Genomic DNA, 122,530 nt, shown 5'->3' on the forward strand with positions numbered 1-122,530 from the left:
GCACTCCCCCCTGCGTTCCTATGAATCTTACGACAAGCCAGACTCTACCTGTTTTCAGGGCGGACGTAGTGAGACACTTCTCTGCAAGACTCTGGCTACCACCCAAGTTCTAGGAATTTTTCACATCCCACCTTTACAGCGCCCTAACTTTGAATTGATGCCCTCTATCCTTATTACATGGGCACAGCATTAATTATGAGCAGTGCTCTATGCCAGGCCTGGTGTGGGTTACAAAGATGAATCAGACATCCGATTCAGCACCTCTCATTAAAAGCCGAGTCTGACAGAGAAGATAAAACATTAATAGTAATAATAATAGCAAGAGTTACTAGTTTGAGCACCTGCAATGCACCAGACATTTTTTAAACGATACCACTTTCAATAATTTGATTTCTACTTAAATGAAGAAAAGCATGCTCCTGGAGAGGTACAGCTCACGTGCCTTGGGAATGTAAAGGAGGAAACTTGGACTGAGAGAGAAGAGGAGGGAGATATGGTGGAATTCTTCACGGAGGAACTGGCCTTGAGATTGACCTTGGATATTCAGAGAGGGAGGGATCGGGGTGTTGAGTCTGAAAAGAGCAGAAGAGAGCAAAGAAGATGCTGACTCCTCTCCCTCAGTTAGAAGACACTATGGAGGAATGCGTGACAAGGGAACTGATGTCCTCATAGAAAGGATAAAACAGAAGAGTGTTTCCTTAAGACTATACCTCACCCTCCAGGAAAGTAGCTACAGGAAGGCAGAGGGAAAAAATGGGTAAGAATGCCAGGACAAGAACTAGGCTATATCCAGGACACTCTGTGGATCAAAGCAATACATTTCAATTAAACACAGTGTGACAAATACTGTAGGAGACTCACTCAGTATCTATTTCAGCCACCTCTCCCTTGCCTTTATATACTACAGAGGCTGAAAAGCAAAGTATGCAATTCCCAACTTCCCTTGCAGCTAAAGGTGGCATTGAGACAAAATGCTGGCCAACAAGATATGGGCATAAGTCCCAAGGGCGACTTTCCCTTCCAGTGTAAAAAGGAAGTCCCTGGAGAAATTTGTGTGTGTCCTTCACTTTTCCCCTTACTTCATGCTTGGAACTGAGATGTAACACCTGTAGGGGCAGCAGCCATCTTGAGGACATCCATGAGGAGGGACGTCCTAAGAAAAGTGGAGTAGAAAAACAAAAGGAGCCTGCTTCTTTAGGATATACTTAAGTAGCTACAGAAACCCTGCATTCCCTTTTTGTTTTGTGGGGCCAATGGAGAATCTTATTTATACAATAGTTTGTTGAGTTTTCTCTTACTTGCAACCAGATGTATTCCTAACTCAATAACTACTGAATGCCTTTAATATATCACACAGGTAAGGGTGACAAGAAGAACAATAGGTGATGGGAATTGAAAAAATATTTAATAATAGACACAGAGAAGCTGTCTGAAAGCCCTTGAGGAGATGATGAAAATACATCTATCTTCCACCTGGTGGCTTTAATTTATTCCTAAAATTCTGCCTCTATGTGAAAAGCTGTTAAATGAAAAAAATGCATATTTCCATTAATTTAAGTGGGAAACATTGTAGTCAGTTTCAACCTAAGGCACCTAAATATTTTTAAGAGAAAAATATATATCAATGCAACAATGCAAATGAAAATTATATAAACAATAAATAATTTTGCATAAAATGTAAGGTATTAAGACTTATTGCACTGGCTGGGAATACAAGGTTCAATATTAGGTGCACGTTGGTGGAAGAAAGATGCAAGTATGTTGTTCTTTAAAAGGTGATTTTATTTATTTATTTATTTATTTTTAGAGATGGGGTATCACTTTGTTGCCCAGGCTAGCCTCAAATTCCTAGGCTCAAGCGATCTTCCTGCCTCAGCCTCCCAAGTAGCTGGGGCTACTGGTGCACGCCACTGCACCCAAGGTAAAAGGTGATATATTTTTTTCTGCACTCTTTTACTTACTAATTTTTAAAAACTTACTTAAACCAAAAGAAAAGACACACATGTGCGCATGCACACACACATGCTCCTTGAGGGAAAATTAAAGACTAAAAATCAGAACTTTTGAAATATAGAAAAGTGTGCATGTACAATAAACTGAAGAGACATATGAGCTACTGTACAAAGTATAACATTTTGGAGTCTCCAAGCACAGTGCACAATTCAAATTTGTTCTAGAAACTAGAAACGTCAAATAAATTGGGGAATGGCTTCATCTGAAACTGTAGTATCAAATATCATTTTGGATAGTGTGTTTGAAAAGGCATTGCCCTGAAAAAAGGAAGAGCAGCGGTATGAGCTTTTGCGACAGACTTTTTTCCAAAGATGACCACACCAGTCTCTTTGATCCATCTCACAGTTCTGTGGGATCGATGTTCCCTCCCCTTGAGTCTGGTTGAGTCTGTGACCACTCCAACCAACAGGACAGAAGTGATGCTATGTGACTTCTGGGGCTAGGTCATAAAAAGGATACAGCTACCACCTGGCTTCTTCCCTATCACAATACTCACCCTTGGAACCCAGCCACTAAGTTGGGAGGAAGCCCAGGCCACATAAAGAGACCATGTGGAGGTGTTCCAGCTGACAGCCCTGGCTGTCTCTAGTGACAGCATCAATGGCCAGACATGAGTGAGGTAGCCTTCAGATGATTCCAGTCCCCAGGCGGAGGTTCCCTCTGCCCCCACCTGACCCCAAGCTGTGCAGAGACAAGCCAACCCTTGTTAATGCCTGGCCCATATAGCGGATTCATAAGTAAAATAAATATTGTCATTGTTTTAACCACTAAGTTTTGGAGTAAACTGTATAGAGTCATGGTAACTGGAACAGTTTTTAAGAGCCATAATTGAGAAAAGGTATTAACTGAACAGCTGTTTGTGAGGTACATCTGTAGTCACTTTTTTTTCTTGTTTTCTTTTTCCTTCCTTTTTTATTGTGCAGAACCAGCCGGGAGCACCCACTGCTGTTTTTCCTGAACCTAACACAACACTGGCATGGTATAGGTGCTCAATGAACATTTGTTGGATGAATGGATGGAAGCTTCATTGGTTCAGCACTGAACCCACCTTCATGTCACTACTACCAAGTCTTTGTGGATAATACCCTGTGCCTAGTGGCAGTAACACCATTAGATCCAGACAACTGGGGCCCCTTGCCCCAGATCTTGTGGCTTAAAGGATCCTGCACTTTGGACTATATTCCTCAAAAATTTTTAAGTGCCTTCCTGGGGTTAGCAATGACATTTAGGGAAGGTACCCCAGTCTAAACCAGGTCCCATGTGAGTCTTGTTGGCCAGAATTTTCTACCTTGAAATTTTCTAATTCTTTCTCCAGTGATTGGGACTGGCCAGGGACAGCAGTGCCATCCAGGCAGGGCATCCCAGCCCCAGACCAAGTCCATCTCCTGTGGCGTCCCATTTGCCATTTTTCCTCTTCAGGGTGCTCTCCAACCCTCTCCCTTACCCCTGTCCTTCTCTCACATATATGTAGGGTCAACCAGATGCCCTGAGGAGCTCCAGGACTCATGTTCAAGGAGTCATCATGGCCAGATCTGGTTCCAAGAGGGCAGCCTACAGGGCAGTCTAGCAAGCAACTCACTCTTCACTCTTGCTGGCTGGTAGTGTATTTCTTTCACCAGATTATGTGGCATTAGGCTGTCAAAAATGGTGTTAACATGCTGATTTTGGGTGACTCTCACAATGGACACAGCGTGAGTTCAAGGCTCCTGGGCTACCAAACTGTCACTGTAAATGCGACATGAGTGGGTCCATGCCTTGGCTTGTACCTCTGTGTTCAGACTGGCCTACTGCAGCCAGGGTGACATTGGAGAGGGGCATGTATGGTGGCAGGCATCCTTTAGCTGTGCACCCCCTTCCCCAGCTGGTCACAGGGTAGCCACCTCACCCCCTTTAGCAGACTCCCTGCTGCTTGTCACTCTGTCCTCCAGGATGGGGCATGCATCTTCTCTGTCTTAGTCTGCTCAGACTGCTATAACAAAATACTCAGACTGGGTGACTTAAGCAACAGACATTTATTTCTCACAGTTTTGGAGGCTGAGAAGTCTGAGATCAAGGGGCCGGCCCATTTGGTTCCTAGTGAGAGTCCTCTTCCCAGCTTGCCTTCTTGCCATGTCTTCACATGGTGGAAAGAGAAAGCTCTGGTGTCTCTTCTTCTTATAACGGCACTAAACCCATCATGGGCGCTCCACCCTCATGACCTCCTCTAAACCTAATTACCTCCCAAATCCCCACCTCCTAATACCATCACATTGGGAGTTAGGGCTTCAACATATGAATTGTTGGGGTGAGGGTTACATACATATTCAGTCCATAATATCCTCTGAGGGCTTTTCAGATGTTCCACAACACCAGCATGCACTTCCCAAGACGGAAGTATCTTGCATGAATGAGACTGCTCTTCTCACTCTGCTCACAGGCCCCTTGCTGTGCTTCCTGCTGTGGTATGTGGAAGGCAGGAACACTGAAAGTGACCGTGGCAAAGGAATGCAGCAATTTTGGCCGAAAGAGGTCAAGACATGATTGGAAGAGGTATTATTCAACAAAATTCCAAATGGTAAATTTAACATGACCAGAAAATATATTATCATTCACATTTTCCTGCATACTCTGGGTAAGACTAATATTTATAATTCTCATCAATGAGGCACAATCTCTGAGAATAAGTCATCCACCTATGGATGATATAACACGGTATATCTGACAATCCAAAATAAGTGACTGAGGCCAAGATCTCAATCAATGGAGGTTTATTAAGCCAAAGTTTGAAGACGCACCCAGGAGTACAATCTACAGAAGCATCTGCAACCTGTGCTCTCTGAGGAGGGATTTGGGAACTCAGTATTAAAACGAAGAGGGCATACAGAAAGAAAAAGAAGGCCAGGCTCAGTGGCTCAAGCCTGTAATCCTAGCACTTTGGGAGGCCAAGGTGGGAAGATTGCTTGAACCCAGGAATGTGAGACCAGCTTGAGCAACATAGCAAGTACCTGTCTCTAGAAGAAAAAATAGGCCAGGTATGGTGGAGCATGCCTGTAGTCCCAGCTACTCAGGAGGCTGAGGCAGGAGGATTGCTTGAGCCCAGGAGTTTGAGGTTGTAGTGAGCTATGATGAAGCCACTACACTTCAGCCGGGGCAACAAAGCAAGACCCTGTCTCAAAAAAACAACAACAACAGCAAAACTGTCAAAGTCATGAAAAACAAGGAAAGGCTGAGAAACCATCCCAGAATGGAGGACAGTAAGGAAACATAATGACTAAATGCAATGTAGTATTCTGGGTGGGATCTTGGCAAAGAAAAAGGACGTCAGTGAGAAAACTGGTGAGATCCAGGTAGGGTCTGTTGTTCAGTTAATGGTAACGTACTAATGTTGATTTCTTAGTTTTGACAAATGTACCCTGGTTACATATGATGCTATTATTAGGGGAAGCTGGGTGAAGAGCATGTGGGGACTCTCTGTACTATATTTTTAATTTTTCTATGAACCTAAAATTATTCCAAAGAAATAGGTTTATTTTTAAAAATATAGTTTAATACTTGAATAGTTCAAAACCTCTAAAAAAAATTAAGGGGAAAAAATGAAGGAGGTGAGTCTGTCTCCACTTCTCTAGAAACTTCTACTTTGAGGCCTTCAACCCCCAAGTCCCCAAGTAAAGGAAACAAACCTTGGCCATCTTCTTGGTGTGGTGCAGAAGCATCTTCAATAAATAACAGAGATCAATAATTCAACAGATCAGGCCATCCGGTACACCAAGAGCTTTGATACATCAGTCTGTTTCATCCTCATCACATCTCTCTAAAGGAGGTAACTGAGATGCAGAGAGGTTGAGACTCGCCACCCAATTCACTATCTGGCTTTGGCCAGATCTGTGTGACTCTGAAACCAGTGCTCTTACACCACACTGGGCTGCATGCCACACACGTTGGCCAGTGTCACACTCCTCCCCGCATCCTCCGTGCTGCTTCTGCATGTGGACCAGTTAACTCTGTCCTCTTTGCCCAGTTAACGCTACTGCCCTGACTCCCAAGAAGCCAACTGTCCCTCTTTAGTCTTCGCAGCACGTTTCACTCTGCCTCCATAGCATTTCTCATAGTTTTTAATGATTTCTTTGTTTGTAGGTAACTTCATCTTGATGAGACTATGAGCTAACAAATGTCTGTGTTCACTGGTGTGTGCTCCCAGTGCTTATTAGCACAGAGGCTAGCACTTAGTAGATGCTCAATAAACAAGTATTGACTGACTGAATGAATAAGCTCTGGGCACACTAGGGTTAACCCCGTAGGCAGGGTTTATGCTGGAGAAGCACACCCAGGACTTGGTGTCCTGCCTCCAGAAGGCATTCGAACATGATATGAGATTCCATCAGACACACCTGATATATATCTGGCCTTCTGCTGCCAAGATGGGGGAGAGGGGATACCAGAGAATGGGGGGCCTAAGCTGGAGCAGCTTCTTTAAGCCCCTACAAGATGCAGCAGCGTTATGGTCTAAATCTATGATGTCCAATAAGGTAGCTACTCACCACATGTGAGCACTCTAAATGTGAGATGTGCTGTAACTATAAAACATATACCATATTTCAAAGACTTAGTTTGGGGGAAAAAAAATCTTAATAATTTTTAATATTGATTACATGTCGAAATGACAATATTGTTTGAGGTAGTGAGTTAAATAAAATGTATTACCAAAATTTATTTCATCTGCTTCTTTTCATTTCTTTCATATGGCTACTATGAAATTTTTAAATTATATGAGTGACTCACATTATGTTTTTATTGGACAGCACTGTTCTATAAGCCCTCATCTGCTTTGTTTTTTTTTTTTTTTTTTTAGTCATACAAAACTGTGTTTAGTCCTACAAAAAATATATAATAAGTTGTGTGTTCTCCTTGGTTCTTGTGGGAGGACTGCAGGCCACCTCTGAACTATAGCTTGCAGCCTGGGAGTAGGGGATGCTTCTGAGTGAAAAAGGAGAATGCGAGGCTCTTACCAGGAGGTCCATGTCCATGAGGGTTACAGGTGGGTTAGGGGCATGGGGACAGCAGAGAGGGTAGTGTTGTATGTAGTGGGAGAGCCTGGGGGCAGGTAGGGGCTGTAGGGGGGAAGCAGCTCCCCCTAGAGCCTAGGGTCACTCTCAGGGAGGGAGCATGGCCAAGGGGCCTCCGGTTTCCAGTGGGAAGAGCTGCAAAGAGAGAAACATAGGGTTAGAGGGTGCAGCTCCCAAGTTGGGGACAAGTCTGACCAGTTCTGGGCCGACAGGGATAAGTATAGCAGACACCTTATCTGCTTTGATTTTTGGTTTTTTGCTGGAGTATAGTGGTGTGATCATAGCTCACTGCAACCTCAAACTCCTGGGCTCACGTGATCCTCCTGCCTCCCCAGTAGCTGGGACTACAGGCATGTGCCACCACACCCAGGTAATTAAAAAAATTTTTTTTGTAGGGACAAGGTCTCACTATGTTGCCCAGGCTGGTCTCAAACCCTTGGCCTCAAGTGATCCTCCCACCCCAGCCTCCCAAAGTGCTGGGATTATAGGCATGAGACACCATGTCCAGCCCTCATCTGTTTTCTTCAGAGCTGTAGGCCCAGCTTAGAGCAAGGCCTAGCACATAGTGACTGTTGCATGAATACCTGGGTATGAATTAATAGAATTGTCTATATTCTTGTATGTGATCCTCTTGAGGGCAGAAATTTTCTTATTCATTATTATATCTCTATTCCCAGCACTGTGCCTAATAAATTTTTTTGGATGGACAAATGAACCTTCCTTCTGTCTAGCTCTCCATTCTTCTAGTTTGATCTGCTATGGAATTTCCCACCGACTGCTTTACCTCTGGTACTAGGCAACAGTTTCCTGGTAGGATCACGGCTCTTTTTGATGCTAATCCTGGTTCTGGGATAAAACCCTTTCCAGCTTTCCTCGAGCTCTGGAGACCTAGGATGACTCCTGCTCTAGACCCAATAGTACCGGCAAGGACACTTGGTATTTTGGTGGTGGCTGAAACATGGCTACTGTCCCTGTATATGTCAGGTTCATGACTACAATCCACAAGACTGTTGATTTAGATGGGGGATATTTTAGGAAGACTGGATAATAGGCAATCATTTGAAGCAAATGAAAGGAATAGTAAAATATCCCAATTCCCAGTTTCCCAGTACAAACAAGCATCTGACAGTCTGGTATGCTCACGCTATTTATGAAATCAGCCTGAAACATTTTTCACTACTTAATACACCAGGAAATGGGAAACCAACTGAGCCGCTCATTAGGTGTGAGACAAGTCCCTTCATTTCTCTGAGTCTTGGTTTCCTTATTTGTAAGATGAAGGATAATTAAATCTACCTTCACTGTTGTGAAGATTAAATGAGGTAATTATACATAGGGGCTTCATACAGTGCACGGCATTTAATAAAAGTCCAGTCAATGGTAATAGTGATTAACACCAACCCCACTGGGATGTCTGCAGATTACCAAAAAAAGTCTTCGTGGTATCTCCGTAACAGATGAGTCTGTCATAATGACATTTTATATTTGTTCATTTTAACTATCAACAAGCTATACACGCTCATCAAATGAAAATAGCTGACATTTATTGAGTACTTGGCACAAGGCAGGTACTGTGTTACGCACTGAACATGCATCATCTTATTTAATCTTTGCTATTCTGATGGTCAAATTAGAGCTAGAAACTGAGGTTCAGGGAGGCAAAAGAACGTGCTTCAGGCTCCACAGCAATCAAGTGACCACATCAGAAGTTGACAGGCTCCTTAGTGACTTCACCAGGCCACCTCCCAATGCAGGTCAAGTTGGGCATCCTGGTGACATGGCAGTTGTAGCATCAGAGAAAGAGGAGCTTGTGTGAGCTACTCCTGGTGCACCACCGGCCTCATTCCCCATCCCTAAATGCTGACAGGGCACCTTTTACATGTCAGGCACTATGCTGGTAAGCTTTCTGACTACAGTGAGCAGAGACTCATTATGCTCCCTTTAGTAATGGGGACATTGGTGGTGATTATAAGGTATCTCATTAAAAAGAAAAAAAGGTAGACTCTTGGTCAGGTGGCCATGCCTTATAAAAATTCAGGGAAAACCGAACCCCTGGGCCTTAGGGCAAATCAGAGTACTGCTCCCAGTCAGGCCTTCTGGTTTTTAAATTGGAATATCATTCTCCACCTCTAAGAGTTCTAGAATCTGTTCTCTCACCTGCAACAAGAGCTCAATGTTCTGTACCCACTCCCCGTGCTGCTGTTAAAACTTAATTACTCTCTCTTCCTGTTTCTGTTCGTGCAAGTGATCACTAAGCCTCTTGACATATGCAGAACTCCCCAGAAGACAAATTGCCTCGCTTGGTTATCACTGCCTGGCTTGGTTATCATTGCTATCAATTATCACTGCTATCGGTCCTGGACCAAGGTGCTGGGTTAGGCCCATCCATGGCTGCCCTGGGGTGAATGCACTTCCCTAGACTACTGAGCTGTGGTTTGGGGTCAGCGGCCTGGGGAGCTGGTAGGTGCAGAGCCTGGCCTCTAGACATGCCCAGCCTGGTGCTCACCAGTTCATCCTGGCTTGACCCAGCTGTCCCCTCGCCACAACTCAGCAGACTTTCATGATCAGCAGCAGCACTGCAGTGGCCTCAGATACCTGTCATCTCTCCAGTGCGCTGGGCCTGGTATCCAGGAGGAAAGCTTCCTACCATCCCTGGTCCCTGCTATGACAGTGGGTTACACAGGCTGCGGTAAGCCCAGAGGTGAGATCTCACTTCACTCAAGTCACACCTCCCAGGTGAGGCCTTTCTGTGTACTCGGTTTAAAATGCCACTCCCTCTGCTGTCACCCTGACATCCTATCTTGTTTCCCTGTTTTATGATTTTTTCCTTAGCACTTCTCTAGTACAAAGTACATATTTTAATACTTTGTTTATGGTATGTCCTTGTTCTCTAAAATGTAAGTACTCAGCAGAGACTTGCTCTTTTGCCTGTTTTGTTTACCAGTTCCTAGAATTGTGCCTGCACATAACTGATGCTTGATATGAATGAAAGGAGGGGCGGTGAATCCAGTCTGGGTGGAGGTTTAGCCAACAAGGGCTTCCTGAAGGAAGTGACACAGCTGAGCCTGCTGAGTCCGAGGTGGAGGATGCATTCCAGTCACACCGGCCAGGAGAAGGAGAACATGTTCAGGAGCCTCAGTGATAGTGTGGCTGGGGCCCAGGGTGCCCGTGTGTGGTGAGGGTGGACAGGCAGGCCTGGGCAGTGAGCAGGGCCTGGCATGTCTCCTCTGGAGAACAGGAAGTCCAGGCTGGAGGCTGAGGGTCGGGTGGGGTGAGGGTGGCATAGGGCAGGGGAAGGAAGACCTAACAGGCGGGGCCAGCGATAAGATCACTTACAATGTGAAAGTGACGAAGTTCAGACTGAGAAGAGCTATTCTTTACCGAGCACATATTGTGTGCCAAGTGCTGTGCTAAGAGCTTCCAGCACAATAGTTCACTGACCTTCACATCCAGCCACTACACCAGGAGGCACAGAACCAGGGCAAAAAATGAGGGAACTCCTGCCACAAACCAACCAGTCTGGCTTATTAGGAAGGAAATTTTGGTGACCGCTGGGCTGAGCCACAGTAAGCAATCCTACCTCTACAGCCCTGAGACTCCCGTCCCCCACTCCACAGCAATCTCAACTCTTCCCTTCTTTCTTAGTACCCCATTGCTGCCCCTCCTATAGGACACAGACTAAACAGGGCATCAGGGACACCACCACCCCAGCTGCAGGATTCATGTAGTAGCTCAAGAATACGCCACAAGAGTGAAGGAGAGAGACAGACAGACAGACCGACTAAAGGGGAGTGGGGCATGGTGTAGATGCTGCTCCTAATAGCTGATGGGAAGCTGCCTACCAGTGAGAGAGGACAGCCAGTGTGTTAAGGAAAGAGAGGTCTACCAATGTCAATGCACCAACCAACAGTAAAACTTCACTAAAAATAGTCAGTGAGCTCAGAAAAGAAGGAACTTTGGCCAAGTTGGGGAAAATGTTTTCATTTCTCACTAAAGGACAAGGGCCGCAGTTGGATGAAACTGGCCAGAGGGTTGGGTAGGGTAGGGGATCTTCAAGAAAGTGAATGGGAGGTGTCAGATGGTCCCTGGGTAGGAATTAAGGAGATGGGGGATAGGGAAAGGGCAAGGCAGAAATAGGGACTTCTGCCGGAAATGGCTGGCAGAGTGGACTCTTCAGCCCCCAAGGATGTCTCCCACTGGCAGAGACGACCAAAGTGCCTGACAGCCTGGTTTCCATCTCAGCCCCAGGCACAGTGGTATCAATTTCACCTGAAGGAATGGGACCAATTGAATCTCCCTTTTCTACCATGGCCTTTGGGAGAGTCCCTGTGTGACTGTACCTAAAAAACGAGGACAGAGCAACGTGTGCCCACAGGTGGTGATACACGTGCACGCTGAGCACATCAATGCGGGAATTGCTACTGAACACGATCCACAAAGACCAAAGCTACCTCACGGTAACAGCAACCCCAATGGCTGCCATTTGCCGGCCATACCCCCAGAGCTCTCCAAGGGCAGCTATTCCTCATCCACTCCACTCTCACCTCTGCTCAAAACCACCTTCTAAATTCACCTGGTGTCCTCTCACCACCTGAGCTCAGGGCACTCCTGCCATGCTAAAGGGCTTTAGCCCCTGCCTCCATCTCTAAGTCCACCCCATCATCACCCCCCCCTTCCAAAGGCCTGGCCCAAAGGTTCCCTAGCCAACTCAGTTCTATCAGTTCCTTCCTCTCCTGAACTTCAGCCCCCCACACACTCTTGGGATTGTTAAAACCTAGTTTAAATGCTACATCCCATCTCATATCCCCTAGGTCAAACCTCAGGAGTGTGCCAAGTGGAAAGTCTCAATGAGTGAAAACCAGAAGACCCGCCCTTTCTCTACACCCAGCCTTGATACTGACTAAAAAAACAACAAAAACCAAAAACAAAAAAGCAGCAGCAGGGCATGTTTAAAGATTTATTGAGTCGGGTGAAAAGACAAAGGTGCACAGTGCAGAAAACCTCAACAAGAACTCTCGGTCCTCAAAAGTCACACCAGGAGCAGGCAGGAGGACACACAGGCTGGCTGAGACAAAGGAAAACCAGTCTCCCCAGATCGTGGCGCTCTGTGGCATAACTGGGCAGGGCAGAGCCAGCGGAAGGGACTCCCACTCTGGACCTCAAGTCCCCAGGGTTGCAGGGCTTCCCCTCCACAGAGCAAAAAGTCGATCCATGTTATGCTGAGGCAACAGGGGCAAGAAGGTCTGGCGACAGACGTGTCACGTGGCAATATCACTCGTCACTCTCTGCTATGCCAGTGTCCATGATCAACTCCCAAATAATCTAAGGGAGAAGTCAAATGAGGCCAGCAGCCTGGAACTGCCATCTCAGAAACACAGGCTGACTCTTGGCATTAACTCACCATGAGGAGGCCCCTCCAGGGGAGCTGGGACCCCCAGGTCATCGTCCTGAGAGGGTCACTGCCTCCATCCCCTGGGGCTTCCTTCACAATCCGCAGATCCAAGGCAGCATCCCTGGAGGGAAGAGAGGCCACAGAGCAGGAGGTTACTGTAAGTACTTGGTCTCATATATTATGTCATCTTTCTTCAAGCTGTTGTCAACGAGAATACCCCTGATTAGTCAGGTATGAGCTGTAAAGTTTTTTCACATCAAACTCATCTCAAAAAGGACTCTCAATACTTCCAAAAAATAGTCAAAATAAAAACTGTCTTAAAAGTCTAAAACAAGCTGGGTGTGATGGCACACACCTGTAGTCCCAGCCACTCGGCAGCCCAAGGCAGGAGGATCACTTGAGCCTGAGTTGGAGACCAGACTGGGCAACACAGCGAGACCCCATCTCAAAAAAAAGTGATCTAAAACAGCCCCTTGCAGGGCAATGGAGCAGATGTATAACTGACAGAAAGACAGCCTGAGAACTCGCTTGCAGGGCTCCTCCCACTGAAGTCCCATTATGCCTTGCTGGAAGCACAGGACCACCCCAGCAGCCATCCCTCCAAGCTGCCCATACCTGCCTGCACATCTGTCTTCCCAGCAGGACTGGGAGCTTTTGTTCACTTTAGCCTCAAAGATGTCCTCCCATTGCTACCTCTCCCTGGAATAGCTTCCTACTGCCCATCACATCCCACTTCTTTAAAGGCCTGCCCAGGCCCACCACCTCCAAAAGGCCACTTCTCTTTGCAAATCTTATGGCAATGACTATATACCATCCAACATCACACTTACTTGTGAATAATAATAATTCACCTTGGGCCTGGCAGTGGCTCACACCTGTAATCCTAGAACTTTGGGAGGCCGAGGCAGGAGGATCGTGCGGAGGTCAGGAGTTCGTTCGAGACCAGCCTGAGCAAGAATGAGACCCTATCTCTACAAAAAAATAGAAAAATTAACCAGGTGTGGTAGCATACACCGGTAGTCCCAGCTACCTGGGAGGCTGAGGTAGGAGGATGGCTTGAGCCCAGGAGTTTGAGGCTGCGGTGAGCTATGATGACATCACTGCTTTCTAGTCTAGAAGACAGAGTGAGATCCTTTCTCTTAAAAAAAAAAAAAATTAATCTTGACTCTTTCCAGCATCTAAAGTGTACCTAAACCTTGACGCTGACATAGCCTGGAGAAAGGCCAAGCTAAAGCATCTCCCACCACTGACTCTCACACATAGCCTGCAATGCCCACGAGACCAAAAGGTGTTCACAGGAGGGAAGGAGTGTGTGAAAGCGCCAGCATTTGAGAGGGACAGGTGTGAACCCTCCAAACACGGGAAACGGCTTTCAGCAATTCCTCTCCCTGCATTATTGATGACCAGAGCACAGGCAGCCCGTGATCACTTTTGAATGCAGGTGCACACAAGGGCAAAGAGAGATCCAGGAAGAAAAGCAGATGCCAGCGACCTGTGGAATAGGTTGAGTCCAGGAAAACAACCCAGGCAAGCACAGGATCCCCATAGTGGCCCTTGTTTCCTGATAAAGCCCCATAAAACCTCCCTGCCACAAGGAATCAAAGAGACGTCACATTGTGCCAGAACACTGGAAAAATATTAGGTTTGGCAAGGATAGGAATCACGTGGTCTAAAGTACCACAAAAGTCACCTCTATCATGACTTTCTTTTTCTTTTAAATCCACATTTGCAAGTGAAGACAACTTTTTCTTTTTCTTTTTTTTTTTTTTTCTGAGATAGAATCTCACTCTGTTGCCCTAAGTGCCATGGTGTCAGCCTAGCTCACAGCAACCTCAAACTCCTGGGCTCAAGCAATCCTCCTGCCTCAGCCTCCCAAGTAGCTGGGGCTACAGACGTGCACCACCACACCTGGCCAATTTCTTCTATTTTTAGTTCCCTAGCTAATTTTTTTTCTATTTTTAGTAGAGACTGGGTCTCACTCTTGTGCAGGCTGGTCTCAAACTCCTGAGCTCAAGTGATCCTTCCACCTCGGCTACCCCAGAGTGCTAGGATTACAGGCGTGAGCCACCGTGCCCGGCCCAACGCTATTTTTCAAATGAAGAAAATTAAGTTCTCGACTGGTCACTGACTAAGAGAGTCTCAGAAGGGGATTCAAAGCCAGGGACCAGTGTCTCTGTTGCCTAGATCTACCCATTTTCTATTATAACATGCTCCTGGTTAACATCCAGGGAGAGATGGCAGATACCCAGGAACCTCTCATTACCCAGGTGGGACTCTGGAGGTTTCTCCCCTACAGCAGCCACTGAAGGATGAGAAGGGCCAGAAGTGATCTAGGTCAGCTGGGGTGGGCAGTGGATCTGGGGACCCATGGTGCCACCTTTACCTCACCTCTTAGCTCCCCTATGTTATCACCAAAAGCCCCTGGGAACATGTACAGGGCTGTACTAGATGCAAGGAACCAACACTCCAGAAATGGACCAGAGATCTTACCTCAAGGACAGTGAGGTCTAGAATGTGCCTAACATGACAACTCCCATGATGCCTCTGCACACAGTGGACTCATCTGCAATAGACAAAAAGCCATGAATGAGCAGCCGGCTTGTCCCTGCTCACGAAGGGGTGTGATAGTTACCAGACAGTAAGCATTCCAAAAATGTTGGCTGTTATTATTTCCTGAGCAAATATACTATTTTCTCATGAAAAATAAAGTAGTTAACTCTAAAGAGTAGGCAGTGGATGGCCTATGGCAGGGTGGCCAACATTTACCTAATCAACAACAGGCTGAAAAGGATGCCAAAGCCAAGTTTACAGGAGTGTGCCATGGCTGACTGGCAGCGACTCTGCTGGTCATCAGGGGGAACTTAAGCAATACACATAGCCTGGTCCCAACAGCAGGCAGCAGGAAGTAAAAGCGCCATTGATAACAGCAACACACATGGCAGCCCCCTAAACCCTGGAGACCCCGAGATGTGTGTAGAATTGAAAACCAGGAGTGGCGGAAAGTCCTGGAACTGGAAGATGAGGCTGTTGACCCTCCCAACACAGGGCAACCTTTCCCACATTTCTTTTGCCTGCACTGCCAGTGACCAGGACATGGGCAGACCGTGATCACTTACGAATGCAGGGGCAAAAAAGGGCAGAAAGTGAGCCAGGAACAGAGGCCAAAATTAGCAGCCAGCAGACTGTGCAAGCACCAAGCCCAAAAGACCCTGAGAGCTGTCACCTTTTAATACAGCATAACAATCCCATCTGCCCCCATCAACAGAGTGCACAGCAAGACCAACTTCTGGTAAAAAAAAAAAAAAAAAGGCCCAAACTGTTCATTCACCCCACAAATACTGAGTATCTGCATGTAGCCAGGCAATGTGGGTTCCAAAACAAGAACAACAGTCAAGGTCTCTGCTCTCACAGACATTTTGCAGCTTCCCTACTTTACAGGAAGTCAAGCTCAGGAGAATGAAGTAACTTAGCCAGGATGTGACCCCCAAACCCAGCCCCCCATCTGCTACACCGGGCTTCCTCCTGCACCAGGGCCTTCCAGACAGGCCGCAGAAGCCGGCTGCGCTCCATGACCACCCCGTCTGCTGGGGCCAGCTGGAGGCAACCCGGAAGGCACCCCGCTTCCTTCAAGGGGCTCATGAGCAGCAGAACGTACCCAGGGACATCCTCGCACACAGGACGGCGGGCGCCCACCGGGGCGTGTCGATCAGGGTGCAGCGGGAGATGAGGGGGCGCGGGCTGCTGCAGAACCGGCAAAGCCGTCCAAGGCAGAGTTTCATCTGTCTCCAGGAGAGCCGCAGGGCCCAAAAGGCCTAGGCAGAGAAAAAGCACGGGGAAGGGGCTGCGGTACAAGGCCGGGAGACAGGAGCCCAGACTCTGCCCTCTGGGGCCCTGGGAGCGTCCTCGATTTAAGCCTCAGCCAAATGGTCTGTAAAACGGAGGTCTTAACACTTTTAAAGGTTACTGAGGACAAATGAGTTAACAGCCATAAGGACTTGGCACAATGACTGGCACTTTGTAGGTAACCACTGAGAGACAAGCGGTTTTGGGGGTTTCCGATGCCAGGAGTCGAGGGCAGGGCCAGGGCGGTGAAAGTCACGGGGGCTCTGGCGCCCCTCAGCCCGGGTTCAGGGCCGCGGGCACAGCGTCGCCGGCCCGTTTCGCACTGAGCCTTCCCGGAGGGAGGCCGGGCGGACGGGGGTCCTGACGCCCCGAGGGGCCGGCTCAGGCAGGCGGCGGCCGAGGGCGCAGCTCACCGGGCAGTGTCTTTCCCGAGGACACGCGAATCCCGAGGGGCCCACCCTGGCGGCGGGGACGGAGCACTGCACCAGGCGCCGGGCCTCCTCTCCTTCCCTCCCTGCGGCCTCAGTTTCTCCTTTTCTAGGGGAAGATGGGACGCAGAACCAGCCTTGGGAAGCCGCCGGGCGTTCCCGGGCAGATCATGCCTGGAGCGCCGCCGCTCAGTGACCCATCCGGGGCCGCGGGCTCGACGGCGGAGGGTACCGAGGGCGCTGTGTGGATCGGCGGAGGAAGCCGCAGGCCCCGGGCCGCACCCTCAGGCAGGTCTCTCCACCGCTCCCAGTCGGCGGAAACGTGCCGGGCCGCGGGCTGCAGCCTAGAGCGGCGCCTGCTCCCGGCCGAGCCCGCGCAGGCGCTCCTGCATCGCCCCCTGGCGGAGCGGAGCGGCAATTCATCCAAGCCTCCATCCAACCGAGCATCTCTTCATCAGCTGTCAGTCCCACTACCCGCACATCCATTTATCCAGGGCATATTTATGGAACATCAGCTTCCTCATCCCTCCAATTATTCACTCATCCTTACATCGGGCCATTCAAATATTCATCCATCCATCCTTCCACTCATCTCATAAATCTATGCATCTAGACTCCATCCATCCAGAAAATCTATCGAGTAACTATTTCCTATCAGGGACTGGACTAAGTATTGGAAATATAACGAAGAAGACAGACCTGATTCCTGACTTTATGTTTGGTTACATTCCAGTGGGAATAATAACAAGTGAGCCAGAAAATGCAATAATTAAAATTCATAGTAGGCGGTTCACCGCCTCTCCCACCGCCCGATGAGCTGCAGCGGCTCAGGCGGGGAGAACAGGGCCAGCCGGGCAGGGCCAGCAGCGGGGCTGGGGCTGCAGCCGTGGCCGGGGGTCTGTCTAGCGGAGTTTGCGTCCTACCGAGACGTGACGGCCTGGTGCCCACTACGCCCCTGGTGGGCTTCTCCATGCAACTGGAGGTTGCACACCTGCGATCCCAGGTGCACGGACATGAACCCTGCTGGTTTTGAGGCCTCAGACCCACGCAGAACTCGGATCATCTTCCTAGCTGCCCAGAAATTCAGCTTAGGCATTGCCAACGGTGCCCTACAAGCCTCCAAAATGAAGGGCAGAGGCTCCGGCAGCTCTGGGAGCGAGAGCAGGACCGCAGTACACTCTACCTACGCGGGACTTGACCGCTGCGCCCTGCGAGGACGGCGTCAGCGTTACGGAGCCGCACTGCCTCACCGGAGCCACCCAGCCTGAATGCACTTGTCTCCCTCCATGTCCCCACACCAGCCTGTTTTCATAATACACTTTATTGTGACCGAAAAATAAAAATAAAAATCGTAATAAGTGCTACAAAGGAACTGGGTAGGGTGCTTTGAGGACAGTAACTGTGGGACTTAGTTCGCCAGGATGAGCTAAATAGAACAAGGGCCACTCAGGGAAAAGTCATTTAATCTAAAACCTGATGGAGGAGAAGGAGCCAGTCATGAGAAGATTAGCAGATTATATTCAGGCGTATATGTAAAAGGTAAAACAATGTGAATAAAGTTCATAGAAGCAGGTTAACAATGTTTTTCATAACATGATGACTATGTCACTACAATGCCTCCCAGCAATGCTGCAGGACAGTAGAATTATAATTTAAATAATGGTTAATATTTTGGGGCACACACAATATTTCAGACACTTTGATCCATTTAATCATCATATCAATTGTTATGGACTGAATGCTTGTGTCCCTCCAAAATTCATATGTTTAAACCCTACCTCCTATTGAGATGGTATTGAGAGGTGTGGTCTTTGGGAAGTAATTAGGATTAGATGAGGTCATGAGGGTGGAGCCCTTGTGAATGAGATTAGTGTCCTTATACGGGTCCCTAGAGAGCTCGCTTCCCCCTCCTGCCATTTGAGGACACAGTGAGAAGACAGCCAACATCTATAAGCCAGGAAGAAAGCCCTCGTCAGATACCAAATCTACTGGTGCCTTGATCTTGGACTCCCAGCCTCTAGAACTGGGAGAAATAAATTTCTGTTGTTTATAAGCCATCCAGTTTATGGCACTTCATTACAGCAGCCCAAATGGAGTAAGATACCAATCCTATAATGTAAACATTATTATTATCCCTTTTGTCAATGAGGAAATAAAAGTTCAGAAAGTTTAATTAACTTGTCCAAGGTCACACAGTCAATGTGTCAGGATCTGTGCATGGTCTGAGAGTTAACCCTACTTGGGAGCTGACAAGTTAGCCTGTTCCTGTCTCATGGATGCTGGTGGAGGACGTGAAATTCCTAAGTCAGAGTCTGGGGACTTTATTATTCATGGCAAAATCAGTGACAGACCTCCATGTTCATATAGCTTCCCCATGCCTCAGAAGTCCCATGGGAGTGGCATGGTGCCAATGATGAATGCCCACACACACAGTGTGTTACAGGAGAGGAACACTGAGCTTGGGGGAGTGCCCCATTTTTATAGTGAACAGAGTAACCCTACTTTTAGCCTGGGAGGAGCCTCCACCTCATCTCACAACGTTGCTCACTGCAAAACACAGCCCTTAGAAAGTGCCCAGGTAGAGAGCTGTCAGAGCCTTGCTTTCTTGACATGCTCGGCGAGAATGTGCATAGATGCTCAGGGCTGGTGGCAGATTGCCTCCCCCAACAGTAGGCATCAGAGTCAAAATTCAAACCCATAAAGCAGTCTAGGATCAAATGAATAGATGCTTGAAAAGGTTTTTCACAATATTTAATTTCTATTATTGATCAGAAAAGTGTATTTTAGCATGCTTGGACTAAAAGGATATTTTCACCATATCATACAGACCTTCATCAACCAACAACATTATATTTAAAGGTGGGCTTTATGGCAACAGACTGTCTAATATCACACAAATCTGAATATTAAATGGCAAAGACATCTGTGGTTTTGACCTATCCACTCCTCTCCCGTTGTCAGACTAACACCCTGCTATAGACAATGCTCGTGTCCCTTCCAAAATTCCTTGGTTGAAACCTAATTCTCAAGGTAATGGTATTAGGAGGTGATTAGATCATGAAGATGGAGCCCTCGTGCGTGAGGTTGGTCCCCTTATAAAAGAGGCCCCAGAGAACTCCCTTCTGCCACGTGAGCACACGGTGAGAAGATGGCCATCTATGCACCAGGAAGCGCGTCCTCACCAGACACTGAATCTGTTGATCTGAATCTTGACCTTGGACTTCTCAGCTTCCAGACTCTGAGAAGTAAATGTTTGTTGTTTAAGCCATCCCAAGCACAGAGACCCTGAAAGGTGACCTGTACATGCTCAACACCTCCCAACCCACCCTCGAGAGAAGTTAGATGAGGGACCTTAGAGATGGTGACTCCTCCCAGAGCTTTGAAAAAGGAGGAAGCACATATCCTTTGGCCCAGAAAGTAATTCTGAGTGTCAAAGTTTGCGTAGTTAAGGGCAGCATTTCTCAGAAAGCCTCCCTGATGCTTGCAAACCTTTCTCTGTTTTTTTAATGCCCTGATAAGTTTCAGTGTCACAGGTGTAGTCTTTTGCTTGACCTCAAGTAGCTTGGGAGAAAAATTTCCCAAAAGTGTTGCCCTTCAGAGACATTCTCAAAGGTTTTTATTAGAAGTATCATCATTTAAGGGTTAGATGGTGCAACATAGGGTCACTTTGCTGCACCAGAGAAGAATGTGCTAGGAAAATACCTTCTTTCCTTTAAGTCAAGTGCTTTTTGTGGCATCAGCTCAGCCAAGCATCCTCAGCATCTCTGCTTCTCAACTGTAGACTGTGATGTAAATGGTGCTCCCATGAGTTGTGTAGTACACAACCTGCACAACCATATGTGGCAGTCCTGTCTACCCTCAGGGTAAACCTGGCACATGTCCCTCACCATAAGCAAGAATCCAGAGTGAGTATGAAGGCAGAGGTCCGCACACAGAAGGAAGCAGAGATGCAGGACAGAGACGGTGTTCTAGTCCTGGTGTTTGTTGTCTTAGAGACTCAGCTTGACCTCTGTCCTTCCCTTTGTTTGATTACATAAGTTTTCCAATAATGTATTTCCTTTTTAGCATAAGTGAGGCTTCTGTCACCAACACATCCTATCTGAGAGTTTTGCTGTTGCCTGAAGCACTGTGAGCATTTTGCTTATCCAGGTTGACTTTCCCATCTGTGACACTGGCCTATGTAACGAGGGAGCCCAGCAAACAGGGCAGCATGCTGAGCTCTTGAAATATATGTGTTGTGACAGGCTTTGCTCATGGCATTCAGACGACAGTCTATTCCCAATGGCTGACCCTTTATTCGTCTGCTGACATAAAAAACAAAACTGCAGACACGCTCTTTGCAAGCTCTAGAAGGGATGCCTGTTTGAAGTGGATCTTTTTTGCCTGGAGAGGGGATGTTGAGGGCCCATCCAGCCAGGGGTAGGGTAGCAACTGGGGTAGGCTGGCAACTATGTCTGCCTGGACTCCCTCAGGAGGGGGCATGGGGGGTTGAGGAGTCTGTGGGGGTAGGAAGAGGCCACCGGCCACTTGGAGCCACTGGTCATCAAGACAGACCAGTAGCAGCAAAAGGGGGTGAGGACACTACTGAGCCAATGAGTCTTCTGTTCACTCATTCATGCACTCATTCAATTCATGGTAACTGAGGACCTGAACTCTATGTGATGCTGTGCTAGGGGCTCGGAAACAGAGGTGGGTGTGCACAACAGACATATGAACTAAATACAATCTTAAGCCCCCCACCTCACTGAATAGACCCCCTCTTGGGCAAGGGGACCCCAGAAATACCCTAAAGCTGAGGTGCCAGCCATGAGTAGGGAGGTTAGACACTCCTCATCATGCCCCCTCCCCTCTTGGAGATGTCCTTTGTAACTCATTAGCAGGCCTAAGGCTACACAGACAAAGCTTAAATCACACCTGCAGGTCATGAATTTACTTAACAGACCATTAGATTCTGGGTGTATGTCTGGTGACTTGTCTCTGATTAACAGACTTCCTTGGTTGGTCCGAGTGCAGTGGGGTCCACAACTAATTGATCACAAGCAGTTACAGGTTCCTTTGTTCCTTCTCCACTCCCACTGCTTCACTTGACCAGCCTTTAAAAAAGAAAAAAGAAAAAAAAAATAGACTCCCTTATCTTAATTTAAGACACTGTAATCCTTTAGACAAAGCTTCCTTCGTTTCTTTAATCAATCACAAATCAAAGAATCTTTAAACCCGCCTATAACATGTAATCCCCTGCCTTTTCAGGCCCAACCAATGAACACCTTCCATGTATTGATTTATGACTTTATGTGTAATTCCTGTCTCCCTGAAATGTATAAAACCAAACTGTAACACAACCATGGTGAGACCACTTGCTCAAGGCTTCTTGGGCATGGCTCTCTGGGCCATGGTCACACATACTCAGCTTAGAATAAACCTCTTTAAATTATTTTACAAAGTTTGAGTTCTTCTGCCTTGGCAGATGTCTATGCCAGCCAGATTCTGCAGGAAATTAAAAAAGGAATAAAAATAAAACAACTATGCAAACAATTTTCAAAACAACTACTCAGTTAATGATTATTCCCCATAAAGATGTTTGAAAATTATACCACTTTTCTAACAAATTTTTTGTTTGGTATAATGAATGGGAGGTAAAGGGAAGAATGAGAGAAATCCATGGTGTCTGCCTTCCTCCAAGCTTATATTCCAATAAAATAATCCACCAATATCAAATAAGGTTGGTCCCATGAGTGCAAGCATGCTTTTATACTAGGAAGTCTAGAAGTATATCACATAAGGAGGTCCAAAGCGTGGTAAATATCATAGAATGTGGAGCAAGACAGATATTATGGGTTGACCTGTGTCCCTCAAAAAGATCCATTGAAGTCGTAACACCTAGTACCTGGGAATGTGACCTTATTTAGAAATACAGTCTTTGCAGATGCAATTAAGATGGAAATTAAGATGTGGTCATACTGCAGGAGGGCAGGCCCTTACTCCAGTATGGCTGATGTCCTTGTGAGTGAGGAGAAGGCGCATTCAGGGAAATGTAACCTGACTACAGAGGCAGAGGATGGAGCCATGTAGCTGCAAGCCGAGGAATGCCAACGGTTTGACGGGCACCACCAGACACTAGACAGGGGCAAGGAAGGATTCTACCCAGAGGCACCTAGAGTAGTCAAACTCTTTGATACAGAAAGTATTAAATATAATTTATTAAACTAGCTTACTGTAAACCAACAACTATGCAGAGCACCTATGGTATCATGTTTCAATTTATTATTTTACCTATTTTTAAAAAATTTTTAATTGTGATAAAATGCACACAATATAAAACTTACTATCTTAACCATTTTTAACTCAACAGTTCAGTAGTGTTAAGTACATTCACATTGTTGTGCAATGAATTTCCAGAACTCTTTCCGTCTTGCAAAACTGAAACTCCATGTCCATTAAACAACAACTCCCCATTCCCTCCTCCCAGCTCCTGGCAACCACCATTCTATTAATAGTTTATTTATATAGCTCATCATATCCCCAGTAAACATTTGATAAAATTTAATATCTGATGGGAATAAGACCACTGGGGCTTAGGGACCCCATTTCTGAGGCCGTGGGAGGAGAGGAGATGAAGGAATGCCGCCTGAGCAGGAGCCGGAGATAAGGGCAGAAGTTAACCACCAAGTTGGGGGACATTCCAGCGATCTGGGAGTACAGCAGAGCAGACTCCCACCTTAAAGCCTGAGGGGCCTCATGTCTAAAAAGCCGTGGAGCGGCTTGACATGAAAGCCACCCACGGCTGTAAAGGAAGATTGCAAAATGTCAGCCCCGGAGAAGGGACCCAGGCTCCAATTCTTAAAGAACACCAGGTTGAGTTCCTTCCCTCCCCTTTCTCAGTAGAACACCTCAGTTAATGGGGAGCTAACCTCCCAGTAAGAAGTACTAATCTCTTTGTTCCTCAATCAAATGGGCCACAGCTGCTGAGTTCAGAGATAGTATCTATACATACCTTAAGACATAGTTGTGCTTAGTAACGAGCTATGTGTTCCTGCTTCTATAGATAAAAGTAATTAGCTAAGACATCTTCTGACTATTAGGGGAGACTGGAAACGTCTACACATTGTAACTCATGAGCTTTTCATGTGAAATCATTGTAATCTATAGCATGAAAAAGAGAATAAAAACGGGTGCTAGATTTCAGTCAGTGCCACCTGGCTCACGAGATGGTCCCCTGGTGCCACCTGGTGGTCCCCTGATCTTCCCCACACCCTTTCACCTTACTTTTTGTGCCCTGTCTTTGTCTCCCTCATCTCTTGCAGCACACACTGCCCAGGGACCTGGTTATATCGGGGGTGTCGTGAACCCCCAATAAATATCCATTCAAAATTTTTTTTAATTCTCATAATTCTAGGCATAGAATGCATATCTTAAACCATCAGCCAATATCATACATAATGGTGAAATCATAGAGGTTTGCTTCTATTTTTATCCTGGAAGGCCCAGAAAATTAGCCAGGGATGTCTGATGTGTGCCTGGCCAGGAAAACCCACGGTCTTATGAGTGAAGAACCGATGTGGCCACTAGAATGATGAAAGACAATGAACCAAACTCGAATATCATTATCTTGAATGTCCAAGTATTCAGGCAAAAAATTACACTTCTCAAGCCAGGGAAGTTAGCCAGAAACATCTGTTATTTAGCAAGGCAAGTCCAAAGTTGTCCAGGGAAACATTAACTAGCTAAGACCATCCTGATTCATGAGCTGAGAAGATCGTTTTCTTGGATTGTTCATGGCAGATAGAATCAAAGTCCAATGTTCCTGGCTAAGGTTATCAGTCTTTAGCCAGGACTCCCACTCCCCAGGGCCCAGAGGACTAAGCCAATTACACCTTCACTGAGCCCCACACTGACCTCCTCTTCAGAGCCAGCAGCCTTCAGCCCAGGACGACAATGAACCAGAAACAAAACCAGCGACAGAGAGGCTGTGAGGGCTGCAGGATCCAGCTAGGGGACCCAGGGAGAAAGCAGTACTAAGACCCAGGTGATAGCTGATGGGGAGACCCCCATCTCATCTCAGTCTTCCAGAGCATCCATTGAGGGCCAGAGGCCGCAAAACAGGACAAGACCCAGCCTACAGGCAGCTTGAGAAGAGCCCATCCTGTCCGAGAGGCCCAGAGGGCTGGACTGGCCAAGGTTTCCATCAAGCCTCAGTCCCAGCCTGGAGGAGCCCTGGGCCTATTGCTCCTGAAAGACACAGGATCAGTAAGAAGCAGAGGAGGAGGATGGACAGACACAGCAAACTCTCCAGCATGGTGATCATTGTTGGTGTGGGGATGGGGCCTGGAGTGCCTGCAGGTCTCGAGTGGTCAGTTGCTTATTCCCACCTAGACCCTGGGGACCATCTCCTTGGAACAGTCTGTCCAGCCAGCCATGATTCCATCCCTTCAAACAAAGGGGCTCCAGGCTACGGGGATCTCTCAGCCACTATGAGGTCACAAAATCCCAGATGGTGGGATTTTGTCCTCCCAGCTACAGCCCAATCCTTTCTTGATGCAACCAGTATGTTGAAAGCAGGACTCTTGACAAGTAATCATCAGTTTTTTTTTCCTGCCTGTTTAACTTGCTAAGTGGAAGTATCTTTTCTTTACCCCTAAAAAAAAATATCAGGCAGGCCTCAGAAATTTTCTGATCATTCTTAGGTATTAAAAAGTCTTGCAATCACTAAAAATGGAAAACACAGCTTTCATTCCATAATTTTAAATGTCTAGTCTAATACACAAATTATGTCTCCCATGCTCATTCATAGTGAGACTTCTCTCCACCAGCTGGGGCCACACACAGGGTGGGGTGCTTCCTGCTGGGGAGGGGATGTGGGCCTTCTGTCCTCACTTATGCAGATGTGTTTCTCTTTGCCAAGAGTTTTCTGTCCACTCACCCACTGCCAACACTTCCAGGATCAAAACAGATGGGGTAAAGACTGAGGAGGAGGAAGACTGCTCTTCTGTCTGGTACTGTTCCAAAAAGCCCACGCCCCCTCCAGGGTATTTAATGCTGAGTATTTCTCGCATGGCCTCTTTCATGGGTTCTTTGGAGACTCCCCTCCTGTCACCCTTTAGCTGTGCCCCACTGATGTGCACAGATCCTCTTCTTGGGATCCTCTCACTCTAGTAGGCTCCCTCTTGGGCAGGACCTTCTGGGTACCAGACGAATATTCGAATCATAGATTCTATACCTGTAGAAAGAGACTATGAACTTTTGACTCAGAGGTGGGTCAGGCCCTGTCACTTGTGCTCCTCAACTTCCAGTGACAAATATGAAGCTCCCTCATGACCTGCTGGAGCTCCTCTTGCTAAGTTGTGGTGACCTGCCTGGGCTTTCTCCCCATCTTTCCCTCTTGGGGGCAGACGGTGAGACTCACAGAGCCCTGCTTTTCCCTAAGAAATATAATTAATAATTCCCCCTCTCTTTAAATTCTAATTCTGCACTATTAATACCCTTCAATTGGAAGAGAGGATTCAAGAGTCACAGGCAACTATTTTTTGGTTATTTCCTTCCTTAATTCTATATCTGGTCCAATACCTTCTTTGGAAGGCGGCTGCCATTTTATCAGATGGAACCTTCAAAAATCACCAATATTTAATCATTTTTTACATACCACAGCAGCAATTATATTTTATTTTGGCTTTGTCATTTGTTTCTTGAGATGCGATTTTATATGGTTCATCCCTCTGCCTTGGGGCCTCGTTGATGTGTTGGCTGCAACATCCTTTGTAACATCCTGTTCCACTAACAGTCAACAAGCATCAACCACCCTCCCAGGCACCTGGCCTCCTGTAGGCCCTGGGAATGGAGGATTGAATCCGCCAAGGTGCCCTTGTTATAGGAACAAGGAGTGCAAAAGAAAATCTAGATTTGACGGCTAGGCATGGTGGCTGATGCCTGTAATCCTAGCACTCTGGGAGGCCAAGGTGGGAGGATCACTTGAGCTCAAGAGTTCAAGACCAGCCTGAGCTCTCTTTTTGTCTCTACAAAAAATAGAAAAAGTAGCCTGGTGTGGTGGCATGTGCCTGTAGACCCACCTGCTCGGGAGGCTGAGGCAGGAGGATCACTTGAGCCCAAGAGTTTGAGGTTGCAGTGAGCTACAATCCACAGCATTCTAGCTGGGGCAATAGAGCAAGACTCTGCCTCAAAACAAACAAACAAAAAACCAAATGAACAACAACAACAACAACAAAACACAACCAGAGAGTGGGCACAGCTAGTGGCAGGGCCACCTCAGGTCCAAGAGGCACACTGGCCCAGGATACGGGCAGCGTCAGGGCTTGTGAGGCTTTGGGCTCATGCACCCCCTCCCAAGCCTGTCAGGAACATGGAACGTCTGTCTGTAGTCTCCGCCACTGAGCACATCTGCTCAGGTTCCTCAGGGGCAAATCTGGACAGGTCTCTGCTGCTTCAAGTACTCTCTCCACCCGCAATCCCGTGTACTTAGAGGACCAAGTTTAGGGAAGCATTTGTCTCCTGCGCACATCTGTGGGCTGGTCCGCCTTACTCTCATACTCCAGTATCAGGCCATGTCTCAGAGATCTCAGTCTGACAATGTCTAAAGAAAAAAAAATACGGGTAGAATGCATTCATTCACTCAGTGGTGCCAGCCCCTGAACTAGGAATACAGTGGTGAATCAAACAGCCAGATGCCCACTGGACCCTTGCACATAGAAGTCCAAACTAAGCACAATTCACGAGCTCATTCTAGAAACAGCTCCTATTGCGGAAGGTTGACCACTCCTGCAGATTAATATCCAATTAGTGACCAAGGAACACCTTCAGAACAAACGGAAAAACAAAGCAAGTGAAGAAGGTTTACTTTCAAAATTCTATTAATAGCATTTGGAAAGTATCCCAAGCCCTCCAGCGTCCGAAGTTGAGCTCCGCCCCGCCGGGGGGCGCTGCAGGGCCGCTGGCGCAGGTTCCGCCTGGCGGAGGCGCCACTCTAGGCCGCAAAGCGCAGCCGCAGCTGTATTTCCGCCCGCGCTGAATGAGCGGAGATGCCTGGTGGTGTGGCCGCTGCGTCGCAGTGCCTTGCCGTTCCGAGCCATCTCCCGGAATCTCCGGCCATCGCGCGTTTTCCCGCTCTGCCTGCCGGGTCTTCGCCGCTGCTCGACGCCAGGGCGCCGGGGTGAGTCCACTGCGGGGCGCGTAGTTGGCGCTTCTTCCCCCATCAGGGGAAAACGGGGCCCCTGGGGGTGGGGTGGGGGACGCCGGCCGCAGGTCAGGCCCGGCCCCTGGTGCAGTGCCCCGTGCCCTCCACCGGGGTGGGCCCGTCGGGATTCGCGTGTCCTCGGGAAAGACACTGCCCGGTGAGCTGCGCCCTCGGCAGCCTCTCGGCTTAGCCGGCCACGTGCGGGCGTCAACCCACTTGTCCACGCTGCGGGAAGGCTTAGTGCCCGTCAGTGACTACAAACTGGGGCCCGGCGACGCTGTGCCCGCGGCCCTGAACCCGGGCTGAGGGGCGCCAGAGCCCCCGTGACTTTCACGGCCCTGGCCCTGCCCTCGACTCCTGGCATCGGAAACCCCCAAAACCGCTTGTCTCTCAGTGGTTACCTACAAAGTGCCAGTCATTGTGCCAAGTCCTTATGGCTGTTAACTCATTTGTCCTCAGTAACCTTTAAAAGTGTTAAGACCTCCGTTTTACAGACCATTTGGCTGAGGCTTAAATCGAGGACGCTCCCAGGGCCCCAGAGGGCAGAGTCTGGGCTCCTGTCTCCCGGCCTTGTACCGCAGCCCCTTCCCCGTGCTTTTTCTCTGCCTAGGCCTTTTGGGCCCTGCGGCTCTCCTGGAGACAGATGAAACTGCCTTGGACGGCTTTGCCGGTTCTGCAGCAGCCCGCGCCCCCTCATCTCCCGCAGCACCCTGATGGGCACGCCCCGGTGGGCGCCCGCTGTCCTGTGTGCAAGGATGTCCCTGGGTACGTTCTGCTGCTCATGAGCCCCTTGAAGGAAGCGGGGTGCCTTCCGGGTTGCCTCCAGCTGGCCCCAGCAGACGGGGTGGTCATGGAGCGCAGCCGGCTTCTGCGGCCTGTCTGGAAGGCCCTGGTGCAGGAGGAAGCCCGGTGTAGCAGATGGGGGGCTGGGTTTGGGGGTCACATCCTGGCTAAGTTACTTCATTCTCCTGAGCTTGACTTCCTGTAAAGTAGGGAAGCTGCAAAATGTCTGTGAGAGCAGAGACCTTGACTGTTCTTGTTTTGGAACCCACATTGCCTGGCTACATGCAGATACTCGGTATTTGTGGGGTGAATGAACAGTTTAGGCCTTTTTTTTTTTTTTTACCAGAAGTTGGTCTTGCTGTGCACTCTGTTGATGGGGGCAGGTGGGATCATTATGCTGTGTTAAGTGGTGATAGCTCCCAGGGTCCTGGGCTTGGCTGGGCCCGTCTCCCCTTCCTGGGTGGTTAGTGGGAGCTAACGCGACAACTTGGGCCTCTCTTCGTGGGTCACTTTCTGCCCTTTTTGGGCCCTGCATTCGAAAGTGATCATGGGCTGCCCGTGCCCTGGTCATTGATAGTGCAGGGAGAGGAATTGCTGAAAGCGTTTCCCCGTGTTTGGAGGGTCCACTCCTGTCCCTTTCAAACTCTGGAGCTTTCCCACACTTCCTCCTTACCACCTTTTAATGCCTCCTGGCACCTGGTGTCTGGCTTATTGAGTGCTCCAAGTGGGTTGGTGATGGAACCTGGGGGGGGGGGTCACCCTTTTATCCCCTCACCTCTCGGTACTAGTCACACCCTGTGGCAGTTGTGGGTTTGTGCGTCTCTTCGCCTCTCTTCTGGGACCTTGAGGGCAGTCTTGCCTCTTGATTTACCCAGTGCCTGGCAGATGGTCGATATTCAGCAGTTACAGAGCAAATGAAAAACAGGAGATGGGAAAAAATGACTCACGGTTGTAAGGGGATGGGGCTCAGCACATCATGGCATGTCAGGAAGATGCTTTTGAGCAAGGGGGTGGTGAGAGCTATTTCCCACTGGCCTAGTAATTCATCCAGTGGTACCCCCTTAACGTGGGATTTGTCCATGGTCCACTAGGATGAAGTTCCCCATGGATTGTCATCCTGTCAGGGACCAAAGCAGAGGTAGAGCTAGGCATGGCTGACATAATTAATCGAGCATGCTATATAATTGGCCCTGGCCCCCAGATGACAGATGAGCCACTCCTGCCCATAATGGTCCTTTGTGCCCATACCAGACTCTGCCACGCTGGTGTGACCCACTCCCAAACCTGTCCCAGGTTCAGAGTCCCATTCAGTGTACTAGTTCAGGACCAGTGCAGATTAATCAATGTATGCATAAGATGAAACTGAAGCCATCTGCGACGTAGACCATGCACAGCCCCCTCTTTAGACGTACTCTTCTTTTCGTGTTACTGAGACAATAGACTGGTGTTTAGGTAATGACAGCCAACTTGTGTGAAGCACTTACCACCTGGTAGCTTCTGTGCCAGGTACTCTCCGTGTCCTTTCCAGGATGGTTTGATCAGGTGATGTCTCGATTGCTCATCTGGGGCGTCTTCTTTCGCAGAGGAGGCACCTTGGTGCAGAGGGGCCCGTGAGAGGTGTCTCTGTCCTGCCAGGAAGCAGCTGGACCCCGGTGCTCCTCAGGTGAGTTTGGTCCTCTGAGATCTGGGCTTTGTGTCCCACAAGGGTGTGTGCAGGTTCCCTGGGCATGATGTAGTCTGGGAATTAGACAGAGGTGAAATGAGGTGGCTTTGTCCTGGCCTCCAGTGTTACCCTCTTAGGGGTCATCAAGAATGCATTTGGTTCCTCTTTACGTACCTTCTTGAGTGTAGAGTCTTCGGGGACCCTTTACATTGGTGTGTCAGCAGCAGAATTTCTGAATTGGAACCAGGAAGGATTTAGGCATCAAATTCACCTGTACCCAGGTCTCAATCACTTCACTGTCACCTCCTAGCTTTGGGACCTTCTGTGATCCTTGGTTTCCTCATCTGGAAAAGAGAAATGTAGTGAGGTGAGTATTCTTAGCTCACACAGCCCCTGTCTTCGACACCCTAAGAACTCCGCAGCTTTCTTACCTGGAGGGTCTTCTTGGCCTCTCCTAGCTGGGCAGGTTAAGTTCGTGCGGGACAAGGTGGCAGCTGCTGGGTCCTGTGCTTTGCTGTGCCGCTGCCCCGGGTCAGGCCATTTTCCAGGCTTCTGACACTGGTGTCTGGTTCTAGCAAGCTCAGCGTCCTTTTCTACCCTGTGCTCGAGGTGATTATAGGCTGCTCGTGTCTTGGTTATTGATGATACAGTTGCAAAGTTTTCCTTGTGTGCAGGGGATCCATTCTTGTCCACTCCAGATGGGACGGCCTTAGGGGATGGTAGCAGTGACCCAGGATGGGCTAGAAAAGCTGTCAGTGCATCCGCCTCCCGAGACGCTGATTCCCCCGGTGTTTTCCTGTGGGTGAATGCAGGGTTCCCTGGACATGCCCTAAGCAGGGCCAAGTACGTTCATTACTTGCTGGCTTCTTGTCCCCTGTAGGAGTGTCACATGATGCTGCTCCATGTACATCATGAGAGGTGTCCTCAGGGAGAGCGTGGATTGTGAGGTCCCAGGTAAGTGGTGTCCTGCCTGGTCCTCTAGAGCTCAAGTTCTCTGCAGGCTGCGGGGCCAGAGGTGTTTAGGTATTGTGCAGTGGGGAGTGAGAACACAGATGCAGGCCGCTTCCCTTTGCTCCTGGCTTTGTCCCCTTGGCTGTGAGGGACAGGACTGGGTCCTCTTCTGCCTTGGTGAGGCTGCTGCAGAGAAGGTGCTTCCAGAGTTTAGTCTGGCCTCCGAGAGTCCCTGAGCGAGGCCGCTGTATTGAGAGGAAATCAGCAGTGTGCTGGAGGGACAGAGGGCTGAGTTTTAGACTCAAACCTACATCCATGTCAGTGGCCAGCTGAGAGGTCTTTGAGCCTCAGTGGAAATACTATTTTCAGATAATATTGTTACCACACAAACCCAGTCTTTTAGAGCCCAAAGATTCTCAGTATTTTTGCCAACGTTTGCCTTCCCTTTAGCTCTTTGAGAGGCGGGGTAAGTGATCTCTGAGAATCAGGCAGCACCTGTAATCGTAGGCCGTAAGTCCGATCATTCTCCAGTGTGCAGGCATGGCCTCCTTCTCAGCCTGTCCTCTGCCCTCTTCTGCCCCTGCATTCGAAAGTGATCGTGGGCTGCCCGTGCCCTGGTCATTGATAGTGCAGGGAGAGGAATTGCTGAAAGCGTTTCCCCGTGTTTGGAGGGTCCGCTCCTGTCCCTTCCAAACTCTGGAGCTTTCGTACACATCTTCTCGGCAGCTTTGTCCCCTCCTGGCGCCTGGCACTGTGTGGGTCATTGAGAGCCCCTTCTGCCCAGCAGTGTGGGCTACGGGGAGGCTTAAGGAAAGGGTAGTGAGGCGGGGCCCTGCCTCGGGGAGTTTGTGTTTATGGGATAGTTTTGAAGCCACAATAGCGGTCACCCTCCTCCTAGGGCTCCCCCGGAAGCTTTTCCTGCCTCCCCATCGCACCGCTGCCCACGTCCTCAGCCCCGCCTCAGCGGTGATCGCACCATCTGGGAGTGAGTTGTCAGCGTGCCTATTGTGCCCCCTGTGCTGTGAGCTTCTTGAGGGCAGTGCCCCTGTCTTGTTTCACATTGTGCCTGGTGCCTGACATGTGGCACCTGGACAAAAAGAACACAAGGAGAAGACACCATCATCATACAGTGATGGGGCTCATCCCAGTGAGCAGTGTCAGGGTGGAGAGTGCCCTTGAGCAAGCAGCTACGATAGTCCACCTCTAGTCCTGGCCACGGGAAGGGCCCGTGGGCTACCCGGGGTAGGTTTTCCCTCTTGCCTTAGATTAAGGTGACAGGGACTAGAGTAGTAATCAAAGTGGGCAAAGCACCGTGTAGTCAGATAAATGAACACAGCCCTTACATGCTAGAGGGTAGATGTGGGGCCCTCCCACCATCCGCTGCCTGTCCCAGGTATGTGCTAGTTGCTGCCAGGCATGGGCCACTCCCCAAAACTCCCTGGCCTCAGCATCCTTTTTTTTTTTTTAAATTTAGCATCAATATTTGAGTTTTACAATATGATGTTATAGGACAATGGGTTTCGTATAGACAATAAAATGGTTACTACAGTGAAACATTAGCACATCTATCATCTCACATGGTTACTGCTTTTAGTGTGTGTGACGCGAGCAGCTAAAGTCTACTTATTTAACAAAAATCCCTAATACAGTTTTATTAACTGTACATTAGATCCATTAGACTTGCTCATCCTGCATATCTGCTACTTTGTATCCTTTGACCCCATCTCCCCATTTCCTCTCCTGCCCCACTCATAACCACTGTTTTTTATTCTCTGACATTCCCATAGCGTAAGCAAGATCACACAGTATTTGTCTTTCCGGGCCTGGCTCATTTCACTTAGCACAGTGCCCTCCAGGTCCAACCATGTTGTGGCAAATGGCAGGATCTCCTTTTCATTATCATTCTTTTCCTACTAGGTAAGTTTTTATCCCTCACTGCCCAGGGTCTCCTTTTCTAAGGCTGAGTGATACTCCATTGTACATACACACCACATTTTCTTTATCGGTTGTGTCAGTGGACGCTCAGGTTGTGTCCGCGTCTCTGCTGTTGTGAACAGTGCCGCAGGGACTGGAAGTGCAGGCATCTTTCCGAGGTGCTGATTTCATCTCCTTTGGATCGGTGTCCGGAAGAGGCATTGCTGGGTCTCAGCATCCTTTTAACTTACACTGATACGTAACAAGTTGATCACACTTGGCACACAGGATAACATGATGTCATTTCTTTCAGAGATGATCTGCAGCCCCCTGCAGTCTGCCAGCCTCTGTTTCAGGCGCTCTCTGTGTCTGTTGCAGGTGGGCGTGCTGTGTGCAGCAGCTCCGTGGGACATGTTGGTTTCATAGCAAGGCGCTAGACCATGGTGCCCCAAGGTAAGATTTTTGAACTGTTCTCTGGAATCTTGTTTCTTTGCATCCTGTAAAGTCCTGTGCGTGTTTGGTGGGGCTTAGATGATGATGGTAGGGGAAGTAAGGTGAAAGCAGCATCCTGTGATCCGCGTTGTGTCCTGCGGTGGGGCAGTCTCGTACATGCCGTTAGTGGCTGCAGCAGAGGTGGGGCCTTCAGAAACTGCGTGGGTAAAGAGAGCTCCCCGGGGCATCTCCCCCCCGAGTGCTGGCCTGTCAGCAGTGTGCTGTGATGGGAGGTGTGCGGACTCAGGCACTGGGACTCTTCTCCCGCCTTTGAACCTATCTAGCTCTGTGACCTGCTCTCAGCTTCCACGTCCGGATTTGGTAAGCAAATCTGGATCAATAGTAGCTTTTTGTTTTGTTTTGACCACATGCTCCTGACCTTTTTCAACCCCAAAACTTTTCCTTGTTAACATTTTAACGCTGGAAGTGTCTTTTGACTCCCTGTGGGGTCTTTGCAGGACACAGTGGCAGCTGCTGGAACTCTGCTCAGTTGGGCTGCACCCCCTGACTCGAGCCATTCTCCAGGCTCCTGCCACCAGCCTCCTGCCGTGCCTGGCTCTCCCTCTGTCCTTTTCTGCTCCTGCATCCCGAAAGTGATCACAGGCCACCCATGCCCTGGTCATTGATACTGCAGGGAGAGGAATGCTGAAAGATTTCCCCATATTTGGAGGGTCCAGCTGTCCCTTCCCAACCCTGGAGCTTTCTCACACTCCAGCCTTTCTCCTGCCAGCCCTTCAGAGCTTGGGCCTGTGCAGGCCCTGTGTGATGTGGCCATTGGGCCACATTTGGACCCCTTGCCAAAGCCAGTCTGCGCATTTCTGTGTGGACTGCACGCTGACACGAGCTCGGATGGCACTGAAGGGCGCACGTGAGAATCGTAAATCATGGGTGTTGCTTTCCGAAATTTGAGATGTGTTTCTTCTCCAGGAGCCATCAGTAATTTTGCATAAATGGAGAAAGAAAAATAAAGGCGGGGCCAGAAAAGCTGTGTTTCTGTGGGTTACTCTTTCTGGTCAGTTGCCCCGATTGTGAACTGCTTTTAAAAGAAGATCATTTCTTTTAAAAACTGAACTTTTAAGATGTTTTTTCTTTTGTACCGTTTCTCTTGGGGTTTGTAATTTGGCATGCATAAAGAGGGAGCCTGGTTGGTTGGGACCCCCTTGGTGATGTCAGCTTGGAGAGGAGAAGGTCGTGCCGCAGACTAAATGCCTGGATGCTTCCTCCCCCTTTTAGGTCTCAGCCTTAGATGCAGAGACTATGCAAAGAAGTCCCAAGGCCATGGAGTCAGTGACACTTGGGAGGACCTAGGCCCCTGGGTTTGCTGATAATTTTTACCATGGTGAGTTAATGCCAAGGGCTGGGAAACTGTTTATGCGGATTCCTGAACCACTGATCTCACTTGTCCTCTCTTTTAGAATCTCTTGGTGGTGTTTGTTCGTGGACACCAGAGGGGCAGAGAATGGAGTGTGAGGTTGCCACGTGAAGCGTCACCAGAGCTGCTCCCTGCTCAGAGCATCATGGAACAACTGTACACTCTGCACAAAAATTGACGTCCAGACATGGGAGACCACAGCTAGCTCTGAGTTTTGACAGCAGTGTCTCTCACAGGGCCGTGGACAGGGAAGGCCACCTCTATATCCCCCTGCCTGTGCCTGCAATGGTTTTTTTTAATAACCAAGACTTTTTGTTTTGAATTTATAGCTGTTGTTAACAGCCATTTAATAAACCTTACAGACTTTCTCCGCCTGCTTTGTTGTTTTTGGAGACCTAGTTTCGCTCTATTGCCCAGGCATCAGCCTAGCTCACAGCAACCTCCAACTCCTGGGCTCAAGCAATCCTTCTGCCTCAGCCTCCCGAGTAGCTGGGACTACAGGCATGTGCCACCATGCCTGGCTAATTTTTCTATTTTTAGTAGAGATGCGGTCTTGCTCTTGCTCAGGCTGGTCTTGAACTCCTGACCTCAAGTGATTCTCCTGCTTTGGCCTCCCAGAGTGCTAGGATTACAGGCATGAGCCACTGCGCCCTGCCTGTTTTCTTAAATCAGTGACGACCCATTAGCCTGCAAGGCTGGGAGTGGAGAAAGGAGGCCAAAGGCCCAATCTTGTTTTCGCTTTTTGAGCCTTTCCTGTTTTTAACAAATGCTGGAGGCTTGGCACATAGGATAATGCTTGAGGTGTACACTTGGGATTAAGAGATGGACAAGTGCTGTGAGTTGGCTTGGCTCACATTTAGGATCCATGATAATTGGGGACATTGTAGAATAGTCAGAGTGGATTGTGGAGTGAGACAGGTCTGGTGGCATTAAGGAAGGCTGGAGTGCCCTGGAGGTCTAGGACCTGGCTTACTAGTAAATATTTATTTGTGTGACCAACTGTCTCAGTCTGCCTGAGATTGAGGGGTTTCCTAGGGAGTGGGACTTTCATTGCTAAAGTCGGAGATCCCAGGCAAACTGGGGTGAGTTGGTCAGCCTATCTGGGATGTAAAATGGATGGTGTCAACTTGATGGGTTATTGAGTAAAGGTGGGAATAGGGTGACCATGGAGCAGTCACCATTGGTGAGACTGAGGGCTGTCCTCAGGGCCAGCCTTTTGGGGTACAGTCAGCTGCAACAATGAGGTGGTCTGCTAAGGATGTGCTTGCACGAACTCTTTCATCCTTTTATCCTCATTGTACAGAGGGACAGTTCTACACATAGAGCAACAGCCCCCAACCTTTTTGGCACCAGTGTCCAGTTTCATGGAAGACAATTTTTCCACGGACTGAGAGTGGGGGGTGGTGCAGAGCTCAAGCAGTGAGGCTGATGTGGGGCCGTTTCCTAACAGACCAGGGACCAGGATGGGCTGAGGCCTGAGGATTGGGGACCGCAGACAGAGGAAATGTGTCCCAAGGGCTGTGATGAAAGGGTGGAGTTCATTGCCCCATTTCTGCATTTGTAATTGAAACTGCCTTGGCTGGGGCTGCAGCAGAGTGGTTTGTGTTTTTCCCAGGCACGTCTTCAATTTTGGTTTAATAAACCCTTGGTCACTTATTTTGGGTTGTCATCCTTAATCCCCGCTCCCCCTGCCCCAGCCCTTGCTAACCATCATTCTATTCTCTGCTTCTGTGAGTTTGACTTTTTTGGATTCCACATGTAAGTGAGATCATGTGGCATTTGTCTTTCCATAAGTTTTGTTTGCCATTTTGCTTTGCCGCTGGGAAGCACAGCATTTACCTCTAGTAACCTCCTTACATACTAGCTTTTCTTCCAACCTCACCTCACTCTTCTACCCTTATTTTTTATCACCCTTGATTTCTTTATCTATTTTCAACTTATTGTATTATTTTTGTAAGTTACTTTAAAGCTTAAGTAAATTGATTATAGATATAAACAAAACATCTTTAGCCTGGTGTGTGCTGTTGTCCAGAATCCATCTTGGAAACTTGGAAGAATCATCCTGAATACTTCTGCCTCCAATTCCAATGTCTTTGGAACCAGAATCCCCTCCCTAAGATTTTTGAGAATTCTTGGTGGGTTTAGACTGTCACTTATTCAACCAATTTGAATTTTGGGATATCTATCATTGCTTCCTCTGTACCCAGTGGTACCTCAATTCTAAACATAAAATGCAGCTCCTTGGTTCCTCAAAAAATTAAACATGGAATTACCATTTGATCCAGCAATCCTACCTACGGATATATATCCAGAAGAATTGAAAGTAAGGACTCAAACATATTTGTACACCAATTTTCATAGCAGCATTATTCAGTATAGCCAAAATGTAGAAACAACTCAAATATCTATTGATGGATGAATGAATAAACAATGTGATATATCCCTGTAATGGAATATTATTCAGCCTTAAAAAGGAATGAAATTCTGATACATGCTGTTACATGAACGCACTCTGAGGACATTATACTAAATGAAATAAGCTAGACAGAAAAGGACAGATAGTGAAAGGTTCCACTTACATGAGGTGCTGTAAAAGAAACATTTGCCTTATATGAAATGTCGATTTTCCTGCGTCTCGAAAGAATATAACCATTTGTCTCACTACCCCAACCCTGCCTTTCTTTTTCTTTTTTCTTTCTGTGTGCCTTTAAATGCTGAAACTTCCAAATTCCCCTTTGGAAAAACAGCCATAGCTTTGTCTGTGGTTAGTGTTTTTCCTGGGCACATCGTTGACTTTGGCTTAATAAACCTCCATTGATTGAGATTTTTGCCTCAGTTACTTATTTTGGGTCAACAGGTACCTAGAGTAGTCAAAATCATAGAGACAGAAAGTAGTAGAACAGTGGTTACTAGTGGGCCAAGAGGAGGGACGTGGGGAGTTAGAGTTTAATGTGTACAGAGTTTCAGTTCAGGGTTAGGAGATGGTCGTTCCAGCCATGAATGACAGTGATTGTTATGCAGCAATGTGGATGTATTCAATGCCATTGAACTGTACACTTAAAAATCGTTGAAATGGTACATTTTATGTTATGTGTATCTTACCGCTATAAAAAATTAAATAAAAAAATAAAAAACAACCTCACAGCTCCTTCACCAGTTTCCACCAAAGGAATCCACTAAAACAAAAATTCCTAAATACCCCAGAACTTAGCAAAGAGTTAAGGGCTATCAAGAGGTGGTTGTGGAGCTGGGAACAGTGGTGCAAGCCTGTAATCCCAGCTACTTGGGAGGCTGAGGCAGGAGGATCACTTGAGGCCAGGAGTTGGAGACCAGCCTGGGCAATATTGCGAGTCCCTGTCTCTACAAATAATAATAATAAAAAGGCGTTCATGTCTCAATTATAAGTGGAATAAAAAAAAATTGAACTCATAGAAGCAGAGAGTAGAATGGTGGTTGCCAGGAGTTTGGGAGAGTGATGGGATATGAAAAACACAAAAAGCGATCTCCAATGATTTCCCAGTTACAGGCCAGAGTGAGGTTTTAAGTTTTGATAGATATAGCATTATTTTAATATGTTTTAGGAAAAAAATAAGCAGGTGGTCTTTCTACTCTTAGAAACCCATTTATTCCATTTTGGTGATATGGAGGACAAGAGAGGAGGTGTATGTCCCACATTGTGCAAAGGCCTGGGACACGATGGCCGCTACTCCCATTCACCTATCCCATCAACATTTAGGGTAAGACCTGCATAGTCTCACCCCGAACCGAGCATGCTAAGTGGGAGTGGGGCAGGGTAGGGGGACAATGATCAAATGCATCCAGGGCCTGCTTCAAAGCTAAGCCTGTGATATGGCTCCAAACTGGGTGCACAGTGAGGGCTCAAGACACGTCAGCCATAATTATGCGTATGATTAAGAAAAGAGTGTCGCAGACTGTGCAATCACAGTCTGCGACAGAACTCTCTTTCGTGATGCAATTCACAACCTCCTTCTGGGAGGACATTAGCATTCCTGATAAATGCTTAAGCAATTTTCTGATAAACTTTAACAAGGTTAAAACCTCTTTGGGGAAATCAGCTACCCAAACACTTGGTTGATTATCAGACGTTCTTTGTCTTGTATTCAGTTTCGTAATGATTATCCAACCGTTCTGTTTTCCTGTGAAATGTCCTTTAATTAACAAAAGGGAGTTGTTGACTGGGCTTTGTGGCAAGCTTGGAATCAAACTTTGACACATGCTTATAACTAATTTATGTGAAAAAAAATTTAAAATAGTCATGGAGAAAGGACATAAGAATAGTAGCTAACACTAAGTACCTGCTGTTTGCCAGACGTTATGTAAAATGCTGACCAGCTCTTTATAATATTGGGTTATAATAGCTCTGTTTTACTTATAATTTGCTCAGAGAAGTGAAGTGACTTGTCCAAGATCACACGGTCATAAGTGGCGGAGCCAGGTTTTGAATCCAGGGCTGCCTGAGTCCTGAGCTGGAGCTGGCTACAGCTATGCTCTTCTATCTTTGCCAAAGGAATCGTAGTCGGAGATGGAGAGTGCAATAGTCCCTGAGAGAGGGACAGGTGCAGGACTGTGACACTGTAGAGGGGGAGAGGGTCCTCCAGGTGAGGGCTGGGAAGAACAGATGGCCTTTCCCAGAGGAGGAGGGAGGGGAGGGACGGGGGAGACAGTGAGCAGGGCATGCCAGGAGGAGCAACAGTGTGGGCAGAGGCAGAACCAAGACCTGTGTGGAGGAGATTGTAGAGTTTCATCTGCAGCCGACGGAGTGTCCCTACTCTTCTCAACAGTGAGAATCCTGTTGCCTGGTGTGGCCCCTGCGTGCTGCTAGTTAGATTTTTTATTACTCTGGGTTCAGAGAGCCTACCCCAGTTCCATTGCACGCTAGCTGTGTGACCTTGGGCAAGTCACTTCACCTCTCTGAAGTGAAGATTTGCTCATCTGAAAATTGGGGTTAATAACAGCATCTTTCTCATACGATTGTTCTGTGGATTCAATGAGATAAACCTTGAAAAGTAATTAGCACATGCCTGGCACCTACTAAAGTCTCCATTGAAAGATGAGGTATTACTGTTTTAAAACACTGTTCTAAATTCAGTGTAATAACTTTCTGTTTTTCTGGAATTAACTTTTCATTTTTGCACAATTCAGACTTTAGAAAAGTTGCAAAAATACTATAAAGAATTCCTGAATACACGTCACCAAGACTACAAATACATACATACATATATGGAGATATATACATATATACCCATATTTTCCCCTGAGATGTTTGTGAGTCAAATACAAACCTGTTGGCCCTTTACCCCTAAATACTGCCTTGCTTTCCCTAAAAGGGGGGACATTCTCCTATACAGTCACAAAATCATGAAATTAACATTGATACAATACTATTATCTAATCAGCAGACCAAATGCAGATTTTGTCAATTGTCCCACAATATCCTATTATTTAACAAAAGAAAATCTCTGGTTACCTATTGCATTCATGTGTCCTGTTTCTTAAGTCTCCTTGAGTCTGTGACAGTTCCCCAGTCTTTCTTTGTATCTCACTGTCTTGACATTGTTGAAGAGTACAGGCTGGTCACGTTGTAGAATATCCCTCTCTTTGGGTTTGACTGACATGTCCTCAGGACTAGATTCATGTCTGGTGTCTGAGCAGGAGCGCCACAGAGACCTATTCAGTGCATCATATTCTTGTGAACACTTTTGTTGACAACCCTGGACTAGAGTCCTGGTACCTCTGAGAGTGCGCCTAGGAACCTGCAGTGTTAACCCGTATCCTAGGTGACCCACTCGTCTGCAAACATTCAAGACGGACTCCAAGACGCGGCCAGAAGATGGCGCTGCAGCCTGCACTTTCAACGCAGCTCCCTTGCCGGACACTCCGGCAGCTGCGCTGCAGGTGGATTGGAGCTAACACCTACCTGGAGCTGCTTGGGCTGCCTGCCTCCTCTCCCCTCCCTGGAACGGGGGCTTCTCAACACCGCCACCCCCCCTGTCCCTTCAGAGTGACTTCTCTGGCTGCCCCAGGACCTCACAGGGGTTAGAGCTCCCTTTGGGGTTCCTAAGTCAGAGAGGATCCACTCCTCAAGGTGAGAGACCTCTCCCCAGTTTTCTGAAAAGCAAGCCAAGAACTGTAAACATAATAATGGCAATGACACCCTCAGCCAGCATTTCCCATTCAACACTCACAGCAGCTCCTGAGAAGGGGATTGTTCTAGAGGATGTAACCTTCACAAGGTCACGCAGCAAGTCACTGTCACCGCCTCCTGTTTCCATCTTGGCTGGAACTTGCTTGAGTTAGAGGAAGGTGTGGGGAGGAACCATGCGGCCCTGCAGGCCTGTGCTCCGAGCCCTCGGGGGCATCCAGAGAAAGGAGGGGACCTTCTTCCCTGCTGGTGGGGCCAGGGTGGCTCGGCAGGGAGCTGCAAGACACAGGGCCAGTGCCCCTGTAAAGGGCAGGCTTTCATGGTCAGGGAGGCAGAGACAACACGGTCACAGCACACGGAGGGCAGACTGTAAGGGACCAGAGGGCCTGCTGGGCTTTGAAAGACTGGGACAGGGGGACACTGGGACATTCAGTCTTGGTAATGTCCACTGTAGAGCAAATCATACTTGTTGAATTTGTTTCCACTTATTTAATCCTTTTCTAATAGACCGCATTGAGGGGGGTTTCAAGGGAAGGGATCCAAAGTGTCTGGGGGGATGGTGTGAAATCAGCTTGAAGAAGTGGCCAGGTGTGCATTTTTACCGATGGGCGTGACCAAGAGAAGTGTCCTGGGACACAGGGAAGCTTGCCTGGAGCTCTGGAAAGCATCCTTACCCCATCTATGGCCGTGGAGACAGACGCTGCCAGTCGCTCATGCAAGACCTTGTCTCCCCTTCTTCACATAAACAGAACCCTGCAGTAGTGGAAGTGGTCACATGCCCCAATAAAGAGCTTCGTTTCCCCGCATTTGCAGCTAGTCCTGGCTGGCCGGGTGTGTTAGTTTGGGTCCCATCAGAAGAGAGAAACCGCATGGTAATTTGAATAGGGAGAGTTCAACGTAAAGGATTACTAACTATAACAGGGGATGAGGGTAAGGAGGGATTGGTTAGTAAGAAGAGAACTGTGCAGAACACAGGAGTAACAGAGATAGGAGCTTAGTTAACTCATACTCATAGGGTTAACATAGAGGTGCCCCCACCCCGCTCCCTGCCACCGATTCTCTTAGGGCTGAGATCCAGACCCTGTTGTAGAGGGCACAGCTGTGGTTCACTGGATGACAGAGAAGTCACTGTGGTCTGTGCTGGTAGAACCTGCTAGAAATCTGTTCTCTGGAACTTGCCAGAAAACTGCCCTTTAAGGTGTCAGGGAAAGCTATTCGCAGGGAGGTGTCTCCCTAGAGGTACTCAGCTACAAAATTGCCAAAGGTAGGAACCAGGGGGAGCTGCTGGCCTCTTGGTGCTACTGGCTGCTGTGCGCTGCAGGAACTGGGGCCTGGAGTAGCTGCCTGTGCTGTAGGAGGCTGCTGGGCAACCACACCTCAACCAGGAAGGAAAAACCCTTTAAAAGTGATTAGATTTGTCTAGCTTGTTCCTTTTGCCCTTTGATCTTCCCTTTCTTTCCACCTGGAACATAGTCATGATGGCTGGAGCACAGCATCCCTCTAGTGAACATGAAGAAGAAAGCCACATTCTCAGGATGGTGGGGAGAAAAGCTAGAGGAAGACTGGATACCTGGTGTCCTTGCCTTTCTTCAGACTGTTCATCATGAGAGGGAAAAACAAATCTTTATCTTGACTGAGACATTTTTATTTGCATTTTTTGATTCTCTGCAATTGAATTTCATTCCTAACTGCATTAACTATGTTTAATGCAAAGGCTCAACTGAGTATGATTGTCATGAAATCACGTCAGCCAATGAACAGAAATCATGAGAAATCACTTTTTGTAATTTATACACATTGACTTTCTAAGATGACAATAAGTAGTGATTATAAGAACAGTATTTCTGAGCATTTATTTATCCAATATTTTAAAAAACTTTTAATTGAAGTCTAACACATACAAAAATGCACAAATCATATGTTGTGTAGCTCAACACTTTTTCACAAGGTGGACACAAACATGTGACCACTGAGATTGAGAGAAAACATTACTTGAACCCTGGAAGACCCCCCCTCATTTGGTGACCACTCCCAAAAAGGAAACCACTATCCTGATTTTTAGTGACATAGATTCGTTTTGCCTGTTTTTAAACATAACACAAATGGCATCATATAGCACGTGGTCTTTTGTGTCTGGCTTCTTTCTCTTAACATTATATTTGTGAATTCATCCATGTTGTTGCCCTGGGAAGACACAGGCCAAGCTCAGATCCTGAGGAGCAGCTGAAGGGAAGTGGCATCTGTGAGATGACCAGGGATTGCTTGTCACTAGCGCGTGCTGGGAGGAGACTAGCTGGAAGATGCTCTGGCTGCAGGAGTCCATGGCCAGGCTGAGTAGCTGCTAGCCTATCCCATTCATCAGGAAGCCCGGCTGCAACTCCAACACACAAAGCCAAGGTCCTGGAGGCCAGGACAACTTGGATTCTTTAGGCAATAGCTATCATTTGGACTCACACATCTCTTGAATCATTGTAACAATCCTACCCACCTCCAATGCTTGTCCATCCCCCACCTTTAAGCCTTTAAATTATAACAGGTAGGCATCTTTTCTTGTCAAAGGTCTCCATGAATCAATAGTCAACAACTTATACAGCTGGGAAAGTTTATTTATAGAGAAGGGGTCTCATTATGTTGCCCTGGCTGGTCTTGAACTCCTGGCCTCAAGCTGTCCTCCTGCTTTGGCCTCCCAAAGTGCTGGGCTTATAGGTGTGAGCCACCACACCAGGCCTGAGAATGTTTACAGGAAATCTTTCCTAAATCCGTCTCACTGTGATAGATTTATTTTGCAATTTTCTCATCCAAACACAGCATCGAGCCCTCTAGAGTCTACCTCCTAAATGAAGGAATGTGAGGCTGGACCTGCTGCCACCTGCTGCCACCTGCAGTGGAAGAGCCTGTCTGAGATTGAAGCCATCCCAGGTGAAGCAAGAATAAAGAAAAAAGGGAAACTGAGCCCTAGAGACTTCATCTGAGCCCCTGAATCCAAACTGAGCCTGAAGTTTGAGCTACTCTTGGAGTTTTCAGTTACACGAGCTGCAAATTCTCTCTCTCTCTCTCTCTTTTTTTTTTTTTTTGCTGTGGCTAATTTAGCTGGGTTTCTGTGACTTGCACTTGGGGAGCTAGTTGTGTCTGGTATGTGGGGTGAAGAGACCAAGAGAGCAGTAGACACAGCAAAGACCTAGATTTCAAGGAGCCCTAGAGCTGGCCCTGGCTATGTGAGTGTTTGGCCTTTTTGTAGTTCATCACCTCTGGGTCTCATTTGCAAAATGGAGATGTCACCCAGCACACCTATTTCATGGCTAAAATTCTATGAATTTTGTCATAATGTCTGATGTTTTATAGGTATTTCCTTCATTGGAAGCATCTAGAAGGAGGGGCCTGTAAATGTCTTAGGGTATTATGGTATCTGTGCCTGCCCACCATCCTTTCCTGGGAATGGCAACTCATTTTTATTTTGGGACCTGCTCTTCCTCCATTCCATGTGCTCCCAGTGAGACTACCAGTCTAAGTCCTCCTTCTTGGGCCTTATTCTGAAGGGCATGATCACGTGCCATAAGCAAGGTCAATCAGGCTGTTCTATCCTGGTGAATTGAAGTCTTGATTGAAGACTTGAGAAGATAGAAAATGGGCCCAGTGTGGTGGCTCACGCCTGTAATCCCAGCACTTTGGGAGGCCGAGGTGGGAGGATCACTCGAGGTCAGGAGTTTGAGACCAGCCTGGGCAACATAAGCGAGACCCCATCTCTACAAAAAATTAAAAAAGCAGCCAGATTTGGGCCACCTGTAGTCCCAGGTACTTGGGAGGCTGCCGTGGGAGGATCGCTTAAGCCCAGGAGTTAGAGGTTGCAGTGAACTGTGATGACACCCCTGCACTACAGCCTGGGTCACAGAGTGAGACCTTGTCCCCCCAAAAAAAAGGAAAGAAAGAAAGAAAGAAAAAAGAAAAATAGAGGAAGATAGAAAATGCAGCTGAGATGTTCCCTGCTCTCAAGGTTCTTGGGCCACTGTGGCCCTTATTTTCCCCAAGCTTGCTTGTACACCTCTTCCTTTTACAGACTCCCTATTTTGGCTGATTTCCCTGTTTTTGTGGTTTATACCCATCAGACTCTATAGATGCATTCTGAAGTGCCTAGAATGGGCACTCTCAACTTTACATGAGTGCTATCTCTCACAAAAGTAAAAACTTGAGTCATTTTAGGCTAATCCTGACAAAGGATGGTCAAAATTTCTATTTACCAGCTGAAATGGCACCACTATGTAGTCACTGCACAAACACAATTCATTTCTGCTCACTGGCTTTAGCAACCTGTGATTCCTGATGAACTTTTGATTTGAGGGAATTTGCCTTATTTCATATTTTGTGTGTATAATTTGATGCAATTGTTTTATATAATAATATTTCAAATGTGTACAATTTATAGTGCATCACATAAAATGCACTATATTGTATAAGGCATGTAGTAAATGCTCAGCAAATGCTGCTGGAATGAAACAACAAAATCCACAAATCAGGGCAAGGGCAGCAAGCTACAGCCCTCAGGCCAAATCTGACCAGCTACCTGCTTTTGCAAATAAAGTTTTATTGGAACACAGCCAGGCCCATCTGTCTACATATTGTCTATGCCCACTTTTGCACTACAACAGCAGAGTTCAGTAGGTGCGACAGAGACCATATGGCCAGCAAAGTCTAAAATATTTACTCTCTGGCCCTTTGCAGAAAATATTTGCTAACCCCTGATCTAAGGGACTGAGCCAGCTTGGCAAATTGATGTTCTTTTCCAGGTAGATAAGACATCCTAAGTTGCTCTGTACATAAAAAGATATGTCCAACTCAATATGGACCAGCCCTTTGAGTCACAGTCACTGTAGTGTATAGTGATGTTTTATGCACTTTTCTGTACGTCTGTAATATTTCATAATAAAAAACACATGCAAGAGACATCTAAGATAGTAAATGACATAAGAGGAAAGCTAATGCAGAGATGTCTTCTGGGACATTGCGTTGTCTATTCAAAACATTGGCAGCCCCTCCATCCCAGGCCTTCCTATGGTGCCTTCCCTACACGCAGTCCTTGCGGTGGGATTCTATTTCCCATGAAGTTGACATGAGGTTCGGCCATGAGACTTTGGCTAATGAAAGGCGAGCAGAAGTGGCTTGTGGCACTCCTGAACAGAAACATTCAGAGCAACAGGGTGCAGTGTTCCCGAGACCAGCTGCTCCTCCAGCCTGAATCCCGAAATGAAGACTTGCAGCAAAGCTACGGCTGACACGGATGTGAGTGTAAGCCACTGTGGTGTAAGCCACAAAGATCTTGCGGTTGTTTCTTCCGCAGCATAACCTGGTGAAACATGACTAAGATATTAATACATATGAAACATTTTTGCATAATAACTGCCAGTTAAAGGAAATAGAAGACTCCTCTGGGCCAATACCAACTTCCATAAGTAAGGAAGAGAAGACAAATAACGAACACCCAGACTCTAGTTTCTCCTCTGTACAATAAATGAACTTTGGAATCAACTAGAAAAATTGAGGTAGGGTGCGCTTCAACCAGTACCCATATCAAAAGTAGACTTTCTGAATGGTCACATATGAGATCAATTTAAGCTCTCTAGTCTTTTTCATGAGGATAAATAATTTTTAAAAATAGATGTTTTGTAAAAGACAGACTATGAGGAGGAAGTTAGAATTATAAAGAAAGAGCTAAGAAGGTCTTATTCAAAGGAAAAGGGAGGTATAAAAGTACCTCCGGGACACTGGAAATGCTGGTCCCTACACATGCGTTACAGGGTCAGGAGAAGGAATGAGAAGACCAAAATGTATAGGAGAAAGAGAAAGGTAAACCGTCAAAGGAAAAGCAAAGAAAATTTGAGGATATTGTGTTTATGTACAACTCAACAGACTCCCTGACATTGCTCAGAAAAAGAAAAATAACATTGTTAAACCAATAAAGCCTCCTGGTTGCTGCTCACCCAGCAGCCACGAGAGTTGCCAGTGTGAGACACAGTTGGAGCATGTCTCTGCCCTCGGGAGTTACAACCTGAAGCCACTGTGTTCTCTCCCAGCCACGTCTTAACGCACATGCCTCGTCTGTCCCGCTCACCAGGCACACAGGCCTCCTGCGGAAAACCAGTTTCAGAACGACCTGTGAGGTGTCCCAGCTATCCACAAGGTTAATGGCTTTTATTTTGAGTCAGACAATTCAACACACAGTCTCCCAGTTTGGTGAGGATCCAGCCATCGGCTCTCGTAGGATGTGGCAACAGACAGAAGCCATTGGCGTAGGTGGGTCTGAGGAGGAAAAGATGGCAGAGTGAGAGCCCCCCGTGGTCCCCCCAACACTTCCCAGGTGAACAACAGCAGCAGCAGCAGCAGCGACAAAATGACAGAGCAAACTGCAGAAGAGCACACCATCTATAATGAACTTGGCACGTTTGAGCAAATTGGCAAGTGTATCTTTCCAGACACATAGAGATATTTGCAAAAAGTTTAAGGAAGATCTCAACAACCCCTACCTATCCCCCAGATCTCAAGTGGACACAGGTTCCTTAAGAGTTAAGTGACAGGGTCCAGAAGGGTATGGCCAACATCCTTAGTTGGAAATAGGAGGAATCAGAGCAGGGCAGAGGTGGACTCAGGAGAATTAGGGAAGGTCATTCCCTGGGCCTGTCTCCAAGCCCCAGGATGGTGGGAACCTGGCCTATCAGGAGGACCCAGCCCCCTTGCCACTTTATTTTCTCTGAGCTTGGCTGCTAACCCAAACCAACAATGAAGGCAAGGTGGGGAGAGAAAAGGTGGGAGTGTGGGAATGACACTGACACCCCAGCATCGCCCTTGCACAAGGTCGGTCGAGAAGAGATACATAAACTGAACCACACTCTATAAAGGGTGGCCCAAGGCTTTAGCAAGAGTCATAGGTCACAAAGTGTTACAGAGGATCTGAATGAAATAACTAATCAGGTTGATGTAAGGAATAATACTGCCTTGTGTGTCCTGCAAAAAGAAAACATGCCTTCTATTGAGACACACAGGAAAGCGTTTACAAAAATTGACCATGGCTATAAATACAATATCAGTAGCTTTCCCCATAATAGAAATAGTAGAGACCTCTTTGACCACCAAGTAATAAAACCAGAAATTAAAACAAAAATAGAAATAAGGCAAAAAACCCGACCACATGAAAAATTTAAAACCCCTTCTTCAACTCCATTTGAAAAGAGGAAGTCAAAATTGCAAGTTCAAACCAGACTGAGAAAAAGAATGAAAACAGTATGTGTCAAAAGTGGTGAGATACAGCTAAAATCATACTGAAAGGAAAATTTAGGCTTAAACACGTGTATTTCTCTTTTTCTCTAAAATTAAATATTTTATTAACATAGTCGTTGGCTTTGTAATATGAGCACACACACTCGCACGCTCAGAATGATCTGCCTGGGGAAAAAATACTAAATATGACTAAGGGGAAAATGAAAAAATTAATTCCGGAAGGTTTTCATTATTGTAGGCAATTATGTCTACATTACTTACAAAGCTATTGCCCAATCTGTCCAAGGAAGCAGAGTTTGAAAGCAGGGGAAAATCCTGGGAAAAATTCAACAGTTAAACACTTAGATTTCAGAAAAGAAAAAGATAAATGCATCAAGTACTCAACCCAGGAAGATATAAAGTGAGCAATGAAATACATCTAAGAAAAGAACGGAATGAAGACATGCAGAAATTAATGAATCAGAAAACAAAACCAGGCCCGGCGCAGTGGCTCACGCCTGTAATCCTAGCACTCTGGGAAGCCGAAGCGGGAGGATCGCTCGAGGTCAGGAGTTAGAGACCAGCCTGAGCAAGAGTGAGACCCTGTCTCTACTAAAAAATAGAAAGAAATTAACCAGACAACTAAAAATATATAGAAAAAATTAGCCAGGCATGGTGGTGCATGCCTGTAGTCCCAGCTACTCGGGAGGCTGAGGCAGGAGGATCGCTTGAGCCTAGGAGTTTGAGGTTGCTGTGAGCTAGGCTGACCCCACGACACTCTAGCCCGGGCAACAGAGTGAGACTCTGTCTCAAAAAAAAAAAAAAAAAGAAAACAAAACAAAACAAACCAAAACTAAAGTAGAATTGAAAAATTGAAGAGCTGATTCATTGTGGAAAAAACCCACAGAGTGGAATAGATTAGACCACAAACTAGCCTGATTAAGAGGGAAAAACACAGGCAGAGAAGGCACAATTAGGAATGAGAACAGAAAAATAAGCATGATAAGAGGATATTTTAGTATGTGTTTCTTAATTACATAAATAATGCATGAATAGATTAGAAACAAAAGTCAAACAAGAAGAAAAAGTAGAGCAAAAAGTTAAAGTCCTCTATATCAGTTTGCTAGGACCGCCCTAGCAAAATGCAGCAAGCCAAAGTTATTTTCTCCGAGTTCTGGAGACTGGAAGTCTGTGATCAGGTCTTGGCAGGTTGGATTTCTTTGAGGCCTCTCTGCTTGGCTTGCAGGTGGCTGTGCTCCTGCTGCCTCTTCACGAGGGTGCCCAAGCGTCCCCTTGTCTTTCTGGGTGTCCAAACTTCCTCTTCCTATACAGACTGGATTAGGACCGGCTCCAAAGGCCTCAGTTTAACCTAATCATGGCTTTAAAGGGCCTGTCTCCAAATACGGTCACATTCTGAGGTACTGGGATTTAGGGCTTTGACATATGAATTTGGCGGGGGGGACACGATTCCGCCCATAACACCCCTTTCCACCTGTTTCTCCTCAAGACCCAACCTCTCCCCAGATGTAACGTGATTAACCAGGCCTGCCTGTGACATTGACGGGGGCGAGGACAACAGTCAAACTGAGGCTGGGTGAGTTTAACATAATTCCTACATATGTCTACCTAATTTTTTTGTAAACCCAGCTAACAAACAGTTGAATAAAAATGTTCTATCCTCCTATCTGGACAAACAAACCTTCATAATGACATGGAAAACCAGATGTGGATTTAGAATTCCTGGGGCCGCTGAGCATGTGCACTGCAAGCAGAGGCAAAGATACGGAACTAATTAACAGCCGGCTAGAAACTGGAGGGGCCACGTGATAAGGGCCTGGGGCAGCCCATAACTGGGGAAAAGACTGGAGCATTAGGTTAAGTGACAAGACTCCAAATCAAATCACCCAGATACATATTAAGTGCCCGACTCAGTACTGCAGTGAGCCGTGGGTGATACAAAGACATGTAATATCTGTTTCTTGCCCTCAGGGCAATTAGAATCTACTTAGGGAGGTTAGACATAAAACTCAGGAGAAGTTAGGTAAGAAAATGTTTAAATAGCAATTCACAATACCACACGATCAGTTGCCAAATGAGTTGTAGAGCTGATCACAAGCTTTAGTGGAATTCTGAACAAGGGGCGATCATGTGGTTATATATGAAGTAGACCGCTGCATATTTTCTTGCTGAGGGAAAGGAACTGTTAACTGAACAGGGCAAACTAGCAGGGGTCTGGGAGGGGAGGCAGGGGAGAAGCTGATGTCCAAGGACTGTGTTAGGAATAATAATAGCTTCCATTTATTGAACATTTACTGCAGACTCAGCAATTTATATACTTACATATGTTTGTTTCTTTTTTTGAGACAGAGTCCTGCTCTGTCACCCTGGCTAGAGTGCTGTGGCATCAGCCTAGCTCACAGCAACCTCAAACTCCTGGGCTCGAGCAATCTTCCTGCCTCAGCCTCCCAAGTAGCTGGGACTACAGGCATGCGCCACCATGCCCGGCTAATTTTTTCTATATATATTTTTAGTTGTCCAGCTAATTTCTTTCTATTTTTTTAGTAGAGATGAGGTCTCGCTCTTGCTCAGGCTGGTTTCGAACTCCTTAGTTCAAACCCGCCTCAGCCTCCCAGAGCGCTAGGATTACAGACGTGAGCCACTGGGCCCAGCCTATCCTTTCAAATAAAAGGAGATTATAACCCCGTCTCTACTAAAAATAGAAAGAAATCATATGGACAGCTAAAAATATATATAGAAAAATGAGCCGGGCATGGTGGCACACGCCTGTAGTCCCAGCTACTCAGGAGGCTGAGGCAGAAGGATCACTTGAGCCCAGGAGTTTGAGGTTGCTGTGTGCCCATGGCACTCTAGCTTGGGCAACAGAGCAAGACTCTGTCTCAAAAAAAAAAAAAAAAAAAAAAGGGAGATTATACCGTACCTACTGTTCTGCTAATACTATACCTACTGTACCTACTATTTCCACCTATAATACCTTGACGTTCTTCTATGTCTACACCCATAGATGGGCCTCATTCTTTTTAATGGCCACATGGGATGCCTTCGCGTGGCTGTACCATCATTTATCTACCAGTACCTTATCAACGGCCACACAGATTGCTTTCAGTTTTTATTGTGTTGTGTTCTTTTATTATTTTGCTATCACAAGCAATGACATAATAAGCAGCCTACACAGCGTGTATATCTTAATATATTTGGATGAATAAATCTGAAAAATGTGAGCCTAAGTAACCAAAGGCGCTGTAAGGGGTCTCATAAATACAGATACACTCTTCTGTTACTTTTTAAAAAGTATAACATGTATACAGAAAAGTATGCAGAGAGATGTTCCCAAAGTGAGTTCACCCGTGTAACCAGCATGTGGATCAGGAAGCAGAACGTTACCAAAACCCAGGAGCCCCCTCGTGTCCTTTCCTAGATACTGTCCTCCTGCTTGAAGCCTGGTCGCTCTCCTGACTTTTGCCTCCATGAATTAGCTTTGCCTGCATTTGAATTTTGCATCAGAGGAATCATGCCAGCCTCCTTTCATTCAGTATTCTGTTTCTGGAATTCATCCCTGTTGCGTGGTGTTGTGGTTCACTTATGCTTGTTGCTGTTTAATATCCATTGTGTCAACATTCCACAATTTGTCCATTTACTGTTGATGGGTGTTTGGGTTATTTCCAGTTCAGGGATACTATGAAATGTGCTTTATGAACATACTGGTATGGATCTTTTGCTGAAGATATGTAGACGCTTCGGTTGAGGATATACTAAGGAGTGGAATTGCTGGGTCGTGGGCCTTATGCGTGTTCAACTTTAGCAGATACTGCCAAGCAGTCTTCCAGTGGTTGAACCCGTGTGCACGCTACTATGGATTGAATGTTTATGTTCCCCCAAAATTCATATGCAGAAACCCTAACACCCAATGTGATGGTATTTGGAGATGGGGACTTTGGGGGGTGATTAGGTCATGAGAGTGGAGCCCTCATATGGTGTTAAGTGCCCAAGCGATCCTCCCACCTCTGTGTCCCAGAGAGCTAGGATTACAGGTGCCAGCCACTGCACTTGGCCTAGAGAACTACACTTGATGGATCTGAAGGTCTTAGACATCTAGCTGAGGAGTGGAGGGGTAGGACTGAAAGAGAGCTGCGTTTAACTGGGTCTGGAGGATGCAGATGACAGCTCTGGGAATACCCCTCCACCTCAAGGTGACATGGCTGTAGGTGAGAACATCCTTTTAGAAACAGCCCCCCTGGCCCTGGGATTTCTGCCGCTCTGTCTACACTAATGGCCCCATGAGATCACTTAAGATGGGAGAAAAGCTTCCCTAAGGGAAAGCAGAGAATCGAGCCCTGGATTCTTTAGTGGCCCCAGGTGGGAAATCGTTTTCTTCTGGCCCATAAAGCAGCGTCTGTTCTGCTGTGTTTACTACCCGCCTTCCTCTGTGGACCGGGAGACGCAGGCCCAGGTGGATGTGCTGTGGGGGGAATTTATGCACCAGACTCCAGGAGAATTCCTTAGGATGCCTTTACCTTTCCCCTGGCACACCAGCCGGGTGCAGCCCTCCAAATCCAGTTAGCCCAGGGGAACATCGAGGCTGCAGTTAGCGGACAGGCTGGCATCTCAGAAGGGAAAAGACTGGACTGGAAACATATTGCAACCAGGGATAGTCTGCAGAGTCTTGGAGGCTGATGTCCCCTAGGAAGAGGGCCCAGGCCTGAGCCTGAGGGACCATCACAGAACCCTGCATCCAGGAGCAGAGAGAAGTCCCGAAGAAGCCAGGAAGCAGCTGCTGGGAGCAGTCAGAGGAGTCTTGGGGGCAGCCCTGGTGTTATTTTTATTGTGTGAGGAGTCTGTTGGGGATGTGTTTCCCTAGTGGGGAATTTTCATTCTCCAATCACAGCATTTTGCTGCTTCTCATGCACTACCGAAGAGTACCAGCCACCCGCTAACGTGTCAGGCAGGCGAAGAGGACTTCATTCCTACGGAAGAGACACTAAGGTGGACCACCTGCACCCCCTTCCTCCATCTGTGATACAAGATTGGTTTTGAATGGGCTTTGAAGCCCTAGTATGTAGATTCTGTTGGATCCCAAGTTCAAAGGAGCCCCAGCTAATCAACTGCTGTCACCCCCTCTTGGTGGAAGACTGAGCTGATGCCCTTTCTCCGCCCGCGACTTCCTCAGTCGATCAGTGACTTCCGAGCCCACACATCCTGCCACTTGGTGGAAACATTTTCCAAGTTTTTTAAATTTAAATAAACTTTTTGTTTTTATTTTATTTTTTTTGGTTTTTTTTTTTTTTTTTTTTTTGAGACAGAGTCTCACTGTGTTGCCCAGACTAGAGTGAGTGCCGTGGCGTCAGCCTAGCTCACAGCAACCTCAAACTCCTGGGCTTAAGCGATCCTACTGTCTCAGCCTCCCCAGTAGCTGGGACTACAGGCATGCGCCACCATGCCCAGCTAATTTTTTCTATATATATTTTAGTTGGCCAGATAATTTCTTTCTATTTTTAGTACAGATGGGGTCTCACTCTTGCTCAGGCTGGTCTCGAACTCCTGACCTCGAGCGATCCACCCGCCTCGGCCTCCCAGAGTGCTAGGATTACAGGCGTGAGCCACCGCGCCCGGCCAACTTTTTGTTTTTAAATGGTTTTCGATTTACAAAAATTTAATAGTTTTAGATTTAAGAAACTAAAAAATAATTTTAGGTTTCTTTACAAATAATTTTAGATTTGTAAAGATTGTAAATAGGTTTCTCATATATTTTGTTCCCAGTTTTCCTGTTGTTAGCATCTAATATTAATATTACATATATTACAACTAAGGAATCAACACCGATACACTCTCATTAACTAAACTCCACACTTTATTCAAATTTTTACTTTTCTTCCTAATGTCTTTTTTATTTTCCAGGGTCTCACCCAGGATGCCATATTAAATTTAGTCCTCATGTCTTCTTAGGCCCCCACTGGGTTGTGCCAGTTTCTCAGACTGTCCTTGTTTTGTTTTTTGTTTGTTCTGTTTTGTTTTGTTTTTCACAGGGTCTTGCTCTGTTGTCCAGGCTAGAGTGCAGTGGTGTGGTCAAAGCTCACAGCAACCTCAAACTCCTGGGCTCAAGTAATCCTCCTGCCTCAGCCTCCTGAGTGGCTGGGACTACAGGTGTGTGCCACCACACCTGGCTAATTTTTCTATTTTTTTGTAGAGATGGGATCTTGCTATGTTGCTCAGGCTGGTCTCAAACTCTCGGCTTCAAACAATCCTCCTGCCTTGGCCTCCCAAAGTGCTGGCATTACAGGTGTGAGCCACCTCGCCCAGCCTGTTAAATTAATGTTGTATGCCTTTTTCTTTTATTAATCTGTCTATTGTCATTTTCAGCGAACCCTCAGAGAGCAAAGGGGAAGCTTCCCTTGGCCCCTACTGCGCACTCCGCCCAGAGTAGAAGAGCCAGAGAACTAATGACCGCTGGGAGCTCCCCTCAACCAAGGACTGATGGGAGGTGGTGTATAAATATCTCAGCTCCCTTGGCCCTTGGGTGGGACACTCTGCGGTGTGTTCTGCGTTGACTCTCAGAGTTTCCCCGGTAGGATCAAGCTCCACTCACCTGTGGTGGTGACTGGTGTGGTCACGCACCATTTATAGGCCGCCTTCCCTTCACCACCGCATTTTCCACGCCCCTATTGGTACTTCTCGGGATCTTCTTCAAAGTAAACTGCTTGTTTTCACCTCCTTGTTTCGGGGTCTGCTTCTGAGGGGGCCCAAGGTTACACAGGTGATGATCGTATGAGCCATTTATGTACCAGGACCTGGCTATGCCCCGGGCACCCACAGACACATGAACCCATGTCACCCTGCCAGGAGCTACTCCCAGCCTCATTTGACAGGAGAGAACACTGAGGCTCAGCGAGGCCTTGCCCAGGGGCCCAACGCAGGTAGGTTGGATTGGAGACCGGCTCTTCTCACCATACCTGAGGCAACGCTCTTAAAAGCAGGATCTAGAACTAAGGCTGTGCTGCCTCTATTTCTCCCCAGGCTGGGGGCCCGGGGCCTGGCACGCAGGAGGCACTCTGTGCGCACACCCAGCCCATAAATACTGAAGCCCCACGGTGATGGCTAAATAGATCCTTCTGCATGTATCACCTACTACAGCCATTGTAATAGCCCTAGAAATTGACTACTACTGTCATCATCGTTATTTTATAGAAGAGGACCCCCAGGGGAAAGTGGCCTGCCCAAGACCACATGGCCAGTGTTGGGTGAAGCCCAAGCCCTTCGCCAGTCTACAGGGATGGAGGGTGATGGCGAACAAGTGAACAAAAGCAGGGAGGAGGGAGGAGGCGCAGCCAGTGGCTTACCCTGCCACCAGCTGGGTGACAACCCATCGTCCCATCTTGGAACACATCTCTGTCACATGCAGGGTAAATGGGTCTATTCCCCGTGAATTATCTGCTAGCCGGCAGCTCCATCCATCTGCTCATTAACACAATAAAAAAAATATCAAATGAGCTTTCTGACTCCCATCCCCGGGAGCCCAGCTACATAACTTGGAAATGACTCTCTGTTAAGTCTGATCAAAGGCTCATTGTTCAGTAATTAGAAATCATGGCCTCTCCCTCCAGGCGTGGGGCTCATAAATAACAGTTGGATGAGGTTTTTATTTGAGTTGGACCAAAAGCCTAGACGGATCCATTTGCTCCTAATTTACACCTGCTTCAGTGGGGAGAAAGCAGCAGGAGGCAGAGTTTTTGCTCGGGGAGACGCCTTGGCTCCCCCGTCTGCAGCAGACAAGGAGTGAGGGACTGAGCAAAGTCAAAGGGGGCGTCTGCCTGAGACAGGGCAATGGCCTTAGGGACGAGCGCCAGCGCCAGGTCCGGGGCCGAGCACATGCCTGGTCTCTCACTGAGGCTCCCAGAGCAGAAAGTGGCATGTGGCCAAGGTCTAGGCTTGGAGATGACAGATCACTGACAATCCAAAGACCCCTCTGGCCACAAGAGGGTGGGCAGTGAGGAGGTTCAGCCAAAACACCAGGCAAAAATTTCTTCATCGCATCATTCAATAAATATTTATTGAGGACCTACTAAGTGCCAGCACTCTGCTAGGCACGAGGATCAGATGCCGAATAAAAACTACAATGCCTGCTCTTAAAGATATCCCAGGCCAGTGGGGGAGGGAGGTCCTTCCTGGAGCAGAAAGTAAAGTTCAGAGTGAGAGAGGGCGTGGGTGCTCCTGGGAAGAGGAGGGTGGGGGCAGACCTGGCCTCCAGAGCTGAGAACAGAAGCGTCTTCGTCCTCTGAGAGGATCTCTGCAGATACACTGCAAATCTGGAAATGCCACGTGCAGACCCAGCTGTGCCCTCCAAGCGCCATCTTTCTTCTCGCCCTCAAGCTCTCACGTACTGGACATTGGCGCCCAAGAACAGGAAGTTCTAGGAGAAACAGGACGGGACAACATGATAGAGAGCATCTTCTGTTCCAGAGAGATCCATCTGCCATTTAAAGGGAGCCCTCGTCTTGGGTAACACAAGCTCTGCGAGATACCTAGGTCAGTGCGTAAATCACAAGTGTGACTCGGTCCCCAAGGTCTCCATAAAGCACAGCTTTTGCCGGCTGCCCTCTCCAAGGTGGCGATTTATCTGTCATTTCCAAAGCTGCTGCTTCCTGGCAGGACTCTAAAAGTCCTTTGTATCACCTAAATTTTCTCTCCTTGGCGAATATCACAAAATCATGAGCTGCTGGGGTTTACTCTCTTGCTCTTCTTACATCTCCAGCTCCCAGAGGGGTGGGAATTCTGAGCTCAGGGCCAAGTCCAGTTCTTTCCCACAGTGATCAATCCCCTGCCTTTGGTGGTCACAGAAATGGACAGAGTTGATCTCAAAATTCTAATGAATGTCATAATATATAATAAATTTTCTAATCACTTTCCATGTGCAAACATTGAGTTGCACGCTATCCTACTTGGCCTCTAATCTTCACAAAAGCCCAGTAAGGTTTGGGTTCCACCCCATTTTACAGAGGGGAAAACTGAGCCCAGTGGTGTGACTTGTCACTCAGTCTTTGCTTTGAATAACAGTCTGTCTGGCTCCACTTGTAAATACTCAAGAGTAGTTACGTGTTGTGTGTCTTGGGGCCCAAAAGGGCTTCGGAGCTCTGTTTCTTAACTATGACAGTTGATCAGTGTTTCAAGGTTCCTAACCACCTCTGCCCTTCATTCCCTTTAATAGCTATTATTTCTGGATGTTGATGACGTCCCAGGCACACCGCAGCATCTCCTAATGCTCACGAGTCTGCCAACCCAGGCATCTCACCTCGAAAGATGACCTGCAACTTGGGGGTACAAATGGACCACAAAATGCTTGGTCAGAATAGTAGTTAGAATAGCGAAAATATCAGACATATTTCTTGGTATTAAAACAGTTAATTAAATTATGGCCCATCTGCTGGATGAAAACACACACAGCTATTTAATGTTGGGAGGAGGAAACTAGGTTGCAACAAGGGAACAAGACTAAGGGGTGATGCTGAGTGTAACAAAAAAAAAAAAAGGAAAGAAAGAAAAAGCAAGTGTGAGCACTAGCAATGCAACTGTCCAAAACACACATAGAAACAAACAACAAAAAAAATGTGTTTAAAGTTTAAAAAAAAATGCACTGGAAGGAAGTGCACCAAAATTCAAATTGTGGCTACAGTGGAGCAAAGTGTTCAAGAATAATTTTTAAAAATGTAAATATGGTGATAGTACATATGTAAAATGGGGAAGGCATACCAAGTTTAGAGGAAATTTAGAATATTTTAGAACCCACAAATGGCTTGCAGAACCTGACCTGTTGGGCTTACAGTATTTTCAAAATGAGCTCACCTTAAGGTTCCCTCAGGTCTCCCCTGGGGGTGGGAGGCAGTGGTGGCACAGGGCTGTGTCAAATGCCTCCTGCCCCAACAGAGGTGCCACTTCTGAAGGACAGGCAGGTGACTTTGTGGCATATAGTGATGCCCAGAAGCATCCTGCCCCCAGAAGGCTTTCCCAGCTACAGGCCTAGGCTGGGCTGGGTATCACCCATCAGTTTGGCCTCCAAACCTGGCAAGCTACTAACCAACACCCACCCCCCAAATCCTCAGAGCTCCCCCGAACCCACTGACCTTATGGATCTGGACAACAAGGTCGTAGAGCTGAACACGCTTTAGCAGAGGGAGGGGCAAGCCTATGGCCAATTTATCTGGAGGTTGAAGCACAATATTGAGAGGGATTTATTAATAAACAACAATTGTAGACAAATTTTTACCAAAGAATTTTGCTCTCTGTAAATTCTAGACACGGTATATCCCCATTTAATGATCACCAAAGACTATGAGGTAGGTATAATTATTATACTCATTTTACAGATAAGGAAACCGAGGCACAGAGTAGCCAAGTGACTTGTCCTACGTCATGCAGGTAGGAAGTGGCAGACGTGGGATTTGAACCCAGGGAATTAGAGCCCTGGAGGGAGATAAGGCAACCTTGAGGATTCCATCTCACAGGCTCCAAGAGAAGTGACTTGCTCACAGTCACGCAGGCTCCAGGAGAGCCCTGTTTCCCAACTCCAAGTCCAACCCTTTTCCCCCCAAAAGAGCAGTGTCCAGTCTTGACTTGGAAAAATCCGTGGCCATTCTTACCGTTGATCTCGGGGTAGAGGACGTTGACAAGGTAGTAGTTGACGAATGCTTCCAAGAGCTCCATCTGGTGGGGGACAGGGGAGGCTCACTGTGACCACCTGGGCCATCTTGCCCACCTAAACAGCCACACAGCCACCCTGGGGGTAGGGAGGTTCTGTATGTGTTGACATGGGCAAAAGGCTTGAAAAAAGCAAATTGCACATAGATACCTACATCATGCTGCTATTTTATGAGATAAAACTACTTTGAGATGCACATTTATATATAGGCAGATGAATAGGACAATTTTGGAAGGCTGGAGGTCCAATTGTCTGTCCCCTAGGAAGAAATCAAGCTTTGACTTAGTCCTTAGCCTTATCTGTAGTATATAATTTTTTTACAGTGCGAATGTTTTCCTAAACTACTTGTGTAATTAAAAGAAATGAAGTAAAACCAAAATGGATTTGCCTAAAAAAATTATGAAACACAACTTTTAACTCCCACTATATTGGCAGGCAGAGGGCTTGTCTGAGTCTACAGTTCTTGCTTTTCACATTTCATGTTCCGAAAACCTGATGGGATAAATTTTTGTGAAACTTTACATTTGAGCATTTTACTTTATAATATTTTTTACCTGCGTGAGCAGATATGATATGAGTGTGTCATTATTCACTTCCCCCCTTATTCTCTGGAAGGAGTCATGCTTGGGGTCCCTGCGGCAGTGTCTCTGCCCAGGGTCTACGTGCTAGTTTCCACTTCCAAAGCACCTAGCAAGAGTCTGGGAAGCAAGGCAGGGGTGAAGGTGGGCAGGGGAGGCCAGGCATGGGATGGTAAAAAGGAAGACAACTACTGCCCATTAATGGCGATCCATCTCCCTCCCTCCTTCCAGAAAGCTCTTCTTCTTCACTTTAGCCCACACTCATCTTCCCCATCTCTTTCCTCCTTTCGTATGAAGCCATTTACTTCACCTTTTTCCTCCTCATTGCAACCACCTCTTGGTTTTGTCTGCCCAGCATTCGATTTCTCCTAATTGTGGGTGTAGCTGATGAAAAATCCTGGCTCCAGGAGTGCGGATGAGATCCGTGCTTTGCAGATTGGTCCTGTCCACCTTCTGCCCACAGTGATTGGCTTCAGAATTGGGCACATGACTAAAGGTGAGTCCAGTGGGAGCTAGCACAGGGTTTTTTTTTTTTACTTTGCAGATTTTTTTTTTTTTTTTTTTTTGAGACAGAGTCTTGCTCTGTTGCCTGGCTAGAGTGTCATGGCTTCAAGCTCACAGCAACCTCAAACTCCTGGGCTTAAGCAATCTTTCTGCCTCAGCCTCCCAAGTAGCTGGGACTACAGGCATGTGCCACCATGCCTGGCTAATTTTTTTTCTCTATATATTTTTAGCTGTCCAGATCATTTCTTTCTATTTTTAGTAGAGACGAGGTCTCGCTCTTGCTCAGGCTGGTCTCGAACTCCTGACCTCGAGCGATCCTCCCGCCTCGGCCTCCCATAGTGCTAGGCTTACAGGTGTGAGCCACCGCACCTGGCCCAGATTTTTTTTTTTTAATGAGACTACAGGAAACTCTGGAGTTTACCACCCAACAGAAGAGCCTGACTGAGAATGAAACCAACACAGATGAAAGTAGAAGAGAGAGATGGAAATTCTTGGTGCACTAATTTGAGCACCTGGATCCAGCTCTGCCTGAAACCTCCAGTCTTAGTTTTCTGGTTGCTTTTTGTTTTTTAGTTATATAGTCCTATACATTCCTCCTTTTTGTATAAGACAGTTCAAGTTGGCTTTCTGTTCCTTGCAGTTAAAAGAATTCTGTCCAATAGATGACTTAATTATATCTTGTTTTATATTAGGCTATAACTGCTCCTTGGCCCTGTGTCTTGTGCTCTTGAGGGCCTCTGAAGCTCCCTAGGGCAGAGATCAGCTCTTCTCCTTTTATACTTCCTATTATAGTTGCCATAGCAATTGTTTAGGAAACACCTTACATTAATATTGTAATCATGTCATAAATAAAAATGATAACTTACATTGAATTGTCCAACTTTGGATTCCTTCAGTTCCACTTGTACCCTATAATGAATCAGAGAAGACACAGAGATGTGGGCATTGAGCCCCTGGGAAGCTTAAGCAATGCAGGGCTCCCCAGAAAGGAGGAGGCACTGGCTTTAGAAGGCACAGGCCCAAGGGTGGGGTGGGGGTGGGAGTGAAAAAGATGAGCGAGTAACTAAAAGCAATGGCACAACGACACTGGGAAGACCATTGGAGGGCAGGTGAGGTGCTGTAGAAGATCTCGGCCTTTATCATTTCAGTAAGTTAAAACAGCTATGCCTATAATTCATAGATTAAGAAAGAGCCGTATTAGTAAATTCTTGAGAAATTTGAAGTTTGCGGGGGGGAGGGCGGACCAGTGGGGAAAAAGAATTGGCGCAACTGGGGTGAAATTTAAGTGTCTTTCCCAAACGGTGGGGCCCCCACATTGACAGGAAGATCTCATCACCCCCCACCCCCGGCTACAGAGAAGCCCAGCTGAGCACGCCCATGTGGGCAGGAGGTCAACTTACTTTTCAGGTTTCATGGACCCACTGATCTTGGTGGTGTTGAAGTTCAACGTGATGGACACATTAGTGGCCTGGAAATGCCCGTAGAAGGAAACAGGTCTAAATGATGGAAGTTGTCATGTACAGGAAGGATGGTGACAAGGACCAGCTGTCTCCCCTCAACAAACAGCTCAACGAGTTAGAGCAGGAAATTTGCCCACTAGGCTGTAGACTCCCAAGAGGCTCATTGTAAGTGCTCAATAAATGTTTGACCTTGGACTTGAACATGTTTACTTGAAATTGCTTACTGCAGCAGCAGTTAAACTTTGAACAGACTACCAAGAGGTGTAGAGTACCTGTCCCTGGAAAACTCTAAAAAGGATCATTTCTAGCTATCTCAGGGACAAGATTCAGTCCTAGAAATAATAATAATATTTTAATTTAAAAATATATTACTAATAATATCAACAATTTTGATAACAGTAACAACAATATCAAATTACAGATATGGCATCTAGGAGGGATTATCCTTTTAGAGATCTGACTTGTTGAGTTTGAAAAGTCAAGAAACAAGAAAGCAAAGTTCTCCATCCAGTGAGCAGGGCCCCCAAAGCACTCAGCCTGTTCCCTATTAGACAGGCTCCGTCAAGAAAGAAAACCCTCTCTTAATATTTAATGCAGAGGGAATTTCATACAAGGAATTACACAAGTGATGAAACTGCTGAGAAGCCAGGAAAGAGTTGGTGAGGCCACTCGGAGATTGGCAGAGACAGGAGGCTGCTTCCACCCCAGGACTAGAGGAACAGAGTGGAGCTGGGGTTACGGGAGCCACCACTGAGGAGACACAGTCATTGCCAGAGCCCCTGCCCACGGCAGAGAGAAGTAAAGATTCTCTGGCTTCATCCTTCCTCCCACCCTCCATTCTCCTGACAGTGCTCCCATTAGCTGTCCAAGGGAGAAATCAGTGGGCAAAGAAGCCTGGGGAATGTAGTCTTCGGGGGATCTAGAGCAGAGTAGAGCAAACAGGACAAAGACCCCTATACCTCCCCCTGCACTCCTGTAGTGGGAGATGCACACAATAAGCATAAATCTGCAAGCTGCTACCTAAGTACCTTTGTAGTAAACGCTGTGAAGAAAGATAATGGGGTGCCTCAAGAAAAAAATGGCAAGAAGCATAAGGTAGATTAGTCAGGTGGTGAGTGGGGAGAAAAGCGTGCAGGAAAAGAGAACAGCATTTGCAAAAGCTCTGAACCTTACCACACTGAGCCGGAAAACAGGCTCCCTCTCAGAGTCGGGCAGCAGCACGAAGCCCTCAATCTCCATAAGGGGGGCCAAGGACAGATTCCCAGAGCTGAAGTTCAGGAGTGGGGCAGAGGCCACTGCTCCCTGGAGCTCCAAGTTCATGTTGGGGTACAGTCTGGCTAACTGGGAGCAGAAATAGAGGATTATGTCAAGAGAAGAAAATAGGCAGGCCTGCCAGGAGGGTCTAGGGGGACTCAGATAAAGCTGAGAAGGCTTGTGGTTGATTTTATTTCCCACAAAATGTTCTATGCCTTTTCCTCTTAATAGCATAACTGGACATCTTTCCATGCCAAACATACAGAGTCCGCATCATCTATTTCCTGGTTGCATTGCATTCTGCTGTGCGTGGGCACTGCAGTTGATCCAGCCCTCCTGGGCATTAAGTTGTCTTCAAGGTTTTGTCACAATAACCACCCCCTTGAGTACCTTTGGCTATTATTTTCAGGAAAACATTTCTAGAGGTGGAATTACTGAGTCAAAGGGCAGGGATGCTTTTAAAGCTTTTGGAAGGTATTGCCAAATTATTCCCCAGAAAGGTCCGGCCAATTTTCTCACTCCCCACCCATCCCTAAGCAAGGGGGACGAGCTGTTGTTTTGCATGCCTTCATCACACTCTGGTAACTTGTGCATGTTAAGATAGGACACCAGTGTTTTTGAAATACGACACAAATAGATTCCACCATTTCAAAAGTGCTCGAAATTTTCTGTTTCACTAGAGGTACGTACAGAATTTAATTTGGAGCAAGACTATTCCTTTTTGGGGGGAAGCTGGTGGAAGAAGAACACTCCCATGAGCCTTTTGGTTATATAAATATAAAATCTGCATCCTATTCTAGAAGCAAGAAGTTTGGAAGGTCAAGGAGGAAAACTGCTTTACTAAGAAGGCGGGCAGAGTTGCTTTTCTGCCAGGTTGATTATGATGCAGGCAGGAAGGGGAAGGAGGAGTTTCCTTCTCTTTCTGGGGCAAAAGGGTTGCTGGGGCCAGGGTGCTGCCAAGGGTGTGCAAAGGGTGGCTGGGACAACATGGCGGCAGGGTGGGCTGTGAGTGGGGTTCTAGGGAGAGAAAGGGCCTGGAGGGGGCACCTCATGGAAGGACATGATCCAGGCACCGCAGGACTTGTAGTTTAATTTTTTTTTCCCCACCATTATGGCCCCCCTCAGCTATCACTAACCCTTCTGCAAGGCACGTTAAACGCTACTGCCTGTCTGGGCTGCATCCTGGGGGACTCGGAGCGTTGGGAGAGGATGGTGGATTTCTGTGGGATACATGAGAAGACACACGCGAAGAATTCAGCGCAGCAATGATGGAGCTACCAGGTTTCTCTCTGCAACACTGATGTAGCAAAAGATTGGGAACAACCTACACATCCTTCCGTAGGGAACCAGTGAAACAAACCATGGGAAATCCATACAATAGCAGATTGGATACCCATGAAAACAAAAGAGTGAGGGAGCTCTTTGTCTATCCACATGAATGGTCTTGTAGATACAGTAAGGGGAAAAAAAGGTACAGAATGGCGTATAATATGCCTCCCTTTGTGTAAAAATACATGACACTTTGAGAGGCTGAGGTGGGAGGATTGCTTGAGGCCAGGAGTTCAAGACCCGCCTAGACAATATAATCTCTACCAAAAAAATTTAAAAATTAACTGGGTATGGTGGTGCATGCCTGTAGTCCCAGCTACTCAGGAGGCTGAGGCAGGAGGATCACTTGAGCCCAGGAGTTTGAGGTTGCAGTGAGCTATGAGGATGCCACTGCACTGCCTGGGTGACAGAGTAAGACCCTGTCTCATAAAAAAAAAAAAAAAAAAGAGAGAGAGAGAGAAAGAAAGATGCACAACACAACATTTGCTATAGAAGTTGAGCATCCCTAATACAAATATCTGAAATCTGAAAAAAATTTGAAATCCAAAACACTTCTGGTCCCAAGCATTTTGGATAAGAAATACACAACCTGTATACACATGGAATGTTACCAGAAGGAAACACACAGTCTGATAGTATTGGTAGACTCAAGATGGGGACTGGGGGTCAGGAATGGATGGGGGAGTTTCTACCCTATAACCTCTTATATCTTTTGAATGTTGAACCATGAGAATTTATTATCCCTTCAAAAAATAAGTTTTTAAAGCACCACGAACATGCCTGGCTCCTAGTAAGCCGTCTGTAATTGTTAGATGTTATGAATTAGGGTACATTTTATGCAACATGCCAGCATTCCTTGGGATTCTCTTTTTTAAATTTTATTATTATTATTTTTTATTTTTTATTTTTTTGAGACAGAGTCTCGCTCTGTTGCCCGGGCTAGAGTGAGTGCCGTGGCATCAGCCTAGCTCACAGCAACCTCAAACTCCTGGGCTCAAGCAATCCTCCTGCCTCAGCCTCCCGAGTAGCTGGGACTACAGGCACATGCCACCACACCTGGCTAATTTTTTTCTATTTTTTTTAGAAGAGACAGGGTCTGGCTCTTGCTGAGCCTGGTCTCAAACTCCTGACCTCCAGTGATCCTCCTGCCTCAGCCTCCCAGAGTGCTAGGATTGCTATCACAAGCATGAGCCACCGCGGCCGGCCTCCTTGGGATTCTTAGATAGCACCAATAAGAGACTGGACGAGCCGTGGTCCCAGCAGACGTGGGCTCAGCCTTTTGTTATTTGGCCTTTGAGGGGAGCCCCGAAGCCTGCAGCACCTTCCCCTTCACTCCTGGCATTCAGACTCTGAGAGGAATGTGGAGGTTTTAAAGAGAAACCTCTGAAATCTAGCAGACTTAGTCTGCACCCACGGAGGGCTGAGGGACTCCTTACCTTGGGGGCGAAGGCTCGGAAGGACTTGGTGGTCAGTTTGAAGACAGAGTCAGGTAGAATCTGCAGGAAAGAGACACAGAGTGGTTTTAGGGTGCTCCCCCCAGAGCTGAAGGTCTAGAGAGAATTAGGAGGTGGGGGAACACTCAAGACTGCAGCTTCTCGACTGCCTGGGTTACCTTGGCAGTGATGAGATGACTGTCCTGCGTTCACCCTGAGCAGAGTACGTGAGTCCCTGGGGTCCTGGCTGCTCTCCCTGGTCGTAGGTGATATATAGACCCCACACAGAGGGTCTGCAAGGGTGAGGATCGCAGTCACACAAACCTAGGTTTCGGTCCTGGCTTTGTCACTGTGTGATCTCAGGACAGTCCTTTTACTCCCCTGAGCCTCAACTTCCTCGTCTATAAAATGGGTATAATAATAGTTCCCATCCTCACCATTGTGAGGGCTAAATGAGCATCTAGCACAGGCCTGGCACATAATGAGTGCTCCAAAAAACATAGCTATAATCATCCCACCCACAAAAAGGAAGGCCTGTGCTGCAGGTAGGATCGGTAAATCAAATATAACAGAAGTAAAGGCCTGTGCAGGTGTGGGAAGCCTTCCAAGGACAAAATGTCACTCCCTCCATCTACCAGATGGTTCCCCATTTACACTAGCGTAGGCCAGACCATCCAGGTTGGACCACACTGTGTTCCTCCCACCATCCTGACATTGTCCGTGAGACCTCAACCTTTACAAAGTGCTACAAGAAACAAGCTTTTGAGACCCAGAAATAGTAAAGAAACTGGAAAAATATTAAAGATGTGATCCACTATAAAGTTCAGTCTCCCTTACACAAAGTCCCATTTGAGACAGTTGTCTTTAGAGATAAGTGTTAGGAAGACTTTGTCCCTCCTTTTACCATGAATCACTTAATCATGTACCCTTTTCACTCTGTCTACAAGGAAGCTCCCAGACAGTTTTATGAAATTAAAAAATTGATTTATGGGCCCAGTATCTTCATATTTGTGACTTTTCACGTATTTATTTCTTTTTCTATGTAGCTTTATGCATTTATCGGTGTATCCATTATTCTACCACATTCACTAAAATATTTTTAAATAAACCTCCATAAACCATCAGAGTGAGAGAAAATATGAATTAGAATAACAGGTCTAGACTAGGAGAAAAGCAGAATATAGACAAGCAAGCCGCAACATCTTCCACTGTTGTTATAAGGGAGAAAGAACTTTGGCTTGGAGCTTCCTGGCAGCCAAAGCAAAAAGGGAGATTGTATTAACATATTTTTCCTGGTCTTGATTTTTTCTTATTTATAACTTACTATTTTACAGGTGTAAATGGGGGTGGAAAGGAAAGAAGGAAGGAAGGATAGGTTATGCTGTCATTTGAGAGCAGTGTTTGCCACCGTCCTCACCATGTCATTTGTGATGGAGAAGCTTAGGTACCCTGCCTCGTGATAAACCAGGCTGGCTGTGTTGAAGACATAATCCGAGATGGCAAAGTAGACCATTTTGTTGTGTTCCCCAGGAAGATGCATGACTGGAGCAAGCAAGGAAACTGAGGAGTGGTGATTAGATTGAAAAATTTCACCCTGGAGAGAGAAATAGGGTCCAGTTGGACTTTTCAGTGTATCCCAGGGCTGGACTTCCAAGGTAGGCAGTCGCCTACACAGCCTGGTGAAAGGCACGGGCTGGAGACGCTGCCTGAAACTCCACCATTAAACACATTTTCCTTTGGGTCAAAGTGTTGTGTCCCTTAATGAAAAGGTCCCCAGAAGCTTTGGAATATCAGCTATGGGATGTACTGGCCAGCCCCTCTGCACACCTTGGGCCAGCTCTAGTTGACCTTGCCTGCATAATGGGCAAGGCGGAGGAGGGGGCAGAAGGAGGAGGGGGGAGAGGGAGGAGGAGGGAGAGGGAGGAGGGAGGAGGGGGAGGAGGGGGGAGAGGGAGGAGGGGGGAGAGGGAGGAGGGAGGAGGGGGCAGAAGGAAGAGGGGGGAGAGGGAGGAGGAGGGAGAGGGAGGAGGGAGGAGGGGGGAGAGGGAGGAGGGGGGGAGAGGGAGGAGGAGGGAGAGGGAGGAGGGAGGAGGGGGGAGAGGGAGGAGGGGGGGAGAGGGAGGAGGGAGGAGGGGGCAGAGGGAGGAGGGTGCAGAGGGAGGAGGGGAAGTTTTAAGACCTAAGGGTTGTAAGCCACCTGTGGGAGAATCCCAGCTCTGGGAACACTCCCCACCACTCCATGTCACCCTGCCCCCAACACAGCAGGAACCACCGGGGAGAGGAGGACAGATCTGAAGTTAGGTGGACAGGTGTCCCCGGGAATGAGCTGACCCTGAGGGACCGCCTCACTGGGTCTGGACCCACCCGGGCCCCTGCTCCAGGACACTTACCTTGAACAACACATCCAGCATCTGGGCTGTGGCCCGAGGAGCCTCCACTAAGCTGTAATCGATGCTGAGGAAATCATTAATGTCTGCTGTGACTGGGAACCGAGAGACGGGGCAGAATTAGGAGCCGGGTGCAGCCTTTGGCTGACTCACACTTGTGGTGACTTTCTCCAGAGCCCCTGCCCCTCTGCCTAAAGACCCTCTGTCCAGCCCAGCCCTGGGGCAAAGAACTAATTCTTCAAGGAAGAGACTACCTGGGTTCCCTTGTAGGAACCTGGTGGGTTAGCAGGGGTGGGGGTGTTGTGCTCAGCCTAGGGCCTCAGCGGTTTCCAGGGAGACACACACACACACACACACACACACACACACACACACACCAGGAGCAGCTCGGGTCTGGCAGCCTTGGGGCTTTACACCTCCAGTCACACCTAGAGCTTTGTACTGAACCAAATAACAGGAAGATCAGGCATCTTAAACACTGCCTTCCAAAGCCCTGGGTGAACAAATGTTCCGTGTCCCATGCATTGGGTCGGCCGTGCCAGCCTGGACCTCAGGTGAGGGGGCACCAACAGTAACCACGTGGGGCTTGGGGGCCAAGGCATCAGAGAACATCTCAGACAATTAGTCAGGGACCGTCCCTCCAAACTTAACATGTGTACCCTGGATCCAGGGACTCCACTCGCAGAGGGCTCCCTGCAGCCCTGCTGACAATAGCAAAGGATGGCAAAACACCTAGATGTCCATCAGCTGGGGACTTACTAAATACATGAAGACACACCCACACGATGGACTACTACGCAGCTATCGGAACAATGAGGTCATGTGCCAACCTACGTGCACCACGTGAGCCTACAAGTTCACTCCCAGGTGTGCACCCACAGACATGCCGCCATATGCACTAGAACATTCGTAGCAGCACTGCTGCTGATGGCTTAAAACTGAAACTACCCAATGGCCTTCAACAGTAGAACGGACAAGTAAACGGAGGGACAGCTACACGGAGTGCTACGCAGCAAGAAGCCATCAACTGCACCACAGGTATACACAACAATACGGGTCGATCTCATAGCTTAGAGTTGAACAAAGAAAGCCTTTTGGCTTTGAAAAAAAAAGACTCAAAATATGATTCCTTTCATGTACAAAGTGTAAAGCTAATTTTTGCTGGTAGAAGCCACTGCTCTGGAGGGCTGGGTACCGACCAGAGGGGACCTGGGGGCTCTGGAAGGCCAGCTGTGTTCTGCCTCTTGGCTGGGAGCTGGTTACATGTGTGCTCAGTGTGAGACACTTCTTTAAGCTGTACAGCTAGGATCTGAGCACTTTTCTCTGTGAATACCTTCAATAAGAAGTTTTAAAAAATGAGGTCAATTTGTATGTTCCCATATAGAAGGATCTTTGAGATATGCAAGTTAAAAAAGAAGCAAGGTACAGAATAGTGTTCATATTATGTCTACTAATATATATATGTTTATAACTAAGCATATATGTATATATCCATGAACAAAAAGAATACATATATGAGTGTACATATAAAATGTATATAAAATGTATTTCTTATACATATTTATATAGTTGTACATGCAAAGAAAATATCTGAAAACATATGCCCAAAACAGGGGTTACTTCTTGGAAGCAAAGTTGGGGAGAAAAAGGGACTTTTACTTCTTCTGTACTTATGTCCAATTTAACATTTTATAAGGTACATATATGCTTTTATAAAAATAACAGAAATAAATTGTTCCAGGGGTGGGCAGGACACGCTACCTGGCAGAGTTTGGAGATAAGGCTGTAGGTCAGAGGTTACTGATTTCTGGATCAGTTCGCAGATCTGGAAAAAAATGGGGAGAGAAAGCCTGAGAGAGTCCCCCAGCTTTGGTCTGGCACCATGCTAGTCCCCTTAGTCACACTTTCACATTTGCTCAGGGCCACTGATTCTACAGATATTTATAAGTGGTTATCATGTGCCAGGTACCAAGGAAATAGAAATGATCAAAAAATATAGACCCCCCCAAGTCTGGACCCCAAGACTTTTCCAAGTCTCTCCCAAGGCTGGACACCTGAGCCAGGTACTCACCGATTGGCTGGAGACATTGCCTGAAACTCCACCATGAAGGACGTTTTCCTTTGGGAGGCCCTGGCCTCCCAGAATTTAGAGTTTAATACCAGAACTAGACAGTAACTAGTCAAACCAAGAGACCGTTTTCAAAGAATAGTTCTGGGCCCTACATCAGAAGACAAATGAATGTGCATTTGTTGTATCTTAAAACATTTGGGTTCATACGTAGATATTTTCTTTGTTTATGTGTGTATGAGAGAGTCCTAGATACACGATGAAGGAGAGGGACGTGGGGAGATGCAGGCCTTATGTAGGGGTTGCAGATGTCTTCCCTGAAGAGGCGACATCGTAAGGGCAGGCTAAAGGTTGAGCAGGCATAAATCAGGCAGGGGGTTTCATCTTAACCTCCCCTTCCGGCTGCCCCACTTCCTGGGAGAGGAGTTTAGCAGCAAGGAGCTGCCAGGAAGAACAGCGTGGTGAGGAACATTCGTGGTTGATTGCAAGGGAACCAGGAAACTGTCTGTCTCACCTAAGACCGTTCCCTCCTGACCTTGCTTTCAGACAACAGCCCATCTAACCCCCCTCAAAGCCCCCAGCCTGGGTGCCCACTCCTTCAGGGCCCTGAGGGGCTGGGGAGGGGAGGCGCGGGCTGCCTCAGTGCCAGACTCACGGTAGGTTCTGCCGGGGAGGCAGGTTGGGGTGGTGGTTAAGGGTGGAGCTGGAGAGTGGAGCAAGCTTAGGTTTGAGTCCTGCTCAGTCCCCACTGGCCGTGTGACCTTTGCAGAATCTCTCTCTGCTTTTTGATTCTCAGCCACGGGACGCAATGACAAGGCTAAGTGCTTCCCTTGGATTTTTGGGGGAGTGGAGGAATGAGACAGTGAGTTCACATCACCCAGACAGCAAGCACTCGGTGAGTGCTTAGTATTCTTCTCAGCCCTGCTGGTTCAGACGCCACATCCCATCCTAAGTGGGGAGTTAGAAAAGCCCTGCACTAGGCTCTGAGTTTTCCTGGGAGAAGGAGATTTCTGAAAATCCGTAGGTATCAGGGGTCAGGTGAGGTCTCTGTCTTTCCCGAAACACCCACCCCCTGTGAGGCCTTTGGCATACACAGCTCCACATCCCAGGAAGTTCCAATCCTGCCCCAGCCCCTCCACAGCAAGGTGACACGGGGCAAGTCACTGCACCCCTCAGAGCTTCCTCTGTCAATGTGGACAGTGGCACCTCCTCCCAAGGGTAAGGTTCGGATCCAGTGGGACTGTGTGCAGAAAGGGCTTAGCTCATTATCCCTGGCCAAGACACAGCCTCCAGAATAGCAGCCGTTATTGTAATAAATAAGAATAGTTACACAATAATGTATTCTGTGTAGCATTAGTTATATTAATTTATCAAAACAATAATTATCACAGTACATAATAATTATATTATAATTAATTGTAATGTATTACTATTGTTATATAATATTACTATTATTATATAATATTATTATTGTTATATATTATCATTCTTATTACAACCATCAACAGAGGAGTGTAAATTAGCACAGCAATATGGCAACAGGGTGCCTGAACGGGTTGGCATATTTCTCAGGTTCACTTAGATCCCAGGGCCCCAGAACCAGAAAAGAAACAGAGAGCACAGCTGGCCACACCTGGATGCTGGGGTCCGGCTGCCGTCCCTGCTTCAACCACTAGGGGACACTCAAAGCCAAACCAGTGCTAGAGAAGGTGTGTGTGTGTGTGTGTGTGTGTGTGTGTGTGTGTGTGTGTGTGTGTGTGTGTGTGTGTGTGTGTGTTCCCCTCTCCTCCTTTGTCACTTTCTCCCTTCCCACACAAGGTCATTGCTACAGACACAGCTCCAGCTAGGCTTAGGATATCTCAGAAATGGGATTTTGGAGTGAAATGAGTGTTTGGAGGAACTGAAAGTTATCATAGAACCTCTTTGTTTCAGCCAAAGAGTACAAAATCTGGGCCTGTAATCCTAGCACTTTGGGGAGCTGAGGCCGGAGAACTGCTTGAGGCCAGGAGTTGGAGATCAGCCCGAGCAAAAATGAGACCCCATCTCTACAAAAAAATGGGAAAATTAGCCAGGTGTGGTGCACTCCTGTAGTCCCAGCTACCCAGGAGGCTGAGGCAGGAGGATCACTTGAGCCCAGGAGTTTGAGGTTGCAGTGAGCTATGTTGATGCCACTGCACTTCAGCCTGGGCGACAGAGTGAGACTCTGTCTCAAAAAAAAGGGAAAAAAAAGCTTACAAAATCTGGAGATTTCACTTTTTTTTTTTTAAACAGAAAAATCTGACACAGTATGGCTGCCTCCCCATCCAGGGCAGGTGCTTACGAGCCTGCCCGGTTCCCACCGGGCCCACGCACTCTCCGAAGTTACCTGCCTGGTCTCTGGCTGGAGACAGCTGCATTATGATTTCCTTTTTGGCCTTTGTGCAGTGCAGGGCAGGGGCGAGCAAGGGGAGGGGCTGGAGTCCCTGTTTGGCTTCTGCTGTTTGACCCTTGGGCAAGCACTGGACCATTTCTGTTCAACTTGGAGTCCAGAGAACTGAGTTTTGCCCCCAGCTTTGTCCCACACAAGCTCCATGGCCTGGGCAAATGATTTGTCCTCTCTGGGCCTTGGGCACAATTATGTCCAAACCAGCCTCCGTGGCCCCGTCCAGGGCCAGAGGTCAGTGAAGACCTCCGTCCAGCCCTCGCCTGGCTCAGCGGATGCCCAGCAGCTTGGACCTTCTTACCTTGCTCTCCAGCATGCTCCGGAACTTGGACTCGATCTGGTTGTGGAAGAGATTCAGCATCCACCTGGGGAGAGGAGCACAGCGGAGAGTCGACTCTCTGCCACTGAACTTGGGGACAGTGGGGTGGCAGGGAAAGCCAGGCCCTGGCCAGGCCAGGCCAGTCACCAAAGAGAGCCCTCCCTACCCCATCCTGCTGCCCTGCTGCACCCCAGAACCCTGGGGAGGATGAGGAGGCAGAGTCTCAGCACGCCCGTCCTGATTCCGTGCACCTGGCTTCCCAGCCACCTGCTGCACCCCAGTCACCATCAGTGGATTTGGGGAGGGGCTTGAGAATCCACATTTTTCTAGTCAAGGAAACTGAGACTTAAAGAGATGAAATGACTTGCCCAAGATGTGTATATTTTTCACAAAGTTTCCTTTAGCCAAAAGCCTTTGTGTTCCTCCAACAGCCAAATTTCATTTACCCGACAAAGGCCCCCTGTGGTTGATTTTTTTATGGAAATGACATACCAGTATTCCTGGCTTGAATCTGCATCTGTTCGTCTCAACCGGGTCCCCCCAAGAATGATCTTCAAGTGCCCGTGAAGAGCCTGTGCGTTCTCCCCGGGCCCTTAAAAGTATCAGAGGCCAGGCCGAGGGCTGGGTGGGCTGGGGACCACAACCAGGGTTCAAGCTGGCAGGGTCTCAGTGGTGACCTACCTCAAACCTCCCGATATGTCCACATCCACCTCTCGGATTCGGCCACTGCACTTGGAGGTGGTAACCGTGGGCCTCCCTGAGGGCTCACTGCCCAACTGGAGGTCAACTGAAATGGTGATGCCCTTGACACTCAGGTCAAAGGACTCTTGTAGTTTCCTGGAGGAGATCAGAGAAGCCATGGTTGGTTCCTCGACCAGGGTCTGCCACCATTGGAGGGGAAATAGAAAGCTCAGTTCTTACCCCAAAATAAGTGGAGCGGAGCAAAGATTTAAGAACAAGAAATAAGGCCATAAAAGATCTAGAAGAAAGCCTGGATCCAGGATTTATGGTCAGGGATGGGCGAAGACATTTCTAGGCAAGAGCCGAGTCTCGTAAGTCATAAAGGAAATAGTTGGTAAAATTGCCAGCATAGAAAATTAAAACTTTAGTGGACAAAAAATGCCGTCACAAAGAAAAAAAACAAAATTGTATCATGAGACAGCCAAAGAGCTAATTTCCTTAATATATGAGCTAATATATGAGCTAGTTTCCTTAAATATACAAAGAACAAGCCAATGAAAATTAATAAGGAAAGGACAAAACAACCCAAAAGAAAAAAAAATCAAAGATATGAACAGGAAGTGTGGTGGCAAATAAGCATATAACAAGTTATTAAAAATGGAGATAACGAGGATGCCAGTTTTCACCTATCAGATTGATAAATGTTTGAAGTATTAACACCCAGTGCTGGTGAACATATGAGTAAACAGAAGTCCAGACACTGTGGTTGGGACAGCACATTGTCATTACTTTTCTGAAACACAAATCAGTGGGCTCCATCCCAATTCAAACACGTATACTCTTTGGCCCGATAATTTGACTTCTAAGTTTTGTCTTGTGGCTCTTCCTGCCAAGATATATGTGTGGGGCAGCTCACTGAAGCATCATGGGTAACAGCAAAAAATGAAGAAACAATCTAAATGTCCACTGGTAGCGGCAGGTTGAATAAGTGGGCACCCATGGTATGCAGCCTTTGAAAACCATGAAGGCAGATGTGGTCTCTCCATATGAGGAAATAGTGCTCTTTCTTCATAAGGAATGAAATATTAATGTGTGCTATGTTGTGGCTGAACCTCAAAATTATTATGCTAAGTGAAAGAAGCCAGACACAAAATATCACATATTTGTATGATTCCATTTACATGAACTCTCCAGAATAGGTAAATCCATAGAGACAGAATGCAGATGGGTGGTTGCCTGGGGCTGAGTGCAGAGAAATGGGGAGTGACTATTAATATTTAATGGGTATGGAGTTTTCTTTTGGGGTGAAGAAAATGTTTTGGAACTAGATAGAGGTGGTTGTTGCACGACATTGTGAATAAACGAAATGCCACTGAACTGTACTCTTTAAAATGATCAATATTATGTTATGTGGATTTCATATGAATTTAAAAAATTACATTTAAAAAAGTAAAATAATTTACAAGTTTAATGGCTTAAAAAAAAACAAACAAAATGAGGTAGATCTTCATATGCTTTTATAAAGATTTTTAAGGTACTGCAGGGACAAAAGCCAGGGCATAAGAGGTGGCCAATGACTGTCATGACAATAGAATGAACACACATGTGTAGGTGACATATATGCTGAGCATCTTTCTGAAGTGGCACCGAGCAGTAGAAATAGAATGTGAGCCACACGTGTCATTTTAAATTTTCTAGAAGCCACATTAAAAGGCAAAAAAGAAAGAGCTGAAATTAATTTTAATAATATATATAGACCAGGCGCGGTGGCTGATGCCTGTCATCCTAGCACTCTGGGAGGCCGAGGCGAGCAGATTGTTTGAGCTCAGGGGTTTGAGACCAGCCTGAGCAAGAGCCAGACCCCGTCTCTACTAAAGAAAATAGAAAGAAATGATCTGAACAGCTAAAAATATATAGAAAAAATTAGCCGGGCATGGTGGCGCATGCCTGTAGTCCCAGCTACTCAGGAGGCCGAGGCAGGAGGATTGCCTGAGCCCAGGAGTCTGAGGTTGCTGTGAGCAAGGCTGATGCCATGGCACTCACTCTAGCCCGGGCATCACCGAGGGTGAACGGGAGAAGGGGTAACACCTGGAGCTGGACAAGCTCAGAGGCGTGTTCTACGCTGGCCCCCAGGGCTCCCCAGCTGGACTGAGCTTTCCTCGCCCGCACGCTCACTTCCTGCCCCTGTGGATGTGTCCTCAGACCACTGCCCAGATAGATACTCGTACGGGAATTCTTGCCCTGCGTTCTGCTTCTGCGGAAAGCAAACCAAGGAGACACAGTGTTATCGCATTTGGTTCGCCCGTGACCAGGGAAGCGGGCCCGTCCCCCTTAGGAGACGAGGAAGTGGAGACTCAGGGAGGGAAGGGGACTCATCCCAGAGCCGGGACTTAACGCCCAGGCTGCCTCCGGGCTTGGGCGCCATCTGTGTGTCACGTGGTCTTCCTGATGCACTAGGAACACCTGGGACCCAAGAAGGAAAGGACAGAGGCTATGGCCAAGGGCTCTATGGCCAGGGAGCGCATCAACTTACAGGAACGCCTTGTGCACCTTCCACCTGCCCCGGAGCCGGATGGAGGAGTCGGAGACGGACAGACTCAGGCCGTGGCCCGGGAGGGGCCGCAGAGTGGAGCCGCGCAGGTCACAGCTGTGGACTTCCAGGCTGGAGGGAGACACACGGCGGGAGATGTCAGCCCGGGTCTGGACCCAGCCTCACCAGGGACCGGCCCCTGCCTTTGCACCCCCTCCCCGCCACGGTGGGGACTGGACAACCAGGACCTGCCTCAGGCCAACACCTGTGACCGTGCTAAGCACTTTAGGTTGCCTCACCATTTGGGCGTCACAGAGGGGGTCAGCCCTGTTCTTTCCCCCTTTCCACGGAGTGGGAAACAGAACCTCAAAGAAGGGATGCGTTTGCCCACAGTGGCACATGCAGGGTCAGAACCTCGAATCTCATGACCCTGGTGGCACCCTGAGTAGGGATTGCAGACACACCCCTTTGGGTTTGCAGCCCCTTCTAAGCTCCCCTCTCTCAACACGTCCAGGTAGGGGAATTAGATTCAGGGAAGATTGAAGCATCCTTAAGAGAAGACACAAAAGTGTCTACCGTCAGTGGGGAAAAATGGACACGTTTCATTTTCTTTGCCTGGTACATAGTAGGTGCTCCATAAATGTTTGCTGATGGACTGAATAAAAGAAGGGAGGAATGAATGAAGCACCCAAAGTGAGCAGGGAGTGGTATAATGAGCTGTGGGTCTGATTACCCTCCTTCCATTGCCCATCCCTCAAAAAGCATTTCACAGCTTTTTAAAGCATCAGCTGCTCAAGTCTGGTCATCTCTTGAGACTCAGCTCAAATACCACCTCCTCTGGGAAGTCCTCTCTGACTCCCCCATGTGCAAACTTCAGCTGTAACAGTTGGGCTACTGTATTTAAAGTTCAAGGTCTATCTTTCCTTCCAGACTACATCCAGTGGCCAGATTGGATCTTAGATTACCCCTCTGAAGGAGGAGGCAGTATTAACCCCATCTTATAGATAAGGAAACTGAGGCTCAGGTCACACAGCCAGTAGGTCTTCATTAATATTTGCTGCATGAATGAATGGAGGAGCTTAATTCCATCCCAGAATTTCCTTCTGAACTCCTCCAGGAATTATCCCAGTGTCTGCCCCAGGGAGGGTTCCCTGACCCAATCCTGGGGCTCTCTGCTCCTCCCTCTCCAGCCCCCTCGTCCCTCCCAGCCACTTCAGGGGCCCAGCAGAAGGAGAGTCCCACCTGTAGAATGAATATTTCCCCTTGCCGACACCGTGGATCTTGAAGTCCCCGGAGAAGTCAGGCAGCGTGGTCCCGTGCAACTCTTGCTCTAGAGCCAACAGCCCCTTCCTGGCCGCTGTGGGAAGGAAAAAGCTGGGAGTCAGCTTGGTCCACCTACCTTTCTCCCTTGCTCTAAACCTCCTGCTCTGGGGAGAGAGGCCGACATCCTTCTTAGAAATGACAGTGACAGGTTATCAAACCTCTCTGTGTGCCAGACAGCATGAGGAACACTCAGGGACATCCCTGCAATTCACGCGGCATTGTTAAGCTTGTGCCCATTTTACAGATAAGCAAACAGAATGCCTTTGCCAACAACTCCCCAAGGGGACGAGTGCTGTGTGCTTGGGTGTGCAGTCGTCTTTCCTGTCCTCCATGGCATCTGGCCAATGTAGAAGAAACTGAAAGAATTGATTTGGGGGCTAGAATCCTGGCTTTGGCATCTTTCTAGCCAGGCGACCAACCAACCTTCACTTTATTCATCTGTCAAATAATAATGACAGGCCAGGCACAGTGGCTCACGCCTGTAATCCCAGCACTTCAGGAGGCTGGGGCAGAAGGATCGCTTGAGGCCAGGAGTTCAAATAGCAAGAACCCATCTCTAAAAAAAAATAAAATTAGCCAGGTGCAGTGGTATGCGGCTGTAATTCTAGCTGCTTGGGAGGCTGACATAGGGGGACGCTTGAGCCCAGGAGGTGGAGGCTGCAGTGAGCTAGGATTGCACCACTGCACTCCAGACTCCACCTTGGGCAACAGACACTGTTTGTTTTGTTTTGTTTTCCTAAAAAAAAGAGAAAAAAAAGCAATGACAGCAATACTTTCTCACTGAGGTGGCCTGAGCAGTCAAGTGGGTCATGTCATAGCTGCAAAGCAAGAAGGGGCTGGGAGGGTGCCAGGCACTCCCAGCTTGGTGCCTGGCACACAGCAGGCACTCAGAGAATGCCTGGAACAGCAAAGCAGGGTTTATAGTATTAAAAATGTGGAAAGGAACAAAATGTCCAACTATAGAGGATTGGGTACATAAATATAGTATGTTTGCAGAGTGGAAAGGGGCAAAACACAAACCCTCCTGATTTAGGGTTTCAACACAAATAGCAGTTACTGGGCCCCACTGCCTGTCCTGGGATAAGAGGGACCTGGGATTATGTCCCCGAGGCAGGCATATGTACACAGATGGCCAACAGCTTCCCCTTTCACCTCTTTCCAACTGGCTCTCTTCCCTCTAGCAAATGCACATGCCAGGGTCCCTCTGCCTGGAACGCTGCCCCTTGTCCCTGGGTAATTCACTCTGTCTTCCCCACCACACCTCTTCCTGGAAACCCTCCCTGATTTCCCTCTCTCCGCCTCTGGCCAGTCTGGACTCCCAACACGCCTAACCGAGGGAATGCTATTATTCTATTTAACAGATAAGGCAATTCAGGCTCCAGAAATGTGAGCAGCACATGCAGTCAGTGCCCGCCCATGTCCCTGATATTCCAGGGAGTGACTGCTGACTTCCGGCTGCTGATGTCTGCCTCTCTGAGCCTCTTTGTCCTGGAACTCCGGGAAGCTGGCACATGCAGCAGGACGGAAGTGCTGGGGCGTCCCCCTGCCCAGGATCTGGCAATCAGTCACAGTGGTGTGTAATACCCCAGCCCCCTTGTCACTTGGATGGTATAACCCCGAGGCTTTGTTTCAACATATTAAAAAAAAAATAGCCCTACTTTTATCCATTCTTTAAAATTGAGGAATAACATACATAAAGTACCTAATAGGCACTAATTTTAAAGGTACGTATGGAATTTTAAAATTTTTGTACACCCACGTGACCACCACTTGGATCGAGGGTGCACGTTCCAGCACCTTCCAGGCTCCCTCATGCCCTTCGGGGTCTCTACCTGCCTCTGGGGGTAACCACGGTTCTGACTTCTAGTTTTAAGACACGTGTTTTTAAGCTTTACCAAGAATTTCCCGGCGGAATTGTTCCAGGCACCAGGGGTGGTGACTGTTTTAATAACACACCCTCTGGCATGGCCTTCTCCCCCCCTCTCACGTACCCGCCCCCTGCAGTGCTCCTGGCATCCTCTCCCAGAATCGTCTCCCAGATCAACCGCTTGCACCCGAACTGTCGTCCCTGTCAGCTGGCGGGAAACCCAGCTAACACAAGTAACGTGCCCAAGTCACTCAGCTGGTGGGTGACGAGGCCGGAATCCGAGACACGGCTGCCTGGCCCAGAAGGCTGCGCCTCCAGAGGGCGAGTCCCAGCGTGTGCCCCCAGCTGCACTCAGAGCAGCCTGGGTCCAGCCAGCAGCGGCAGCTTCTTACCGTACTCCAGGCCCTTGTTGGTGATCCTGGTGACCAGGCCTGGGTTGGCACCCAGAGCCCCCAGGGTGGACGTGAGCAGCCACCCCAGCAGTATGGACAGCAGGGCCCCCGCCAAGACCCGCATTCTGTGCTCCCAGTGGGGTGTGCCAGGACTGTCACAACAGTGGCTGGGCCTGGCTCCCTTAAGTAGCCAAGGCCAAGGGCTGAGGGCGGTTCCCAAGGGAGGGCGGCTGCTGGGAGCGGGAAGAGGAGGCACAGGGACTGGAACAGGCTTGCGACATCATTATGGTCACAGGTCAGACTTAGAAGCCCGTTGTCTCTGCCTAGATCAGAGGGTGGCCTGGCCCCAAGTGCAAAACCCTCACTCATCCCCAGAGGCCTTGCCTCGTCTCAGGAGGTCTCTTAAGCTCAGCTAGGGAGGCCCGGTTTTGCAGATGAAGAAACTGAGGCTCAGAGAGGCCCCCCCCACCTCACTCCCCCAAGATCTCACACCCAACAAACGGCAGAGCAGAAGGTAAAGCCACGTCTGGTGCATTCCAAACTCTCTTCTTTACACTCGACTCTGTTTATTTAAAAAAATAAATGTTTCCCCCCATGGGAAAACAGGCTCTTTCAAACCTTCCCGGTGGCAAAATTTTCTGGAAGACCATTCACAAATCTTTACGCCGCTGCATGGCCTGTGACCCGGCCATCCTACCTCTGGAACTTGCCCCTGAGTACATAACGAAGTCGGTGTGCAATGAAGTCACTGCACTGAGATGCCCACTGCCCACGCGTGAAATAGGGAGAAGTGAGACCAAACCTAACGTATCCCACAAAAGGACGTGGGTTCAATGAATTATGATGCACCATTTAAAGTGAGGCCGCAGAGATAAATGTATTTCTTGCTAAAGAAAGGTGCCTATGAGGGATTGGTTTCCAATGGCACCATATGTAATGCTATATTTGCAGTAAGTAAAGATATTAAAATTTCATTTTGGAAAACAAAATTTATAGTAGAGATTGTGCTTAATTTTTAGAGTTTTGCCCCAGGACTTCCTATATTTGTGAGCTTTGCTCTGCTCTCGCCTCCAGGAAGCCTTCCCTGACCACCCCATGTTTCTCTGGATTGGAGAAAGGTCCTTCTCTGAGGACCTTTGTTTGTACTGTCTTCCTTGTGCTTTCTCTGTCATAGCATTAAACACTCTCTGCTTTTTGGTAATTATGGTCCTTTGAAAATATATCCACGAATTCTTTGCTACTCTTCCCATCGAAAGCTGGAGTCTCTGTCTCCTTCCCTTGAAATTGGGTGGGTCTTTGTGACTGCCTCAACTAAGTGAATGTGGTAGGAGTAGCGGGTGACCACCCACGGGTCACGAATGGCACTGGAAGGCGCTGAGGTTACGATCAGAATGTCTCACATTGAGCACAGGGAACCCCACAGCCCAGGCCTCTCTGCTCCTCTGTGCTGGGCTGTCCCTGTCACTTTGGCTGAGCTTTGTTGGGGTCTTTGTCTGGCCCTCCTCACCCCCACCCCCCCACCCCACCAGCCTGGTTGCTCCTTGAGGGCAAGGAGTGAGCCCTCCATATCCCGGGATCCTTGCAGCAGCCTGTGGGAACTGGGAGGCAGCCCATCTGTTTCTTGAGCACCTACTATGTGCAGGCACCATGCTGGTTAAGCTGCCCGTCTCCTCTCATCCCCACAGCAGCCCCCGAAGGTGAGTATTTTAGTCTCATCCAGAGATGAAGGAACTGAGGCTCAGCGAGGTGAAGTGATGTGGCCATGGTCACCCAGGGATCTGAGCACAGGTCTGCGGGACGCCATCCCAAAACGAGGGTCCAGGCAGGCCTCTCCGGAGAGGCCCAAGGATGGGAGAGAGCCGGCCTTTGGGAGCCCTGGGAGCAGGAAAGGGCTCACTGGTGTGTCCCCTGGGGCCTCTGCTTCCTGGACCTCAGCCTGCGCAGGTGGGGAGGAGGGTGCAGGCCTTGTGGGGACATGGATGTCACTTTTCCTCTGGCAGCAGTTTGCGGATGTCCCTGCTTGGAGCTGTTTTCAGGGGTGGGAATTTCCCACAGCAGTGACATGTTGCACCTTAGAGCTGCCACGTGGCCCCAGGCCAGGCCTCCGCCCCCACAGGTGTCCGCCCCCGGCTAAGGTTCCGGAGGATGACCCAGGACCCAGCAGAGGCCTCAGGGAGCAGCGTGACCCCAACACTGGCCAGAGCCCCTGGGCCTTTCTTCCACCTGGCTGTCTCTCCACCTCCACAAAAGGGACAGCTGCCACCACTCTGGCCACCCTCCAGTCCTGCCACAGCGAAAACATTCTCTTTTAACAAGGATGGTGTTTATTGAATTCTGACTACAAGAGTCCTAGTTGGAAAACCCAGAATTTGTAATCCCCAGTGTCTGGAATACTGAACAGCACATGGCAGATAACTGCCGAAGGAATGAACACAGCTTGTTTATATTTCTGGACTCTGGGGCCTCTGGACGTGAATCCCGACTCCCCCACTGGGTGACCTGGGTCACTCTGTGACTCAGTTCTCTCATCTCTAGTTGGGCTCAGCCAAGGGGCAGCATGGTAGGACGTCAGGGGTCAGAGCACCTTTCCTGCTCCCTTCTTCTCTTAGATCACAGGTCGGGTGGTGACCATGTCCCCCAGTAACCCGTGGCCCATGGCCCCCCTCCCACTGGGCTTGGATACCCGGACACCTTTCTTTGCTGCTTCACCCCTGGGGATGCTGGTCCCGGATTGACTTCCCCAAGCCTGTCCCCCAGCTCTATAAATAGCCCCTTCATTCAAATCCCAGGAAGATGGGAGTTGGAGTCTGGTTTCCTCCTGGCCCCTGGTGGACATGATTAGCAGCTCCCAGCATTTCTTCTTCGCTTACCGATCATTTGTAGCAAATGCCTGTCCCTTGCAGAGAGCTTTGAGTTCTTTTCCAGAGTCTGTACAGGTCTTTGTCGAGGCCTTGATCCTGATGGGTGGTGGGACCTGGGGCAAACTCCACCCCTCTCTGTGCCTCACTTTCCCCCCCAAATGCCGATGATGGTTGGGGACTAGGACAGTGTGTCAGAAACTGAGCCTTGTAGACGAATCCCCAGGAATCTTGTTTAAATGCAAATTCTGACCTGACGGGTTCCTTGGGGGTTGGGGGTGGGGGGTGGGGGGGTGGGGGAGGGAGGGCTGAGCCTCTGCCTTTCTAACAAGGCCCAGTGATGCCAGGATGCTGCTGACTGTGGATCGTGCTTCAGGAATGAAGGACTAAATGAGCTCCCAGTTTCCTCCAGGCTCAGCGATTCTGTAACTCCGTTCACTCTCATTTGCAATAGTTTTCTGTGACAGGGCCCACACTCCTGGGGACATTGGATCTTGTTGAAAGAGAAAGATGCCGTGAAGACCTGCCGTTCTGAATCTCTGTCGGCTGCTTTGGAGTTGGGGGTCTGATATTCATGGCAGCCCCGTCCCCTAGTCCCAACGCCTGCAGATCCATCCGTATACACACACAGCCCTGAGGCCTGTGGATTTACAAAAGAAAAACACTAATGTCGGTGATGGTCTCGTGTAGTGTCATCTACTTGGGCTGCCAGGAGACTGCCTGGAGCTGGGCTGGCCTCGTGGCTACACAGCCCCCGCCCCCCCACCCCCGGAGGAATCTAGGGAACTTGAGGACCTCCCATCTCTCCTTTCGCCCCCCTTTGCCTCTGCAATTGGCAGCATCTAAAATCCCAGCGGTTGCCTCATTTTATTGGGTCTTGATAGCTTCGGGGACCCTAAGGAATTTCTGTTGAAATGAAAATTTCTCCACCAGAAGAGATTGTTTAATATTTGCCAGAGCCCACTTTATTGAATCCTCTTCCTGAATTCCTTTTATAGATGGGGAACTGGAGACCTAGACAGGGAGAAGGATGGGCCCCGGTCACACTGCGAGCCTGTTACTGAGCTGCAGAGGACAAGCCCCGGCTTCTGGCCAGACAGAGGCTTTGATTCTTAGAGTCAGACCCACCCAGGCAGACAGCCCTGGATCATGTCTTGAGCATCACTGGCATAATGGCTTTGGGTCATGCAGATGTTGAATTCCGGATCATTTATAAAATAAATATTTATTGAGCACCTACTACGTGGCAGGCATTGGGAACACACCCGTGGCAGGCTAGATGTAGTCGTTACAATATAGTGAGAAGAACTGGGTGTGTTAATATTAGAGCTAACCTGGATTACTCCCATCAACCCTGTACCACAGGTTTCCCACGTACTTGATTCTCACAGAGATTCTATGCAGTAGGTACTATCATGAGGTTCCCTTTGCAGATGAGAACCCTGAAGACAAGAGAATTAAGTAAATTGCCCAAGGTCACATAGCTGGTAAATAGCAGAGCTGAGACTTGAACCCAAGATATCTGGGGCTACAGCTCATGCTCTTACCCACCGTGCCATGAGCCCACCAAGTATACCCTCTGATTCGTCCCAATAACCTCACAACAAAAAAGAGAGCGAGGCTTTATCTCTCTTTTTCAGAGGAGGAAATGGAGGACCAGAGAGGTTAAGTAACATTTGCAATGTCACACATCTCATGGGGGGGGGCTGGATGGATGTTTGAAACCAGGGCCAGGTGACTCCAGAGCCCAGGCTCTGAACACCTTGAGCAGGCCACACTGCCTCTCTACAGAGTCCTCATCTGGAAAATGAAGGCCACCCTGTCTACCTTTAGAAGTTGTCATTAGGATTAAATAGGACAATAAACCTGAAGAGACTGATCCAGGGCAGGGCCACGCATGGCCTCTAGTGAGATACAGCAAAAACAATGAACACAGTGGTTAGTCTTTCTGTGTCCCCTCCTTCTCTGCCCCATGCGGTACCCCTTCCTCATATTTAATAAATCAGCATTTGCAAGAGGAACCCCAAGAGGGCAGTGCTGATCCCAGAAGGGAAGCTGCTCCGATGGTGAGCGTTCAGGCCATCTGGAGGAGACAATTCTTTTTTTTCTTTAATTTTGTTTACCACTTTATTGATATATATATTTCATATACCATGACATTCACCCACTTAGAGTGCACAGTTCAGTGGTTTTTAGTATACTCACAGAGTTGTGCCACTATCCCAGCAATCTAATTTTAGAACATTTTCAACACCACCCAAGAAACCCCAATCGCATTAGCAGTCGTTCGGAGCAGACAATGCTTAGCCCGAGGGAGAAGCTGCTTGGAACAGTGGTTGCACAGGCAGCTGGGCGGAACATCTGGAGTGTGCTGGGAATGCTCCTCAAATCCTGGCCCCCAAACAACTGCCTTTTCTCAGCCATTAGAGAGAGGGTCCCAGGTGCAACGTGTTCCTCTTGCCAACTTTAGGTCCAAGAACTAAGTGCAGTGTTTCTATGGAGAGCGGAGCAGGGGCTGCCGTATGTTTGGGAGAGTAGAGGGCAGGTGTAGGAGGGGCCGACTATCTCCCAAGAGAATGATGGGACAGGACACGAGGGTGGGGAAGGGGGAGGGCAGGGCTGTGTATTTACCAGCTACTCTCCCCACAGCAGCCAGAGGGGTCTTTTAAAATGTGAATTGGATTATGACATTCTGCTGCTCAAGACTCTCCAATGGCTCCCCTTGTCTTCTGGAACAAAAGCCAGAGTCCTTAACAGTCTTCATGGCCTCCCGGCCTCATCCCACGCTATGCTTCCCTTCGCTCTCTTCCTTCTAGTCTCACTGGCTGTTCTTCTGTTCCTACCTGGGGCCTCCACTAGCCTTTGGCAAATAGAAAAACGTGCATCCTCCTGGTGGACAAATTTGAGAAAGATTTTTGTTTCCTCAGATGAGTGCTTTTTTTTATAGTGTACAACCTATGCAACTGAACACAGCAGTCCTGCCTTAAACTTGCCAAGCCTCCAAACAGACAAGATTTGAAAATCTGGGAGGAGTGGAAAGAGCCTGGGCTCTGATGACAGGGTTGGAATTCTAGCCCTGCCACTTGCCAGCTGTGTGATCTGGGGAGAGTAACTCAATCTAAAAGGACGGAACAGTTCCCACCTTGGGGGAAGGAGAGTGCTATGAGGATTAAAGGAGATGATTCATGTGCTGTGCTTGACTCCTGTGAGTGTTTGATCAATGGCTCTCCGTTCCTGGGTGGCCCTGGAGCTTCTACCTCCATTTAACAGAGAATCAATGATGTTAGCAGAAGTGTGTGCATTTTTCTTTAAAAAGGAAATAAAATAAATATCTTTTACCTAGTTTGCTCACTGCAAATACTTCTCTCCATTTTTACCATCAGCAACCTGGCTGGAGTCTGAATAACAACAACAATTTCCTAATTTATGTCCATCCCCTTCTACTCTTGCCCTTCGGATGCTTTCAGAAGTCAAAACGAAATATTTTAAAAACTAAATCTGACCAGCACCCCCGCCCCCACCGACTCCACTGTCCACATCAAACCCTGCAGGTGTGGTGTTGTTTATCCTTCTGGTCTTAGACCAAATGCCAACAGCTTAGAGAGGCCTTCCGGGACTCAATCAATTTGAAGTACAAGGCTATACAAACCCATCTAATGGCCTGAAGTAGCCACCCCCCCTGATGTCCTATGGCAGGAAATGGCCCAAAGCCCCCAAGAGAACTCACCATAAATCCAAAGACAGTCTGGGCTGGTGATCTGGCTTCACACTGGGCCAGGAGAGTCATGGGGAAGGGGCAATTGCACCCAAAGAGGTGATTGAAGCTGAAACCCCAATGGCCTCTGCAGCCTGACCCAGTGTTGTGCTTTGGGCACAGGGCTGGGAAGAGAGCATGGACTAAGGGAGTCATCACCGTGGAGCCCAGGTGTGGGGCAGGGAAGACAGGTATGCAGGATGGCTGTTCAACAGCGACACCGTGTGGTGGCGACAGGAGCAACAGCCCCAGTGGACCGGTGGCTACACTGCCAGGCGACGCTCTGTACGGAACGGTTGCTATTCGACAGCAACACTGTGTGGCAGCCCAGCGGTATATATATTCTCCAGACTCTGCGTGGCACTGGGAATCTGGACTAAGAAAACCCCAAGGACACTTTGAGCAATGAGACTCTCTGCTAATGTAGGCATGTGGGGACTTCAGGAGATTAATTACAGAAATAAAAAGAAGCGATCGAATCGGTGCTGTAAACTGGTGCTGCAGGCCACACTGGTCACAGCCAACGAATAGATAAATGAATGAACATAAAACAAGAAACAAGACCAGCACACAGAATCCACAGGAAGAAAAACAGAGGGTTTTTTTTTGGTGTGTGTGTGTGTGTGTGTGTGTGTGAGTCACAGAAGGAAATGTCGTGGTAACAATGGAAAGAAACACAATTCCTGGAGGAAACGTCCATGCAGCCTTCGCCCTTGAAATACACACCATGCACTTGTCCAATGAATAGTCCCCCACATGCAGACCGTTTCTGAGTCTGAGTCCAGAGAAGTTTGCGAAGGGGTTTCTTGGTCAAGATCTAGAGGAGATTCCCTGGAGAAAGGCAGCCGGTGCCCCGTGGCCCATCAGGAACAGGTGCGGGCGACGGCCTCCAGCACGCCCGGCGACTTCAGCCGCGGCGAACGTCTGCGCCGAACAGCAGGAAACCCTAGGGAGAGAAGGGGGTGCGGGCGTCAGCTGCAGGCGCACCCCCCGTTTGTGAGTGTGGGGGGCAGGCTTTCAGAAGGGAACTCTGGGAGCCGCCTGTGGGGAAGGAGAGGGCAGGACGGGGCTGCCTGCTGACACAAAGTCCAGGGCTGGCGGTGGGGGCCATTGAGGTCTGGCCACAGGGGTCTGCATGTCAGCGGCCGCCAGTGCCCACGAATCTGTCAGCAGCGTCCCTGGCAGCGGCTTCCTTCTCAGACGCGAAGACCCCCGGGCTGTTCTGGAAGCTTCGTTTGTCATCCCTGCCTCATGGCAGCTCGAGGGAGCCCTTGTTCCAACCAAGGCTGCAAAACCACCTCTCTCTGCTCCTTTGTGCCCTTCGCTCAGAACCTCCAGAAATGAAGAAATTAAATTGTGCCATGGAGTTGTTTTTTTTACTGGATGAACTTGGTAAAATGTGGGGAATATGGACAGATGTTTCCTTTGCTCTCCTGGCTAGTTTTCTACAGTCTCTCAGCCCCACCAGCTCCCCGGTCTAAAGAACTGGGGATCGACTGATGACATTGGCAGCTAAGGGGGAGCGAGGAATCTGGGTGACGTGGGTGTTTCCCACGAGGGCCACAAGTTACCAGGAAAGCCCTTGACCAAGGTAAGCACTGCAGTACTGGGGGGTGGTTTTGTTGCAGAGATGACAGCGTTGTTGGGACATGCTGGAAACTGAGAGAAGAAAGCCAAGGACATGGGTTGGTGTGTCACATGCTGACGGAGGTCAGGCTGGGCGAGAGCCACCAGGAAGGCTTCTGTGCTGTGTCTAAATCTGCCAGACGCTGACCACGTTTTATACTCACAGTGCCTGGCATGATGCAGGGTGCAAAAGAAGGCATGCGACGTATATTTGTTAACTATTTAAATGCACCCGCCTTATAAGAGGCTCTCGGGCCACTAGAATGAGTTCCATGTTTGCCGAGTGCAGCGTGGGAATGAGGCAGTGCTGGTTCAAAGTCAGCAGCCTGGCTTTGAACCTGGACTTCATTTAACACGCGTGGCTTCTCTGAGCCTTGGTCTGTCTTCTCTGTTTATTAACAGCACCCACATCTGGGGTTGCAGTGAGGGGAGAAGGCACTCGATGCCGGGCTTGGCATAGAGGGAGCGTCGCAGCAATAGGTCACTACTGCTGTCGAGAAGAGACGTTGGACACTCACCGGGTGAGACCGCAGCATCAGGTTGTACAGCTGGACGTGGGAGGGCATCGGGAGAGGGAAGCCCTTCTGCAGCCTCTCTGTGACGGAGACCAGCGTGAGCACCAGGAGGGGAGGGAAGGCAGGAGAGCCAGGGTGGGCAGCCTCCCTGCACCCACGTGCCCTGCCCTAGGTGGGGACTGGCAGGGGTGTCCGTGCCTGAAAGGACGGCTGCCCCGGGGCCTGCGCCTCCCCTCTGTGGTTCTCCGTCGGCCCCAAGCCCACTTCCTGGCCCCATGCGGGCCTCTTCCCAAGACTGCCCTCCTGAGGGCCCACCCTGCCAAGGGCCAGCTGCCTGCAACGGTGTGGACAGAGCATGGACATACAGGGCTGTCTGCGCACGTGTGCACGGAGCCCCTCAATGTTTAGGACAAAGCCAGAGATGGGCAGTGGCCAGTTCCCCCCACACCACCACATTCTGCCGTGGAATTCTACAATTCTAAATTTGAACCTGGTCTCCCAGGTCATTATTATGAAGCTGGGTTCGTCAAGGGGGGAGGCTAGATCATGTTCTATATAATAATTTGTTGAATTAACTTTTAATTTCTAAATATCCTAGTCACCGGTTATGTGGCCTCTATTGTACTCTTGCCCCTGGCTTTCAAAGGTTAGGGGTAGGCCTGCCTAAAGCTCTACAGGTTAGCAGGAGACTCCCTGGTCCTTCTCCAAGAGTTGGAAAAAGCTCTGGCTTCAGAGCTGGGATCAAACCCAAGCTCCACCTCTTGCCTGCTGTGTGACCTGAGGTAAGTCACTCAACCATTCTGATCTTCCATTTCCTCCATGAAAAATGGAGCTGTTAATAAGCCTTTGTCTCATGAGGTGACCACCCTCCAGCTCTCACAACTGGGGCCGGGTCTCAGGCACCTCTAGGTAATCACCCCCAGCCTCTTCCTCCATGACTAAAAACCAATCGTTTCTGCAAAGTTCCTTACGGTTAATCCTGGGAAGCACAAGACTGGGCACCACGTAGTCCATGATAGCCTGCAGCAGTGCAACCTGAGTCAGAAGGAGAACAAGACCCATGTCATCGGGGCACCTTGGGATCAGCCGTCCTCCGTCACCCTCCCTTCCACCCAGTGGGCTCAGCGACCTCACAGCTGGGAAGACTGCTGCGAGCTGGACACACGTGATGATGTGAAAACTCTGGAACCCAATCAAGGTCACAGAAGTGATTTCTTTTGCTCTAATGGTCTCAGATGTAAAGCATGCTCTAAATTGTAAGGCGCAAGGCCTTATACCTTCTGACAACGATAAGGAAGGTCACCAGAGGGTATTTGAATGTGAAAACCTTGGTTTAAAAAGTGCATCCTCAGCCAGGTGCAGTAGTTCACAGTAATTCCAGCACTTTGAGAGGCTGAGGTGGGAAAATCACTTGAACCCAGGAGTTTGAGACCAGCCTGGGCAACATAGCAAGACCCTATCTCTACAAAAAATAATTTAAAAATTAGCTGGGCATGATGGCACATGCCTGTAGTCCCAGCTATGCGGGAGGCTGAGGCAGGAGGATGGCTTGAGCCTGGGAGTTTGAGGCTGCAGTGAGCTATGATCATGACACTGTGACTCCAGCCTGGGTGACAAAGTAAGATCCTTCCTCTAGAAAGCAAAAAAAAAAAACATCCCCTCAGACACTGCAGGCTAGAGGGCAAACTGAATCAGCCTTTTTGAGGACTATTTGGCAATGTCCATCAAAAGCTTTAAAAACCTGTGTGCTTTTCGGGCCAGCAAACGTGCCTCCAAGGCATTTATCCTAAGGAAATAACGTAGGATGTTGGCAAAAATTTAGATGCAAGAATGCTCACTAAAGTAATAAATTTTACCAAAACAATCACTTAAAAGCAACCCACATGTCCAACAATAGGGGGATCACTTGGAGGAAGTGGTGATACTTTGATACTAAGAGATATTATGCAACTGTTAAGAATATTATAGAAATATGATTATTAATGCAGAGATATTCGTGATATATTTTTGAGTGAGAAAAAGCAGGCTATACAAATCACATAATTCTATTTTTTTAATTAATTAGGCATAGCCAAAGGCCAGGAAGAATATACTCTAACTTATTAACTAAGTGATGAAAACGTGGATGGATAGTCTTTATTTTCTTTGTTGTGCAAACCCGTAGGTTCTGACCGCTCTACAGTGTGTATGTTTTGCTTTGGCAATAATAAAAAATATTCAAAAATAGTGTAAGACCCTCCAGTTGATTGCATTAGTGGTGACATCTATAACTTGCAAATATACACGTTTTTGTGTCTGGAGCAATTGAGTTTCCTTGCCTGGGCTACAATTCCATGGCCTCACCAAATGTAGTGCCCTTCTTCCTACGAATCCTGGGAACTCTAAATTTTTATTTTCTGCAGAAGCAGATCACCGAGAGCACCTTGGCACCAGTAAATCCATGAAAATGCAATGAGGTTGCGTTTGGTCCTTCTGTTTGCTGTAATCTCATTAGGTGGAAATGGCTGGCTGGACTTTAATCAGATTTGGAGGGGACATTGAGACAGTATGACTTTGGGACTGGGTGGCTTACGAGACCGTCCCTGATGTGTCTGTCTGTAGGTATCCAGTCATTGGTCTATCCGTTCATTCTTTAACTAGATTACAAGCCATGGAGCCTCCATCTCTGTATCCTATAATTTCCTATCCTTGTATGGAATGGATGCTCTATAGTTGTTAGTATAGAGTCTCACTATTCAATAACAGAGGTACTGACTTGGTGGGGAACTTGAGGGCACCTCAGGGATCTAAGCAAATGTTCTCCGGGGCAGTGGGAACTGGGGTTCAACCACAGGCCCACCGGCAGATTCAGGCCAGCGTAGTGAGACCCTGGACAGAATCAGCACACTGTGGCTTACGATGGAAGATGCCAGGGCGGATGCTCTGAATGGCCTGTGGTGAACAGCACTGGCAATGACTTGCTGCCCCCAGGGGCAACTCCCCGTCCGCCTCCACAGCAGGGGCAGACCTCCTTACCCGTGGGTGGAGATGCCCTGGCGGTGGGATTGTCCATGCGGGCTGGGGTGACCCCTGCTGCTCCCCTCCCGCCGGCCTTTCTATCTCCGTCTCAGCCAGTGGCCATTCGTCCAGCTGCTCCACCCAGACCGCAGCAGGCATCCCGGTGGTCCTCCCTCCCCCCACACGTCATATCTCTCACCAGGTTCTGTCCAAATCTACTTCCCAAATCTGTCTCCAGTCCACCCGCGCTCTCCCTCTTCCTGGCGGAGTCCCGGTCTTCGCCGTCTCACATGGACAACTGCACCCCCTCCCCACTGACCCCGCTGGTCTGTCGCCCACTGCCCCTACCCCAGCCAGGGGTGTAGGTGTAGATCACATCATGTCACTCCCTGCAGGGGACAGTGCGCTTGCCTGTTGAACACAATCTGCCCTCTCTAGCCTATCCCGGAGGCCCTGGGTGAGCCAGCCCCTGCCTGCCTCTCTGGCCGCACTGGCTTTCTCCAGTCCCCAAACATGCCACTCTTGTTCCCACCACAGGGCCTTTGCCCCTGCTGGTCCCTCTGCTGGCTCCTTCTCTTCCTTCAGCCCAGGTATTAATATCACCTCCTTAGAAAGGCCTTCCGTGATCACACCCTCTCACCCTTAATTCCCCCCATCACTGTCTACCCCACCCCCATTTTGCCTTTCATAGCTCCGACTGTGACCTTCCTGTCTCCCCCCTGCCACGTAAGGCTCTGAGAGATGTCGTTTCCCTGTCTTGTTCATTGGCACACCCCGCACCTGGAACCGTACCTGGCTCATCATAGGTGCTCAGTAAAGCAATTAATTTGTCCACTCAGCAAACATTTGTGGGCAGATTTCTAACTGGATTGTGCTTATTTAATCCTGTTTAAACCTCTTCACACCAACTCAGATGTGGCAAGTCTGAAGTTTAGAAGGGAAGTGACTTGCCCAAGGCCCTGCAGTTAGTAAGCGTGGAGCAGGGAATCCGGCTCAAGTCTCTGCCCACCGAGCTCCTTGTGCCACTAATTCACAACCAAATTATATGCAAATGAACCCAAATAGTGCCACGAACCCGTGACACGTCCCCCCAGATCACGAGAAGGAAGGGGCCACCAAGGGCCTCAGACTCACCGGGAAGGGGCCAATATTCGAGTGCTTCAGTTCCAGGAGCAGCCTGTGACAAGGGGAGGGGAGACTGAGACCACCGATTGCCCGACTCCAGTGAGAACCCAGCTGCTGGGGAGAAGGGGCCCAGTCTGGCAGATACTGCCAGGTTTTCCCACTCAGTGTCCGTCCCCTTCTCTCTGGTCACAGCCCCCTTTGGGGAATCCACACCTTACCTGCATCGTTAGTGCCATTGACCCCACACTGGGCTCTGGCCCGTGCTGGCCAAAGTGCGTAGTCCCCCTCTCCTGCCAAAGTAACTGCTGCAGGGATGGACCTGGGACCCATGCTGGCCTGGTGACAGTTGGCCCCTGGACTTCTGCTAGGAATGTAGGGAGTGAGGTGCTCTCTTTTCTCAAGGAAAATAAGGAAGCTATTGGTGACTATCTTGCCACCACTTGGTGACAGCCTGCCGGGGAATGAAGCCAGCACAAAGGACAGCAGAGCCAAGGGATGGAGAGACCCTGATTCCTAAGGACATCATTTGAGCACCTGCGTCCACCCTTGCCTGAAACCCATGGACTTTTCCGTTCCCTGACCCATAAACTGTTCCCCCCTTTTGGCCTTTATGGCGTTTTAATAGCGATCTCCAAGAAAGGGGGAAATGTGGCCATTTATTAAACCCCTATCATTCTCCATGTTGGGTGCTTTCTCCCACTGAATGCCAGTAACACCTCAAGAGGTGAGGGCTTCTCATTTTACAGATGAGGAAACTGATGCTCAGAGAGGGCAAGCAACTGTCCAAAGCCACACAGCTAACAATTAGCAAAGCAGGATTTCAAACAGGTCTCCCCGAGGCCAAAGCCCTCGTCGTAGCCAACACTCCGCAGAGTTTGAGAACTTGCTCTTGCTCACCCAGAGGCAGTAGCCCCAGAGTTCCTGCTCTGTGGCTTGTCTTACGGACCCCGCAGCCCTCCGCATATTTCACAGTCTGTGTTCAGCCGACACCCAGCTGTGTCCTCTCCGGCTCCTCGACGGGAGGGGCCCACGGGTGTTTCAGAAAAATGGAATCCACGTGTTTCGAAAGCAGTGACGCTTGTCAAAATGATGCCAGGAGCAATGCGCAGCGTGGGACCCTCAGGAGCCGGTCTCGGGGCTGGGAAGGACAGCTCGGTGCCAACGAGAAGGCGGGAGCAGGCAGGGACGCGGGTCGAGGCTCCGTGGAAACAGCGTGAACGCGGTGAAGAGGCAGCTGCCAGGTGTGCATGTCGGGGTCGTCACATCTGCCCTGAGTGGCTCCTGCTCTCTGTCTCTGCCCCTCCCTCCCTCCCCCTGTCTCCTGGCCTGTGTCGTAATGTGTCCCCACCTGTCTGTATCTGTCATGCTGTCGCCCTTCCTATCTCTCTCCTCCCTCCCTTTGTGCCTCTGTCTCTTTCCCTGAGTGTCTCCTTTCTGTGTCTCTGCCTGTCTCTTTCTCTATGTCTCTCCCTCCATTTCTGTATTTCTCTTTCTCTGTATGTTTCTCTTTCTCTTCCCTCTTGCTTACTGAGCATTTATTACACCACTTCAAGTGTTCTACATGCATCAGTGCATATTAATACCTCATTTAATCCTCACGACGATGCTGTTGGCCAAGCATAGTTATTGGGGTTTGACAGCCAGGGAGGCTGGGGTTCGGAGAGTTTTGGTGCCCACCGAGGCCAGCGGCTCTTCAAATGCAGGCAGCCTCATGGCAGGGCCCACGCTCCTAACCACGACCTCCACTGCCGGATTCAAACCCAGGCCACGTGGATTCCAGAGTCTCCCAGCAGGGGGTGGTTGCTGAAGTCCTCAGGATGGGGTGAGAAGTTGAAGTGGGCTTTCCGAGTGCCAAGGAAGGCCGGGGGCACCGGGCGGCTGGGCATTGTGTGGCTGGGTGTGGCATGGCTCATTGGTTGGCTCTTCCTCACCATGGGCCGTCCTGGGACACAGGACTTTTTAGTGCTAAAACTGGGACACTCTTGGGCAAACCAGGAAGATTGGTCGCCCTGCAGTGTGTTGTCTTGGGCAAGCCGCTTTGCCTCTGAGCATCAGTTTTGCTGTGTGCGAAATGGGGATGTTGTGCCCACTGCACACCCTTTGAGGCTTAACTGTGATGGGGACACAGGAAAGCAAGAGCACAGTGCTTACGTACATCCTAAGGCCACTGCTACCCCACGGGCACCAAGAGGGGATGGGCAGGCCCCTCCTCCTATCCCCACAGGCCCGCTTACCTGTCCAACTTGAGCTCCCCGACAAGCCTGCTGGACATGGTGCCAAGCTCCACAGAAGCGTTCGTGCTCTGCAAAGCAACGACCCAGCGTGAAGTGCCCCGACCCAGGGCTTGGGCTCTTGGAGGCCTTCGAGACGAGGGGGGTCAGCTTCACAAAGGCTCGGGAGGGCAGCCCGCAACACCGGGTCAGGCCGGCAGAGCCCGAGGACCGGGGAGACTTCTACTGGGCTTTGTGGCCGCTGAGTCCCGGACTGTCAGCCAATTTCCATTTTCTCCCCCTGCTTCTGGGGCCATTTCAGAGTCCCCAGGCCACTCCCGGAAGGGCTGTGTGAGACAGACCTCAGGGCTGGAATCCGGGCCAGCCCTGTTCTCACGACCACTTATACATTGAGTCATTAAAAAAATACTTATTGAGGCAGAGGACCGAGGTTCCCACCTCGGGGGTCCTGTGCAGTCTGTGTGACCTCGGGTGACTCCTCAGAAGCTACTCTGTCTGCAGAGCAGAGATAACAGCTTGGGACTGGCCACACCTGCCGAAGGCCTCTAGGTGCCTCCAGGAGGGCAGAGAGTCTGGTCCACATCCCCAGTGGCCGTAGTAGGTGCCACCAAATGGTTGCAGAGTGATGGGGTGATCAAATGAATGAACACACGAATCAATAGTGGAGTGAAAGCCTGGCTGAAGGATTAAACAAATATGCAAATGAAGGAATAAACAAAGATAGGCATGAATGAATAAATGATGAATGAAAGAATGAATGAAGAAATATACAATTGAACAAAGGGATAAGTAAGTGAATAATTGAATAAATGAATGCGCGTGGAAAAGGTGTAGCACATTTCAACAAGCTAATGAATGACTGAATGAATTATTAATTGAAAGAATAAGTGAATGAATGAACGAGCAAACACAAATACATAATTGAATGACTAAAGATATAAATGAATGAATTGGAAACAGTACACATATTTCTAGCAAAGGTGGAATGAATAATTGAATGAATGAAAAATTGAGTGAGTGAATAATTGAATTAATAACTAAACAAATGTACAAACGGACGGCTGGGGGAGTGAGTGCCCGTAGGAGCCAGAGCGGGTGCGTTGAGCTGGTCTCAGGCTCTGGAGTCACACTGTCCGGATTTGAATCTGGGCAGGATTCTGCCCAGTCTCCTGACACCAAGGACAGTGCTCTCGGCACGGCACAGGGCTCCCCATCTGCCCGCACCCAGAACAGCTTACCAAGCCCAGCAGGAAGAGGGAAGCCAGGGAGGAGTTGGGGAGGATGGCAAAGGTTTCAGCCTCCAGGTGAGGGGTGAGGGCAAGGCCAGAGGACTGCATGGACAGGTGTGGCGGGGTGGAGACCGAGATGACAATCTGCATGTTCATGTTCGGGAACATCTCGGCCACCTGCAGCCCCCAGTGGGGAGAACCAACAGAAAGGGGAGCTTTAATTAAAATATTTCTAAGCCCTATCTTGCTCTGCTCTTACTTTAATCACCTCCAATGTCTGCCCATTGTTCTTAGAATAAATTCTAGGGTAGCCTGGCACCTGGCGCCCTGCCAACCTCACCCTACATGTCTCTACCTCTTGTCCTCAGTCATCGGCGACAGGGAACTCTTCCAAACGCGACAAGATTGCTTGCCATTTAAAATCCTTTGCACTCTCGGTTCCCTCTTGTTGAATGCCTGTCCACCCATTCTTTCCTAGTTTGGCTCTTTCCTTTCCTTCAGGCCTCAGCTCAAATGTCACCTCTTCAGAGAGCAGCAGCAGCTTCAAGGGGGAATTAAGGAGCGACTTGGTGACACTCCCCTGTCTCTCCTAGCCTCTGACCCTCCCCTAGGTAAACGCGGGTCTGAGTAAAAGTACTGTGACTGCTGTGCAAATGCAGCTTCAAGACAGTGCCCCTGGGTGTCCGCACCTGCCACACCTCTCCCCCCAACCAGTTCTTCCTTATGAATAAACTTTTGGGGTGCCACCACTGGAGAGGCTGTTTTCAACAGAATGTGTCCCCCCGATTCATATGTTGAAGTCCTAACCCCCAGTGTGGCTGTATTTGGAGATGGGGCCTCTATGGAAGTCACTGAGGTTAAACGAGGTCATAAGGATAGGGCCTCGGTCCGGTAGAATTAGTGTCCTTTCAGAAGAGACACCAGAGAGCTATCTCCCCCGGCAACCCCACGCGCACGCCGAGGAAAGGCCATGCAAGGACACAGCCAGAAGGTGGCGTCTGCAAAGCAGGAAGAGAGCCCTCACTGGAAACTGAACCTGCTGGGCACCTTGACCTTGGGCTTTTAGTTTCTGGAACTACGAGAAATAAATTTCTGTTGTTTATGCCACGCGGTCTGTGGTATTTTGCCATGGCAGCGCAAGCGGGCTAAGACGATGGGCTTCCTCGACCATCTTGTCTAAAGTAACCTCATCAACCTGTTGGTTGCACTGATAACGGGCTGCGTTATTTTTGTTATTGTTTTGTGCGCCTGAATGCTACTTTTCTTTCCACTGGACTGGGAGCTCCAGGAGGGCAGGAATGTGGTCTGTTTTGTTGGGTTCCCAGCACGGGGCCCCAGGCACAAGGTGGGCACTCGATAAATATTTACTAAGTGGACAAGCCTACACATCCACCGCACACCTGGCCAGCTGGGCGCTTGGAGCCTTTCTCTGTACTGGGATGGGCTGCATGGAGCCATTTCCACTCTCTGACACTGGGTCACCTCCGGGTCTGGGGGCAGGGGTGTCTCCTCATCCACTCAGCTGAGCCCGGTCCTCCCCAGAACCGCCAGGCCACCTCCCGAGCTGACTAAAGGGGAGTGAGCCCTTCCTCACCTGGGGTAGGAAGGTTCCAAAGAATCTGGTTGTCAGTCGGATTGTGGAGTTTTTTGGAATCTGTAGCAAGAGAAGAGAAAAGGATTTTAGGGGGTTCTGTTGCAGATTGAGAGGAGGGTACAAATTCTGTATGGGGGTGGTGGTGGGAGACTGAATATACAAATGGACAACAGCCAGAACAGATGTGACCACAGAGCACTGACCCGCAACCTCTGCAGCACCCAGCCCGGAAGGCAAACCATAACTTCCGCAGGAATGGTCAGGTTATGTGGCCAGTGACTGTCGGCTTCCCTGGTTTTTGCCTCTGAGAAAGGCCAATCTGCTCCCAAACCAATCACACGGGATGCCCCACTTCCAGGTGGCCCGCCTCTGCCGTAGCCTGATGCCAAGACCGGATTACAGAGTCTGACCGATGGCAAGTACTCCGTCAATGTCAGCTGTCACATTTATTTCTTATGACATTTACACGCTAAGCACCATGCTCAGTGCCTCTCAAGCATTCCCCCCTCATTTCCTCCTCACGACACCCTCTCCTCACGAAGATACTGTGATTGGTGTTTTACAGAAGAGGAAACTGAGGTTCTGAGAGGTTGAGTAACCGACCTGAGGTGACCTGGCTGGAAAGGGGCAGGGCTAAAATTTGGACTTCGGTCTGGACAACTGGGAGTCAACACCTCGATCTCCCCCACGAACAAAGCTTCAAATGCAGAATGTCCGCTGGACTCGGAGTCCAGTGCTCTTCCCACACTCACCCACAGCCCGGCCTTACCGTTTCATCCGTAAGGGTCAGTTTCAAGGCTCCAGCCTCGTAGTACACGAGCCCCGCTGTGTTGAAGAAGTATTCGGAGAGGCCCATGTACACCATGCGGTCGTGATCCTCGGGGAACTCCAGCGCTGACGGGGCAAAGGGAGGTGGGATGCGGTGGGCCAGGCTGAAAAACTCCCCCTGGGGGTGGAGGCAATACAGTGAGCCCAGGCAGCCTTCAGGAGTTGTAATCCCACATCTCCACCCCAGGAATAAATGGGCTGAGGACATCGATTGATTGTACACAAAGGAAAAAGCAGTGGCCAGAAACTAACAATAGCATCAAACCCCTCCTGGGTGCTAGTTTCTAAGTGCTTTTCATGCCAACCCTGGGGGGGGCGGGGGGTGTAATTGCACTCGTTTTATAGGAATGGACACTGAGGCACAGAGAGGTGAAGTGACTTGCCCAAGGTCACACAGCTGGTTAGTGGCAGGGCCAGGAATTGAACTTGGGCATCCAGAGTCCAGCGAGCACTCGCCTAACCACACCATTGGCTCAGCCCCAACCTTGCTAATGAGCAGAGAAGTTCTATTCAAAGAACAATGAAATTCTGTTTGTTTGTCTCATCTATAAAGTTAGCAAAATTTGAAAAGAGGTAAATCGTTTTAAGCGCTGTGTGTGTTTTCAGCTGATGCTTTCCAGCTTTTGGTGAGAGTGTTCGTGTGCTGCCGGGGTTGTTTGTTTTGTTTCGGAAGAGCAATTTGGCAACATATTGCAAAAGCAGATCATTTATTTAGCTAAAAAAATGTTGAGCTTAAAAAAGCAAGCTATAGATGGATACACATGGTAGGATACCACTTATGTAAAATTTAGAGGCCCATAAAAAGTATAAAAACGCAAGCAAGAAGGACACACGTGGACATCATTAGTGTGGTGACCTGGGGTGGGGCAGGCCTGGAGAGCGCTGCCCAGCGGGGCCTCAGCTAGTTAGTTCTACAATGTTTCACTTAAAAAAAAAATCAGAAGCAAATATGGCAAAGTGGTAACATTTCTTAAATCTGGGTGGTAGGTACCTGGAAGTGTGTAACACTGTGTACCTTTGAATTATTCCATCATTTATGACATGCATAGTATGGAATGTCATGCAACTCTTAAAAATAATATGGACCTGTGTACTGACCAGGAACCATCTTCAATACCATCTTCCACCTGAGTAAAGCAAGTGGAAGAACAGTGCATATCCATTTGTGCAGATTATCTGCAAAATCTAAATGACTTTCCTTGTGCATTTAAGTCATTATAGCACACTCCATGGTTTTCAGCGATCACCCCTGGGCTCCAAAGAGGAGCTTCTCCTTCGCTGTGGATAATTGCATATGGTTTTAAGCTTTTATTCTGTTGTCTCACTTAGATATACGGGGATAGTTTTCTTCTTCTTCTTCTTTTTGTTTAGCATGCCATTTGATTCAGCAATTCCACTTCTAGGAACTATTCCAGGGTGAGCAGCGACACAATGACAAGGATGATCCTGCAGCTTTGGTTATGTTTGCAGAAAAAAATGGAAAGAGACCAAACGTCCCAGGAGGGGGCACTGTCCACACAGCTTATCCCAAGCTGCCCACTGAAACAACGAACAGCCGGGACAAGGGTTGCAGGAGGATATTTCATGGAAAAATGTTCACATTACACACTTTTATTTTTAACAGTTGTAAAGCAACATGTATAATATGACGCATGCAAATGTATGTATGTCCGTGCATATTTCTATGTCTATATGTGCGTACATATGTTGCATTGATTCCATTTCTATATTGTGGGTTTTGTGTGTATTTGTTTCTATGCCTGTATGTGCGTGTATTTGTCTCTGTGTCTCTATGTGTGTATATGTGTGCTTGTGTGTGTGTGTGTGTGTGTGTGTGTGTGTATTTTCCTCTGTCTCAGAGTTGGAGGGATCTATCTCCCTTTGTGCGTTGACAATGCTTATCTCTGGCTTGTAGGACTTGGATAATTTCTCTCTCTCTTTCTATTCCTTCCTTCCTGTTTAGTTCTCTGCTCCTCTGTAGTTTCTAAATTTTATTTTTCACACTGAATGTGTTTTGGAACAAACAATTAACCACACACAAACAAGCAAATCGCCAATTGAGAAGGACCGACGGAGACACAAGTGGAATGAATGCCAGGAAGTGGGACCTCCTCCGGCCGGGGAGGAGGGGACGGCTGCTCTGGGAGAGATAACTGCGTGGAGACCCATGAGGAGTATAAGAAGCCAGCAGGGTAAAGGTGGACATTGGGAGGGGAGGGAGTTCCAGGCAGAGGGAAGAGCTAGGACAAAGGCACTGAGGTGGGAACAAGCTTGATGTATATTTGAGGAAGTGCAAGGCCAGTGTGTCTGTTTGGAAGGTAACGAGTGAGGGCAAGAGTGGCATGAAATCAAACTCCATCCATCTGTCCATCCATCCATCTATCCATCCATTCACCCACCCATTTACCCATCCACCCACCCATCTATATATCCACTTATCCACCCATCCACCCATCCATCTATCCACCCATCCACCCATCTATCCATCCATCCACCCATCTATCCATCCATTCACCTCTCCATCCACCTACACATCCACCTGTCCATTCACAAACCTACCCTCCATCCATCCATGCATCCACCCACCCATCTTCCCATCCATCTAGCCATCCGACAAATATTTATTGAGCACCTACTATGTGCCGAGCATAGTTCTCGGTGCTGCACACACAGCGGTGAACTAAGCAGTCACACCTCCTTCTCTCTCATCATAGTGAGGGAGACAGACTCGATACTCTGTGTGTTATGTGTGTGTATTAGTAACAAAGCAGGGGGGGCAGAGGAGAGAGCTATTTCAGTGAGCCTGGTCTAGGAGGGCCTCTCTAGGGAGGGGATATTTGAGCGAGGACTTGAAGGAAGCAAGGCAGAGCTGTGTGGATATCTGGGGGAGCGCACCCCGGGCAGAGGGAGCAGCAAGTTCCTGGGGACAGGCAGGCACGGTGCGCCTTGGGGATGGTGGGGAGGCCAGTGTGCCTGGAGCAGGGAGAGTCAGGGGAGAGTGGAGAGGGAGGTGGTGCTGGGGTATGGGGTAGATAGGAGGTGGAAGGTCGTTGTAAGATTGTTTCCAAGGACCATGGGGAGCCCCAGGAGGGTCTGAGGCAGAGGCCTGAGGTTATATGATTCTTGGTGTAAGCCTCACCTTCAGGTGCCCATCCAAGTACTCAGAAGTGGCTGTCGGAGGTGCCACCAAACGATAGTCAATCCCAGCCACAGCATCTATTTTGGCCATCACTAGAGAGAAAGGAGACGGACCATGAGCTGGCTCCCATGGCAGCATCCCCTAAAATTGGATCGAGAACTTCAGTGCCTCCTCCAGGGAGCCCTCCCTGGCTCACCTTGTAGGAAAATGAGCCCACATCCCACATTCACAGATACCACCTTCCCCCTTTCTTCCAACGGCCCTGAGAAGAGTGGCTAGAACACAGGGTCAAGCGCACAGAGAGACCTGGGCATGAATCAAACTCTGTACCGCCTTGGACAAGTCCTTGAACTTCCTCCAGGCTACTTTTTGCCATTTGTAGAATGGGGGTGATACTAGTGACCTCCACAGAAGCTGGAGGACACATGAGAAGGTGTGTTCCCAATGCCCTGCACGTGGGCTCACATGCCAGGGAGGGTGGTTATCAGCAGTGATAATATCCCAGGCTGAGCCCCGGCTGGGTCGGGTCTGAACGTCTCTGTTTCCCAGCAGGCATCCCTGAGAATTACACACACACTGGCCCCTCCTCTAGCCCTTCCTTCCCATGTTAGGAAGAAATTGAGGCTCAGAAATCCAAGTCGTCCGAGATAGCACAGGAGGTGAGCGATGAAGCTGGGGCTCAAACCAAAATCTTTTCCCTGCCTCATGAGGCCAAACCTTGGGTGTTGACCATGCCCAGGATGGGCCCCTGCCCTGGAGGAAGAAAATGCCTCTTAAATGGGCAGGTACCGTGTGCCAGCCATGCGGGGCTCCACGGGGAGGCAGCCCTGGTCGCAGTTTGGAGCACAGGCTCTGAATGAACTAAACCTTCACTCCAGACTTGGATCCTGCTCATGCCTCTTGATGGCTCTGTGACCTTGGACGAGTCTCAGCTCCTCTCTGAGCCTCAGTTTCCTCACATGTGAAATGGGGAGAACAACATTTATCTCAGTGGGGTGTAGAGAGGCTGAGAGGGGACATTTTCCTGAGTGCCTGGCACGTGGCAAGCACTTACCCAGAGGAAGTCCACCCCTGCCTGCTGCAGCTCTTTGCAGTTTATCAAGTGCTTGTGGGAGGGGGGAGATTATTGTTCCCATTTTAAGGATGTGGAAACTGAGGCCCAAGGAGACGTGACCAGCATCAAATCTCAGGCCAGTGATTGTCTCTGGCCCCAGAGAGCTGGGGGAATTTGGCTCTTTGGTCCCTGCAGAGATGAGGGAATGAGAGGGGTGCAGGCTGCTTTTCTACCTCACCAAGCACCTACCACAGGACCTGGCCCAATGCCACCTGCCACTTTAAAATAACCTGCTCTGCCCATTCCCACCCAGGCCCAGGCTTATCTGGGAAATTTGCTGGCTCCATCACACCCACGAAGCCTCTCTACCTCCCGCTCCCTGCTATCCCCTTCTGCCTTTGATCCCCACCAGCCCTCACCTGGCAGATTCTGGAAATAAGGCTGCAGCTTAGATGACACAGAATCGGTCACTACTTTGCAGATCTGGGGAGAACCAAACAAGTGATCAGTGAGGGCTTCCCAAAGTGGACAATGTCCTTTCGGAATAGTGGTCCAGATATGCTTTGCTTTCCTTGAATTTTTCTTGAAAATTATGTAGCCAGTCAAATTTCCCTTTTCTCTTTGGCCACCAGGAAGTTCAGAGTCCAACATACAACTTAGAAATAGTAACTGTATATGATTGCATGACCTACATATCTGCATTCTATTTCCTACCCTGCTGTGGAACTTTCCTGAAGGGTATTTATGTTTTCTATTTTGTAGTGTGGGGTTTTTGTTGGTTGTTTCTTTGTTTTTCTTTTTAAAAAAATCTGTTTGTTTTTGCCTCATTTTGTGGAATGAGGTGGTAAACAGACACATATGAGGTAGTCAATGGCCAGCCTTCACTTAACTGTGCTTCTGGGAGCAGGGGCAGGCTCTCTGCTTAAGTCTGGGTGGACACCCTCCTCGCCTTTGCTGTGTGTGGCCAGGGGAGCCATTCCCTGCCCCCCAAACCCCAAGACTCACAGTGGAACAAGCACGGGTCTGAGAAGACCTGGGTTGGGTCACAAGCTGACTTTGCCACTGAGGAAGTTACTCCCTTTATCTAGACCTCTATTTCCTCATCTGTAAAACGGAGCATGGCAAATAATACTTTCCACTTAGTCTGTGCACTCTCCCCTAGAACTGGGCTTGGTGACTTGCGTGTAACCAGTAGGACACAGCAGAAATAACACTGTGTAACTTCAGAAGCGAGGACGCAAAAGGCTGTGCAGTTTCCACCGTGGTCTCTAGCAATGCTCCTTCTCTGGTCGCTCCCCTCTGGAAACGCGGTCACACGCAGTGAGAAGCCCCAACCCCGTGGAGGGGTCACAGTCCTGGCTCAGGTCAATAGTCCCAGGTGAGCTGGGCCTTCCAGTCTTCCTAGCCCAGGCACCAGAGATGTGAGAGAAGAACCCTCCAGAAGATTCTAACCCTGAGCTTCTGAGCCTTCCTAGACGAGCCCCAGATCTCGTGGAGCAGAGACCAGCTCTGCTGTCCCTGCTGTGCCTGTCCGATGTCCTGACCCACAGAACCCATGGGCAGTAAATATGGTGGTTGTTTTATGGTTCCAAAGTTTGGGCTGCTTGTTTCGCAGCAATGGACGGCCGGAATGTCAGCCTTCCCTAACTGAGAGGTTGGCACTGGGATAAGCCCCTGCCTCGCCCTCTCCACGCTGCCCTCGCACGACCTTCCCCACGTTAGCCTCCGTCTCTGCCTCCCTCTGCCAGGCAGCCCCTGGCGTGGTCGCCCGTCCTTCCAGGGTCCCGTGACCAAGCCTCACCCCTCCCCTCTCTTCCCCAGGTGCGGGAGCCCCTCCCGGCTGTCTTCTCGGCCGCTGCCCCGCCGCTCCTGCGCCCTCCGGGAGCATTGCGGGCACACGCACGGCCCCACGCAGACCCTGCAGGGCCACTGCCCAGTCCCTGAGGTCCACCCCGGAGGTCACGTTCCCCTGCACACCCCTGCTGCCCCCAGCCCCAGGACTTTCTCTACTCTCAGGACTGACTGTGCTCGCATGCCAAGGAGTTGGCGTCCCCAGGGACAGCCCAGGTGGATAAAGGCCCAGCTTCCTCGCCGCTCTGGGACAGTTCTGAGGCGGGTTCCCCCAGTGCCCACAGCAGCAGCACACACAGTGCGGGGCCTTTCCCTGTGCCCTCCCCACCCTCCGCGCTGCCCGGGCCGCCCGATCAACTGCTCGCACCCAAACCCTGCGTCAGCAGCGCCCCCCGCCCCCCCCCCGGGGAGCCCACGCCAAGTCACCTCCGCTGCTCCCCCGCGCATGTGGCCAACGCCCTGACCTTGCCTTGGGGCCCAGACTTCCCTGAGCTCCAGCCTGGGGGCCCCGCTGCCTCCTGGACAACTGTCCCTGGATGTCCCCTGGGTCCTCCAGGCTGCACATCCCAAAACAAACTCCTCGGGTTCTTACTCCTCCTTACGGTTGACCAGAGGTCACCTCCATACTCCCCTCCCCTCCTTCCCTACTGTCAATCAAGTTCTTTCACCTGGGGACGGAGGGAGGGAGGGAGGGAGGGACGGTGGCGGGCCCCTGCGGCAGATGCATCTGCATGTCACTGTGCACACACCTGGAATGGCTCTGGGAGGGAGGGAAGGAAGAGAAAAGGGAAGGAAGCAAGGGAGAGAGGAAGAGAATGCGGGAGGGAGGAAAGGAAGGAAGGGCCGGAGGCTATGAGGGAGGGAAGGAAAAAAATCTTGTTTTCCCTGGAGGTGTTGCTGTCGCATAAGGCTCTGGAAGTCCTGAGACCTAGACCGTCATCCTCCGAGGAAGCTGTGCCTCTTCTCCAAATGGCCCAGGGCTGAGAGGGCGGCACAGCTGGCAGTGGGGCCCCAGCCGGACCCCTGGGCCCCCCCAGGCGTTGCTACCAGCGTTGCTCACCCGTGAGGCCGACAGATGGCTCCAGACCACGGCAAATCCCAGCCCAGCTGGGAGCCTGGCCGGCTGCCACCTCTTCCCTCCACGCAAGCTTGGTGCAGACTCAGACATCCGCCCTGCACTCTGTGCTCCACGGGGGTGGATTCCAGCTTGCCCTTTCACCGTTTCCAGCCCCTCCAGGCATCACGACACCTCATCCATCCATCCATCCATCCATTCATTCAAACCAGGATCTTGTGACTAAGAACCTCCGCTCTGAGGTGGGGTATCACTTCCTCTTCCTGTGTCTCAGTTTACTCATCTGTAAAAGGGGCATAAAGACTAGAATCCACAGACAGAGCTCTTAGCATATTGCCAGGCTCACTGTCGGCCCTCAGCATACGTGGGCCACCGCCATCACCACCCTCACCTTCATCACCGCCATCGTCATCTTCACCATCCATCAGTGGCAGCAGCAGCACGATTACTTTCTAGCTTGGCTGCTACAGAGGAGACACTTTTAGGGGGACTAAGAAATAATCGTTTTAATTGTTCCAAATATTAAATAGACCTTAACCCCGCCTCATGCTGTGACGTGGTTATGCGGACAGGTGGGCTGTGGGTGGGCGCATTGTCTGTATCATTGCGTGAATCCTTACAACACCTTGGAGGAGAAGGTTTTCACATTCCCATTTGACAGATGGTGAAACTGAGGTTCAGAAAGATGAAGTTGTTTGCTCAAGGTTACACAGCTAGTTAAGCCCCGAGGCCAGGAACAAAACCGAAGGATTCTGACCCTGAAACCCATTCTATAATCCACTGTGTTATGCATCTTAACAACCATGCACTGATTTTTCTCATTTTAAACTTTTGATACCTTGTCTTCAGAGAGGTGATCTCACTTGATTGACATCTCCCTACGGCATTTTCAGTGTCTTTGACCAGGAAAGCAACGTCTCCCACCTAGAAGACTGTGCACGCCTCCTCAGCCTCCCTGCCACCACTCGTGGCCCCTCCAGTCCTTCCCACAGTGGACAGTGACATTGTTCTAAAGCACAGATCTGGCCAGGTCAACCCTTTGTCTAAAACCTTCAATGGCTCCCCATTACCTCCTGGAGAAAGCCCAAGTTCATTTGCCCTTTGAGCTAGGTGATTCTTGGAAACGGATGGTTAATTAATGGAAAATTAGCTAAATGAATGGTCTCTTTTCTTAGCTGAAGAAGCTAGCTTGGGGACTTCAGGGTTGGGGGGCATTGGCTCATGCCTGTCTCTTGTACCAGTTCCAGGCTCAAGGAACAGGGGTTTGGCTGACGTCCAGGCCTGCAGCTTTATCAACGGTATTTCTTCTGGGCAGAGAGCACCGCAGAGGGGCCTGGGGTGGGTCAGGAAGGAGGAAGGAGCCAGCAAGGCTCCGAGGCCAGCAGAGCTGTGGGAGGAGAGCGGGGCAGGGAGAGAGTGGCACCTCCTCAGCAGGGAGGAACCCCAGGGGAGGGCAGAGGGGGTCCGAGCGGGCAGGGGTGAAAGTTTGCTGGCAGTGTGAGGAGTGACTTTCTTGGTCTCTTGTGGGCTCCTCAGTTAAATAGACACGACTGGTTTTTAGAGCTGGAGTTGTGGTTTCACAGGGCTGTGGGGACGGCCGAGAGCTCTGGGCAAGAGCAGAAGTGCCCAGCGAGGCGGGAGGCGTGTGGTTACTGAGGGCCCCTCCCGCTCCGACGACCGTGGACGCGGCCCCAGCCCTCCTACCTTGTCCTGAATGGTGTTTCTGATGGAAGATTCAATTTTTTTGCGGAAGAGTCGGATCAGCCACCTGGAAGTTGACATGTAGGCACATATATGAGGCTTTCCAGATGTCCCTAGGCTGGATTCAGGAATTGGCCTCATCTGGGAAGCTGTCCTCCCTCCTGTAAATAGGCCTTGGCACCCTCCCCCCAGAGCTCCCAGTGTACACACCCCGTTAAACACACCTCCCCATGTTTTAGTGACCTGCTTACAAGGCCATGTCCTTAATAGCTGCATGGCTGGGCCCCTGCCTGGGTCTCTGTCTCATTCCTTGCCACCCCCCTGCCTCTCTGCACACTGGCCACACTGGCCTGCCACGTCCCCTTTCCTGTGCTTCCTCCCACCACGGTGCCTTTGCACACGCTGTTCCTTCTGCTTAAAGCACCCCCTGTCCCCATCATCGACCTCATTAACTCCTACTTACTCTTTTCATCCCAGTTCAAATGTCATTTCACCAAGGAAGAACTGGCTTGCCCCCTGGCAGGGTCAGATCCTCCTGTTCTGTGCATTCATAGCAAGTTGTTCCTCCTTTCCTCAGTTCTTATCTCCTTTTGTAATTCTTTTTTTTTTTTTTTTGAAACAGAGTCTTGCTCTGTCACCTGGGCTAGAGTGCCGTGGCATCAGCCTAGCTCACAGCAACCTCACACTCCTGGGCTCAAGCAATCCTCCTGCCTCAGCCTCCCAAGTAGCCGGGACTACAGGCATGCGCCACCACGCCCGGCTAATTTTTTTTCTATTTTTAGTAGAGACAGGGTCTCACTCTTGTTTAGGCTGGTCTCAAACTCCTGACCTCAAGCGATCCTCCTGCCTTGGCCTCCCAGAGTGTTAGTATTACAGGCGTGAGCCACCGCGCCCAGCCTCCTTTTGTAATTCTGGGCGAGCTATGCATGAGTTCAGTGATTTGGTTCATGGTTGTCTTCCCCAGTGGGTTGGAAACTTTAAGAGGACAGGGCTGTGTGGCTGGGTCTGGGGTCAGATGGGCTTGGGCTTACTAGTTGCTCGCTATGAATGCTTAGGTTAGTTCCTCTCCTCTCTGTGCCTCGGTTTTCTCCCCCTAAAATGGCATAATACTAGACTAATCTCGTAGAGTCATTGTGTGACTTGAAGGAGCTATGCCCGTGCTCAAAACAGTGCTGGCACGTAGTAAGCCTCTGACCAGCGCTAGCTCTTACTCAGTGCATCTCGGGCGCTGCGTGCTGCACAAGCCTGTGCATGGCTGATTTTCAGCAGGTATCTGTTGGCTGGATGGATACATGACGCCTACAGATTTGTGGTAAGGATATAATTTAGTGGGTATGTAAACTGCTTAGCATGAGCCTGAGACATAGAGATGCCCAGTCCAATCTGCCAAATGAATATCGAATGAACTAATTATGCCTTGAGACAGGGACAGTGTCTGCTTCACCTGTGGTCCCCGGCCCCCTGCCCCACTTCCGAGGCCTCTGACAAAGCCTGGCATGGAGGTGGCACCCCAGGTGTTTTCCGAATACAGGGCTGATTAGGAGCGTTCTTCCTTTGGTCCCGCCTCCCGACCGCAGCCCCAGGGGACCCTACCCCAGCCTGCTGCCCGAAATGTGCAGGCCGACGTTGCTGATGTGCTCGCTGCAGCTGGAGCAGGCCAAGGTGACTTTGCCGGAGTCGGGGTCACTGCCCATCTTCAGATCAGCCGAAATGGAGACGCCCTCTACTGTCAGGTCAAAATTGCCGCTGGTTTTGCTGGAGGAACACAGTGACATGGAGCAAGCCAAGCCCTTTCTTCCCCACCGCCATTCAAATGTCACCCCAACGCCAGAACGTGGGTTTCAGTTTTATCTCCATGCCAGGGTCGGGAGGTAGAGTGCAGAGAGACGAGGCAGCTTGGACAAGGTCACGCAGCAGTTGAGTGGCCCAGTCAGGCTTCCAACCTGCAGTCTGACCCACGGCTGCCTGGCAGAACCCTGCTCTTAACCGCTGCCTCAGGCGCTGCCCTTGCTGTGTGGCTTTGGGCATGTTTCTTACCATCTCTGAGTTTCTGTTTCCTCACCCAGACTCTGAATCAGCAGGTGGATGCCAGAGTGTGCATCTCAGCTTTGCTACAAAAAGCCTGGGTGTTTGAAGCCAATGACTTTAATTAATTAATGCCTCCCTTAATTAATGAGTGAGGTTAATAACTCCTCCCTCGGGGGTGCAATGCATTTTGGCTAAGACAGTACACATGAATGTAATTGGTCAACTTTTCCATAATGCGATGAAGTCTTACTTTGTGCGTGTGTGATCAATAAGTGAAATGGTAGATATAAAAGAGCTCAGGTAGAGGATTAAGCAATTCCCATTGTGGGGAGCAGACAAAGCCAGCAGCCTTTGTCAGGGAGGGCAGACTCACACCCCTCTTCTTCCCAGGTGGCTGTTCCTCCCTTTTCTCCCTAGATTCCCCATAAAGGAGACTTTCCTAAAGAGATTGGTCGACTGAGCCACTCTTACTATTCGGCAAGGTCACTGTATTTAGATTCAGAGTTGTATAATCGTTTGGATGATTTGCCCCAATTTTCACCCCTCCCCGCACTCATACACTTGCTATTGCCCATCATGGGGGGGGTGCGTTTCCTTGCTCTTGACTTTGGGCTTGGCTACGTGACATGATTTGGCCGATGGTGTATGAGCTCTGAGCCCAGGCCTTCAGAGAACCTGCCTGCTCCTGCCGTCCCGCTTTGTACCTCTGCTGTCACCAACAACACGCTCTGGGCAGCCCACTGGTCCCAGGAGGAGGAGGAGACACGTGTGCAGCTGAGCCTCCTTGCAGAGCACAACCCGGAACGGCTGAACCCCGGCTGGCACTCAGATACATAAGTGATCATTAGTGACCATATGTGATTGTTGTTTTAAACCACTAGAGTTTGGGATGGTTTGTTACACAGCAATAGCTAAGTGATAAAAAGAATACATGAAAGGTCCCAGTTAGCTTTCCATCCTAAGCCACACACACCAACACAGCCTTGCCAGTGTCTTGCATTGAGATGTGGACAAATGTCCAGCTTTTAACCGAGGGTTATGTTGAATCTTCTTATGTGAAAAATTCCCCTAGGAACCCCAGGACAACACGTGGTGACAGGTAGGGCAAAACCTGGGCTTTGCTGAGACCCTGGCTCGAATCCCTCCCAGGTATCAGCAAGAGGACCTCCAACAACCCCCAAGCATGGAAACGTACATAAAAGCCTTTTGTGCCTTCCACTTTCCGCTTATCTTGACACTGGCATTGCCGATGAAGAATTTAAGGCCCACGTCGGGCACCAAAATTATCTGGGGACTGGGAAGCTGGAATCCACGGATGTTCATGCTGCAAAGGAGAAATGTTCAGTCAGCCTCCCAGGTGCCCACAAGAGGGCTCGGTTACTGGTTAATACAGACTCGTCCCCCCACCCCCACCCAGGCCCTCGCCCAGGCATTCTAGGAGACCAAAGCTATAACAGCTGCCTTGGCAAATATGCGGGCAGTGGTGTGGCTTGGGCCTTGAAGTCAGCCAAATCTGCATTTGAATCCTGTTTCTCAGTATACTGTTGTGTTACCTGGGACACATCATTTCATTACCCTGAGCCCCAGTGTCCTCATCTGTAAAATGGGCACAGTAATCTCTATCTTGCAAGGTGTGCGATGACCTATGAAGACAGCAAAGGTTATCTCCTTGACTGTAAACTCTGCATGGGAGTGGGATGTGTCTTTTTTCACTTGTAGCTCCAGAGCCTGCTGTGTCAGACGCACAGAAGGTGCTCAGACATCTGTCGAATGAATGGGCGTAAACACTTCTGTGGCAGACGTTCATGGGTTTTCTGCCCAGCACTCACGCCTCCTTCTTGTCATAACAGAACTGCTATTTGGTTTTGGGGAGCCCCTCCCCACATCTGTGCCATGCCACTCCAGAGAAATTTGCCTTCCCCTCTATCTTCAGGGGGGTGACTTAGGCTTGTGACTTGGGCTGAGCCAGCTAATGTGATCTATTGCCCTGGCCACGGCGATGACTCAGGAGCGTGTAAGTAACATGAGACCGGCCAGTCGCAGGGAATCGCAGGGCTTTCACTGGAGTTGCCAGGAGAAGGTGCCGTCCTACAGATGGTGAGTGCTGACATCAAGGCTGGTGGCCCTCTTGTCTCTGGAGGGGACACGTTGCCTGAAAATTAGGCCTGTCCAAGAAGGTGACGCTGAGAGTTGGCAAGAGAGAAACAGGGTCCAGTGACATTGGAGCCTGCCTCAAGCTGAACCCAAAGTCAGCTTCAGCTGACTTTTCAGTCCAGTCACGTGAACCAATGCGTTCTGGCTTTAGGCCATTTAGGATTCAGTTTTCTGTCCTTGAAACCCCCCAAATTCTAACTAATACACGGGCCTGGCATAGAGTTTTGGGGTTCGTGACATATCGCCTGGGAGTCGTGGTGGGTGCTAGACAGTTTCTGTGGCTCCCTCCATGCTCAGCGTGGGGGCTTAGATCCCCCTGGGACGGTGTGGACATGCCTTTGGGGTCCTGAGCTGTGCGAGTGAAGGCGTCTGCCTCTGCCATTCTAGGTCTTGGTGGCCCCAGACCACTGCAGGTTCTGCATGTTGAGGACTGAGCTCTGACGGGCCTTACCTGTAGAAGCTACAACTTCCTTTCTCCAAAAACTTGATTTTAAACTTTGTTGAGTAATCTGGAATCTTGATCTTCTCCAAATCCTTCTGCAGCACGGCCGTTCCCTCCTGGCAGGCTGAGGGGAGAGGACAGGGGACGACTGTCAGAGCCCCGGCATGAGCCCAGGCCTGCAGGGCAGGGCAGGCTCTGGACGCACGGCCCCTATCCATGGCACAGACAGCGGGACTCGGCGGGTCCAAGACAGGGGTCAGTTAAGGTTTCCTATAAAAAAGCCAGAGCTTTGTGGGTCACACTGTCTTTGTCACTGCACGCAAGCAGCCACAGACAATACGTAAGCAAGTGAACGTGCCTACGTTCCAATAACACATTATTTATGGACACTGAAATTTGAATGTCATATAATTTTTCACATGTGCAATATTATTCTTTCTCTGATTCTGTTCAATCATTTAAAGGTATAAAGGAGAGGAGGGAAGGAAGGCATCCAATTACCATAGTCCAGGCCCTTCTGGGAGATCCTGGCCACAGCACCAGGGTTGATGGCTGCTGTCACGGCTGTGCCCACGGCGGCAAGCACCACCAGGAGTGCCCATCGCGGCGCGTTGTTAGGGCCCCTGGCCATGTCCTCCCTCATCCTCCAGAGATGCTAAAACCTCAAGGCCTTGAAGGGGAACCAGGGACCTATAAAGGAGCCGGCTGGGGAAATGCAAGTCAGTACAATGTGGAAATGAGGAAGGAACCTGAGTGGGGGCGGGAGAGTGGGAGGGCGGCTGCAGTTCTCCATCATGGCTGGGGCCCTGAGGCAGCCAGAAGCAGAGCCTGGAAGCCTCACGTGTGTGCATACATGCAAGTGTGTGCATACATGCAAGTGTGTGCACGCATGTGTGTGCGTGCATGCATGTGCACATGCATGCATGTGTGTGAATACGTGTGTGCATGCACGTGGGTGCATGTGTGGGTGCATGTGTGTGTGCATGTGTGTATGTTGGCCCCCACCCTAAGCACCCCCACATCTAAGTCCCCACCAAAACTCCCCCATCTAAGGACTTGAAGCTGGGTGGTGGGTACGTGAGGGTTCATTATACTTTTCCGCTTTTGATTTCTTTGGTTTTTCCACAGTAAAACATTCAGGAAAACAGAACCTTTAGCGTTTTCTTGTCCTGAGAGGATGTAGTGGTAATGATTGAAATGCTCAAATTTTGGAGTCTAGTATCTCGACTGCATCTTTAAATCTTAGCTCTGCCTGACCTCAGGCAAGCCCCTCAATCTCTCTGAACCTCAGTTTCCTCTTCTGCAGAGTGGGGAAAAGAATAGGACTTTCGCTCCCTGGGTGACTGTGAGGACAGAGTGAGCTTTCAACCCTGTAAAGCATTTAGCGCAATGACCCTGCATCAAATGCAGCTATTAATATTACACTGATTTCAAAAGTAATCCACGTTCGTTGGCTAAAAGGTGAGAAAGAAACAAGAGAATAAAAACTACACACGTAATCCCCTCTTCCAGAGACAAGCCGAAGCATATTTTAGAGTATTTCTCTCCCTCTCTACCTTTTGTCGGTAAGAGTAGTTAGTCCGTGTTTGTTTGTTTCTCTTTTAACAAACAAATATGGGATCACTGTGGTCAGTTTTGTAAAGTTCCCCCTTTTCAATAAATGATATGTAGTGACATTCTCCCCCAGCACTGAACATTTCATTGCTTCCGCATCCCACAGTTTTCTTCACCAAGATTCTGTTTTTATACATATTTACCCCTTCCTTTGACAGATGTAGAACCTGAGGCTTTGCAGGGAGAAGTGCTCTTCCCACAGTCACTCAGAGAGCTGCTAGCAGAGCCGGGATCAAAACACAGCCCGCCAGACCATCCCACACCAGCTCGAGTCCTTCAGTGCCTTGGGGGGACGTAGACGCTCCCAACCCCCACCCCAGCTTTCCAGACAGGTCCCTGTCTGCTCAGGCCCCCGTCCCTCCCTCTGCAGCAGCCTCAGGCCTTGGGTGGGCGGGAACCCCGCGGGGCAGCCTGCTGGGTCTCCATGGTGATGAGAGGAGGGGCAGGGCTGCGGAGGGAGCAGCGACTCCTCTCCCGCTGGGTCCCCATCAGCCCCCTGGAGCCGTGTCTCTACGACTCTGATTTTATGAAAGTCTAATGAAGCCCGCTGAGCCTGGGGGACATAGGACCTTCTGAGGGTTTTTTTTTTTCTTTGTCTTTTCACTTGGTTCTAATAGGGTCTCCCTTTCTGCTCCCAACTGGAATCCTGGCTTGCTTGAGAATGAAAGCAGTATACAGAGCACCTACTATGTGCCAGATGCATCACATGTGTTATTTCCGTGCCTAAGAACAACCTAAGAGGGAGGGATGGTTCTTTCCTGTTTTGGAGATGAGGAAACTGAGTCACAGAGCAATCACATCACTGTCATGGTCATTGTGCCTTTTATGGAGAGAAGACTTTTCCGCTACCTGGGCAGTTGCCAGGAAGTCTTGTCACCCTAGACCCCCACCCTGGGTCCTCCTTCCTTCAAGCAACTTGCACCCCCAGACTCAGACGTTCGCATCTGTACACGCAAGATAGCTCTAAGTAGCAGCCGATGCAGACTGACGACTTGTTGTAAAATTAGATTTTTGAAAAAGTATCTTGCACATTTTTGAACACCTCCAGTTCTTAACTGCCCAAAGCTCCTGAGTCCCCCCAGGCCCAGGCCGATGTCGCATCTGTGAGGGGGTCAGTTAGGAAAGGAGCATTAAGATGAAATCACATGATGATGAGTTAATACTGCTGTAAAACTGGAATCTTAAAACGAGCTGGTGAGTTTTTGAACAAGCCACCCCCTTCCCCGGTGGCTCTTTCCAAGCCAAATCCAGATAAGCCCACTGGTGACTCTCTGTCCCCCTTTTCAGCACTGCCGCTGGCCATGGAAGTGCCCCTCTGCTCCAGATCTGACCCTCTATCCTGTGTTAGTGACAGTGTCTTCAGCCAAGTGTCAGAAACCCCCAACTCATGCTCACTTCAACAATAAACAAATTTATCATCTCAGAGAGGAAGTCCAGAGGGAGGACAGGTGTGAGATTCTGGTAGATTCAGTAGCTAACAGACATCTACAGGATAATCTTTCCATCTCTCTGCTCTGCCATCCCAGTGTCTCAGACTTGCCCTCACACTGACTGCTTTCATGGTCGGTCACAAGGTGGCTGCGGCACCTCCAGCCATCACATCTAAACAGCCTTCTCTCTATGTATCCTCTTCTTCCTCCTCCTGCTTCCGTTTTATTCCCCCTAAAATTGTTACAAAATATTTCAAACATAGAGGCAAGAATAGATTACCTATGTTTATAAAACCTTAACATCATGCCATATTTGTTTCCTACAATTTCTTTGAGTTCTATGAGTTTTGCTACAAGGATAGATACGTGTAACCAAGATCAGGATATAGAAGACTACAAAGAACACAGAAGACTTCTATCATCCCCCAAAACTCTCCTGCCATCCCAATTCAACATGGCTTAAATCACGAGGAAATATGTTAACTCAGTATGAATTCACAGATGGAGTGGACAAGACGTGGTTAATTCAGGGCCTGGTTCTGTCCATTTCCATGCTCTTCTGTCCTCAGGCTGTTGACTTTTTTTCCAGAAGAAAGTTAATTGGGTTTAGAGCCAGGCAGACCTGCCTTTATGACCCTAGCCATGCTACCTCCTCTGCGTGATTCTGGTCAAATTCCTTGACCCTTTGAAATCTGGCTTCCTCATTTAAAGACCGGGAAACAGTGCCTATCTTGGGGGGTGTTCTGAGGATGAAATGAATCGATTTGCATTGGATGCTCAGGAAATAGTCATAATTCACCCTTCATCACTAGCTGGCTGGAGCCTCCAGGAACACATGACAGGCACCTTAGGCTGCGCTCTTGCTCCTCTGGCCTCTGGGTTTGGGCTGGGTACGTGCAAAGAGAGAAGAATCCACAGTTCACTTTGCCTCTGTGAGCTTACAATGGGCCAGGTGCTGCATGCGGGACAAACAGCCACTCCCTGCCTTCAGGGAGCCCCTGACAGCACAGCAAGAAAGCTCGGGTGTGGCCTTGAACCTCACACACCTGGGCCGCAAGCCCAGCTCTGCTGCTTGCTCGCTGTTTGTCTGTGGGCTTGTCGCTTAACCTTGCTGAACCTCAGTTTCCTCGTTGTCCCCACCCTCCCTCCTCCGGCACAGGTCTTTCCTTAGATCCAGATGCTCAGGTTTAACCGGGGACCAGCAGGGGCCCTGGAAACCTCTCCCTCCCCATCAGCCGCTTCATCCTCCAGCCCTTCCCCTCCCTCCCCCACCAGGGTCCCGCTTCCTTGGGGCATCCGGAGTCCACTGTAATGTAGCCCTTCTTTGATCCTGGGCTCGGAGGGGCTCCTGGTAGATCCTGGAGGGTGAAAGGGAGGGGAGATCTGGCCTCAAGGTGCAGTAGCTAAAAGACGACCAGACATTCTGCACTGCGGCATAAACTCTGGAGAGCGTGTCTGCTTGCCTTGTTGTGCTAAAAAGAGTGTGTGCCTTCCTCCCAACTTCCGGTCTCATAAAAGGGCTGCTTTGAGTAATCTGGTCTGGAAGGATGCTAGCCTCCAAGGGGAGGAGGGTGCGGGCAGATCGCTATTATTATTATTATTATTGGATATACAAGATATATGTAGCTAACAGTGAACAGATGGAAGAGGAGCAGAACCCAGAGCATAAGTTCCAGACCTTGAGTGTTTGGAGACTGAAGCAGGACAAGCTCAGCCTGGCCTGGCAGTCCCCCAGGGCTTCCAGGGGGAGGTGGCCCACTCAGCACCTGGGGCTGGTGGAAGGAGGGTGGCTTCTGAGAAGGAAGGACTCAGCTCTGCACAAAGGGCAGTTTCTGGACGAGCTGCAGGCTGAGGGAAAGGAAAACACAAAGCAGAGCTGCTCTCCCGGGGTTGGTGGGAGGGAGGGCGTCTCTCTCTGCCTTCTTTTTCTCCGAAACAGAAGAGCAAACGGAAGAGCTTCGCCTGTGTCCCAACGTTGGCTCTCAGCAGGCCTGGCCTCCTCCCGCCGCCAGGGGAAGAAAAGCAACACAGGAAGAAGGGCAGTTGGCAGTTGGCCGTTGCGAAATACCCAGTGGCCTCCCAACACTCAGAGAACTGTTGCCCCTCGGCCACGTTGGGAAATCGGTGTGTGCTCAGCCCAGCCCCAGGAAGCCGAGAGCTAGTCCCAGAGAGAACTTCTGCTGCCCTGCTGCCTCTCTGGCCCTGCCCTGCGTCGAGAAGAGTCTGGGAACAAGGGCAGGCTGGCATTAGCGAGAGGTCAGCGAGGAGCAGAGCCTGGGGTGGAGCCCTGGGTTGGAACCTGCCCTTTATAAAACTGATAAAAGACCGTAAGGTGAGAACCGTGGTAGGGGCCTGCGCTCTGCAAAGGGATAGGCCCAGTTAGAGTACGTATGGACCCAGCCATGGTTCCCTCGCTCGCTTTCCTACGCCTGCTCACGTCTCAGGAGTCACACAGCTGATGGTCACAGAGATTTGTGGCTTCCTGCGTTGCTCCATAGGTAACATCGCCCTTGTGAAACCTAAACCTCGTCTTTGAGATACCTTCCAGGCCCTGTGTTCTGGTGGACTAAGTGACCCAACCAGACCAGTGGCCCAAGATACCAACTCAAATGGTCTTATGACGTGGGAACTGACTTAGCACAAGAAGAAGATTCCTGTCTATCAGTTTGGGTTGCTCATGCACTTTCTTTACTTTTTTTTTTTTTTTTTTTTGAGACAGAGTCTCGCTTTGTCACCAGGGCTAGAGTGCCGTGGTGTCAGCCTCTAGCTCACTGCAACCTCGAACTCCTGAGCTCAAGCAATCCTCCTGCTTCAGCCTCCTGAGAAGCTGGGACTACAGCTATGAGCCACCTGTTCACCGGGTCCCAGGGCCCCAGGACAACCTCACAGGACAAGTCCCAGGGCTCTCAGGGTGCCTGGTAGACCCCACCTTTGGGGTGGATGACTGGAAAGTGTCCCATAGCGAGTAGATGGGGAGTAGATGGGGATGGGGACCCACACAGATTGGGCCCTGGGCCTCGGGTGCCCATACAGAAAACACTGTCATCCCTGGGCAATTCTAGGTGCCAGGAGGGACTTAGAAAGTTTTGGGGAAGGTACTTTAAAATGTTGGGCACCGTGAAGCATGGGTTTAGAGGCAGGGCCTGGCTTGCCTGGGGTCCGAGGACAGCACTGGCCGTGGTAGACCCAGGCCAGTTCCACCAGTTCCCAAGACCCAGCCCACATGCCCTCCATAAAGCCAGACCCCCGGGAGTCCCCCTCAAATCCTCCTTCTCTCTCTCTGTCCTTCCACCCCTTGATTACTCTGAAGTCCAGACCTCAATTCCTGCCACCTGGCTCCTAGTGGCTGCTCTGGCCCCAGGTGCCCAGTCTCCAGGCCGGCCAGCTCCACCCACCACACAGATCTCTCTGATGCCCACACCACGTCCCCCCTTGGCTTAGCATCACCAGGCCCACAGGGCCCTCCATGCCACGCCCTGCTGGTTCTCAAACTGCAGCTTCTGAGTAGAATCCCCCAGGAGCTGGTTAACATACAGATTCCAAAACCCAAGCCCCGATTCCTAAGCAGAAGGGAGGTAATAGGACTTGGAATCCCCCAGTTGATGCCACACCTCAAGAAACATTAACCTAGAGGAATAACCTTGAACGTGGGAAGCTTTGTAAAACCTCCACACCTTTGAAGGTGCCGTTCCCACCTCCTGGAATGCAGCACCGTGTCCTCCAGGGAGGCTTCCCTGTCTCCCCTCCCTCGCATGGCATCTCATGTCGATTCCATGCAGAGTTTATAGCCCTTGGCCGCCAGGCCTGTGCCAGGAGGCAGCTGTCACTCTTTGTCGGGGGACTGAATGCTGCCCATTCGGCCCAGTTCTACCACACTCCCACCCCTTAGGAAGGGTTGCTACTTCGGCCAGCCTCAGTTTCTTCATCTGTAAAGTGGGATAGTCATGCCAGCCTCGTAGGGCTCGCCCAGGAGTCGGTGTGATGATGTGTACACAGTACTCGGCAGCTGTCTGGCACTGAGCAGGTGCCCGAGAAGGCTCAGGTTCCTTCCTTCCTCCTTCCCTCCTGGGAACTCCTGTTCCTCCCACCGATGGGAGCCATGGGGGAGCCCCTCAGTGGCTCAGGTGACTGAATATGTTCAGGCTGGGAAACTCAAGGAGGGTCTCCCAGGCCAGGAAGCTGCACGGCTCAAGCCCTCCTCTGTGAGGAAGACAAGACCCTCCCGCAGGTGGGGAAGGCAGCCAGGCCCGGCGGGACACTCCCTGCTTGCTCAGCTGCTGCCTCATCTTCCTGGTTCCCAGAAACCTGTGCCTAGAAGGACTGTCACCATCAAATGGCCAGTGTCCTGGAGAGGATGTGACTAAGCTAAACAGATGCCTAATGGAAAACCCCAGGTAACCGGCTGGAGGGCAGGGCCCAGAGCAAGCAGTCCCGCCCCCCGCCTCTGCCTGCAGCATGCAGGACGTATTGGGGTGCGGGCGACAGCACCAAGGCTGGAGGCTGCGAGGAGGCTGCTGTCCCAGTCCAGGTGGGACATGGTACAGACAGCAGGAACTGGCCCCTGTAGCTGGCATCTGTCGTAACCTAGGACAGGTGTGGGGGAAGGGCAGGCCGGGGAAAGGGTGAGCGCTCCCAGGTGGCTGCAGTGTGGGATTGCAAAGGGGGAAGGTGATGGGGCTGGGCCAGGGGGCTCAGGCTTTGCTCTTCTTCTTGGAGGCCCGTGACCCTCCCAGTTTTTGTAAAGCATTGAGTGAGAAAAAGCCACTGCAAATTTAGCAACTCTTTTAAATAAATCTGCATTTTTAGTCCACAGTTTACAGTCATTTGATATGAGGAGCCAGGGTACCTTTGATGACATTTGATAGTGTTTGGTTAGAGGGGACCCGGAACAGAAGACCCAAAACCTGCCCTGCCAGGTCCCTGCCCCCTACCCCCACTGCACCTGGGGAGCGGGACCCAAGGAGGAACAAAGTGCTGATTCACTGGCAGCTGGGCCAGTGGCCTTTCAGCCACAGAGACTCCTTCCCACTACAAAGCCAGGCCCAATGGACATACCAGAATCCAGCCAATCAGAGTGGCGATTCCAGATTCCTAGGGGCGGCGGGAGGAAGCCGGACAGCAGGGAAGCAGCCAGAGAGGCGAGGATGTGGAGGCTGTGTGCTGGCGTGGGTACTGGGTTTGCAAACCTTGGGAAAGAATTCAGAGCCTCCACCCCCACACCCACCATGAGTACCCACAGCCCAGAGGCCAGGATTTCCCTGGTGGACAACTGGAGCTATCAAAGGATTGAATAGAGGTGTCACATGATAACACATGCTTTTATTATTATTAGATGATATTTATTGAGCACTTACTCTATGCAAGACACAATGCTGTGTGCATCTCAACCAGTTTTAGTAAAGTTCACTCTGCATTTCAGGTGGAGGCCTGGAGAATTTCCTCTAATGCTGTAGGTCAAACAATATTGTTTTGAGAAATGTTCTGCTCAAATCAGCCACAGTTGCTTTCTGTTGCTTGCAATTAGGAACCCTGGTTGGTATGATGCCCATAAGTTTCTGTGTGGATGTGGGGTGTACACAAGCATGCACATGTGGCTTGAGTAACTGAGGTGACCACAGGTGATAAGACACAAAAGGCACTTTCCTGGGGTCTGTCCCCAGGTGCCTGATAGTTTGAAGGTGGAGGCTTCCTTCTTGAGGGAAAGGGAGGATGAGCATTCATCAGATGCTTCCATGCCCAACATCTCATTTAACCCTTTCCACCAGGGAAGAGACTAACATTTGCGTTTTGCAGATGAAGACACTGAGGGTCAGGATGGTTGCTGAGGTCTCATAGGTACTAAGGGGTGGAGCTGAGGACAAGTCCACACCCTGGTCTCCTCTGACTGTACCCACTGCCTGTCTCACGGGACTCACGGAGGTACCCTGAGGACTAAATGGGTGGGTGACGGGCCAGGTGAGGGTGTCAGAAGTGTTGGGGTGCTGTGACTTTTAAGAGAAACCCTGGCTGGGCTGCTGAGCCCCACCCCTAACCCCACCCGCCCCACCTTCCCAGCACATCACTGGATTCTGACATAGTCCGTGCACGGTCTCAGCGAGCACCCACAGAGTGGCCCAGAGGGCCCTGCTGGCCACCAAGAGCCTGCTGTGCACCTTGCCCTGTGCTGTAAATTCCCCAAGGAGTGGACAACCACGGGACTGTTGCCTGGAAGTTGCTGCCAATCCAGCTGGGAGCCAGGTGACCGCTGTGAAATGAGCCCACAATGGCTGGGTTCCTCCTGTGTGCCAGGCCGTGGCAGGCACTCTCCACAGGGAGTGGGACACTGTTGCTGATGGCTGGGGGTGACCAGCTTGTGCCGGAGTCCTGCCTGCTGGGTCTGGCTTTGCTGACTCAGCCTGTCCTTCTCCCCTGCCCTGTGAGGAGGGGGCTGCAGGGTTTTCTTGGGTTCTGGGTGGCAGAATGAGGAAGGAAGGTGGAGGGGAGAGGAAGACCAAGGGTCTGGGCTTAGCTCTGGGGAGGGCTCTGGAATCTACCTGTGGACAAGGGGCATCTTCATCTGTTTCATTCCCCGATCCAGTCTAAGAGCCTAAAACAGCCTCTGGCACATAGTAGGTGTTCAGTAAGCACTTGCTGGCTGAATGGAGGGAGTTTGGAGAAGGGGCACCTCCAAGGACATGACAGCGATTGTGATGCGGGAAGTGGACAAACAGAGGGAAACATCAGGAAGTATTTCTGTGGACTGTGCATATTCCTTTGAGGATGTTGGAGAACGAAAGTGAAGTACTCGAGTCATTTAAAAATTATTTTGGAGGTGTTGGGACTGCAGTCCTGTGACATCCACATGCCCTGAGATGAGACCAGTGGGCTTGCACATCTATCTGCTGATTTTCACAACAATCCAAAACATTTATTGAGCACATAAGTGAGGGCAGACGGGTTCTAGGCTCTTTTCAGATGTGTGTACGCACATATACATGCGCAGCATCCCAATGAAGCAGGCACCCGCTTTATCCCAGATTACAGAGGACACAGACAGGTTGAGTAACTGGCCCAAGGTCACACAGCTGGTGAGTGATTAATTGGGAGTCTATCTGGTGGGCACCAGAGGGCGCCCTCTTGACCTTACGCTCATCTGCAAGAGCCCAGACAGTTGGGGGTAGAGGGTGCGTGTGAGGGAGCCACTGGTTCAGAGACGGCCAGGCTGCCTTGTGGCATCTGAAGGGAGCTCCTGCGTTTGCATCTCTGCCCGCCTCTTCCAGTCCCCGCCCTGTCTGCCCAGGGAGGAAAACTAAACAGTGACAGGACGGCCCCGGGGTTCATCTGGAGGCTGCGGTTTTCCCAGCTGTGGAGTGGCCACCCCCTCCCAGCCTCCCTGAGCCAGCCCTGGACTCCAGCTGTTGCAAAGAGCCGGCACAAAGTGTGATCATCGTGGGAAAGTTGGAAAACACAGGAGCAAAACAAAATGTGCATACCATCTTTGGTATTTAACAGTTTCTCTTTCTACCAGTGTGTGCATGTATGTGTGCCTTTGTGTGTATATCCTTGTATAT

General features: G+C 49.3%; 2 protein-coding genes, 1 long non-coding RNA gene and 5 other non-coding genes across 12 annotated transcripts; 3 read left to right on the plus strand and 5 right to left on the minus strand.

Moving 5' to 3' along the window:
• Positions 1-11,998: 11,998 nt before the first annotated feature.
• LOC123622342 lies at positions 11,999-13,317 on the minus strand. The gene is made up of 3 exons (XR_006729477.1): positions 13,278-13,317; positions 12,457-12,568; positions 11,999-12,377 (listed from the first exon to the last, which is right to left on the minus strand). It is a non-coding gene; the product is annotated as an uncharacterized LOC123622342 (long non-coding RNA).
• Positions 13,318-13,756: 439 nt separating this feature from the next.
• Positions 13,757-13,890, minus strand: LOC123622933. The gene has a single exon (XR_006729673.1). It is a non-coding gene; the product is annotated as a small nucleolar RNA SNORA71 (small nucleolar RNA).
• Positions 13,891-15,440: 1,550 nt separating this feature from the next.
• Positions 15,441-15,573, minus strand: LOC123622936. The gene has a single exon (XR_006729675.1). It is a non-coding gene; the product is annotated as a small nucleolar RNA SNORA71 (small nucleolar RNA).
• A 13,637-nt stretch (positions 15,574-29,210) lies between these two features.
• On the plus strand, positions 29,211-29,344 carry LOC123622931. The gene has a single exon (XR_006729671.1). It is a non-coding gene; the product is annotated as a small nucleolar RNA SNORA71 (small nucleolar RNA).
• Positions 29,345-31,875: 2,531 nt separating this feature from the next.
• On the plus strand, positions 31,876-32,009 carry LOC123622932. The gene has a single exon (XR_006729672.1). It is a non-coding gene; the product is annotated as a small nucleolar RNA SNORA71 (small nucleolar RNA).
• A 2,272-nt stretch (positions 32,010-34,281) lies between these two features.
• On the plus strand, positions 34,282-34,412 carry LOC123622934. The gene has a single exon (XR_006729674.1). It is a non-coding gene; the product is annotated as a small nucleolar RNA SNORA71 (small nucleolar RNA).
• Positions 34,413-56,526: 22,114 nt separating this feature from the next.
• Positions 56,527-79,900, minus strand: LOC123622343 (lipopolysaccharide binding protein). 4 transcript variants are annotated; one of them, XM_045528592.1, is made up of 16 exons: positions 79,736-79,899; positions 77,396-77,510; positions 76,157-76,285; positions 73,624-73,779; positions 72,925-72,988; positions 69,895-69,958; positions 68,137-68,228; positions 67,164-67,340; positions 65,750-65,809; positions 64,121-64,204; positions 62,904-63,071; positions 61,671-61,738; positions 61,137-61,179; positions 59,130-59,193; positions 58,614-58,690; positions 56,527-56,905 (listed from the first exon to the last, which is right to left on the minus strand). In XM_045528592.1, exons 1-16 carry the CDS (start codon positions 79,857-79,859, stop codon positions 56,861-56,863), a joined length of 1,530 nt encoding a protein of 509 aa, XP_045384548.1. In that variant the 5' UTR covers positions 79,860-79,899; the 3' UTR covers positions 56,527-56,860. The 4 variants fall into 4 exon arrangements, with proteins under 4 accessions (XP_045384548.1, XP_045384550.1, XP_045384549.1 ...); XM_045528594.1 differs by lacking the exon at positions 67,164-67,340 and having other exon boundaries at positions 79,736-79,900; XM_045528593.1 differs by lacking the exon at positions 64,121-64,204.
• A 7,025-nt stretch (positions 79,901-86,925) lies between these two features.
• On the minus strand, positions 86,926-112,638 carry BPI (bactericidal permeability increasing protein). 2 transcript variants are annotated; one of them, XM_045528596.1, is made up of 15 exons: positions 112,438-112,637; positions 111,946-112,060; positions 110,536-110,664; positions 108,906-109,067; positions 107,316-107,379; positions 103,105-103,168; positions 101,632-101,723; positions 98,434-98,610; positions 97,665-97,724; positions 96,080-96,247; positions 94,845-94,912; positions 92,620-92,662; positions 89,460-89,523; positions 88,492-88,568; positions 86,926-87,293 (listed from the first exon to the last, which is right to left on the minus strand). In XM_045528596.1, the coding sequence occupies exons 1-15, from the start codon at positions 112,577-112,579 to the stop codon at positions 87,255-87,257; spliced, it is 1,464 nt and encodes a 487-aa protein (XP_045384552.1). In that variant the 5' UTR covers positions 112,580-112,637; the 3' UTR covers positions 86,926-87,254. The 2 variants fall into 2 exon arrangements, with proteins under 2 accessions (XP_045384552.1, XP_045384553.1); XM_045528597.1 differs by lacking the exon at positions 96,080-96,247 and having other exon boundaries at positions 112,438-112,638.
• Positions 112,639-122,530: the final 9,892 nt, after the last annotated feature.

This window comes from Lemur catta, chromosome 17, assembly GCF_020740605.2.
Source record: "Lemur catta isolate mLemCat1 chromosome 17, mLemCat1.pri, whole genome shotgun sequence".
In the NCBI taxonomy this organism is placed as follows: domain Eukaryota; kingdom Metazoa; phylum Chordata; class Mammalia; order Primates; family Lemuridae; genus Lemur; species Lemur catta.

What these genes read in the sequence shown, in the direction of transcription:
- LOC123622343 (XM_045528592.1), bottom strand. Translation starts at nt 79,859, where the DNA reads ATGCGGGTCTTGGCGGGGGCCCTGCTGTCCATACTGCTGGGGTGGCTG. An exon ending in TTATCTCCAAACTCTGCCAG is followed by an intron (nt 68,229 to 69,894) that starts GTAGCGTGTCCT and finishes CTCGGTTCCCAG; the next exon opens with TCACAGCAGACATTAATGAT. An exon ending in TGCTGGATGTGTTGTTCAAG is followed by an intron (nt 67,341 to 68,136) that starts GTAAGTGTCCTG and finishes TTCTCTCTCCAG; the next exon opens with GGTGAAATTTTTCAATCTAA.
- BPI (XM_045528596.1), bottom strand. Translation starts at nt 112,579, where the DNA reads ATGAGGGAGGACATGGCCAGGGGCCCTAACAACGCGCCGCGATGGGCA. An exon ending in CCCTCTTCCTGCTGGGCTTG is followed by an intron (nt 94,913 to 96,079) that starts GTAAGCTGTTCT and finishes GTTGCTTTGCAG; the next exon opens with AGCACGAACGCTTCTGTGGA. An exon ending in GGGGAGCTCAAGTTGGACAG is followed by an intron (nt 92,663 to 94,844) that starts GTAAGCGGGCCT and finishes CCCTTGTCACAG; the next exon opens with GCTGCTCCTGGAACTGAAGC.